At 42.8% G+C, this 130,000-nt stretch overlaps 2 protein-coding genes across 6 annotated transcripts; both read left to right on the top strand.

Moving 5' to 3' along the window:
- Nucleotides 1-32,840: 32,840 nt before the first annotated feature.
- LOC143022849 (uncharacterized) lies at nucleotides 32,841-35,930 on the top strand. Its single transcript, XM_076181232.1, has one exon. The coding sequence runs from the start codon at nucleotides 32,841-32,843 to the stop codon at nucleotides 35,928-35,930; it is 3,090 nt and encodes a 1,029-aa protein (XP_076037347.1).
- Nucleotides 35,931-41,052: 5,122 nt separating this feature from the next.
- Nucleotides 41,053-107,714, top strand: LOC143022847 (transmembrane protein 126). Of its 5 annotated transcripts, none has more exons than XM_076181226.1 (6): nucleotides 41,053-41,410; nucleotides 58,131-58,302; nucleotides 59,049-59,177; nucleotides 68,382-68,507; nucleotides 103,682-103,824; nucleotides 106,106-107,714. In XM_076181226.1, exons 1-5 carry the CDS (start codon nucleotides 41,292-41,294, stop codon nucleotides 103,799-103,801), a joined length of 666 nt encoding a protein of 221 aa, XP_076037341.1. In that variant the 5' UTR covers nucleotides 41,053-41,291; the 3' UTR covers nucleotides 103,802-103,824; nucleotides 106,106-107,714. The 5 variants fall into 5 exon arrangements, with proteins under 5 accessions (XP_076037341.1, XP_076037342.1, XP_076037344.1 ...); XM_076181227.1 differs by lacking the exon at nucleotides 41,053-41,410 and adding an exon at nucleotides 54,347-54,808; XM_076181229.1 differs by lacking the exon at nucleotides 41,053-41,410 and adding an exon at nucleotides 54,837-56,046.
- Nucleotides 107,715-130,000: the final 22,286 nt, after the last annotated feature.

Genomic DNA, 130,000 nt, shown 5'->3' with positions numbered 1-130,000 from the left:
ATGCACATCCCGGTGAATTCACCCTTCCTGACATTAACGGTATATATATATATATATATATATATATATATATATATATATATATATATATATATATATATATATATATATATCAAAGGTACAAGAAATATAAAAATTTAAAGGGTTGCTGACACTCCACCAGCCGACGCAGTTCGTAATCACTTAAGTGGCTGCATAGGCGGCGCACAAGACCCTCAGATGTCGGAGGCCCTCTCCTCAGAAATGCAGTTGCTGGGCAATGCTTGAGGTAGTGGTCAAGGGTGGCTTCTGGGTGGCGGCAATGTTGACATCTTCTCTCTTCGGTCGTGGGGCTGTTCTTTATTTGCCAGAAACAACGGTCCTCCAGCCGCAGACGGAAGAGCAGAGTTTCCACTTTTCTTGGTGTGGAGCGAGGAAGTACAAGGGGCTCGTAGTCTGTGACTGCCCTGTACCACCTCGCCCTTTCTGATACCTCTGCCTCCAGTCTGTGCTGAAGGAACCGTTGTACCTGATTAAGAGCCCTGGTGCGGATGCGCAACTGATTTCTGCTGAGAGGGACGACAACACCGACTTTGGGTCTTCGGAGCGCCGCTTCTGCTGCGGTGTCGGCTAGCTCATTTCCTGGGACACCTACGTGGTTCGACACCCAGTTGAGCGTAACACTCCTGCCTTGCTGGTGTAGCTTCAGCAGGAGTGCTAGGATGGAGGTCAGAAGGCGTACATTGTCGCTGGGCTGTGAGGATTCTAAGCTGCCTAGTAAAGACTGTGAATCTGTGTGGATCACTACAGAACCAGATCGGGATATTAGAGGATGCTCTAACGCTCCATGGACCGCTATGGCCTCAGCTTGGAGAGTGGACGCATGATCAGATACTCTCCTGCCGAAGGTCAAACCATCCGTCACAAAAGCAGCCCCCGCACTACGGGGCCTGTTGGGGTCTACGGAGCCATCCGTGTAATAGACCGCCATTCCAGGTTCCGACAGTGCGCGGATGCCTTGTAGGGCCTGCGCTCGTACTCTTTCCTGATCACATAACTTCTTCTTACTGGGAAGCTTTGTGACAACGAAGGTTGCAGGTATCGACAGCCAAGGTGATGGGGACTTGAACTCTGGGTGTGGAGAGTCCCTACCCTTCTCAAGGAGAGCGCAGGTGAACCTGAAGGAGTCCAGGAGCCCAGCCCGCCTGAGATAGCCAGGTGCCGGAATGGATAAGATTATCCACCCTTCCCAGAGCTATCACAAGGCTCTGACTCAGCTCATTTATCCTGGGGCTCTGGACTATCTTGGCAAGAAAGTCGACCTCCAGCCTTCTGACCCGTGATGTTAATGAAGGCAATGAAGCCTCCATCTGGAGGTTAACAATCTTGGTCCAAGGTTGAGCTCCCAGGATAATCCTTGCTGCGGCATTTTGGCAAGGCTCCAGGTCTTCAAGCTTGGCAGTCGCCACATTTATGAGAGCTGGGGCAGCGTAGTCCACCAAACTGCGGACTGCTTGCACATAGAATGTGCGAAGGACCTGATGCGTGGCACCAAGTGCCTTCCCCGTCATTGCTCTCATAACTGTGGTTCTTGCCTTCAGTCTCTCCTTGAGATAGGTTAGTTCCTTCTGAAAGGTGAGCCTCTCATCAATCCAGACCCCCAGGTACTGAAACTGGTGAACCCAGTCCAGCCTAAGGTCCTGGATGGTGAGGTGTTCCCCCTCTTTCCAGAGTCTTAATGACATGGCCTTCGATTTTGTAGGGGAGATCTTTAACCCTAACCTGCAACACTCCGTCGCCATAGTGCTTAAGCAGCGCTGGGCCCTGCTGAAGCACTGCCGTTTCCCAGTAATTATGAGCGCAATGTCATCTGCATAAGAGATAACCTTGCACCCATTGGGTAGAGGTAGTTCCAGAATGTTGGAGACGAGCATATTGAACAGAGTGGGGCTGAGGACCCCCCCCCTCCTGTGGAGTGCCATTCTCCAGCAATCTGGCCTCTGATATGTGACCCTGAAATCTTACTTTCGCAGACCGGTGACTGAGATAGTCAGCAATCCAAGAAAGCAGCTTGCCTTTTACACTCTTGCGAGCAAGGGTGTCCAATATCACAAGTGGACTGGCCAGCTCAAACGCCTTTTCCAAATCCAAAAAGACCACGATAGACGGTGTGGCACTGACAGTATTGAGGAATGTTGCTATACTGTTTGCTGTGCCAGTGCCCTTGCAGTAAGCGTGTATATGATCATGCATTGGGCCCAGTTTCCACAGCAGCCTATTTAGCACCATCCTCTCCCCTGTCTTCCCCATGCAGCTTGTCAGGCTGATGGGGCGATAAGCACCAGGTTCTTTTGGCTTTGGAATTGGCGTTATGATTGCCGTCTTCCAGGCTGTTGGTAGCTTGCCAGTCCTCCAAGGCGCGTTTATCACCCTTAGAAGTGCCTCATCGCCCGCTGGCCCAAGATGGGTCAGCATGGAATAGGTGATGTCCTCTCCAGGTGCCGTGTCTAAGCTGGTCCTGTGTTTGACCCGAAGCGTAAAGCTAGTGTCAGTATCATCCGACCGACTCACCATGTCCTCAACACTATGGCGCCTCACTCCTTGGAGGTCCTGCAGTGTATCTTGAACACACTGCGGGAGTGAGGTGCTGCTAGAGCGAGAGACGAACTCCTGCGCCAGGCGCTGCGCCTCAGCATCAGGGGCATGATGAGTGCGTCGCGGTTGAGTCCTGCCAGTAGCTCTACGGAGCTTGGACCACAACTCTGCTAGGGAGGTGTGAGCGTTAAAGCCCTCACACCATTCATGAAACTTTGCTCTTCTGGCATCTGCAGCAGTGACATGTGCGTCACGAACTGCAGCGCGCAAGTTGGCCAAATTGGTCTGAGTTCGGCGCCGTCGGAAAACACGCCTAAGCATGTTCACCCGATGGTTGGCCTCTCTCACCTTGGGGGTATAATACCAACTGTTCTTATGTTCCCTGGGGGACTGGCGAGTCTTTGAGATGGCTCTGTTGGCAGCCACCTAAAGGGCTGCAGAGAAGTCAGCTTCTAACGTTTGCACGTCCTGTGGTGGAACGTAAGACGCTGCCCATTCTTCAACAGATCTCTCAAAGACTGGCCAGTTTACCAAAGTAGTCTTTCACCTGGGAACAGGTAATACAGCTGGTATGGGTGGTGCATCCCGTATGTGCACAGAGACACCGAAGTGATCGCTAGTGACAATAGGATGCACCTTCCAGGTTACCCTAGGGAGGAGAGTGGCCGTCGCCAAGGTCAGATCAAGGCGTCCACCTCGCACGTGCGTCGGATTACCATCATTCAACAACGCAATGTCAGGGCATTCATCTAATATGTAACTTAAGTGACGCCCAGCGACATTGGGCCCATGGGGCGACATCAAGATGTTATGATGGGCGTTGAAGTCCCCTCCTATAATGAGGAGCCTGTCCGCAGCAAGAGCACACATTTCTCCAAGGTCCAGTTCCGCTCTAAGGCCCCTGTATATGTTGTAGATGGTGTACGTTTCGTGGGCTCGATGGAGGCGAACCGCAAGAACCTCTACACCATCCCCACATGATACAGGGTCCGTGATCTCACTACAGGGGATGAATGATTTGACTAAGATCATGCACCCCCTAGTAGTGGGTAAGCGAAGGAGGGAGAATATGCGATATCCCGGAAATCGCACCTCATCGCTCACCAATGTCTCTTGGAGAAGTATGATATCGTAATCATACTCTTGCGCAAGCGCAAGGAGATACGAGCTTTTACTGCGGAACCCGTTTATGTTCCACTGTAGCAACCTTAATTGACTATTGAACAGGGCGACTTTCTTCCCTGTCAAGTTCCATTACAGTCTCATCTTGTCCCCCCGGGTTCGAAGACAAGATGGGTTGCGACTTTGTAACAGTGGAAACATTTTCCTCCTCATCAGAAGAGGAGTCTTCAAGCCTAAGAGCATAATGGCGTTGAGGCTTAGCAGAAGGCACTTTCCTCGTCTTTTCTGATGTGGGTGTTGCTTTCCCAATGGTGAAAGTGGGTTTGACTGGCTTGGGGGAAGTGGAAGGGGAGGAGGAGGAGGCAGAGGCAGGGGAGGAGGAGGAAGAGGAGGTGGGAGATGAAGAGGTGGAGGGTGAGGGAGTCCTCTCCTTTAGCCTTGGGTTCCTCTTTTCTTTCATGAGCTTGAGCACATTCTTGACAGCCCTATCCACCATGACTAGCATCTTCTCTTAATCGCTTTCCCCTAGGGTAGTTGCGACTGCAGCGACGACACCAGTCACGATCAGGTCGATATCATCTTCCCTAAGGGGGATGATATCAGACGGATACTGAGGTGGAGGGGGCTGCCGTTCCTGTGCTCGTGGGGTTGGTACTGGGGGCGTGGGCCTGGTTTTAGGGGTGGGTTTAGGTTTGTGGGTGGGATTGGAGGCAGGTGTGGGTTTAGGTGTGCTTGAATTTTTGGGAGCTGGTTGTGTCTTTGTAGTTGTCTGTGTGGGAGCTGGTTTAAGTGCAGGAAATTGCTCCTGATTGTTCATATCAGGAGCACTGGGTGTAGGTGTCTGTGTAACGGTGGTGGGAGAGTGCTTTATGCTGCCCCATACAAATGTTCCTTGGGGGGGCAGGTATAAAGTCCTGTCGCTTCTCAGTCCTCTCCTTACAGGTAATGGCCTGAACTTTACGCACAGAGCAAGAGTGTTCCAGGCGTGGTGCTTCTTGCCACAATTGGGGCACTTGGCAACGGTCTCAGTGCCAGCCTTCAACTTGTTAAGGCAAGTCTCGGTGGCATGAGACATGGTGCAAATGCCGCATTTGTGTTGCTTTGCTGTGCACCGCGCCTGGTGATGACCATAGCGTTGACATTTAAAGCAACGGGGAGGATCAGGGATGTACGTTCGTACATCATAGCTGCCATACATACCCAGGTCAATACGATTGAATGGTTTGCCTTTAACGGTGATCAAGACCTGGCGTGGGCGTCTTAACCCAGCGGCGCATTCTCGTGGCCCCAATCACCTGAGCATGGTCCTCGATGGCCTCAGTCATGTAGGAGGTCGGGTAATTGTGCACCACGAGTCTGTGCCGCATATCCTCGGGATTAAGTCTCTCCAGGGTCAGAGGCTTTCCATCCAATGATGTTACTGCCTCCAGCTCCTCGACGAGTTGGTAGCTGCTCGGTAACAGCAGTAAGTTACCGTCGCCAAGGGGCCGGAGGGATACAAGTTTACTGTGGAGGGGGCCTTTATCTAGATCTCGTACCACCCAAAAGCTATATCGTACCCTGCTGAAGGTACGACCTTGAAAGTGGGGAGCTTGCCACCCTTGTTATGAGAAGGGGCCATCACCACGGCAGCTTCATTATCAGATGGAGGCTCTGATCCTGGAGCGCAGCGCCTTCGTTTAGTCATGCCAGTTACGGTATCAGTAGCCGCCATGGCGGTACTGATAGCGAAAAAAAACTAAGTGTGTGTGTGCAAGACTAGTGAAAAAAAAACACGTAAATGTAAAGGGGAGGGGGCGGGCGCTTACGAGCCCATTGACAATATGTCGCTTAACGCACGAAACCTGTCTATCTCGCAACAATGATCAAACACGAGGCCCAAGTGCACCTAGACGTGCGAGACCGGGCTTGTCTTGATGGAAGGGTTTCCCCCTCTCCCGTCGTAAAGGCAATTTTTCAGAACCGCACGGGCTATGCCAATCGTACAGGGAGAGTTATGTGGGACATGATCCTGCCAGAGCGAGATTCCTCAAGAAGAGGGAATTGTCTCGGGTAGCAGTACTTTCGGAAATTTCGGTGTGGTGTAGCATGTCAATCAGAGCTAGAGACTAGGGTAATTGACGGCATACAGGGCGTAAGCGAGGTGATGATCGACCCAGCGTGGATGTTCTCCGTTCAGAATATCTCTAATCTCTGAGCTCGGTAATATAATAATAATAATTATCGACAGGTAAGTGAGAAAATGTGGGAGCAAGAGGGGGGGAGGGGATGATAGGTGAAGGTGAAGTTTAGAAAGTGAAGGAAGTGTGAGTGTAATAGTGTGGGGCGGACCCACTTGCATGGTGTTTTTTCTTTACATTACATGGTCATCCTATCTATGCTCTAATCAGAAAATTCCCTAGCTAGCTAATCATATATATATATGGTATGAAGGGAGGACTTGTTTACTGCTGTACATTTTTATTTGACTTTAAGTTTTAAACGTGGTTTTAATATATTGTGATGTTATTTATTTAATCTAATACAAGTCCTTCCTTCATTTTGCACAAAATATAATGAATATTGACATGAGTTGGGAGCAGGTGTGGCTATATAGTGGCAATATGCCGTGAGTGTTAATTCAAGTTTTTTAGTATAAGTTCTTATCTAATTTAATTTACTTTAATCTACTTTAATTTAAGTAATAGTGTGTCACACCTGCTTACATTTATTTTATAAATGTATACATACATTTTTTTTCTTTTCTTTTTCAGGTAGGTTACGTTTGATAGTATTGGCTAATGTGCCGTGTGAATTCTTATACTATTAATGTGTTTTAAGTGGTACACACATATCCTGTGGATATGTGTGTTTGTATGAGGCAATGTGCCTTATGTATTATATACTGTAATATTACTTTATATATTATATACGTAACCTTCCTTTTTTTTTTTTTTTTTTTTTTTTTATCTGCTAGTGGCCATGTCTGGGGTGGAAGGCCTGGATTTTAGCCTAGTACTGTTTTAATTCTGGGCCAGTTTTTGTGGTTTTGTGTTTTCTTTGTTGATTGTGGAGGTGGGGGTATTATGTTATATTCTAATATGTTGTTCCATGCTTTACTGCTCAGTCTTATGAGTCTTGAGTGTATTGTTTCTATGTTTGTTGTTTTATGGAGTTGTTCTTGTGTTTCTAGGTATGGTGGTTTATGTTTTAGTGTTTTCCTTAATGTTTTGTTTTGTAATGTTTGCATGTTTTTTATGTTTGTGTGTGTGCTTGTGACTGTGATTATTGGGGGGTATTCCAGTTGCGGTCGTGCTAGTGTTTTGTAAAGCTTTATTTGTGTTTTTGTTGTTAGTCCTCTGAAGCGTCTAAGTCTATTGAGTGTGTTTTTTGTGATTTGTATTCTGTTGTTGATGTGGTGTTTAATTCCTTGTGTGTTGATGGTGAGGCCTAGGATGTGTGCTTGTTTATTGTATGGTATAATGTTGTTGTTTATTTTTATTGGTGCTGGTTGGCGTGATGAGATGGCTAGTAATTGGAATTTGTGTTTGTAGATAGTTTCCATTGTTTTTCGTAGGTGTTAATTTTGTTGATTTCGTTTTCTGTCTTTCTGGTAAGCATGTGTTTTCCTGTATTGTTAGGGTATGTGGTTATCTGTGTGACGTCGTCTGCGTATTGTATAGTGTAGCTTCCGTGTGAGGGTGGTGGTATGTCTGATGTGAATAAGTTAAATAGTGTTGGGGAGAGAACGCTTCCTTGTGGAACTCCGCTATGGAGAGGGAAGGCTGGTCCTATGTAGTGGTTTATTTTTATTTTTGCTGTTCTGTTGTCTAGGAAGCTACACAGTGTTTTCGTGATGGTGTCTGGAAGGTGTGTTTGAAGTATTTTGTATTTAAGGCCTTCGTGCCATACTTTGTCGAAGGCCTTGGATATGTCGCGTGATATTATGTTACATGCATGTTTGTGTCTTTGTGTGTCTGCGATTGTTTCATATATGATGGCGAGTGCTGTGTGTGTTCCTTTGCCAGGTGTGAATCCATGTTGGTTAGGGTTTAGCATGTCGTGTTCGTGTAAGTGTGCCATAAGTCTGTTTGTGATTAGTCTTTCGTATATTTTTCCGGGTGTTTCTAGTAGTGATATGGGTCTGTAGTTTTGTATTTGTGTGGTGTCTTTGTTTTGTTTTGGTATGAATGTGATGATTGAGTTTTTAATTTTTGTGGAAAGTATCCTAGGCTGAGTGTTTCGTTGTATATGTCTGTGAGTAGTTGTATTGTTATGTTTGGTAGGTATGCGAGTATTTGTTTCGTTATGCCTGATGGTCCTGGAGCTTTGTTTTTGGTGTGTTTGATTATGTTTTTAACGTCATCTAGTTGTATGGGCTGTCCGATGTAGTTGTCAGTGTCTAGTCTGTCTAAGTCTATGTTTCCGTAAGGTTGTGTTTGTTGGTAGTGTTGTGTTATGTGTGTGAGAATTTTGGTTTCATGGTTTGTGTCAAATTGTGTGTTTTCTTCTGGTGTGATTTGAAAAATGTTTTGCCATACCTGTCTGAATGCGTTTCTTTGTCTTTGGCGTCGTGTAGTTTGTCGTTGTTATGTGTTATGTATGGTGAAGTGTTAGTGTTGGATCCTTGTAGTCTCTTAATTGTGTTCCAGAAGTCTTGTGGTTTTTTTTGGGGTTGAATTTGATGTTTGATATTAATTTGTTCCATGTCTCCTCGTAGTTATTTTTTTTTTTTTGTATTCCTCTAGTATTTGTGTTTGTAATTGTTTAATTGTTTGTGTTGTGTGTTGAGTCCAGTTGTTTTCTGTTATGGCTTTATTTTTTATGTTGTTTGCCTTCCATATTAATTGTTTTAGTGTTTTAGATGTTTTGGGGGTGGGTAGTTGTTTGTGGTGTGTTGTAGGTATACTCTGTGTGATTGCGTTGTGTATTAATTTGTACCAGTTTTCTATTTTGTCGTCTATGTATTTTGTGTCTTTTATTTGAGTGTTTGTGTTGATTTGTGTTTCTGTGTTGTTGTATTCTTCTGTTGTTGTTTCTAGTATTGTTTTAAATTTCTTCCAGTCTGCTTCTTTGTATAGTAGTCTAGGTGGTGTGGGTATTGTGATTGCTGTGGTGGATAGTGTGAAGTGTAGTGGTATGTGATCTGATGAAGTTATGTCGCCTGGGTGTATTCTGTATGTGAGGTGGTGGTGTCGGTTGGTGAATATCATGTCTGGGTTGCTTGTTCCGGTGTGTGTAATGCTTGTTGGGAAGTCTGGGCCAAGAAAGGTGAGGTGGTTCTGTGTTATTAGTTGGTGTATGCTTTTTCCTACGTGATTGTTGTATGTGTGTTTTAGTGTTTTGTGTTTTGCATTAAAGTCTCCAATGATGTATGTTGGTTGTGGTTTTTGTGTGATTTTTAGTATGTCTTGTGTTGGTAGGTATGGTCTTCGTGGTGGGAGGTATGTTGTGGCTATGATTATGGCTAACATGTCTTCGTCAAAGTCGTCTAAGAGTTTGTATTTTATGTTTTGTTTTATGGCTATGGCTATTCCTGCGTTGTCTTCGTTGTAAGTGTTTTGTGTGTGTGTTGTGGTTAAATATTTTGACTGTGTGTTTACCTATTGAATTGAGTAATATGATGTCTGGTGTTTGTGTTAAGTAGTGGTTACTTAGTTGGTTTCTTCTGTGGAATGTCCAGTGTTGTACGTTGTGTTGTATTATGCGTATTGTGTCCATGTGTGCTTGAGTTATTGGCTGTTGACTGTCCAGTCAGGTGTGTCTGTTGGTTTGTATTTACGGATGTCGAAGTATCCTTGTGTCTTTTTGTATTTTGTCTCAGTCAGTCTTTGTATAGGGGCTTTGGTCAGGTCAATCAGTTTTTGTTTGATCATAGTGTCTACTGTCTCTTCTGGCATTTCTTTAGTGTATATGTATTTGATCTTGTTGTTTTGTAGGAGTGTGTGTACGTTTTGATGTATTTCTTCGTCTGTCATGTTTGTTGTGTTGGGTGTTATGATCTGTATTGTTTCTGTGTTTTGTTCTGTTTTCTTTGTCTTTGTGGGTTGTTCAGTTTCTGATGTGGTGTGTGGCCTTTCATTTCTATGTTCCTCTGTTTCCATTTCTTCTGTTTGTGGTTGAGTGTGTGTTGTGTTGTTGATCATGTTTAGTATAGCTGTGGGTTTTATGACTGAGGGTGGGATTATGATTGTAGGGAGTCCGTTTGCCTTGTAGAATTCGTTAATTGTCTGTTGGTAAGTTCCAGGAATTGCTGCCTCGGTTATGTTAGCGTGTATGATTGCTGTATTTATTACTGTTAGGTGTTTGAGGGTGATAGGGTTGGGTGTCGGTGTGGGGGATGACTGAGCAGTGTTTCCTGTGGTTATGTTCGCGTATGTATTGTTGGAGTGTGTGTTTGTTTGTTGCTCTCTGTTCTCTTGAGTCTTCTTCTTAATGAGATCTTTCCTCACTTGGCATCTGGCGGCGTAGGTGGGATGGTTCAGGCCACAAGCAATGCATTTCTTTATTGCATTATGGCAATTGTTAATGCGGTGTTCTAGTGAGGAGCATCCTGAGCAGATTGTGTAAGTGGATGGTTGTGTGCAGTGTTTGAGAGTGTGGTCGTATGAATAGCATCTCGTGCATTGGGGTAGGTGTATGTATGTTTCTTGGTTGAGTGTGTGTGGGGGGAAAGACTGGCTGAACATGAGTATTCCTGATTCCAGGCTCTTCTTAACCATTGTGGAGTTTTCCATCTTGATCTTGATAATGGTTTTGGTGTTTGGTAGCTTGATTATGTTTGTAATTTTCATGTATTGGTTGTGTCGTTCTAGTTCCGTCTTGATAGTCTCCGTGTCTTCATCGTGAATATGTCCGTCTACTTGTCTTACAATTAGGGTCCTTTTGGCGTTGAGTTCGGCGGGGTCGATGATATCCAGGCCTTCTTTTGCGAATGAGTTCTTGATTGGCTTCTTCGTTAGTTCCTCGATGGTCCTGTCTTCAGCAATGGCGGTGTGTTGTGTTCCGTTTGTGTATAGTTTTTGGATGGAGATTTCGTGCTTCGCTAACAGTTTCCAGATGATGGTTCTCTTGTTCTGACCGGCATTGGGCCGGTTTTCACGGATATTTATTCTGCCCATCGCGCCGAAGCGCGTTGGGCTTGTCAGTGTGTGTGTGTTTGTTAATGTGTGTATGTAGTTATTGTGTAGAAAGAAGAAAAGAAAATAAAGAAAATAGTGTGGGGGGAGGGGGTCGTAGGAGTACGGTCTATGCTCGCGAGTGTTAACGGCTAGCGGCGGTTAAGGGAAAGCGGCTGCGTTGTCTGGTGCCCGAGTGTGTTCTCGCAGCGTATGGACCACTAGGTCGCCGGGATAATCGAGTCTGTGCCAGTTCTGCTTTAGCAGCGGGAGACTGGGAGGGGGGTTCCATTCCCCACCAGTCGACTGAGCAAGTTTTAAGACCACACGGGCTATGCTCAGTCGAAAGGGGGGTTATAAGGGCATAAAACCGTCAGAGCGAGAGGGCGAAGAGAATGCCCTTAGCTCGGGTAACGGCGTTTGTAGAAATCGTCGGAGGTTCACTTCAGGAGCAAGCGTGCGCACGTCCTTCTGCGGTGGTGTCCGAATTATCTCTTGTATGTAAGCGGGAGTCTGAGCTCGGTTGGCAAGAGGCCGTCCTTATAAACACCGTGGCAGGATCATGGACGGGTCCCGTTGGAACGTCTAGCCTTCTGATTGGTCGCTTTCCCTTTGGCTGTGGTCCCCATAAGCGAACTGTGAGCCTTGACGAGTGTATACACCTCCGCTCGCATTGGTGACGCCATCAGTCTGAATTGGACCGCCCAGAGAAGCAGACATCTCCGGTGTGGCCGGCGTCGGCGGTTGAAACAACATCACCTCAGAAGATTGAGAATGGGCATTCAGCAGCCGAGGCTAGATATACAATGTGTGATTCCTAAGCTTCCTCTTTCAACTTAATGTTTTGATCGGGCAATTATACAAGATTAAGTTTATTTTAATAAAATTATTTTCCCCATCATTGTTGTCATCGCGTTTTTGGTTGGTTTATAGATTTGTTTAGATTTTGTGCGGCGCTCCTATATTTAATGCCCAAGACTATCTGCGAGTTTTGTTAGATGTGAGGTTGGCCCTGGATAGTGTATAATTCAATAAAGGGGTGAGGAGCCTCCGCCAGGAAGCGCTGAATAGCTGCGGCTGAAGCTGTCACCTCTGCGCTTGGACTCTTAAGGCAGGTAATTGTCACTGCAGCTGGGAATTGGAGAAGAGTGCGGGGTTCGAACCCATAACTAAACGAATGTGAGACCAGCAAGCTTGTAACACATACATGCATAAATACAAAATTCCTTTTTCTATATTTGGTGATCGAGTGCAAGCGCACACCCACAACATAGAGATTAAAACCCATTTGACACTCCCCGCCCCATCCTTCTCGGAACCTTGTGGATGAAGGGTCATCCCGGTTTCTCGGCACACTGCTTGGGTCGAAAACAAATTAGACAATGCAAATAGACAGAGTTTGTATGCACATTCTCGTGCATCCTGATGTGACCAGATCACGAAAGCAATGGATCGATTTGGCCTTTTACTTGAGTACTCTTGTATAACCAAACAAAATAAAACACATGCACTAAATCAACTTTCACTCACTTCCTGCACATAAGGGATGATATAAAATGAAAGACAATAAAAGAGTAGAATAGAACAAAATAGAACTGGATAAACTTACAAATCGATGGAAAAAGGAGACTACTCCACGAAGTTCTTTTCTTATGCATTACACATTATGTAAATGCAATCAGGCAAATCCCCATAGAGTCTGTAGAGTTCTCTTCCTTGACTGGACAGCCTATAGCCTTGGACACGGTTCGAAATTAAAAAGAAAAAAAAATCAGACAGCGTGCACGCAAACGCACAGTCACATAAACAAAATCAAGATGTGGGAGATTCAGGCACTAGACGTGCAGCTCTGTACCATTTCAAATAAACATCACCACAAGGTCTCGTGTTTTTCTCACGTAGCTCTCATACATGGAGCAATGAGATAGAAGCTACTGTTTACCATGCCGTTTTCACGTCACCCTGATCTAACTCCTCTACGAGGCCGCCCAAGCCCTGCAAGCCGGCTGCTTTCGTCCCTTGTAACCCAAGCCCAGTCAAGTCTCCTGGCACAACAAGAGGCCCCTCACCGCAAGCCACCCTGGCATTGTTGCCCGCCAGTGGTCAGCGTCCCCCCTCCCCCCAGAAAGGGCTCTTGCTAGGGCCACACCGGAGAAATGGGAGTTGGAGATGTCATCTGCAGGGTTTAGAATGGGGCGGCGCTCGGCGGAAGCTTGGCTGTCCCTCTCAAAATGGCAGGACCAAGAAACTGCTCCACATTCACCTGCTCTGTGTTGCTGACTATTATGTCACTCTTTTAAAACTTAATTACTAAAATAATCAAGTCTTAATCAGATTTAATGATAATATTCATCCAAATTCAGATCAATTTAAAAGGATGGAAGAAACAATCTGAATAGTTACCATTTATAAAACTTTATTACTGAGAAGCATAGTTGTTTATGATATGTAAAAAATAAAAAATATAAACTTTCTAATGATATATAGACTATGGAGGAAGTGAGGCGGAAAATATTTTATCACTTGCTGTTACTACACTGATTATTTTTCTTTTATCACTTTCACTGTGGTGGGGGAGAAAGAATACTGCCACCAAGTCTTCCCACTTGAGTCGTAAGAGGCGACAAAAAAACGGGACAGGGATTAGGACTAGGCATCCTTCTCCTTGTAGCCCCAAAGGAGACTTTCCTAAAAAGTAAAGGCATAAGAGGGTGGATGTGGTATAGATGAGAGTAAAAGGGAAGAAGAAAGATGGATGTGTTGGCATTGAGTGAAACTAAGTTGAGAGGGAGGCGAGTGTGAGTTTGGGAGTGTAGTTGGGAGGTTCTCAGGAGTGAAGAGAGGACGAGGGAGAGAAAGGGTGATTATACTAATAAGTGAAGAGATAGATAAGCGTGTAGTGGAGTGGAAGTAGATTTCTTCAAGGTTAATGTGGATGAAGGTGAAACTGGGAAGGGAGATGTGGGTTTTTTAAGTCTATATAGGCCTGGTAGTGAGAAGAGTGTAGAGGACAGGAAGTTTTTTTATGGATTTAAATGAGTGCATAAATTGATTAGAGAGAAATGTCAATGTAATGGTAATGTGACACCTTAATGCTAGGGTAGGAAATGAACCAATAGTTGGAGTGGTTGGGAAGTGTGGAGTTCCAGGAAAAAAAATCGTAGTGGAGAGTTGATGGTGGAGATGTGTCTAGAGAGTCGATGATAGAAAATACAGTGTTTAGAAAGAAAGTCAACCATAAGTGCACATAGGAGAGGGTGCTGCATGGAAGGGTGATAGATAGAGCGTTAATGGATTATACAGTGGTAACCAGGAGTATAGTAGGAAGAGTTAAGGATGTACATGTTCTAAGGAGAGAGAGTGGGCGAATATCAAGTAATTTTGTTGGTGGAAGGTAAGTTGAGAGTGGAGTATAGATGGAGAAAGAGGAAAAGGACAAAAGGTAGGGAGGTGCTTAGAGTGAACTGTTTAAATGAGAAAGAAAAGGAGGAGTGCAAGAAGAAGCTGAGAGAGGAGTGGAAGGGAATGAAGTATAGAATAGAACTAGGAGTGGAGGAATGGGAATGTTTCAAGGATGGAGTCACAAGATGTGCAAAGGTGGTGTGTGGGACAAGGAGGATGGGAGGGAATAGAAGGAAGGGTAGTGAGTGGTGAGATGAATAAGCAAAGAAGGTTGTAGAAGAGAAGAAGCGAGCTTTCACAGATTGGTTACAAAATAAGACGAGGGAATCATACGAGAAGCACAAAGAAAAGAGAAGAGAAGTAAAGCATAAGATAAAGGAGACAAAGAGGAGAGGAATGGGGATGGTTCAAGTAGGTAGTCACAAGGTGTGCAAAGGTGGTGTGTGGAACAAGGAGGTCGGGAGGGAATAGAAGGAAGGGTAGTGAGTGGTAGGATGATGAAGTAAAGAAGGTTGTAGAAGAGAAGAAGCGAGCTTTCACGAATTGGTTACAAAATAGGACGAGGGAACCATATGAGAGGTACAACGAAAAGAGAAGGGAAGTAAAGCATAAGATAAAAGAGACAAAGAGGAGAGCAGATGTGAAATGGGGTATGAGTATGACAGAAAAATTTAAAAGTAAAAAAAAAAATGAAAAGAAATTAAGAGAGGAAGAGGAGGCAAATCAGGTAGAGAAGAAAAGGTAAAAGGTGCAAATGGAGATATGATAATGAAAGAGAAGGCAATAAGAGGAAGATGGGCAGAATATTTTAGGGAGTTGCTAAATATGGAAGGGGATAGGGAAGGAAAAGTAGTTGCAGTGGGAAGCGCTAAGAAAATGAGTGATGAGTGAGGAAAATGGAGGAGAAATAAGGAAAAATGAAATGAAGGCAGTTGTTAAGATGGTGAAAACAGGTAAGGCACCTGGGCTGAATGGATGTCATGCAGAATGTCTAAAAAAGGGAGGTACAATTATGGTGGACTGGCTGGTGAGGTTATTTAATGTTTGTCTAAGCAAGGGTAGAGTACCGGAGGACTGGAGGAGTGCCTGTATAGTTTTACTTTACAAGGGAAAAGGGTCAAGCGTGAGCGTAGTAGTTTCAGAGTGATCAGCTTGTTAAGCGTAGTTGGGAAGATTTATGGGAGGGTCTTGATTGAGAGGATTAGGAAAGGAACAGAGGGAGCAATTGGTGAGGAACAGTGTGGGTTTAGGACAGGTAGAGGTTGCATAGATCAGAATGTTTGTGGTAAGGCAGTTATGTGAGAAAGGTATAGGAAAAGGTAAGGATCTTTTTTGGTCTTTTATGGGTCTGGAAAAGGCTTATGACAGGGTAGACAGGAAGGCACTGTGATAGGTATTGCAGATATATGGGATGGGAGGAAAGCTCTTAAGAACATTAAAGAGTTTTTACGAGGGTAGTAGAGCATGTGTTAGGATTAGAAATGGAGAGAATGAGTTGTTTGAGGTAAATGTGGGACTTCGTCAGAGATATGCTATGTCACCCTGGCTGTTCAACTTATACATGATGGGGTGGTGCGAGAGGTAAATTCAAGGATAGTGGGTCAGGGGTTGGAGATGGTTAAAGAAAACGAAGAAAAGTGGGAGATAAGCCAGTTGTTGTTTGCTGACGACACTGTGTTTGTAGCAGGATTAGAGGAGGGAGTGAGGAAGTTAATGAAAGAGTTTGGGAAGGTGTATGAAAGAAGGAAGTTGAAGATGAATATGAGTAAAGGTAAGGTGATGAGATGTACAAGGGAAGAAAGTGGCAGCAGACTGGAAGTGAGTATTAAGGGAGAGAGACTGGAGGAAGTGGATATTTTTAGATACATGGGTGCGAATGTGGCAGGAAAGGGAGGAGAAAAGGTGGAGGTAGAATGTAGATTGAGAGAAGTGGTGGATTAAAAAGTGTAATGAGGAATAGACATTTGGGGATGGATACTAAAAGGAGATTGTATGAAGGAGTGATTGTGTCGACAGCGCTTTACAGGGCAGAAACATGGAACATAAGAGAGGAAGAGAGGAGTTTGAATGTGTTTGAGATGAGGTGTCTGAGAAGTATGATAGGGGTTACTAGGTTGGATAGGGTGAGAAATAAGGAGGTGAGGAGGAGAACGGGGGTGGAAAGGGAGTTGGGAGATAGGGTTGATGAAAGAGTGCTGGGATGTTTAGGATGCATGGAAAGAATGAGATAAGAAAGACTAGTAAAAGAGGTATGGAAGGCAGAGGTGGGAGGAGTGAACATGAGGGGTTGACCTAGGATGAGATGGATGGATGGGGTAAAACGGGCATTGAGAAAGAGGGGAATATCTGTTGAGGAAGGACGGTAGAGGACAGAAGACAGGGGTGAATGGAGAATGGTTGTGTAGGGGTGATGCTGTGATGTATGAGGTGGAGTCATGCGCGGATCCAGGAATGTTATGGGGGGGGGGGGCGATAACCGATACTTGAAAAACGCCGATATTTGAACCCCAAGAATAATGCTGTTTTTCAAGTTACATTACAACATGCCAACCTGAAAGAATTTGCAAGACATCTGTTTACATTTGCCCAACCGCTGCGACGTAGTCGGTGCGCAAGGCGCGGAGTAAACAATGAGACAATGACGCCAAATGAAAAGTTGACACCTTTAAATTCTACAAGTAGATATAAACGGAAAAACCTACGTGGCTGCCTTCACAAATGAATCAGATGTTTGACGAAAACGACATACCCCATCACATACAAGTACTGAATGATTATGAACGTGTACCATACTCGGGGCGTTGGAGGGGGGGGCTGCCCCCCCCCCTTCTATCCGCGCCTGGGTGGAGTGGGTGGGGAATGGGGGGTGAGGGAGTATGTGTGAGAAATAAATTGACGCAGCCCGAAGGGATTTCTCCCCGACTTCTTCTTTTCTGCATGAGGGGACGGAGAGGGGGGAGGGGGTCGCCGAATTAATGAAGTAGCCTTGCTGTGGATGTGCTGTGTCTTGCGACACTGCCTCTGACCCAGGGCAGTGGGCGAGATGCAGGGATGACCCGTGATCCAGGAGGTGTCAAGATAAGAGGGAGGGAAGAGGGTGGAAGGGAGTGGAGTATGTTCGGGATGGAATGGGTGGGAGTGGTTTTTATGCCTTTGTTTTTGGCTACCTCCCTTATGAGGGAAAAAAGCCTTTGGTATATGTATGTATGAACTTTTAGTTTAAAAATAGCTTATAGTAAAGAAGATAATTTGTTTGCCTAGTTGTTGATGATGATTGTGAAATCACAATCACTTTTCAAGTCTTCTGTCAGACGTAAGGGTCGGCAGTGAGCTAACATTCAGGAGAGTCCACAGGGTTACAAAGGATTACATAGGCGGAGCATGCCGACAGGAGACCTTTTGGTCCATAACTAGGTCGGATGTGAAAAAAAATATGATAATGATGAAAAATAAATAAAGATTATAATAATATAGATAATAATAAATAAAATAAATAAATGCATAGATATAGTTAAGTAATAAACAAATAGGTAAACAGTAAGTAATAATAAATTGACAGCTAAATAATAATAAATTAAAATCAAGTAAATAATAAACAGACAAATAATAAAAAACAAATAAACAAATAATATGAAATAAATGACAGCCATTACAGCATCTTGCTTAGATGTTTATCTAAACGAATCTAAAAGCTTCGAACTGAACTACATTGCACTGCCTCTGCAGGAAGTTTATTCCATTCATTAACTACACGGTTGGCGAAGTTGTTTCTAACCACTTCCAAATTAAATCTATTTCCTGACAGTTTGAGACCATTATTTTTTGTCTGATTCTCATTCAGTGCAAAAATTTGTCACTTTTAATGTAAATTCCATTAGGAATCTTAAAGATCTGTATCAAGTCACCTCTGAGTCTACGCTTTTCTAGGGAAAACAGATTCATATGTTTTAGTCGATTTTCGTATGATTTATTTTTGATATTTGGAATCAGTTTTGTGGCTCGCCGTTGTACTTTTTCCAATCCTTAGACTCTTTTCAGGCCTGGGCGTTGCAAGGGTCGGCAGTGGACCGACATTCAGGAGAGTCCAAAGACTCTATTCTTTATTTCTATTTCTTTCTTAATCTTTCACTAAGCCTCCTTTTTAACTCCTTTTTCAGTCCTTCCTCTTAATTAACTTGCGTTTTTTAATGAAAGTCCCAGCGGAGCTAGCTGATTTAGGGACTGGTTTATGATTTATGGAAGGATTTTGGGTAAGGGTTCTATCTATGAGGGCATTTTGCTCATGTAGGGGCTCTTACTGAGCCGCGATGGGCTTGTGTTTATGGGGAAAGAGTGGTTATGTTAAAGTGTTTTACATGTGTGCATGTTTTTTTTTCTATGATAGGTGAGGATAGAGCTAAACATAGAAAAGTTAAAGTAGTGTACCCACTGAGGAGGAGCAAATGAGTTTTGCTACCAGCACTAGGTTTCTGACGTCGGAGGTGCTGTTGGCTCTTAGTCGGACTAGGACCGTGGTAGGGTCACCGAGAATATATCGTAGTGGCCGGAAGTGATCCTCCATCGTAGGGCATAGAAAGAGACAGTGTTCGAAGGACATCACTTCCGTGCTGCAGGTACACCAGTGTAAAAACCTAGATATATAAAAGTGTCCTCATAGCTGCTATAAAACTTAACGCAGTTTTTGCCAACAACATTTGATAATTTGTTATAAGCAACAATCAGTACTCTGTGCGCACATTCAATGTGCAGCATTATTTATTTCTATGATAAAATGGATAAAAGTATGAAATGTTCCTGACAAAGACTCATCAATGTTAAAGTTTTCTGACTACCACGAGAGCGTGTTTAGATAATCTCTGTTCAAAAATTGTGAACATTCACGGATTTCTGACTTGCCATGAGAATGCAACATTCAATGATTTCTCAACTAACACCACAGTCGGAAAAAATAAAGATTTGTGATTTACAAATGTGTTACATTTCTTAGGCCTCTTTTGGACGGCGTGAGCGATGCCCGCGTCCGCGCTTTAGCGCGGATCGCTTAAATAATTAATTACTGATGTTTTCAATGTAATTTTTCACACAGCGCGGGCGATCGTCCGCACGCGGACAAAATGCAGCGTGGGCGACACCAAGTCTAAAGCGTCTTTCAGACGGCGCAGGCGATGCGCGGACCCACTTAAACTAATTACTGATGTTTTCAATGTAATCTTCCACACGGCGCGGACGAAATCCAGCGCGGGGGCCCCTTGGGTCGCCCGCGGACCCGCCTCCGCGCGTTGTTGCTATGGGGCATGTCTTCACACGTCGCAAGCAGCTCCGCGACCCACACACTTCTCCGGGGGAAAGTCATTCAGTAGCCGATTGAATTTTCAGGTGATTGGTTGTGCGTGACTGTCCCTTAATTGTATCTAATGGAAGCTCACATTGATACAGAGCAGTTGATATCCCTGTCACAATTTTTTAAATTGTGACACCCAGCTCGTTGTCTCCCTTCCCATTTTCTCGTCTGTTTTCTCTCCGTATCAGCCCTTAATTCCCCATAGTCGGGGGAATTTCCAGTCCTTAAGACTTCTAGTAGCTGCATCTTTTCTCCTCCTCGATATCCTCTTTATTTGTCATGTCATTTTTGACAACCAATTCAATGCCTTAACGAAGGGAGAGACTTCTAATATCTAGAAACACCCCCCCCCCCTTTTGATTTGTGTTCTCGGAGCCATGCTCAACGGTCCGCACTCACACAAAGCACTCAAACACACCCCCTCCCCGCCCCTGCGCGCTGCCACATATTTGATTAAGCTAGGCAATTAGAATTATTAGGACTGTGTTTAACCCGCTCGTGAACAGTGTCTACCTCAAAGAACACTTGGAACTGTGTCACCCTCCCGCATGAACATTATTCGTAGTACCCTTCGCAACTAGGGACGGAGACATAGTACTATTGGCAACGTCGGAAGCCGGCTAGCGGACATCGTGACCTGACCTGTCGCAGGACACGGGCAGTCTAAGCATCGAGTTCGAAAAAGGAGGTCAGACCGCTCGATCTCGGAATAGTAAGCGCGTCCTTTCCTCCCTCAAGTGACTGTTGGGGATTTATATCCTCTTGAATAAATCGAGTGACGATTATTTGGGTATAAACCCCTCAAGCAAAAACTGAGTGTAGTGCGATTGAACGGGAAAGGTACGCCGACGAAGTGACTTACAACCCCCATCACAGCGCGCCCAGGCCGTCCACTCCCCGCCCCCACCAAACGAAGTGGCGCCGATCGAAGCTCAGCAGATCATGCTAATTGAAGACGTCTCCACAAGCAAGACAATTATAAGTACACATTAAATAACAATTTCTTAAGCTAGGAACGCGCGCAGGGAATAGATAGGATGTATGTATGTATGTGAACCCAACTGTTAAAACCCTTATTTAATGTCAAGTAGCTTAATTTTAGTGTTTAATTATCCAATTCATTAAAACTCACAATAGGAGTTCTGGGTTTCATTAGCCTAGGACGGTTCTCTTTATGAGTTGTCCCCACACCCCTCTTTGATTTACGTACATGCACGCTTGCTGTGAGGAAGCAAGCGTGGTCCCGTGTGGTAATGCGAATTTCCTGGCCTTCGGTTCCCCACTGAGATTATCATCCTCCTCCATTCTTCACTCCCTTGAGGTACGTATTTCCCCACGTTCCCTCAACCACCTCCTCCTCCTTCCACTGTCCAGGAAATTTGTAATACGACACGATTAGTGGTCCTTCGAACCGGATATTCATTCCATTACCTATGTACAGAACTCGTAAATTAATGCGACTTCACTAGTTCAATAATCAGTATGACAACTCATGAAGTAGATCACAACATGTTTCCCTGCGCATAGGTTAGCAACTCAATGCACTGTACAGGAGTCACTCCTGCTCGTTAAGGCACGCACTAGGTCAACCATGATATAGTAATTTTATGTCACATTAATTTACCCTTCCTACTTTTACCTTTCTCTTGTGCAACATTTCGCCACCCTAAGTAGAATTAGATTGTGCTGAAATTACACTGGTCCCTTTTTCACGGGTAATTCCGCCCGGCCTCTTCATTCAGCGGCATCCTCAGCCGCACATCGTAATTTTAAGTTCAGCCATTTTCGGCTTAATTTAGTTTCGGCTCGGCCCAGCCTTCCAAAGCGGCGCAAATACCCCCCCTTTTGGCGCCATCCGCCACCACGTCCTTGTGTTAAGCCTAGCCGTTACCGTTACGGATGACCTGACGCTAACGGCTCGCATCGGCCCGGATTCAAGCGGCCTTATTTTTAAACTTTCGCGGTTTCACGCGAGTATCCTCTCTCCCACCTCCTTTGTCAGACCAGCTCGTATGACAGCACAATCTTCTGTAGTCACCCCCTTCGATTCTCCATTTTCGTCGTGCGATTCTTTCGCTCGACTCTGCATCGTTCTTGAGAGAGAGAGCGGACACCCCCCCCTCTCGGCTTATGATTCAGTGACCGCAAGCATACTCAGACGGCGGCCACCATGTCTTATTACAGCCCTAACGAAGACGCAATTACGAACGCAACACTGACCGAGCTCATTGCCATCACGCAGAATTTCCTTGACGCTGTCACGGAATATTCTGAAACGTACGGGACTATCAACGTTGAGAGCCTGAGTCCCAGTGCGGCTACGGAAATTCTTCAAGAAGGTCAAGACCATCACCAAACATGGCGGTTATTGGAGCCCGCCTGGGCCCGTAACACTCGAAATGATCAGCTCACAAAACTAGAACAGGAACTGAGACCCCTCAAGAAGGTCCTATTAAACCTAAAAGTCCGAGCAGATGCGCGAGTGAACGGCGCAAATACCGCCGTTCAAGCGTCAAACAGCCAGCTTAATCAAAGCCCACTTGTCACATACATAAGGGAAGAAAATCATACCCCCTCTTTCGATGGGGATCTGGAAATGTTCTCCAGCTGGTGGAGCATTTTCAAGACAATTGTTCACGAAAGCAATAGGTACACAGAGGGAGAAAAGTTCAGCGCTCTCATGCGCTCTCTAACGGGGCGTGCCAAGCGTCTTGTTGGATACCCCGTGTTCAACAACACCGCGTATGAACACACCATCCGACGGCTGCATGATGCCTATGATAAGCCCTTGGCAGTACGAAGAAGTCTGAAGGAACGCCTCGTCGCCATTCCCGCACCTACGGACGAATGTGAGGACTTGTCGAGGTTCCTCGCCGATTGGGATGAGTTGGGCGAAAGGTACAGGAACGCAGTAGGACAAGCCCTCTCCGATGAATTTGTAGAGGATGTCCTAGTGCCGAAACTACCCCGACAGGTTCTTTCAGCAATATACCTGTTCAAAGGCACTTCTGAACTAAGTGCACCAGAGCTTCAATCAGCACTCAAAGTTTACTCGGGTGCCATCACGGGCAGTCGGCTCCATACCCCGGTGTTGGTACGCCCAGTTGCCGCAGCTACCCCCACACCCGTTCCTACTCAATCCTCAACACGCCAGCCTCGACAGACATTGACGTGGGCTCCGACGCCACCGAGGAGTCAAGGTCATACGTCAAGGCACAGCACTGGACGGCCTGTACCCACGCCCCCACAACCGGCATCTGCGGTCCCCGACGAAGCACAGCACCGCGCCAACTGTTTGTTTTGCGGCGGCCCACATAGGCCGTCACACTGTACCACGTACCCGGACATCTCCACCCGCACCGACAGACTTTTAGCACTAAACAAGTGTACCATCTGCTACTCGAACAGGCATCTGAAGAACCGCTGCGACTTCCAGGCAGGCTGTATGAAATGTGGCCAGCGCCACAAGGCCCCCCTATGCCCTCAAGCCATCAGCATAACAAGCAACGGCATCATCGTGTCCCCTACACAGAATGCAGTTCCTCCTCACCTCTGGAACCAGGCTCCGTTAAGCCACGCCCACACTCCCCCCTACAGCGCGGCTTCATCTCAGCCTCCTGCTGGTTACCCACAAGCTCCAGGATACCATCCGTATTACCCCCCCTTCTATCAGTATCCGGGGGCCTACCCCCCACATCACCAGTCCCCCTACCATCCTCCGTCGCAACCAGCGCCACTTGGCACGAGAGCAATACAAGATGGCACCTCAACTCCCACACCATCAACATCTACCAGCTCCCACGACGCCTTCAGAGCACCGCCAGAGGTAACCCACGCCCCTGCTTCCAACAGTGCTCCCTCTTCAATACACATGGCCCCCATCACCGCCACTCCAACTGCCCCGGAATCCTCTCCAACAGTGTCGGACGCGGCGATGAGACCAACTCCAACGACGTCAGCAGCCCGCGCCGCGTTGGTCCCAACTTCCTCCGTATCTAGTATCTCCTTGCCTCGGGAACCGGAAACAGAACCAGTTCCTGTTCTCATTGAGACTACGCAAATCGTCGCGGACACTGCTCTCATCCGTCGGGCAATACAAAGCACTGTCGCTCTGCCCGTCTTCACCGGACGTCTCAAGGAAAACGACAAGAGTTGTATCTCCCAAATCTTCATTGATTGCGGAGCTCAACGCACGTTTGTACACCCTTCTGTCGTAGACCAACTCAAGCTCCAGCCAAAGGGAACCGTACTCTTCAAGATCGATTCCTTCAACAAAACCGAACTACCTCAGGTGTTCGATATCGTCGAGTTCAACTTGCACGTGGGCGCTGAGAAACATCGCATCGAAGCAGTAGTGCACCCCGCAGTGGGTAAAAACATCTCCATGCCCGGGTATCAACGTACTGTCCAGGTTCTCCAGTCTCAAGGCATCCCTATCGCCAATAAAACACCGTCGGACCAAACTACCGACATCCACATCATATTAGGCAGCGACCACATGCCATTGGTCTTTAAACGCGCCATGCGTTTCTTGGGTGTCGAACTTTTTGCCACCTCAGCTGGTTACGTGGTGTGGGGCAAGTTGCCCCCTTGGAGTCAAGACCGAGCCCTCAATCCACCTATTGAAACCACCGCACTTAACAGCATCCGCACAGACGAACCGGTACTCGTTGATCCTCCGGTACACGAACTCTGGTCGTTGGATTCGGTCGGTATATCACTAGAAAAATACAGTCATCTAGAGGAGAAGGCGGTCAAGTTTTTCAAATCAACCGTGCGAAAGATGAATGGGGCATACACCATACGACTACCTTTCAAAACGGAGGAGCGCCCAGCCATCAACTATGGGCGTGCGGTAGCTCAACTACACTCACTCAAGAGGAATCCACACCCGTCTCTTTACTCCGACTACCGTAATATTTTGGAAGAATACCTTCGGCTCGGGTTCATCGAAACCGTCCCCCCGGGTCCCGAGGTAGACGGGAAGGTACACTACCTACCTCATCACCCAGTCTACAAGCATTCCTCCACGACTCCCGTCAGGATAGTGTTCAACGCATCTTCCAGAGCACACAAGAAAGCGCTATCCCTCAATGATGCCCTGGATACGGGACCCAACCTGGCTCAGAAAATACAATCCATGATCCTGCTCTTCAGAGAGGGCACGTACGGTGTCCTGGCAGACATCAGCAAGGCTTTCCTACGAATAGGGGTAGACGAGGCAGACAGAGATTTCTGCCGCTTTCTCTTTTTTACAAGTGCAGATATGAAAGAAATCCAAGCCTTCCGCTTCAAAGTAGTGCTGTTTGGCGCCACTTGCAGCCCTTACCTCCTCAACCAAACCATTGAACATCACCTAGAGACGTATGATCACCCCCTGACTACCAAACTCAAATCCGCATTTTACGTGGATAACCTACAACTGACGTATGAGAGCCCCGACGAGATCACTATAGAAAGACCCCAGATAGAACAAATCTTGAATCAAGCCAACATGCCCCTGGATCAATGGGCCTCCAACGCAACCATCGAAGGATTTGAACACAACGGAGTCCGCGATTATCTCGGCCTCCGCTGGGACACGGAACGAGACATGCTAGGAGTTGCCATGCCCCACCAATTTAAAGAGGCGTTTGAACATCCACTACTCTTCAAGACAAAGAGGAAAATTCTCAGTCTATTTTCTTCACTATACGATCCCGTGGGATTCCTGGCCCCTATCACACTCACGGGCAAACTCTTCATACAAAGTTTGTGGAAAACGGAAGAAGGATGGGATACCCCCCTTAACGGGGACAGCATTCGGGCCCTCCCCACCATCCTTAATAACTACCGGAACTTGGATACTCTTCGATTCCCTCGGAATGCGCACCCTGGCACTCACCACGCCCTCCACATCTTCTGCGACGCGAGTCAAAGAGGGTTCGGGGTGGCGGCCTATACCGTCTCGAGGGAGGGACACGTTTCCTTTCTCACAGGGAGGAGTAGGGTCGCACCCAAGAGCATGGACAAGCTTAGCGAAGAACTCACCATCCCACGACTAGAACTCACGGCTATTCTCTTCGGCAGCCGCCTCGCGAAGTACCTGACGAGTCTACGTCCCTCCCACTACCACACCACCTTCGTGTGGTCTGACGCCAAATCAGCCCTTTTCTGGGTCCGCAACCAGACCAGCACTTCAACGTACGTCCTTAACAGAGCTAGAGAGATCAAGCAGTTGATACAAGATCACAACCTCCACCTCAGGCACGTTAGCTCCAAGGACAACCCAGCGGATCTCGCCTCGAAGGGCACTAACGTGGCAGGCCTTAGCAACCGGCAGGACCTTTGGTTCAAGGGTCCAGCATGGCTTCCCCACCCCGAACAATATCCCCCACAAGAATTGGATGCTCTACCCATCTTGATACACGCCAATCCCACCATGGTCCATGAAGCAGAGCGACCGTTCAACATGACACCATTCCGCGATCTACCAGAAGCGTACAACGCCTTCAGGATTCTGCTGAAAGCTGTGAGGGCCAAAGCAACAGCTACGGTAAGAACCAAACTTTATCGAAGCCCTATGCAAGTTATGCTCCGAATAGCCCAAGTCAGCTCTTATCCGAGAATATACCGACATCTCCAAGGACGAGCCACCCAGCTCAATTCTGATGACAAAAATCTCATCTACCAAAGAGGGCTCAAACTGGATGAACAAGGCCTCATACGCTGCCAACCACCACACGCTGCTACTCACCACGAGTACGGACGCGCCCCCCCGCTGTTGTTACACCCAAAGTGTCCATTGTGGAGCCGCATTGTCTTGCACCAACACCGTCTCGCGCTGCACACCAACACAGCCACTCTTCATGTCCTCCTACGACGAGATTACTGGGTCTCACGCCAACGACAGACCATCAAGTCCCTCCTCAGACAGTGTTTACACTGTCGGCGCGTCCAATCGCCGCCCTTCAGGTTTCCCCCTCCAGCACGTCTGCATCCTAATAGAGTTCACTTTAGCACACCCTTTTCCACCACCGGAGTCGACTTCACGGGAGCCATCAAGTTGAAACAGTCCCACGTTGACGCAGCCTATGTAGTCATCTTCACCTGCGCCAGCATCAGAGCCCTTGTCTTGGAAGTGGTCACCTCCCTCAGTGTAGCAGACTTTCTGAGGGCACTGAGGCGCTTTGCAGCGCGAGTGGGAATGCCCCACTCGTTCGTATCCGATAACGCCGCCAATTTCGGGGCCACCAACAGGTTGCTCCGAGAACTCAAAGAGGAGCCCAGCATCGACGAGTTCTTAACGCACCATCACTCGTCCTGGACCTTCATCACCCCTCTGGCTCCCTGGCAAGGTGGCATGTATGAACGCCTTGTCGGAATTACCAAATCCAACCTGAAGAAGGCCCTGTACAAGCACACTCCCACCTATGACGAGTTCCGAACCTTGTGCCAAGAAGTGGAATGCGTGGTAAACAACCGCCCCCTCACTTATGTTGACACGGAAGAAGACACACCCCTTACTCCTAATCATCTTATGTACGGACGGACCATCGCCCTGTCCCCGCAGGTACAACTAACGGAACTGAACGACCCAGATTATCACGATGCCACCACCTTGAGGACTCAATACCAGTTCCTGACAGAGATCCTGCGAAATTTCAAGAGGAGATGGACCCACGATTACGTCGCGAGTCTGAGAGAACGTCACCTGCGACACTACAAACCGCCTCAGAATGTACCTCGAGTACACGACCTAGTTCTCCTCATTCTGGACGGCGTCCCCCGAGACCAATATCCCTTGGCACGCATCACCCAAGTCTTCCCAGGTCCTGACGACGTCATCAGATCCGTAAGAGTCCGCACTGCTAAAGGAGAATACGAGCGGTCTGTCACACGAATCATCCCTTTAGAAATCAATCTGAACACGGACACGCCCCCTCGTTCCCACGCGGACCGTCACGAGCCGACCGGGGAGCCCCTTCCCCCCGCGGGGGAAGGCGAAACCGACACCGTAGACAACGGAACCTCTCCGGCAGCGAGCGACCCGACTGAAATCACCTATGAACACGAGTACCTCACCACACCACCTACGCTACAACCCCGCACGGCCTCGATGACCGACGTCACAACGAGAGCTTCAGCGACGTCACTCAACGAGCCAACAGCGGCCCCATCAACAGGAGCACGACCACGGAGAACGGCCGCCCAGCGAGCCAGAAACTGGTTCTCCACTCTTGATGAATGACCAGGCCGTCCACCCACCGCCCCCCCTTTTCTGGTTCATAACCTGTGTCACAATTTTTTAAATTGTGACACCCAGCTCGTTGTCTCCCTTCCCATTTTCTCGTCTGTTTTCTCTCCGTATCAGCCCTTAATTCCCCATAGTCGGGGGAATTTCCAGTCCTTAAGACTTCTAGTAGCTGCATCTTTTCTCCTCCTCGATATCCTCTTTATTTGTCATGTCATTTTTGACAACCAATTCAATGCCTTAACGAAGGGAGAGACTTCTAATATCTAGAAACACCCCCCCCCCCTTTTGATTTGTGTTCTCGGAGCCATGCTCAACGGTCCGCACTCACACAAAGCACTCAAACACACCCCCTCCCCGCCCCTGCGCGCTGCCACATATTTGATTAAGCTAGGCAATTAGAATTATTAGGACTGTGTTTAACCCGCTCGTGAACAGTGTCTACCTCAAAGAACACTTGGAACTGTGTCACCCTCCCGCATGAACATTATTCGTAGTACCCTTCGCAACTAGGGACGGAGACATAGTACTATTGGCAACGTCGGAAGCCGGCTAGCGGACATCGTGACCTGACCTGTCGCAGGACACGGGCAGTCTAAGCATCGAGTTCGAAAAAGGAGGTCAGACCGCTCGATCTCGGAATAGTAAGCGCGTCCTTTCCTCCCTCAAGTGACTGTTGGGGATTTATATCCTCTTGAATAAATCGAGTGACGATTATTTGGGTATAAACCCCTCAAGCAAAAACTGAGTGTAGTGCGATTGAACGGGAAAGGTACGCCGACGAAGTGACTTACAACCCCCATCACAGCGCGCCCAGGCCGTCCACTCCCCGCCCCCACCAAACGAAGTGGCGCCGATCGAAGCTCAGCAGATCATGCTAATTGAAGACGTCTCCACAAGCAAGACAATTATAAGTACACATTAAATAACAATTTCTTAAGCTAGGAACGCGCGCAGGGAATAGATAGGATGTATGTATGTATGTGAACCCAACTGTTAAAACCCTTATTTAATGTCAAGTAGCTTAATTTTAGTGTTTAATTATCCAATTCATTAAAACTCACAATAGGAGTTCTGGGTTTCATTAGCCTAGGACGGTTCTCTTTATGAGTTGTCCCCACACCCCTCTTTGATTTACGTACATGCACGCTTGCTGTGAGGAAGCAAGCGTGGTCCCGTGTGGTAATGCGAATTTCCTGGCCTTCGGTTCCCCACTGAGATTATCATCCTCCTCCATTCTTCACTCCCTTGAGGTACGTATTTCCCCACGTTCCCTCAACCACCTCCTCCTCCTTCCACTGTCCAGGAAATTTGTAATACGACACGATTAGTGGTCCTTCGAACCGGATATTCATTCCATTACCTATGTACAGAACTCGTAAATTAATGCGACTTCACTAGTTCAATAATCAGTATGACAACTCATGAAGTAGATCACAACATGTTTCCCTGCGCATAGGTTAGCAACTCAATGCACTGTACAGGAGTCACTCCTGCTCGTTAAGGCACGCACTAGGTCAACCATGATATAGTAATTTTATGTCACATTAATTTACCCTTCCTACTTTTACCTTTCTCTTGTGCAACATTTCGCCACCCTAAGTAGAATTAGATTGTGCTGAAATTACACTGGTCCCTTTTTCACGGGTAATTCCGCCCGGCCTCTTCATTCAGCGGCATCCTCAGCCGCACATCGTAATTTTAAGTTCAGCCATTTTCGGCTTAATTTAGTTTCGGCTCGGCCCAGCCTTCCAAAGCGGCGCAAATACCCCCCCTTTTGGCGCCATCCGCCACCACGTCCTTGTGTTAAGCCTAGCCGTTACCGTTACGGATGACCTGACGCTAACGGCTCGCATCGGCCCGGATTCAAGCGGCCTTATTTTTAAACTTTCGCGGTTTCACGCGAGTATCCTCTCTCCCACCTCCTTTGTCAGACCAGCTCGTATGACAGCACAATCTTCTGTAGTCACCCCCTTCGATTCTCCATTTTCGTCGTGCGATTCTTTCGCTCGACTCTGCATCGTTCTTGAGAGAGAGAGCGGACACCCCCCCCTCTCGGCTTATGATTCAGTGACCGCAAGCATACTCAGACGGCGGCCACCATGTCTTATTACAGCCCTAACGAAGACGCAATTACGAACGCAACACTGACCGAGCTCATTGCCATCACGCAGAATTTCCTTGACGCTGTCACGGAATATTCTGAAACGTACGGGACTATCAACGTTGAGAGCCTGAGTCCCAGTGCGGCTACGGAAATTCTTCAAGAAGGTCAAGACCATCACCAAACATGGCGGTTATTGGAGCCCGCCTGGGCCCGTAACACTCGAAATGATCAGCTCACAAAACTAGAACAGGAACTGAGACCCCTCAAGAAGGTCCTATTAAACCTAAAAGTCCGAGCAGATGCGCGAGTGAACGGCGCAAATACCGCCGTTCAAGCGTCAAACAGCCAGCTTAATCAAAGCCCACTTGTCACATACATAAGGGAAGAAAATCATACCCCCTCTTTCGATGGGGATCTGGAAATGTTCTCCAGCTGGTGGAGCATTTTCAAGACAATTGTTCACGAAAGCAATAGGTACACAGAGGGAGAAAAGTTCAGCGCTCTCATGCGCTCTCTAACGGGGCGTGCCAAGCGTCTTGTTGGATACCCCGTGTTCAACAACACCGCGTATGAACACACCATCCGACGGCTGCATGATGCCTATGACAAGCCCTTGGCAGTACGAAGAAGTCTGAAGGAACGCCTCGTCGCCATTCCCGCACCTACGGACGAATGTGAGGACTTGTCGAGGTTCCTCGCCGATTGGGATGAGTTGGGCGAAAGGTACAGGAACGCAGTAGGACAAGCCCTCTCCGATGAATTTGTAGAGGATGTCCTAGTGCCGAAACTACCCCGACAGGTTCTTTCAGCAATATACCTGTTCAAAGGCACTTCTGAACTAAGTGCACCAGAGCTTCAATCAGCACTCAAAGTTTACTCGGGTGCCATCACGGGCAGTCGGCTCCATACCCCGGTGTTGGTACGCCCAGTTGCCGCAGCTACCCCCACACCCGTTCCTACTCAATCCTCAACACGCCAGCCTCGACAGACATTGACGTGGGCTCCGACGCCACCGAGGAGTCAAGGTCATACGTCAAGGCACAGCACTGGACGGCCTGTACCCACGCCCCCACAACCGGCATCTGCGGTCCCCGACGAAGCACAGCACCGCGCCAACTGTTTGTTTTGCGGCGGCCCACATAGGCCGTCACACTGTACCACGTACCCGGACATCTCCACCCGCACCGACAGACTTTTAGCACTAAACAAGTGTACCATCTGCTACTCGAACAGGCATCTGAAGAACCGCTGCGACTTCCAGGCAGGCTGTATGAAATGTGGCCAGCGCCACAAGGCCCCCCTATGCCCTCAAGCCATCAGCATAACAAGCAACGGCATCATCGTGTCCCCTACACAGAATGCAGTTCCTCCTCACCTCTGGAACCAGGCTCCGTTAAGCCACGCCCACACTCCCCCCTACAGCGCGGCTTCATCTCAGCCTCCTGCTGGTTACCCACAAGCTCCAGGATACCATCCGTATTACCCCCCCTTCTATCAGTATCCGGGGGCCTACCCCCCACATCACCAGTCCCCCTACCATCCTCCGTCGCAACCAGCGCCACTTGGCACGAGAGCAATACAAGATGGCACCTCAACTCCCACACCATCAACATCTACCAGCTCCCACGACGCCTTCAGAGCACCGCCAGAGGTAACCCACGCCCCTGCTTCCAACAGTGCTCCCTCTTCAATACACATGGCCCCCATCACCGCCACTCCAACTGCCCCGGAATCCTCTCCAACAGTGTCGGACGCGGCGATGAGACCAACTCCAACGACGTCAGCAGCCCGCGCCGCGTTGGTCCCAACTTCCTCCGTATCTAGTATCTCCTTGCCTCGGGAACCGGAAACAGAACCAGTTCCTGTTCTCATTGAGACTACGCAAATCGTCGCGGACACTGCTCTCATCCGTCGGGCAATACAAAGCACTGTCGCTCTGCCCGTCTTCACCGGACGTCTCAAGGAAAACGACAAGAGTTGTATCTCCCAAATCTTCATTGATTGCGGAGCTCAACGCACGTTTGTACACCCTTCTGTCGTAGACCAACTCAAGCTCCAGCCAAAGGGAACCGTACTCTTCAAGATCGATTCCTTCAACAAAACCGAACTACCTCAGGTGTTCGATATCGTCGAGTTCAACTTGCACGTGGGCGCTGAGAAACATCGCATCGAAGCAGTAGTGCACCCCGCAGTGGGTAAAAACATCTCCATGCCCGGGTATCAACGTACTGTCCAGGTTCTCCAGTCTCAAGGCATCCCTATCGCCAATAAAACACCGTCGGACCAAACTACCGACATCCACATCATATTAGGCAGCGACCACATGCCATTGGTCTTTAAACGCGCCATGCGTTTCTTGGGTGTCGAACTTTTTGCCACCTCAGCTGGTTACGTGGTGTGGGGCAAGTTGCCCCCTTGGAGTCAAGACCGAGCCCTCAATCCACCTATTGAAACCACCGCACTTAACAGCATCCGCACAGACGAACCGGTACTCGTTGATCCTCCGGTACACGAACTCTGGTCGTTGGATTCGGTCGGTATATCACTAGAAAAATACAGTCATCTAGAGGAGAAGGCGGTCAAGTTTTTCAAATCAACCGTGCGAAAGATGAATGGGGCATACACCATACGACTACCTTTCAAAACGGAGGAGCGCCCAGCCATCAACTATGGGCGTGCGGTAGCTCAACTACACTCACTCAAGAGGAATCCACACCCGTCTCTTTACTCCGACTACCGTAATATTTTGGAAGAATACCTTCGGCTCGGGTTCATCGAAACCGTCCCCCGGGTCCCGAGGTAGACGGGAAGGTACACTACCTACCTCATCACCCAGTCTACAAGCATTCCTCCACGACTCCCGTCAGGATAGTGTTCAACGCATCTTCCAGAGCACACAAGAAAGAGCTAAACCTCAATAATGAACATAATACGGGACCCAACCTGGCTCAGAAAATACAATCCATGATCCTGCTCTTCAGAGAGGGCACGTACGGTGTCCTGGCAGACATCAGCAAGGCTTTCCTACGAATAGGGGTAGACGAGGCAGACAGAGATTTCTGCCGCTTTCTCTTTTTTACAAGTGCAGATATGAAAGAAATCCAAGCCTTCCGCTTCAAAGTAGTGCTGTTTGGCGCCACTTGCAGCCCTTACCTCCTCAACCAAACCATTGAACATCACCTAGAGACGTATGATCACCCCCTGACTACCAAACTCAAATCCGCATTTTACGTGGATAACCTACAACTGACGTATGAGAGCCCCGACGAGATCACTATAGAAAGACCCCAGATAGAACAAATCTTGAATCAAGCCAACATGCCCCTGGATCAATGGGCCTCCAACGCAACCATCGAAGGATTTGAACACAACGGAGTCCGCGATTATCTCGGCCTCCGCTGGGACACGGAACGAGACATGCTAGGAGTTGCCATGCCCCACCAATTTAAAGAGGCGTTTGAACATCCACTACTCTTCAAGACAAAGAGGAAAATTCTCAGTCTATTTTCTTCACTATACGATCCCGTGGGATTCCTGGCCCCTATCACACTCACGGGCAAACTCTTCATACAAAGTTTGTGGAAAACGGAAGAAGGATGGGATACCCCCCTTAACGGGGACAGCATTCGGGCCCTCCCCACCATCCTTAATAACTACCGGAACTTGGATACTCTTCGATTCCCTCGGAATGCGCACCCTGGCACTCACCACGCCCTCCACATCTTCTGCGACGCGAGTCAAAGAGGGTTCGGGGTGGCGGCCTATACCGTCTCGAGGGAGGGACACGTTTCCTTTCTCACAGGGAGGAGTAGGGTCGCACCCAAGAGCATGGACAAGCTTAGCGAAGAACTCACCATCCCACGACTAGAACTCACGGCTATTCTCTTCGGCAGCCGCCTCGCGAAGTACCTGACGAGTCTACGTCCCTCCCACTACCACACCACCTTCGTGTGGTCTGACGCCAAATCAGCCCTTTTCTGGGTCCGCAACCAGACCAGCACTTCAACGTACGTCCTTAACAGAGCTAGAGAGATCAAGCAGTTGATACAAGATCACAACCTCCACCTCAGGCACGTTAGCTCCAAGGACAACCCAGCGGATCTCGCCTCGAAGGGCACTAACGTGGCAGGCCTTAGCAACCGGCAGGACCTTTGGTTCAAGGGTCCAGCATGGCTTCCCCACCCCGAACAATATCCCCCACAAGAATTGGATGCTCTACCCATCTTGATACACGCCAATCCCACCATGGTCCATGAAGCAGAGCGACCGTTCAACATGACACCATTCCGCGATCTACCAGAAGCGTACAACGCCTTCAGGATTCTGCTGAAAGCTGTGAGGGCCAAAGCAACAGCTACGGTAAGAACCAAACTTTATCGAAGCCCTATGCAAGTTATGCTCCGAATAGCCCAAGTCAGCTCTTATCCGAGAATATACCGACATCTCCAAGGACGAGCCACCCAGCTCAATTCTGATGACAAAAATCTCATCTACCAAAGAGGGCTCAAACTGGATGAACAAGGCCTCATACGCTGCCAACCACCACACGCTGCTACTCACCACGAGTACGGACGCGCCCCCCCGCTGTTGTTACACCCAAAGTGTCCATTGTGGAGCCGCATTGTCTTGCACCAACACCGTCTCGCGCTGCACACCAACACAGCCACTCTTCATGTCCTCCTACGACGAGATTACTGGGTCTCACGCCAACGACAGACCATCAAGTCCCTCCTCAGACAGTGTTTACACTGTCGGCGCGTCCAATCGCCGCCCTTCAGGTTTCCCCCTCCAGCACGTCTGCATCCTAATAGAGTTCACTTTAGCACACCCTTTTCCACCACCGGAGTCGACTTCACGGGAGCCATCAAGTTGAAACAGTCCCACGTTGACGCAGCCTATGTAGTCATCTTCACCTGCGCCAGCATCAGAGCCCTTGTCTTGGAAGTGGTCACCTCCCTCAGTGTAGCAGACTTTCTGAGGGCACTGAGGCGCTTTGCAGCGCGAGTGGGAATGCCCCACTCGTTCGTATCCGATAACGCCGCCAATTTCGGGGCCACCAACAGGTTGCTCCGAGAACTCAAAGAGGAGCCCAGCATCGACGAGTTCTTAACGCACCATCACTCGTCCTGGACCTTCATCACCCCTCTGGCTCCCTGGCAAGGTGGCATGTATGAACGCCTTGTCGGAATTACCAAATCCAACCTGAAGAAGGCCCTGTACAAGCACACTCCCACCTATGACGAGTTCCGAACCTTGTGCCAAGAAGTGGAATGCGTGGTAAACAACCGCCCCCTCACTTATGTTGACACGGAAGAAGACACACCCCTTACTCCTAATCATCTTATGTACGGACGGACCATCGCCCTGTCCCCGCAGGTACAACTAACGGAACTGAACGACCCAGATTATCACGATGCCACCACCTTGAGGACTCAATACCAGTTCCTGACAGAGATCCTGCGAAATTTCAAGAGGAGATGGACCCACGATTACGTCGCGAGTCTGAGAGAACGTCACCTGCGACACTACAAACCGCCTCAGAATGTACCTCGAGTACACGACCTAGTTCTCCTCATTCTGGACGGCGTCCCCCGAGACCAATATCCCTTGGCACGCATCACCCAAGTCTTCCCAGGTCCTGACGACGTCATCAGATCCGTAAGAGTCCGCACTGCTAAAGGAGAATACGAGCGGTCTGTCACACGAATCATCCCTTTAGAAATCAATCTGAACACGGACACGCCCCCTCGTTCCCACGCGGACCGTCACGAGCCGACCGGGGAGCCCCTTCCCCCCGCGGGGGAAGGCGAAACCGACACCGTAGACAACGGAACCTCTCCGGCAGCGAGCGACCCGACTGAAATCACCTATGAACACGAGTACCTCACCACACCACCTACGCTACAACCCCGCACGGCCTCGATGACCGACGTCACAACGAGAGCTTCAGCGACGTCACTCAACGAGCCAACAGCGGCCCCATCAACAGGAGCACGACCACGGAGAACGGCCGCCCAGCGAGCCAGAAACTGGTTCTCCACTCTTGATGAATGACCAGGCCGTCCACCCACCGCCCCCCCTTTTCTGGTTCATAACCTGTGTCACAATTTTTTAAATTGTGACACCCAGCTCGTTGTCTCCCTTCCCATTTTCTCGTCTGTTTTCTCTCCGTATCAGCCCTTAATTCCCCATAGTCGGGGGAATTTCCAGTCCTTAAGACTTCTAGTAGCTGCATCTTTTCTCCTCCTCGATATCCTCTTTATTTGTCATGTCATTTTTGACAACCAATTCAATGCCTTAACGAAGGGAGAGACTTCTAATATCTAGAAACACCCCCCCCCCCTTTTGATTTGTGTTCTCGGAGCCATGCTCAACGGTCCGCACTCACACAAAGCACTCAAACACACCCCCTCCCCGCCCCTGCGCGCTGCCACATATTTGATTAAGCTAGGCAATTAGAATTATTAGGACTGTGTTTAACCCGCTCGTGAACAGTGTCTACCTCAAAGAACACTTGGAACTGTGTCACCCTCCCGCATGAACATTATTCGTAGTACCCTTCGCAACTAGGGACGGAGACATAGTACTATTGGCAACGTCGGAAGCCGGCTAGCGGACATCGTGACCTGACCTGTCGCAGGACACGGGCAGTCTAAGCATCGAGTTCGAAAAAGGAGGTCAGACCGCTCGATCTCGGAATAGTAAGCGCGTCCTTTCCTCCCTCAAGTGACTGTTGGGGATTTATATCCTCTTGAATAAATCGAGTGACGATTATTTGGGTATAAACCCCTCAAGCAAAAACTGAGTGTAGTGCGATTGAACGGGAAAGGTACGCCGACGAAGTGACTTACAACCCCCATCACAGCGCGCCCAGGCCGTCCACTCCCCGCCCCCACCAAACGAAGTGGCGCCGATCGAAGCTCAGCAGATCATGCTAATTGAAGACGTCTCCACAAGCAAGACAATTATAAGTACACATTAAATAACAATTTCTTAAGCTAGGAACGCGCGCAGGGAATAGATAGGATGTATGTATGTATGTGAACCCAACTGTTAAAACCCTTATTTAATGTCAAGTAGCTTAATTTTAGTGTTTAATTATCCAATTCATTAAAACTCACAATAGGAGTTCTGGGTTTCATTAGCCTAGGACGGTTCTCTTTATGAGTTGTCCCCACACCCCTCTTTGATTTACGTACATACACGCTTGCTGTGAGGAAGCAAGCGTGGTCCCGTGTGGTAATGCGAATTTCCTGGCCTTCGGTTCCCCACTGAGATTATCATCCTCCTCCATTCTTCACTCCCTTGAGGTACGTATTTCCCCACGTTCCCTCAACCACCTCCTCCTCCTTCCACTGTCCAGGAAATTTGTAATAATCCCTTGTGCAAGAGAGACCAGCTCTATGGGACAAATCACTTGAAGATTATAAATCCAGAACACACACGACAGAATGCTGGAGGGAGGTGTGTATCAAGCTCAACCCAGACTTCGAGAATTTATCAGAGGCAGATAAAAGCAAGTATGGTAAGTGCACAAATATATTTCTTCCATCCCTTTACTTCACAATATCTACATGTTTTTAACAAAGAAACAGGCCTGTAAGACTTGATACTGCTAACATAGGTGATTATAGGAAAGAAAGCAACAGGAAAAATTAACAGAAATACACCTCTAACTGGTGGTGCGCGGGAGGCGGGTGGTTTTGACCCGTGCTGTCTGAATACCAACGCGGAAGCGGGCATCGCCCGCGCCGTCTGAAAGAGGCCTAATGCATGTCTTCACATGTCTTGGGCAGCTCCGCAACCCGCGCACTTCTCCAGAGGAAAATCATTCTGTAGCCGATTGAATTTTCAGGTGATAGGTTGTGCGTGACTGTCCCTTTGTAAATTGGGGTTTATATTGATACAGAACAGTTGATATCCCTTGTGCAAGAGAGACCAGCTTTATGGGACAAACCACTTGAAGATTATAAATCCAGAACACACACACAAGAGAATGCTGGATGGAGGTGTGTATCAAGCTCAACCCAGACTTCGAGAGTTTATCAGATAAAAACAAATATGGTAAGTGCACAATTATATTTCTTCCATCCCTTTACTTCAAGATATTTACATATTTTTAACAAGGAAGCATAGGTATGTAAGACTTGATACTGCTAACATAAGTGACTATGGGAAAGAAAGCAAAAGGAAAAATTAACAGAAATACACCTCTAAGTTCATACCCCATTGTAGTATATTAGTCACTGTTTTTCCTTATCGCAAGTTATATTTTACTCATTTGACATGGCAATGAACCCTGTTCACTCATGAAGTACTCTGCATACTTCTGACGGATGTTTGTTGCTTGCAAGCCTCCTCGTTGATTTTGGCGTTCTGCATCACAACTTGAAAGCCTGCCACGGATAGTGTCCTCAAATGCGTAATCATCTCTGTCTCTGACAAAATTGTGAAGTACACAGCATGCTTGAATGATTTTTGTTGCAAAGTCCAAAGAAACATTTAATGGTCCATGTAAAATCCTCCATTTGTTTGCAAGAATTTCAAAAGTGCACTCCACAAACCTCCTTGCTCTGGTTAAACGGCAGTTGAAAACACGTTTTTTGAACACTTAGCATTTTTCCTCCGAAAGGGTGCATAAGGTTATGGTGCAGACCAAAAGCTTCGTCACCTACTGTATGAGCACACAAGACACTGTAACTCCTTCATCATTTGGCAGATGTTTGGGTTCAGGTGAGCTTCAGTTCTCCATTGACGATTGCCTTCCAAAACGATGTATTAGAGAACACTATTGGGTCACCGTCTTTGCCATAAGAGCCAATATCATCATAAACAAACTTGTATAATGACTGTCAGCTACTGCTATCAAAACCATAGAAAAGTACTCTTTATAGTTAAAGCACAATGAACCATTGTGCTGTGGTTTGATAACTCGAACATGTTTCCCGTCAACTCTTCCAAAGCAGTCAGGGAAATTTGCATTTTCTCCAAAATTCTCACCTATCAGTCTTTCTGTTGTTGGTTGAGGAATGCTTTCATTCCTGAGGACAGTCCACATGCTTGTGCATATACTCTGGATTACATCAGATAATGTAGAGACTCCAATTCTGTAGGTGTAGAACAAGTTAGTAAAGGTGTTCCCACTGGCAAGATACCTGAGGAGAGAAAGAAAGACGTACATAAATAAATAAATGATGCAGTGCAGTTATACAGGCTTCCTCTGCCATTTACTCTTTATTTGTTTCAGGTAAGCTGATAATAAATAGGTGGGAAAATGTCAAGGATCAGTACATCAAATCGGTCAAGAGGAGGAAAGGGAAGAGTGGTTCAGCAGCAAGGACTGTGAAGAATTACATCTTCCATGAACAGCTTTCTTTCTTAAAGGTAAATGTGGACATGAGGGAAACAGGATCAAACTTTGTATTCGATTCTGAAAAATCTTCTGGAGGACTGGATGAGGAAAAGGAAAGCAACGATGTTCTGGAGAAAGCCAGCGAGGCTGGTGAAGTTAGTGCAACAAAAATGTCTGGTAAGACTGCTCCAGAGAAAAAGAAACTTGACATTGAGACAGAAATCCTGGAGCATTTAGCAGCAGGAGAAAACCATCATATTTCCTTTTTTTTTTTTTTTTTTTTTTTTTGAATGGCTTCTTTCCTCTCTCGAAGGATTTACCGATGATGAGATTTTGCAGTTCCAGTCTGGTGTTATTGGTCTGATCCAGAACATTAAAATGACCCGTTCATCTCAAGCTAATGATTTACCACAGAATCAAACTTACATTCCGGCACACTGGGCCCCCTACACTGCACACCTTCCAACCTTTAGGAAAAATCCATCAAGTGGACTACAAAGAACTGGACAAAGATCATCATATGTGCATAGGTCATATGTTCAACCGCTGCCTACATGTAGTACTTCCGTTTCACCGGTAACGCGGAAGCGGGTGCATAAGCGCTTAATTAAATTAAGGGGGACCATCCCCGAAAACTCCTTGGGCTCATATCTCGTTTCTGGTTCATTCAATTGCTTTTTAATATGTTGTTTGTTGGTGTAACTGGATGCTACTCTGGAAACTCCATTAAATTTGGGTTAATAGTGGCGACTACAAAAAACGCGTTTTTTCTTTTTTTTTGACCTTACAAAATTAACTTTTCACTTAATTGTTTTGAAAATTTTATAATAGAAACTTTGTTCATATATCTACATCTTGTAGGAATTAGTTTATAAATTTTTTGTTTTGTCTTCGAAGGAACTTTTTTTTTCTCGAAAAAAATAGGTCTCCTGAATCCCGTTTTTGACAAAAACATAATTCCTACAAAAAAAAATCATTTTTGTTTAAGCATAAAATGATAGCCAACATAAGTTGATCAGATATATTACCGATGTGTGAGATTATTTGAAGTAAAAAAAAAAAAAAAAAAAATAGAGATATTGGCTTCTATTTTTTCATTTTTTCCCCTTGTCCTGCCATGTGTATTCATCTGATTGGCATGAATTTTTCACATATGATTGTGTATACATTGTTGACTTAGTGGAGAGTGATGGGGCATTCGGTTTCCCTTTCTAAAGAAAGTATTAATCACTCATATGTGATAAGCCGGGCAGCGATAACACACTCTCCCCTTCATCTCTGCTAGTTTTTCCTTGGTTTGAAGTCTTGATGTCTTTTCTTTCTCCCTTTACCCTTCTTGAGGTTGGACATCTTCACTATTGCAAGCTTACGTTTGCAGGTCATCTTGCAAGACGAATATAAAAGAAATATTGCAGGAGCGCAGCGCAACAACCTCTCTAATGTCTACGTAGGTACTGAAGAGGCCTAGCTAGGAAGACAACACTCTGAGGGGGAGAGATGCCGTTTGTCGAAATTTATATAAAGAAAAATTATTCTAATGATAGTTCTACGTAGTGCATTGAATGACCCCTCATTTTCTAGCGCACGCGTCACGCTATGACGCAACACCCCGGGTCATTTAAAAATGGTATCGGGTGGAGGGGGAAGAATGTGTTTAAAAAAAATCACCAAGTGATAGTTTCGGGTAGCAATGACAGGGTGAGCGAATAAAACTGAAAAGTGAAATTTAAAAAACATTTGTGAAAAATTCACCGGGGTGGCCCCCAAAGCGTAGATCCGGGCATCGCCCGCGCCGTCTGTAATTTGTTTAAATGTTTACATCGCCCAGCTGTTCATGACGTCACAGCAAGTCCGCACGTTGGCCGCAAACCTTAAAACCGGGCAAGTTGGATTAATTAGTCAAATTTTTAGTTTCGTCATCGTTATATTTATAGTTACCCACTGGTAAAAAGGTGATGGTATCAATCTTTAAATTTGGAGTGACGATTGGGTAGTAGGAATTTCTTCGCATAACAAATGATATTGACATTGAACTTCCTGATATCACTACTTGGAGAGGAACGATGGCATTCAAACAAGAAAAGGGTCACACAATTCCCAAAGATTCGGTTATTATCAATGAAGAGGAAGCATATCGACAAACATACACTTTGATCGAAGAATGGGAACCTAAATCAGAGGTGTAAGTATTTAGCAACTGATTTATTTGATTAGAAATTTAGTATTTGTTTCATAATTCCTGATGGATTTCATTTTAAGTTCTGGTTTAATTGAAATAATAAAAATTTACATGGAATTTTCATCACTTTACCATATGGCTTGAGGTAATATTCTACTTTGCATTTCCAGTTGAATAGGACCACAGCACAGTAGTAGACTAGATACAACCCTTTCCATAATGGTTTTTACTATGATAATTTAATTCATTTTGTTGGCTACCACATTCATTGTTATCCAATCAGGTTTGAATACATAAAGTTTTATTTGGGCAGAACATACCTGCTGACAAATCAACTCTATCTACACAACGAGGGAAACTAATTATGTTGAGTGGGTGGATAGGTGAAAAACAGAGTATATGAAGAAATAAAGGACAATTTATAGTTTCACCCAACCATCGAATTTGATATGTGGCTTATGTGTTTCTGGTGAGAAATGGTGTGATATGAACGATGGTGTACATCATTTCCGTCGCAAATGTGTACTTTTGAAGTAATTAAGTATTGAAGTTATGCACTTATGCCTACATTTCCCGAACGGTCTGGGGGGATGTGTGGGAAATCGGGGTTTTTGGGTGGGGGAGACTAATAAATGGAGTAATGTGTGTTACAAAACAGGTATAAAATGAACAAAAACACTTAATAAATATAAAAAAAACATTAAAAATCACATTTTAGGTCCGGAGTCCAGCGGTATCCATCTTTGTGTTTACCAACGATTCGAAAAATGTCTCGCTAAAATTTTTACACTTAGCGAAGTCCACTCCAGCCGCGCAAGACTTCCTAACAGTAAACTAAAGTTACCTCTGTTAGGTTAGGTTAGGTTACTTTACGGTTACTAAGTCTTGCGCGATCGGCTGCCTTCAATCTAGCGCTTCAATCTATACTTACAATCGTTAGTAAACAAACATGGCGCCACGCACGGTACCCGCTGATATGGGATATTTTTGTTTTTTATGGTTTCTTTAGTCTTCTTCATTTTACACCTGTTTGGCAATGCGCATTACTCCATTTATTAGTCTCCCCCACCCAAAAACCCCGATTTCCCACACGGCCCCCCAGATCGTTCGGGAGATGTAGGCATAAGTGCATAACTTCAATACTTAATTACTTCAAAAGTACACATATGCAACGGAAATGATGTTCACCATCGTTCATATCACAACATTTCTCATCACAAACACATAAGCCACATATCAAATTCTATTGTTGGGTGAAACTATAAATTTACTGAAATAAAGCAATAGAGACAATAAAAGTAAATCCCAAATACTTTCATGCATACGCACAAAAGAAACTGAAGACAAGGGTTAAAATTGGTCTACTTGAAAAAGACAATGGTGAACTAGTGAATGACCCAACCATGAGTGCAGATATGCTGGAAAAACGGTACAAAAGTGTGTTTAGTGTATCAGTACCTGAAGAAGTGGTAAGAAACTCAGCAGATTTCTTTGAAATGGATGAGACGAACAATTTTTTTTTAAGTGACATAGAATTTACATCTGAGGACATTATAGAGGCCATCAGTGAACTCAAACCAAACTCAACAGGAGGCCCAGACAACCTACCTGCAGTGTTCTTAAAGAAATGTAAAAAGGTGATAGCTACTCTGATCAGTATATGGAGAAAATCACTATAGGAAGGTGCCATACCATCAGCACTTAAAGAAAGCCTTATTATCCCCATTTTCAAAGGAGGTTCAAAGGGTATGGTATCCAATTACAGGCCTGTATGCCTTACCTCCCACATCATTAGGGTTTTTGAGAGGGTGGTTCGGAAGTACATGGTAAAATTTTTGGAAAGGACTGGCCAGGTCAACCTGGGCCAGCTTGGCTTTTGCAATGGTAGATCATGCCTCTCTCAACTTCTGGACCAATGCAAATGTACTCGAGAAAGTAGCATGTGGGGAGAACATAGACATAGTGCACCTGGACTTACAAAGGATTACAAAGGCAAAGCATGCTGGCAGGAGACCTTTTGGTCCATATCTAGGTCAAATGCGAGAAAAAACCACAATAATGATAAATAAAAACTATAATAATGTTAATAAAATACATAAATGCATAGGTATAGTTAAATAATAAACAAGCAGGTAAATAGTAAATAATTATAAATTGACTTATAACTAATGATAAATGAGAATCAAGCAAATAATAATAAACAGACAAATGATAACAAAACAAATAATATAAAATAAATAATAGTCATTACAACATCTTGCTTAGGTGTTTATCTAAATGATTCTTAAAGCATTTGACAAGGTGGATCATGGGATCTTCCTGCACAAAGTAAAAAGTGTGGCATTATGGTAAGCTTGGTATTTGGCTCAGAGACTTTCTTCATAATAGAAAATAGAAAGTGGAAGTGGAAGGCACACACTCCAAAGACTCAACAGTGATCAGTGGAGTGCCACAAGGTTCAGTGCTCAGCTCACTCTTATTCCTAATCATGATTAGTGACATTGACAAAGATATAGCTGACTCAAAGGCAACAGCATTCATGGATGACACTAGAATATCCCAAGCAATATGTACTGTAGAGGATGCAGAAAAATTGCAAAAAGACCTAAAAATAATTTGTTAGTGGTCAGATGTCAGTAACGTGAAATTTAACCAGAATAAATTTGAAGTATTGAAATATGGTCTAAACATGGATTGCAAAATTTTACTTACAAAGTGGGAGAAAATAATAGAAGAAAAAGAGACACTCAAGGGTGAGCAGTGATTGTAATTTCAAAGAACACATAGCCCGAACTACAAAGTTTGGTAGAAGAATGAGTGGGTGGCTTCTACGAACCTTCAAAACCTGAGCACCTGTTACCTCTATGGAAGATCCTCATGGTGTTAAAGATGGAGTATGCCTGCCAGCTGTGGTTGCCTCATAGGATCAAAGAGATCCAAGAGCTGGAACAGGTTCAAAGAGTGTTTGTCATGAGGATTGACAGAGACTCAAACAACTACTGGGAGAGGCTGAAAAACCTCCAATTATACTCTCCAAAGACACAGAGAGCATTACATCATCATATATGTCTGGAAGATACTTGAGGGAACTGTACCAAATTCATTGCCGGGGGACTTTAGAGCACAACACCACCCCAGATTTAGTAAGACCTGTGCGAGGAAAGCTTTAAGTAGTTGCTCTCAATGCATAAAAACGATCCAGGCAGAGAGCTTTTTTGGTGCTGGACCACGTCTCTTCAATTGTCAACCCAGAGACATGAGAGACCTAAAAGGAGTTAGCACCGAGGCTTTCAAGAGGAGGCTAGACAAGTTGTTGACATCATTACCCAATGAGCCTCCCATACCACGCGGCCCAACTTCACAGGGAGCTGCATCAAACTCCATCATTGATTAGCATTAATACCTGAAGTGCTAGCAGAGGTGTGGAATTGGTGGGTCCCCAGACTGGCCGTGGTGAGGTCACCTAAATATACGACAAGTAAGGTGTATCACAAGTAGCGAATCACCCAAGCAGCTTATTTCAGGTTACTGATAGTATGTATTGACATATTTATCTATATTGTACCCCCTTTGTAGCAAAAAGGTTGGCATTTGTTCATCTGTTCCTCCAGGGAGCCATTGCCACCACAAGTGTGTTCACTTGTTCATTGTTGGCCAGCTCAGTCCATTGTCAACTCGGGCCATCGCCAACTCAGCCCATTGGCTGTTTGAGACACCATCTTTGTTTTGATAGATGCTGAGTTTGAAGAAATTAAAGTATGATAATTTTGTTTACTCCAACCTAACATACCTAACTTAATCTAACCAAACCTACCTACTTAACCTAACCTAACCATGGTGGGCCAACTAGGTTGAGTAGATGAGCTGACTTGGTTGAGTAGATGGGCCAAATTGGTGATAGATTGAATTGACCCAACACTGTGTGTCCATGGATAGACAGAGTGGCAAAAAAGGACACAAGTGATCTGAATAATGAAGTTGTGTTTCTCTGGGAGCAGAGAGTAAACATAGGTTAGGTCAAAGTTAGATTGGTAATTAATTCTCTATTATCATGAAACTGATACCTTCACTAACCATTCAGTATCAACTCAAGGGGAAGAGACAAACAAGTGCAGAGGTTTTAGCATATCTGTATTGGCAAGGCAAATGTGCAATATGACACAGGATAGTTTTTACATTTTTTTCCCCTCTCTTTTCTTTATAACTTACTGGTAACTACTACTAGGGTTTACTGATGAGGAACCAGGGGTTTGTGTGAGGAATATAGCTCTCAGTAAAGAATACATTATTTTCTGTTTGTAGCAATAATTTAATTGTGTGGTTATGTATGAAAATGTAAAGAAATATACCGTTCCATTACAGATAAAGTTATTTTTACCATATGTGTTAGACCTCATTTTTTTGTTTGGTAATTATAGAACATCAATTTTCATCAACCATTTTAATTCTCTAAATGTTTATTATGAACTGTAATCCAACCTAACATGATTCCAAGCCTCTGTATCATTCCCTAGCAACATATGATTTTTCCAAGGAGGGAAACCTAATCTAACCTAACCAACCCTAACCTACCTGCACAAACAGTGATTTTATTAAATAATCAAACCATTGCTCCTGGTCTCTTCCAGGAGACCTGTGGCTCCCAGGTAACTGGCCGCAGCCTTCAAGCAAGGCCATGAGTCACTCAGGGAAGAGTAATTGTATACCGTATGATCTATTTTCACCATATGTTTATTATAGTTTGTAATCTAACTTAACATGGTGAAAATAGCCAGTAACATCATTTCATACCCTATACAAACCAAAACAGAACAGTGATGGTAAAACACGACCCTACACCTATGTGAAAATGTTATTACTTACATAAATCCTGTTGATATTTGTTTATCAAATTGTTGGGAACCATGTTAAGGAGTCAAAGTTGAATGTGGTTCTTAAGAACTGTTTGTAGGCTGTGAATAGTTTTCCTTTTCCTGTCCCTAGCCTGTACTTGCAATTGATTTTAGTGTTTTTAATTTCTTCATTATTTTCATTGTCAGTTTGTTGATATACAGGCTAATGGTAATGTATCAAAAGTGATATGATATGGTTTAACATCACAAACTCTCCCCTATTGGAAGGCTAGGATGGTGTTCTTCACTGAGGACTTTGTAGTGTGGAATTTAATGAACCATGCCCTTAGTTCAACTTCTCTGGTGGCAGTGTTTGAACCGCCATCCCCTCGATCTTTGCCACAAGTAATGATGCCCTAACCCACTCGGCCTAGAATTTTTTTTTATTCATTTCAAATGAAAGGGTTTGGTTTTTAATTTGCTGTTGGATGTTTCTTTCATTCATACATACATACATATACCAAAGGCCCTTTCCCCCTTACACGGGGGGTAGCCAAAAAGAAAAAGGCATAGAAATCACTCCCACACATTTCATTTCCCATATATTCCACTCCCCTCCACTCCCCTCCACCCTCCTCCCTCCCTCCTATCTTGGCACCTCCTGGATGACGGGTCATCCCTGCATCCTGTCCACTGCCCTGGGTCAGAAGCAGTGTCGCAAGACACAGCACATCCACAGTAAGGCCGCTTCATAAATTCGGTGACCCCCCCCCTCTCCGTCCCCTCATGCAGAAAAGAAGACGGGGAGAAATCCCTTTGGGCTGCGTCAATTTTTTTCATACATACTTCTTCACCCCCCATCCCCCACCCACTCCCCCTTATGCATCACAGCCTCATCTATACACAACCCTTCTCCATTCACCCCTATCCTCTGTCCTCTTCTGTCCTTCCTCCACAGACATTCCTCTCTTTTGTAAAGCCCCTTTCACCCCATCTATCCATCTCATCCTAGGACGCCCCTCATATTCCCTCCTTCCACCTCCGCCTTCCACACTTTTACTAATCTTTCTTCACTCATTCTTTCCATGTGTCCAAACCATCCCAATACTCTTTCATCAACCCTATCTCCCAACTCCCTTTCCACCCCTGTTCTCCTCCTCACCTCCTCATTTCTCACTCTATCTAATCTAGTAACCCGTATCATACTTCTCAGACACCTCATCTCAAACACATTCAAACTCCTTCTCTCTTCCTCTCTCATGTTCCATGTTTCTGTCGGCACAATCACTCCTTCATATAACCTCCTCTTAGCATCCATTCCCAGATGTCTATTTCTCATTACACTTTTTAATCCACCAAGGCATTTATTCACTTCTCTCAATCTACATTCTACCTCCACCCCCACTTCTCCCTTCCCTGTCACATTCGCACCCAAGTATCTAAAACTATCCACTCCTCCAGTTTCTCACCCTTAATGCTCACTTCCAGCCTACTGTCACTCTCTCCCCTTGTACTTCTCATCACCTTACTTTTACCCACATTTATCTTAAGCTTCCTTCTTTCACACACCTTCTCAAACTCTGTCACTAACTTCCTCAATCCCTCCTCCAATCCTGCTACAAGCGCAATGTCATAAGCAAACAACAGCTGGCTCACCTCCCACTTTTCTCCATTTTCTTTAATCATCTCCAACCCCTGACCCACTACCCTTGCATTCACCTCTTGCACTACCCCATCCATGTAAAGATTGAACAGCCAGGGCGACATAACACATCCTTGACGAAGTCCCACCTTTACCTCAAACCATTCACTCTCTCCATTTCTAATCCTAACGCAAGCTCTACTACTCTCATAAAAACTCTTGACAGCTCCCAGAAGCTTTCCTCCTATCCAATATATCTGCAGTACCTCCCACAGTGCCTTCCTGTCTACCCTGTCGTAAGCCTTTTCCATATCTATAAAAGCCCAAAAAACATCCTTACCTCTTCCTATAGCTTTCTCACATATCTGCCTTAACACAAAAAATCTGATCTACACATCCCCTACCTGTCCTAAAACATCACTGTTCCTCACCAATTACTCCTTCTGTTCCTCTCCTAATTCTCTCAATCAAGACCCTTCCATAAGCCTTCCCAACTACTCTCAACAAGCTGATCCCTCTGTAACTACTACACTCACACTTGTCCCCCTTTCCTTTGTAAAGCGGAACTATACAGTCACTCCTCCAGTCCTCCGGCACTCTACCCTCTCTTAAACAAACATTAAATAACCTCACCAGCCAGTCCACCATAACTGTACCTCCTTTCTTCAGACATTGTGCATGGCATCCATCCAACCCAGGTGCCTTACCTGCTCTCATCATCTTAACGGCTGCTTTCACATCATCTTTCTCTATTTCCTCCATTTTCCTCACTCATCACTCTCATTTTCTTAGTGCTTCCCACTGCAACTACCTTTCCCTCCCTATCCTCCTTCACATTTAGCAACTCCCTAAAATACTCTGCCCACCTTCCTCTCACTGCCCTCTCTTCCATTATTATTTCTCCATCTGCACCATTCACCCTCTCCTCTCTACTTGATTCGCCTCCTCTTCCTCTTTTAATTTCCTTCCAAAACATCTTTTTATTACTTTCAAAATTTTCTGTCATACTCTTTCCCCATTTCACATCTGCTCTCCTCTTTGCTTCCTTTATCTTATGCTTAACTTCCTTTCTCTTTACTTTGTACCTCTCAATCTCATTCATAATTGTCTGAAATGATTAATGTTACTAATAGTCCAGTCAAAATACGGTTTGACCCTGAACAGATTCCAAGAAAGCGTTTTATGATTTTTTTTATTACTATTGTATGTGGGGAACAACATACTAAAAGTTTACCAAAAATTGATCACCACAAAGGTCCTAACTATGATGTCATAAAACGATGACAGCCATCGCACTAAAAATAACCAATATTTCCATATTTCAAAGCTGTAGCTGTTGCTTACAGAAGAGTTTGCATTTTTTATACTATATATTTTGATATAACAATTTTTATACAAAGTTTTATACTAACTACATGGACAGGCGAGGTCATGACATCATGACATACATGTACATTTCTAAAGATTATAGAATACACAGTGCATTTTAAGACATACCTCATCACAGAATAACCGTGTCAGTTCAATAGTCACTATTTTCATCATCAGACACCACTGCTTCCACACTCATATTGTCACAATGCCCTTCTTGACGTGGTCCCCATACCCGTGAACAGATAAGTCCGTGTCTTTTGCAAGTGCACTGAAGTGTACTACAACCACCAGAACAGTTGCAGTGAATTATTTTCAGAAGTGTTTCTGGCGCAGGTGAAGTATCCATCATCACTGGAACTAGACTGTTGTTCTGCAATTCCCATCCCCATTCAGTAGTGTCCATGGCCTCACCATTGTCCATCCAAAGCATCACTTGGAGGTAACTCCGAAGGGCATGATACTTCGTTGCAGAGGAGGTTGGTGGCAGTCGTTCAGGTGTAACAAAGCTTTTGGCTGAACCAACTTTTTGGCAGAGACTAGAATACCTCATTGCAGACAGATTGTCTCCAGGTTTGCCCCCGAACAATGCCACCATCGCTTTACACCCAGCGTCTTCAATCTCAGCTATGTTTTTCTTAGGTGTGAAAAACATCTTAGCACAGCTCTTTAAGACAGTCTCCCTTCAAAACCTTGTGTAGAGCGGATTTTTTTTCCGATTCCAAAAACCGCGGAAGTGGTATCGCATCCCGTGAATGCATGCAGGAACAGAAGACTGCTGCAGACATCGTATCCAAGCAACTTCTTCATAACCTTACTGTTGCAGGACTCCCTTTATCCGAGTAGAAATAAAGCTTGTTGTCATCGCTGGTTGACGCATGATGAAGTAACAACACCAATAGATCTGTATCTTCGCCAATGACACTAGTACTTTTGTTGGATGACATTGACACTGCTGCCTTAACAATCTCCACATTTGCATCCCCCTTTGATTGTATTACATGGCAACCTCTGTCCTTCATGCATTGTGAAATGAGATTGATAAGAGACTGTTTGTTTTCCACATTCGAAAGGAAATCCTCCTTTTTTCCGACAAATTTCGTTCCTTCAGCAATGTTCACTTTGTTACTTGTTTGATTTTGGCGGCGTCTCTGATGGGTAATGCCCTTAGTGTTTGGTCCTCCAATGTAACCATCAAATACTATCGTAGCCTTACCATAGTGCTTTACTGTGAAAGATGCATAGTCGTCAGCGATTGAACAATATGTCTTTCCTTCTGACCACTTCAGTCGATGGAGAAGAGAACCTCCGTCAAGAATGTTATGTTCCACTTCTGGTACATCCTTGAGTACTGCGTCATCTGAACTCTGTTCTTTTATAGCAGCCATCAGTTGTGCTTTGTTTGGTTTGCGTAACAGATGTTTTGCCTCAAAGAGGGATGGTGGGTATGGTGAAAGTTCATAGGCCATCACCTCATCAAGGGAAAGATCAGCAGTTTGAGACACCACAAGAAACCTTTGGAACAAAAGAGCGGGGTCTATTGTTTTGTCCTTAGCAACGTCAACTGCCACACTAGATGCCAGGGTCTTGGCTTTCATAGACCGCTTATACGAAATGGAAAACAGTGATTGACCCTCCATTGTTGCCACTATTTCTCTGCCAATGGTAAACAGGTCATGGACATTCACATCCTTATTTGCATTGACACCGGTGATAATGTTGCGAAGAGACACTTCATCAGAGAAAGGTGAAAAGGTCTTGAGTTTATCTGCAATTTTCTCCAGGTCTTCACGATCTCTTCTCATCCTTGATGCTCTTGCCTCCTTGTGTTGTTCACTGGTGTCAAAGCTCTGGCCGAGTGAAACCCTGCATTGCATCACTGTAGGAAGAGGACACTGGCACAGACAGAGTCCACAAGGCCCTATGATGTTCGGACATTCCACTTCCTCTGGTGAGTCCTCCTGCAGTTTTTAAGGAGCACATCAGAGCTTGCTCGATGACTAGGTCGCAACCCAGGCCTGCCCAGTACTGATCAGTACACCTTACAACATGCAAGCCATTCATAAATCTATGGAACACTGATGGCATATCATGTTCCAGAGTGGTCATTAACTGGAGGTAAAGGTAGGTGGACTTCACATAGTTCTCATGCCCAGCAGCTGCAAAAATGGGCAAACATTTGGCTACAGCATGAAGGTGCATCAGCCAGGATCCTGTATGATCGGCCTCGATAAGCTCCCTTGCAATTCCTACCATCTGTTGGTAATTCAGCCATAGTTTACTGGTGTGAGAGTGAGCGGATAATTCATTTCTTTTGGTGGACAATTTCACTAAGGCAGGTAGAAGTGATGACTGAATTCAAGTCACTGTCCCCTGTCAGTGTCTGAGCATACAACTGCTCAAGTTCTTGCAACAGGTCTGCAAAACCAGGATGGTCACAAAGTACTTTGTCTGCAACTTGTTGTGTAAGACACTGATCAAGGAGGAGATGGCCACGAATTGCACGCTGAACTGCCTTTCCAGTCATGATGTGTTGCACAGCGTTGTCACCGTAAATTGTTCCCAAGATCTCTTTGATTCCACTCCCATCCAACAAAGTTACTATGGCACCCATAAGATTCATCAATGTGTGGAAGCTCCCGAGCATTAGGACAACATCTCGAACCGGGCTGCCTTCAGGCACCTCGTGTTTGATTTCTGAGGCTTTCCAGTAGAGTGGTTGATCGAATGTAACAACTGCAGCGGACCGGTGTTTATCAGCAAGGTTGCACAGATACTCAAGAGTGGAGAAGATGCATGACTTGTCTCCGGAATACGTGTCAATAATGGGCTGGAAGATTACCGAAGATGACCCAGGATGATCACAGTCTTTATGTAGCATGTGCATCATTCCATTCCAGCTTGAACTTATTATTATTATCAAATTGGGGATAGATGTGACAGTGTTATTCAAGCTGGTTGGTGGTAATGGCAAAATATGATAGATGCTGAAAGCCGAGTCGCTTTATATACAAAAATATGACAGACACTGAAATGCGAGTCGCCTTTAACGTTTTATAGCTTTGGCGGCCATATTCTTTGACGTCACATTTGGACCCTTTGTGGCAATCCTATTTTGGTAAACTTTTAGTATGTTTTTCCCTACATGTAATACTACCAAAAAAACAACAACAATAAAACGCTTTCTTGGAATTTGTTCAGGGTAAAGTTTTTTTCGTATTTTGACTGGAGTATAATGATTTGTAGGGTAAGGCTTCCATTCCATTATTTCTAAGCCATTGTTCTTGTTTGTTTAAACAAGTTTGAGTGTTCTTGGCTGCTATTTTGTAGTTGCCATACTGAATTATTGTCAGGTCATCTGCATAAGTGAGTGTTTTGGTGCCATAACTGCAACACATGGCTTGCAACAGACCCTTGTTGCAAGCACATGTTTCTGTTTTTGCAACATGATTTCCTACCTCATTCTGCTTGTGCTAAACATACAAAATTGATTAGTAGCAACACAGTGTTTCTTCCTTGCATGACTTATGGGCCAATCTAGTGCCTGTTGCCAGTCACCAGGAAGCTATGCGTATCCAGCAAGAGAGATCTGGGGCAGTGGGTTGATTGATTGTTGGAAAAAGTATTCCGAAGATATACTGTAGCTTTGTGTACATATGTATGTACATACATATATGCACACATATATACATACATTGAATTACAAAGAAATAATGCAAGAAAGGGATGGATAGGCTGATTGTGCTTTCCTAGACTTACAAAAAGCTATTAAGAAAAATCAAAATAATAGGTGGTGTACAAGGAAAGTTATTGAAATGGATGGAAGATTTCTTGAACATGAGTAAAATGAGGGTGGTACTTAGAGACAAAAACTCGACCTGGGAAGAAATGATAAGTGGAGTCCCACAAGGTTCTGTATTGGCTCCAATAATGCTTGCCATATATATAAATGATGTGGATGAAGGTGTGGAATGTTATATGAACTTCTTTGCAGATGATGCAAAACTACTAAGGAAAGTAAGTACAGAGGAAGACTGTGAATCACTACAGAAAGACCTGGATAAAGTTTGGGAATGGAGTCAAAAGTGGGAAGTGAACTTTAACATCAAGAAATGCAGTATAATGGAATTTGGAAAAAGTAAAAATAGAATAGCAGGGCAATATAAAATTGGCACAAAGGAAGAAACATGGAACATAAGAGAGGAAGAGAGAAGGAGTTTGAATGTGTTTGAGATGAGGTGTCTGAGAAGTATGATACGGGTTACTAGGCTGGATAGAGTGAGAAATGAGGAGGTGAGGAGGAGAACAGGGGTGGTAAGGGAGTTGGGAGATAGGGTGGATGAAAGAGTATTGGGATGGTTTGGACACATGGAAAGAATGAGTGAAGGAAGACTAGTAAAAGAGGTATGGAAGGCAGATGTGGTGGGATTGAACATGAGGGGACAACTTGGGATGAGATAGATGGATGGGGTGAAGGGGACTCTGGGGAAGAGGGGAATGTCTGTTGAGGAAGGATGGGAGAGGGCAGAAGACGGGTGAATGGAGAATGGTTGTATATGGATGATGTTGTGATGCAGGAGGTGGAATGGGCGGGGGGATGGGGGGTGAGGTAGTATGTGTGAGCAAAATTTGACGCAGCCCAAAGGGATTTCTCCCTGTCTTCTCCTTTTCTGCATGAGGGAACGGAGGGGGGGGGTCGCCGATTTAACGAAGTGGCCTTGCTGTGGATGTGCTGTGTCTTGCAACACTGCCTCTGATCCAGGGGAGTGGCCAAGATGCAGGGATGACCCGTCATCCAGGAAGTGCCAAGATAAGATGGAGGGTGGAGGGGAGTGGAGTGTAGGCTATTTGGGATGGAATGGGTGGGAATGGTTATTATGCCTTTTTCTTTTTGGCTACCTCCCTTGTAAGGGGGAAAAAGCCCATGGTATATGTATGTACAAAGGAAGTAAAAAAAAGTTAACTCAGAAAGGGACCTAGGAGTAATTATCAGCAAAGACACATCATCAGACAAGCATGTCAACAAAAGTGGCCTTTGACTCCTTGGATGAGGAAATGGTAAAGATAATGTTAGTCACACTGATAAGACCAAGATTGGAGTAAGCTTCAACACTATGGACACCCAGTACAAAAAAGAAAATGAAGAAATTAGAAAGAATACAAAGAGCAACAACAAAGATGGCACCTACACTCTAAATTGACATACGAACAAAGATTGGCCAAATTGGAACTACCAACCCTGGAACAAAGAAGAGAAAGAAGAGATGCACTGGCTATTTACAGATTTATGAAAGGGATGGAAGTCCTTGACAGAAGATTTATTAAAGTGGGATAAGAGAAAAATAAAAGGACATGAAAAGAAACTCAAAAAGGATAGTTATAGAAGAGATCTGAAAAAGAATAGCCTCCTACACAAAGTGGTAGATATCTGGAACAAATTGGATGAGGCAACAGTGTGTGCAAAAACTATACAAGAATTTAAGAACAAACTAGATGCTGAAAGATGCAAAGACAGGTCACTACAAGCGTAGCCCTCTTCCCATATAATACAACAAGGTAAATACATACATACATATACCAAGGCTTTTTCCCCCTTACAAGGGAGGTAGCCAAAAAGGAAAAGGCATAAAATTATACATACATGCATGCATGAATATGTACACTCATGGGAAAAAAAGAAATAATACATCATCAGTAATAAAAATCATAACACAATATGCATGTCACAGTTTTTACTACTGTTCCAACATAGAGTGGGCAGAGCTTGTGTGACACAGTGGCCTTGAGAGGCCTATAGCTACACCACACTACCCATTCAGGTCTCAGTGCACCAGTAGTGCCCGTGTAAAGAGGATGTATGGTGCACTGCTCTTGTTAGTGCTGATCCTAACTGTAGCTTTATTTTTGCAGTCATATAATTCTATTCAGTCTACACACAATGAGATGTACCAAGCTCAGCATGGAGGAAAAGTCTCGTGCTATCACCCTATTAGACCAGGGCATGTCTGTTATTCGCATAGCCATTTATTGTGTCTGGGACTTGGTAGCTATGTTACCACCAGGCGTGACACTCCTACTCCCATGACACTCTGGAGTACCAAGAAAGATGACAGCAAAGATGGATGATGTTATGAAAAATAAGATACAAGCATCCAAACCAACATCAAAGATCTGCAGGAGGTACTGCAGGGGTTGTGGGTTAATATGGATGTCTCCTACTTTGCCATGGTGGCTGAATCAAGACTTCAGATGGTGATAAAGAACTAAGACTATATGTCAAAGTATTAACCACTTTGGTACAATGTCGCTTATGCAGGTGTCATGAGGCGTGAGTGGGTACATGAGGATGCTGGCATTGGCGTCTTGATTATACATATTTTTGTAGTTGTACATAAGTAATACAGCAGTGACTTTATATTTTATAATTTACCTAGTTGTATTTTGGGGGAAGGGGAGCTATGCTCGTGGTGTCCCGCCTTTGTATCTCGCAGTGTCTAGTTTGCTTTTAAACTCATGAATGGTTTTTGTGCATACTATTTCTTTATCCAGTTTGTTCCAAGTGTCCAATACTCTATGTGGAAAACTGTTTTTCTTCAGTTCTCTTCTATAGCTATGTTTTTTTATTTTCTTTCCATGTCCTCTTGTGTTTCTCTTGCCCCAGTTTAGTAAGTCCTCTCTATCAAGTATCTGTTCCTTTCATGATTCTGTAGATGGTCAGTAGGTCACCTCACTCTCTTCTTTGCTCCAGCGTCGGTAACTCCAGTTTAGCCAATCTCTCCTCATATGATAGGTTTGTGAGTGCAGGTGCCATTTTTGTTGCTGCTCTCTGGATTCTTTCTATTTTCTTTATATTCTTTTTGGTACTGGGGGCCCACAATGTCGCTGCATACTCTAGTCTAGGCCTTATCAATGTAATTAATATTTTTTTTATCATGTCTTTGTCCAAGTATGCAAATGCCACTTTTATTGATCTTAGCAAGTTGTAAGTCTCCCCAACAATTTTGTTAATCTGTTTATCATAGGACAAGTCGTTTGTGATAATTACCCCCAAATCTTTTTCGGATCCTACCTTCTTTACTTCCTTGGTTCCAATTGTATATTTTCCTGATATTCTGTTTTTGCTTTTTCCAAACTCCATTATGCTACACTGCTTAGTATTAAAGTCCACTTCCCATTTCTGACTCCAGTTCCATACCTTCTTCAGGTCTTCCTGCAGTGCTTCACAGTCCTTATCAGTTTCTACTTTCCTTAACAGTTTGGCATCGTCTGCAAAGAAGCTCATGTAACAATTCACGTCCTTGCCCATGTCATTCATATAGATAGCAAACATTATTGGTGCCAGTACAGATCCTTGCGGTACTCCACTGATCACCTCTTTCCAGTCTGAATATTTTTCTCTGAGCACTACTCTCATCTTTCTACCTGTCAGGAAGTCCTCCATCCATTTTAGTAGGTTTCCTTGTATTCCTCCTATGTGTTCCAGTTTTTTTTTTTTTAGTAATTTTCTGTGTGGTACTTTGTCATTGTCAAAGGCTTTATGCAAGTCTAGGAATGCACAATCAGCCCATCCATTTCTTTCTTGCACTATGTCTATTAGCCTTGGGTAGAAGCATATTAAGTTTGTGGTGCATGATCTTCCTTGCCTGAACCCAAATTGTCTTGGGTTTAATATGTTGTTATCTTCCAGATGTTTTACCCATCTATTCTTGATTATTTTCTCACAGATTTTGGCTATAGTGCTTGTTAGTGATACTGGCCTATAGTTGGTGGGTTCTTCCTTGTTTCCTCCTTTATATATTGGTACAATGTTAGCATTTTTCCAGTCATTAGGTATCTTTCCTTCTTTGAGTGAGCTATTTATTATTATGTGTATTTTGTCCGTTAGTTCTTCTTTGCATTCCTTTAGAATCCAATTTGCAATACCATCTGGGCCATGTGATTTTCTGACGTCCAGTTTTGATAGGTGTTCTGATATTTCTTTTTGTGATTTTGTAAACTCACTCATGTGGGGAGATTGCTTGTTATTATCTTCGTCCCAATTTTGTATTTTCTCTCTGGTGAAGACAGATTTAAAGTGGTTCATGACTTAGGCCATCTCCAATTCTTCTGTGTATTCTATATTTCCTTGGCATAGTTTCACCATTTCCTGTTTGGTTTTAAGTTTACCATTCACATACCGATAGAATAGTTTGGGTTGATCTTTGCATTTATCTATAATATCCTTCTCATGGTTCCTTTTTTTCTCTCTTGGGTTGATCTTTGCATTTATCTATAATATCCTTCTCATGGTTCCTTTTTTTCTCTCTTCTCACGTCAACATACTAATTTTTATAATTTATATAAATTTGCCATTTGCTTTGTTTTATGTGAGTAGTGTGATGCTGTGTGTGCAGCCGATGCTGCACATGAGAATTTGAGTCATAATGAAATATATGGAAGTGAAATATTTTTTTTTTTATTGACCATATCATATGAATGTTACAATTTTTTTTGCTGTGACTGTACATACATCAAAAGGCCTTTTCCTCAAACCCATCCAACACCCATTTGTTTTCCCTTTTATTTCTATGTGTATGAAGGGCCCATCCTGTCTGCCCACTGCCTGTACAAGATAGATATTTACCCAGTTGTTAGTTACAGGATAGGTTATTCACAAAGTGTTGCAGTCGTATTTCATGATAAAAAAATCCCTGTAATTGGTTAGCCTTAAGCTGCACAACTCTTTGAATTGCCAATTCATTTGATTTTCTTACTACTATGATTGGAAATCTATATTTCCATGAAGGTTTTTCTTTGTACATCACTGAATTGTAGAGTAAGTAATAAATGGTTTTTAAAATGTAATGAGGCATATTTTACATGACCTTGTTTATTGCAGGCGAGTCCTAAACGGCAGTGTATATCCCTTCACACTATTTGGTAGTGTTTCTGCTGCATACATCAATACCTATTTTCGTAAAGCTGTCAAATTGCGTCAGCATGGTTTTCTGTCTACCTTCATACCAACTGTTATACTCCCTTCCATCACTGGGACTATTCTTCATCATCAGGTAGTGTAGATATATTAAGAGTTACTTAAATATGTTTTCAGCTAGTGGTATTGTAAAAATAATTGTTGCTTTGAGTTTCATTGACTGCACACCTGCAGTCCCACAGTGGCTGGCAATGGTCATTGGGCCCTCCCACAGATCTCTCTGGGAAGAAACTTTAGACCACTGTCTGTGTTGTATTAATGTAGGACTGTTTCTATGTCATTTGCTTAAAGTAATAGGAAGAAGGGAGCAGTTACCAGTTATCAGGTATGTGTGAAAATGTGTAAGAAATACAGTTGAAGTCAAAAGTGAGAGATTTTTGGCCCAGTCTGGAGACTAAATGTTAGCACCTCAGGGCTGCACCTCGTAATAAAGATGAGGGGGGTTGACAGTTTTTGAAAAGGCAGCTTCACTGTCCATCTTGGAGGACTACTACATGCAGATACTGATCATTGGTGCCAAGGGGGAGGGGGTGCAAATCAAAGCACACACCCATATCATACAAATTTAAAATCTGCTTAACTACCCCTCTAGTCTCAGCACCAGCATGGATGAAAAGCAGTGCAGTGAAGCACAGCTCATCCAGTGTAGTGGCCAATAGCTGTAGCTGGTACATTCTTCACTACTGCATTATATAAATGTAAATCACAGAATGATGTATGAAGCAAATGAGAATTTAGCCCAGAGATTGTGATAACATATTTCAAATACTATATTTTAGCAAATGCTGGATTATTTGATTTAGTTTTACTCATCATTTACAGTTTGTTTTCCGGCCCCTGATTTTACAAAAATTTGACTGTCCTGTGTGCCTGGAGTTGAGGGGTGGAGCACTTCAGCTTTTTGCTGGTTTTGTTTATCCATTCCTGTTGGCCCCAGCTGCATCATTCCATGTGAGTTTTTAATCCTTTTAAACTGGGTGTCAGTTTTTGTTTTATTCTTATTGTCAGCAGATGAATATTGTAGCTCCTCTAAATTTACAGGGGTTAGGGGGGAAAGCCCTCATCTCACACACAAAGAATTTGGATTTCTGTGAATATCTACATCTCTCTATATACTAACACGCATAAATTGGAGCTCCTGAAATACTTTAAAAAACAAAACTTCTTAACAGTGATACAATTACAGAATAAAAATCCATGTGAACAAGTTGTATAGACACGGTAAAGGAAACATGGACTGGAGATGAAGCTTTTATTCCTGATGTTTCGTCTAATGACTTTCTCAAAGGAATGAGCATACTAGAAACATACAGTTTATAAACACGCCTTATGGCTCAAGGGGGTGTGCGAGCGTATAGTGCTGTATTCTGATTGGCCCGCTGAGACAGCCAATCACGAAGCGCTATATTCGCTGAAGATTTGGCCCAGGTGAAGCTCCCAGCCTTATTGTTGATATTCAGACGAGTGGTGATGTACGCAGCTTCTATAGATTTTCTGGTTTTCTTATCCATACCTTCGTGTAGAATCTCGGCTCGGTTCCATTGTGGGAGGTGCCCAGAATCGTCAACATGCACCACCATTGCGTTGGTGAGTCTATGGTGACGGAGGTCGGCCTTATGCTCCCTGATTCTAGTGTCAAGGCCCCTCTTAGTCTCTCCATAGTATGCTTTATCGCATGATGTGCATGGGATCTTATATACGACGCTGTCTTCTCTCCCCCTCATCTTAGTCCCGCTTTTTATCATGTCACCAATCTTCGTTCCCGATGTTACGGCTGCTTTTACTTCCGTGCTCCTGAGCATTCTAATAATGTCTCCTACCTGTCGGCACACAATGAGAGGACAAAAAAGAGGGTAGTCATGGGCTTCTTCCTGCGTGCCTACAGGATATGCAGCAAGGAATTCCTGGAGGAGGAAATCGAATACATCATCGCGGCCTTCTTGAAGCTTGGCTACCCCAAGGTCTTAGTCCTGAGCCTAAGACGAAGAGCGGAAGGAATAATCCACACAAGCAGGTTAAGAGAAGGCAACGCCACCACAAAAACATCATACATGGCGCTTCCTAACTCTGAGAAGGTAGGAGACATTATTAGAATGCTCAGGAGCACGGAAGTAAAAGCAGCCGTAACATCGGGAACGAAGATTGGTGACATGATAAAAAGCGGGACTAAGATGAGGGGGAGAGAAGACAGCGTCGTATATAAGATCCCATGCACATCATGCGATAAAGCATACTATGGAGAGACTAAGAGGGGCCTTGACACTAGAATCAGGGAGCATAAGGCCGACCTCCGTCACCATAGACTCACCAACGCAATGGTGGTGCATGTTGACGATTCTGGGCACCTCCCACAATGGAACCGAGCCGAGATTCTACACGAAGGTATGGATAAGAAAACCAGAAAATCTATAGAAGCTGCGTACATCACCACTCGTCTGAATATCAACAATAAGGCTGGGAGCTTCACCTGGGCCAAATCTTCAGCGAATATAGCGCTTCGTGATTGGCTGTCTCAGCGGGCCAATCAGAACACAGCGCTATACGCTCGCACACCCCCTTGAGCCATAAGGCGTGTTTATAAACTCTGTATGTTTCTAGTATGCTCATTCCTTTGAGAAAGTCGTTAGACGAAACGTCAGGAATAAAAGCTTCATCTCCAGTCCATGTTTCCTTTACCGTGTCTATACAAATTACAGAATACCTAGGGTGTGTTATATGGGAAGGGGAGTGCTCGTGGATACCTGGAATGGTTAATTTACAATGTAAATATTGTGTAATTTAAGTAAGATGGAAGAAAACTATGATGGGCCAGAGAAACCACAAGATGGCTGTCTGTTGCATTACAAAATAAATATGTACCCAGAGCCATCTACTGGCGCAAGGGCAAAGAAAAATGCAAACATAGGTTTTAGATCACCAAGAGGCATGAAAAGGTTTCTACTTGATAATGGTGATGAGGGTAATTTCTCTGGATTTAGTGGGTACGAAAGAAGACTCTTCAGTAGAGTTATAGACATAGAGAGGGACATGAGAAATATGAATGAATCATGGAAGTGGGAAACTATCGAACTATGGAAGACGAATAAAGACCTAAGCAAGGAAATGATTTAGAAAAGTAAACATGGAAATAAAAGAAAAGTTGAGTGCACTAAAAAAAGAATGGCCGAGTTAAAATGTGAAAACAAAAGGTTGAAAAATGATTAAAACACAAATAACAATATCATAAGGAAAGAGGTGAATGAATGGATTAAAGCAATGACCGTGGAAGTGGGAAAAAGGATAAGAGAAGATGATTTGCAACAGCTCAGGAATGATTGAAAAAAGACAAAGATAAGGTAGTTTGTAAAGAAATAGTTCATCAGCAAATGCGGAAGAAGGCCAAAGATGCTGTCATTAAGGTAATTAAGGAAAAACAAAATCTAGTAAGAGATGCAGTAGACAAAAAAAAGTGTGTAGTAATATGGTCTAAAGGAAAAACACAACCCAAATTGGTTCCTGAGAGATAAAGAGGACAAAGAGTTGCCAAGAAATATACTAAAAGAACAGAATTTAGAAAAGGAAATAGAGGAAGTACACAAAATGTGTAAATATGCAAAAGGAAAAGAAAAAAGTCAACCACTAAAGATCAAATTAAGTTCACAAATGGGTGTGGAAGAAATCCTAGCAAGAACAGGAAAATTAACAAGAAATGAACACTATAAAAATATATGGATAAGAGAAGTAAGTGATGTGGAAAGAGAAAAAATTAAGAGAATAAAGAAACGAAGCTAGAGAAAAGAAAAAAAATTGGAAAAGAAGGGAGACTGAGACAACACAGTTCTATTGGAGAGTGTTAACCTCTTCACTCCGGGGCACATCACACGTCTGGCAGCATTAGCTGCCCAACGTGTGATGTTGCATCACAATAATCGCATTATAAAAAATAAAGTCAGTGCTCAATCGTTCGTTCTCTTTCACCCATGTATTTTGATAACCATAGAAAATATGATGAAGCCAGTTTAGAGAGAATGGAGGTTACGTAGGTACAACAACAATGAATACAATCAAGATGCCGACATCGGCATCATCGAGTACCCACTTGCTCCTCATGCCGCCTACGTAGGCATCACTGTATGGAAGTGGTTAAATATGAGACTAAAAAAATTGTACATTCAAGCCCCCCCCCCATAGGTTCAGAGAACGAAATGGAATAGAAAATTAAAATTAGCTTGTACCAGCATAGATGGATTAATCTCAGGATTAAACAAACTAAACAAATACCTGTCAGAAGCAGAATCAGATGTAATGGGAATTGTGGAGACAAAATTAAGGGGTCCACTAGTACCAGTGTTGGTCATGGATTATATAATCACTGGCTTAGAAATAGGGAGGCAAAACAAGGTGGAGTCATGTTCCTGGTTAAGAAAAACGTAAATGTGATGAAAGTTATATATGGAGAGAACAAGGTAGAGATGATCTCGGTAAGAGTTGAAGATAGTGACATGAAAAGCAGAAGTTTACAATGATTTATGTGCCCCCAAAATTAAGGTCTTGGAGAGAGAGATTATTCCAAAATGTTAGAGAATATGAAAACTTCATTAAATGAGATGCTGAAGGATGGAACTAAAGCTGTACTCATGGGAGATCTTAATTGGAAAGAAATATGTTGGGAAGAGATGACAGTGAAAGGTGGAGAGGATCAATGGGGAAATGTATTACTTGACATGACTATAGAACATACAGTGACACAATGGGTAAAAGGAAATACTAGATTTAGAAGTAATGAAGAACCATCAAGATAAGATTGATTACCGTATTTTTCGGTGTATGACCCGCGGCTTTTTGCCTCAGAAAGGGGCCAAATTTCGGGGGTGCGGGTGATATAAAGGTGCGGGTCATCTGTGGATTTTGGTTAGAAATTGCCCTCTTACGCAGTCAAAAAAGAAAAAAAAAATGAACGATTAGTTTAGCTGGGTGCCCTCTCGGATCGGGGATTTGCGGGGGGATCGACCGGATTCGTCGTATGAAAGTTGATTAAAGTCATAATACAGCGTGTACGATCGAGACAAACGACAAAGAGAAGGTAGGATTTGTCTTACCCGCTTTACATGCTCTTGTTATTAATAAAGGCATCACAAATAAAACAGGCTTAACTAAACAGCATGAACACAATACAAGTGACCGGTACCAACACCAACATCGTGTGTCGCGATCAAACAAAAACAAGCGGGCGGCCATTTTCGCAATTACAAATTACAAACTGTACCTGATTCCTTAATGCTAAATTTGTGCATTACATGTGGGTCGTTCAAGCATGGAAGAAAATTAAAGAATCGACTATTCAGAACGGTTTCCGTAAATCAGAAATGTGCCATCCTGCAATGTTCGATGCATGCTACGACTCGGAAAAGGAATCGGACGAATCCGAAATCAAAATGGAAACGGATGAGGTCACTGCATCAGAATTGGCAGATTTATACCACAACCTCTTCCATGACGATACAGAGGATGAGGAATTCGATGGCTTCGTGAGCGATGATACGCCTTCATAAACATTGATTGTCGTCTGTGATCACTGTGTTTTTTTTCTAATAACGATGTGCTCCATTGACTCTGTTCATAACAGTTCAGTAATGTGCTCTATTATTGTTCTATTCTATTGAAAACTAACCATTGGAAATTGTTTGGTTTAAAAATTAATTACCAGTGTTTGTATGGCATTTATAAACCAATTTAATTACCGGTAAACAATCAAACAGGGTTTTATGGCATTATTTACACAAATTTATTAAGGTTCTTTGTAATATATATATATAAGTGCAATAAAATATATTGAAATGTAATTTGTTGGTTATTCTTCATCTTCATCACAATCAGAAATAAATAGGACTGGAGGAATACTAGTATCATGATCATGAATCGCAATGCCGCATCATCGACCCATCCCAAAGGCATCGTAAGATCAGTTGCACACTTTCGAGATCACCCCTCTTTCATCGAAGGTACCACTACATCTAGTGGCAGCTTCAGAAACCAAATTGTGATGAATCCTGAAAAGCAAGATATCACCAAGAAACCTGCTAATATCGGAAAACATATATCTTTTTTTTTTTATAAATCACATAAGCATTGATGAAACAGAAAATTTAGAAAAGGCCTCAGCTTTGAAATTACTTTGATCACCACGTCAACGGCCGGCCGTAACAACAACTGCTGTGAGCTGTGCCTGCGGCCTCCCATGCATGGGTAGTATACATCGTCGGATCTATACTGCCGCACACGCCATATGACTGCGGGTCATGCAGCGGTGCGGGTCTTGTGTGGATTTTCACTAAGGTGTAAGGGGGTGCGGGTCATATAACGGTGTGGGCTATAGTCCGAAAAATACGGTACTTATGTCAGAACTTGAAATAGTAGACAAAATTGAATATAAGACACCAATTGTGAAGAGTGACCACATACTACTCAAGTTAGAATTAAAGGAGGAAATATATACATAAAGAGAAATAGAGAAACACAGAATAGGAATACTGATGTATAGTAAAATAGTTTGAAAAACTTAGGATTTTTTTTTTTTCCCAAGTGAACTGGGAAAAACTACATGGAAGAAACACAAGTGGAAGACAAATGGATGAATCTGATGAAAATCTACAAAAGAAGGAGTGGATAAATATGTCCCAAAGCAAAAACAGGAAAAGGTGTATATTAAGTGCTGGTGAAGGAGCAGTGAAGCAAAAGACAGAAGAGATAAAGGTTGGAAAAAGATGGGGAAAAGACAAAAAACCTAGGAAATGCAAAAAATATATTAATCAGAGGAACGAATATGTAAAAATACGCAGGGAAGAAAAACTATGAAAAAGATGTAATATAAAAATGTAAGGATCAGCCAAAACTGTTCTATAGATATGTAAATGGCAAACTAAAAACTAAATAGGAAATATTGAAACTATGCCAAGGGAATACAGAATACACAGAAGTGGCTGAAGTCATGAGCAAACACTTCAAGTTGGTTTTCACTAGAGAAAAAATGCAGTGTCAAAATGAAGGGAGAGCAGTGAACCCCCCCCCAATGAGGGAGATAATAGTAACATGGAAAGAAATAATGGATCAAATAATGAACCTTGATGTCAGGAAATTGCATGGCCTGGATGGAATAGCAAATTGGATATTAAAAAAATGGAAAGAACTAAATGACAAAATATATAACATAATAAGTTGTTCACTCAAAGAAGGAAAAATACCACAAAACTGGAAAATGCTGGTATTGTACCAATTTATAAAGGAGGAAATAAGGAAGACCCAACAAATTACAGACTGGTTTCCCTTACAAGCACAAGCTAAAATTTGTGAAAAAGTTATAAAAAGTAGATGGATAAAACATTGGAGAACATTATCCTAAATCCAAGACAATTCAGATTTAGACAGGGAAGATCATGTACCACAAATTTTATCTGTTTTTACTCAAGACTACAAGAGATAATACAAGAAAGAAATTAATGGGCTGATTGTGCATTCCTAGATCTACAATTTTTTTTCATAAAGTCCCTTGCAAAAAACTATAAAAGTGGAAACCATAGGAGGGATACAAGGTAAACTACTGAAATGGATAGAGGACATTTTGCATGGAAGAAAAATGAGAGTAGTGCTCAGAGATAAAAGTTCTTCTTGGGAAGAGGTAATTAGTGGAGTTCCACAAGGATCAGTATTGGCTCCAATAGTGTTTGCTATTTATGTGAATGACTTGGACGAGGGTATGGAATGTTACATGAGCTTCTTTGCAGATGATACAAAATTGTTAAAGTGAGTACTGAAATGGACTGTGACTCACAACAGAGGAGGACTTTAAATCATTACAATCAGACCTGGAAATGGACCCATAAGTGGGAAGTGAACTTCAATATCAAGAAATGGAGTTTGGAAAAAGTAAAAACAGAATATAAAAAAAATTATAAAATTGGTGAAGAAGAAATAAAAAAAGTGTACTCTGAAAGAGACCTTGGAGTAATAATCAGCAAAGACATGACACCATATAAACATATCAACAAAATAGTCGGAGAAACCTTCAACCTATTAAGGTCAATGAAAGTGGCATTTGACTATTTGGATGAAGAAATGATTAAAAAAATATTAGTTACATTAATTAGACCAAAACTGGAATACGTAGTGACATTATGGGTATCCTGTATTAAAAAGAATATAAGGAAATTAGAAAGAATACAGAGAGCAATGACAAAGTTGGCACCAGCTCTTTTGTAATTAACATACAAAGATTATCCAAATTGGAACTACCAACACTGGAGCAGAGCAGAGAAAGAGGTGATCTACTAACTATAGAATCATGAAAGGAGTGGAAATCCTTGATAGGAATGATTTACTAAAGAATGACAATGAAAAAACAAGAGGTCATGAAAAGAAAATAAAAAAAGGATAACTATAGAAGAGATCTGAAAAAAAATAGCTTCCCACACAGAGTGATATCTGGAATTAGATAGAGAAACAGTGTGTGTAAATACTATTCAAGATTTTAAGAAAAAATTTGATGCTGAAAGATACAAAGATGGGTCACCATGAGCATAGCTCCCTTCCCGTATAATACAACTAGGTAAAAAAGTCTCAATAGTGCCAGAAGAGCAGGAAGCCTGGGTTGTATTGAGTGAGAGGCAGTACACTTGTGGTTCCCCAAGATGATCTAGAATAGTGCTAATAGTATCCATCAAGAGAAAATGCAGTGAAATCAAGAAGGCTAAAGTGAAAATGGCAATGATTTTGAATTGAACATCGACACAAATGCAGAGCCCTGTGGAGGTGCTATACCGAAACTTAATGTAAACAGGGACCTAGAAATGCCTAGGGGATCACAAAGGCTAAGTACTGATGACCCTTTTTCTGGATTTAGTACATGGAAAGGGAGAGGAGTTTTAACAGAAACTCATGGAAGAGGGAATTCATAGAAGCGGGAAGTGGACTTCAACAATAAGAAATGTAGCTCAATGGAATTTGGAAAAAAGTAAAAAAAAAAAAAAAAAAAAAAAAAAGGATATCAGGGCAATATAAAATTGGTGCAAAGGAAGTAAAGAAAGTGGAATATGAAAAAGACCTAGGAGTAATCATCTCAAAGGACATGTCCTATGATAACAGATAAACAAAATTGTCAGAGAAACCTACAACTTGCTAAGATCAATAAAGGTGGCCTTTACTAACTTGGACAAAGAAATAGTATAGAAAATACTTGTCACACTGATAAGGTCAAAATTGGAGTACACAGCGACACTATGGTCACCCAGTACTAAAAAGAATGAAAGGAAAATTGAGAGAATTCAGAGAGCAACTACAAAGATGGCCCCAACACTTTCACAACTGTCATGTGAAGAGAGATTGTCAAAACTAGAATTACTGACTGTGGAACAAAGAAGGTAAAGAGGTGACTTGTTGACAATCTACAGAATCATGAGAGGTGTGGAAGTCGTTGATAGAGAAGACTTACTAAATTGGGATAAGGTAAATACAAGAGGACATGGAAGGAAACTCAAAAAAGATAGTTATAGAAGAGACCTGTAAAAGAACAGCTCTCCCCACAGAGTGGTGGATGTATGGGACAAACTAGATGAAACAATAGTCTGTGCAAAAACAATACACGAATTTAAGAGCAATTTAGACACTGCAAGATACAGAGACAGGACACCACAAGATACAGAGACAGGACACCACAAGTGTAGCTCCCCTTCCCATAAGATACAACGAGGTAAATACAGATGCGTAAATATGTGGAATAGCTTAGGTGATATAGCCAAAGTTCAAACAATACATGAGTTCAAATCTAAATATAATTAGAAATCAAGGACATAGATTAAGTTGGAGCTGAACATGAATTTGAGTCTAGGTATGTTAGAAAATTAGAGAATAGGAGACGGGACCCAACGAATGTTGCTTCTTTCCCATGTACTACAATTAGGTAAATACATTCTCTGTCTCTCCTTCTCTTCCTCCTTCTCCTACTCCTCTTCCTCTTCCTCTTCCTCCTTCCAGACACAGGCACTCTGGTCATACTGAGGGATGGATCCCAGAATAAAGGTCTTGTTTAGATAAAGAATCATTCTCTAATCCATAACAATATCTATAAAGTATGTTGCCATGTGAGTATTTGGGAAACAACTAACCTGTTTTATTTGATTTCAGTTTGCACAACGTCTCTATACATACCATATGCCCAGCATTGTAGAAAACCCAAAAGGTTTTTTGCAAGAATTTGTCAAGATAACTCGGAAGGGCATGCCAAAATTTTATGGACTTGCAGCTTTACAGGTAAAAAAAAAAAAAAAAAAAAAAAAGTTTGTACATATATACATGCATATATATATATATATATACCAAAGGCTTTTCCCTCTTACAAGGGAGGTAGCCAGAAAACAAAGGCATAACATCCAATCCCACCCATTCCATCCCCACATACTTCACTCCCATCCACCCCCTTTCCTCCCTCTTATCTTGGCTACTCCAGGATGACCCCCCCCCCCCCACGGGCCCAGTACTTTGATGTAGTTGGGGGGCTTGCGTGAAGCAATGAAGGATCAAGCAGTGGCAGCAGGGTAGTCTTTCACCCTGATAAGTTTGACCATGCTGCTAAGGTTGACCCAGAGCTCCCAGACAAAATCTGCTGGCCACCTTTTCACCCTCAGCCTAATATTCCATTTTTCCCTCCTTCCACTTCCAGTTTATGCTGGCACTAACTGGATAGGTAATAGATGGGCGACCCCTCACTCTTCCCCTTGGTGAACTCGCCTATCCCTCTTCTCCATATTGCCTACCCAGCTCGACACTCCAGTCTTTCTCTTATACTTACTGGGAAGGTTCTGGCAACCTGGTGCCTTGCAAGCTGCATGCTTGAACCCAGTCAAGTGGGGATGTATACCGTGAGGTTCCTACTCCCTGCGAGGGCTGAAAGCCCGCCGACTGGGGAATATATGTTTGTGAGGAAGGTACCTGGCTGCTGACTTCCTTTTCCCCCTTTCCAGTACACATGCAGGATGACTACACCGGCCCCATTCTTTATGGGACAAAACTCCAGAGGACAAATTGGGTTGTCAAAGTCTACAGCTCAATTCCGAGGTCCTGCATGTGTAAATGACCATATTCTGGAACTTTCTGGTCCTATGGGGAACTTTCCTTCACCTCCCAAGGCATTGAGAGGCCATAGTATCTTTCTTCCATGCATTTCTCTTAACTAACTTTCAAATATGGCCACAACCAATGCTGAAAACGATAACTCTGCAGCAAGTAACAAACTGGCACCTATACCTCCACCCCCAGACCCTCCTGATCCTCCTGATCCTCCTGATCCTCCTGACAAACCTGGACCTAACCTGGACTCCTCTGTTGGCACAATCAAAGATAAAGAAAAAGGCAAATCTCAGAATAAATCTATCAAGCCCCAGACGGGAAAATCAACAAACATTAAAAATCTTAGAGTTCTTCACATTGAAGATATTCCTCTTCAATGTAACTATGAGATTATCTCAAATACCCTAGGTGACTTTGGTAATATCTCAGAAATTCGAATGAACTTCCTTGAAAATAAACAAAAGTGGGAAGCTTGGGTTAATTTTAGTAAATGTGAGGATGCACTCAAAGTCAGCTGTAACATAAGCAGCCTAAAAGTATGTGAATCTGATTTACAAGGAGCTTTAACAGACAGTTCCAACTAATCTAGACATATATGTACCATCTGAATGGGCTCTAGCTATTGATCAGCAACTAGATGATGATTACTCAAGGACTCCCAATCCTCCTATGTGGTTGATTGCTACAGCAAAGGAAGAAAATTATAATTATTACAAATTTAGCAGATACCTCCAAAAGAAAGTAGGTGGCATTAAAAGTGGAGACATTTCCCGCTTTGGAAAATTCACTGTGCTAGTATATGCAAAATCCAAAACGCAAGCCCAGATGATGCTTCTGATGCAGATTACATACATACATACATATACCAAGGCTTTTTTCCCCCTTATAAGGGAGGTAGCCAAAAAGGAAAAGGCATAAAATTATTCCCACCCATTCCATCCCTAAATACACTCCACACCCTCCCTCTTATCTTAGCACCTCCTGGATGACGGGTCATCCCTGCACCCTGTCCACTGCCCTGGGTCAGAAGCAGTGTCGCAAGACACAGCACATCCACAGCAAGGCCGCCTCATTAAATCGGCGACCCCCCTCTCCGTCCTCCCATGCATAAAAGGAGAAGACGGGGAGAAATCCCTTTGGGCTGCGTCAAAATTTGCTCACACATACTACCTCATCCCCCCGCCCATTCCACCTCATGAATCATAACATCATCCATATACAACCATTCTCCATTCACCCCTGTCTTCTGTCCTCTCCCGTCCTTCCTCAACAGACATTCGCCTCTTCCCCAAAGCCTCCTTCACCCCATCCATCCACCTCATCCTAGGACGTCCCCTCATGTTCACTCCCTCCACATCTGCCTTCCATACGTCTTTTACTAGTCTTTCTTCACTCATTCTTTCCATGTGTCCAAACCATCCTAATAAAGATAATGAAATGCTTAAGGAGATCAAGCCTCATTTAAACTTTAGTTATGGAAGAGGAGTCAACTTTGACAAAGATCTGTATGACTTGACAGAAACTGTAATCCTGAACATGAGCCCCTCCACAGTATGGAAAGTAAAAAAGGCATCTAACACTGGTATGATAATTTTGACATTCATCGACTGACATACCTTCCCACATAACTTTTGAGAATGAACGGGTGAGAGTAAAACCCTTCCACCAAAGACCAGTGCAATGTTTCAATTGTTTTAAGTATGGCCACTCCTCAAAAATATGAAAAAATGTTAAACTTTGTATTAACTGTTCTGATCTTCATCACGATACATGTTCCAGAACTCCCAAATGTGTAAACTGCCAGCTAGAACATAAATCTAATGATAAGAGCTGTGAAATATTCAAATTTGAGCGGGCAGCAATCGATAAAGCAAATGCTGAACACATAAGTATTGGGTATGCAAAAAGACAAATGGGACATTTTAACCCCTTCAATATGGGCCAAAATATCGCGGGCAGCATTAGCTGCAAGACGTGCGATGTTGCATCATAATACATACATACATACATACATACATACATACATATACCAAGGCTTTTTTCCCCCTTACCAGGGGGGTAGCCAAAAAGGACAAGACACAAAAACATTCCCACCCATTAAATCCCCGAAAACACTCCACACCCCTCCACCCTCCCTCCCATCTTAGCACCTCCTAGATGACGGGTCATCCCTACACCCTGTCCACTGCCCTGGGTCAGAAGCAGTGTCGCAGGACACAGCACATCCACAGCAAGGCCTCTTCATTAAATCGGCGACCCCCCCTCTCCGTCCCCCTATATAAAGGAGAGGACGGGGAGAAATCCCTTTGGGCTGCGTCAAAAACTTTTGCTCACACACACTACCTCACTCCCATTCCCCCCTCCAATCCACCTCATGCATCACAACATTTTTCATATACAACCATTCTCCATTCACCCCTGTCTTCTGTCCTCTCCCGTCCTTCCTCAACTGACATTCCCCTTTTCCCCAAAGCCCCCTTCACCCCATCCATCCATCTCATCCTAGGATGTCCCCTCATTCTCTTTCACCCGTGAATTTTGATAACCATAGAAAATATGATGGAGCCAGTTTACAGAGTATGGGGGTCACGCAAGTACAACTACAATATACATAATCAAGACGCCGACATCGGCATCCTCGCATACCCACTTGCTCCTCATAACGCCTACGTAGGCATCATTGTATCGAAGGGGTTAAGAGCTATGTGAGAGCTCTAAATCCACAACCCCTCGCTATCACAAGGGGATCAGTGGTTGCACCTCCTCTAGCAGGTGCATCAACCCCTGTGGTTTCTAAGCTACCAGAAGAGGCTGGATGACCGCATTGTGAACAGCTGCCCAGGATGTAACACTTCACCCCATACCATACAACACATAATGGAAGACTGCATTATACACAATCATGCATGCAAACAGCACAACATTCACTCTATAAAGGGTTTGTGGGAAAACCCAGTTTCAGCTGTGGCATTTCTTGGGGAGACGGGACTGCTCGGACAGACAGTCTAGGGAACGACAACAACAACAACCCCTGTGGTAGTGGCCCAGCCATCTAGGTCAAGTGCTTATCCTGTTGAGGCTAGAGCACAACCCTCCAAGGAGGACAAGATAGCCCCAAAGAAGAATGGATCTTCAATTAATGATGAGAGACCTTCATCCCCCACTCCTTCATCCTTGCCTTCCCCATCTCAGGCATCATCATTACCTGATCTCAGGGAGATCAGCCAGGATCAAAAACTACCTCGAACATTAGACATAGAAGTCAATAATACTTGTACATCAGATAACCATAAGTGTGAGAGACCTCCATCACTTTCTCCTAAACCAAAAAATGCCAAAATAAGCACCTCAAATAGATATGAAGTCCTTTCCTCATGGAATTCTGATATAGTAACCAACTCCGAATCACAAAAAAACCCAGGTACCACCAAAACTTATAATATAAAGGCTGAGATTCATGAAGAACATCTCCATCCATCAAAGAAACATGCAAAAAAAGGAATGAATGCTGGCAGAAACCCAGTGTTTCAAGACCAACTCTATCAAACAGTACAGCAGTTAGAAGTAGTCCCACCTACAAAGTAAGCAGTGCCAATGGGAAGACCACACAAAAAGAGTCTTCGAAAAACAAAAACTAAATTTCATATCATTACTACAATGGAATTGTCAGGGTCTGAGGAATGAGGAATTTAAACTACTAATACATGATATATCACCTACAGTAGTTTGCTTACAAGAGAGCAAATTAGACCAAAATACTTCCTGTCCCAGAGAGTACTTCAGTTAGAGAATCCCATATAATCCTCAAGAAGGAAGTCATGGTGGAAGTGTTCTATATGTTCGCCATGATGCTCCTCAAATAACTATTCATTTGCAAACCCCATTACAAGCAGTTGCAGTGTGAGTAGATCTTGGGAGAAGAAGGTACACAGTATGTTCTATTTATATACCTCCCAGTGACCAGTTGAAATATGAAGATATGAAAAATCTTTTCCAACAGCTTCTGCAGCCATTCCTCATACTTGGTGATATGAACAGCAGACACCCCTTATGGGGTGATGTAGTAGCAAATGCCAAAGGCAACATAATAGCATCCCTCATAGAAAATGAGGACATTGGATTACTCAACACAGGAGAGCCTACTCATTTCCATATACAAACTGGAACATTATCATGTATTGATATCTCTATAGCCAGCTCAAATTGTCTAACTGATTTCAGTTGGAGAACTGGATAATTGGCATACCAGTGACCTTGCACCTATTGTAATTGATACTGATTTTGATCTTCCTACATATAGATCACCAAGGTGGATCTTGGAAAAAGCCGACTGGGAAAAATTTCAGGAGCAGAGCGATATAGAGAGAGATGCTGATGACTTCCAGACAGTGGATAGTGCAATTGAGCTGTTGAACGGAACCTTCCACTCTGCCGGCACCAATTCCATCCCCAAGTCTACAGGTTTATTTCGACGTCGACCAGTTCCTTGGTGGTCCAATGAACTCCAGGTGTTACATAGATTAACAAGAAGATCTTTTACCAGATGTCGTAGACACCACACAGAGGAAAATCTAATTTTTTATAAGAAATGTAGGGCACAATTTCGTCGCGCAGTAAAGGCTGCCAAACGTGCTTCATGGACATCATATGTATCCTCAATAAATGATAGAACTCCACCTTCATCTGTATGGAGAAAGCTCAGGAAAATTGCGGGGAAGTTAGCTCCAAATCCACCCCCAGTATTAAATGTAAACGGGCAAATTTTAACCAGTGCTGTAGACGTGAGTAATTCTTTAGCCAATCATTTTGCAAATATATCCAGTAAATCACAAGTCTCACCTAGATATCAGTATTGACTCAGAGAAGAGCAAAATACTCTAGATTTCTCTACCAATAAAACTGAGTCTTATAACCAACCATTTAGCGAAAAGGAATTTGATTCAGCTTTGTCATCATGTAATAATAAGACTCCAGGCCCTGATGAGATTCCCTATGCAATGGTGAAACATGCTTCTATTCATACAAAGAAATTAATTTTAAGTATTATTAATAGAATTTGGCGTGACACTAGTTACCCGACAATATGGGAACTCTCAATTATCTTAGCTTTTTTAAAACCTGGAAAAGATAAATTTTTAGCAGCAAGTTACCGTCCTATTGCACTGACCTCTTGCCTTTGTAAAATCATGGAAAAGATGGTTAACACAAGGTTGGTATGATATTTGGAGAAAAAACATATTTTTTCTCCAAATCAATGTGGCTTTAGAAGAATGCACTTGACAACAGATGTATTAATCCATCTTGATATGTGAAGCATATGCTGCAAAACATCACCACGTGTCGGTATTCTTTGACATGGAAAAGGCATATGACACAACATGGAGGTATGGAGTCCTGAAAGTCATTCATAGAGCAGGATTGAGAGGTACATACATACATATACCAAAGGCTTTTTTCCCCTTACACGGGGGGTAGCTAAAAAGAAAAAGGCATAGAAATCACACCCACCCATTTCATTTCCCATATATTCCACTCCCCTCCACCCTCCTCCCTCCCTCCTATCTTGGCACCTCCTGGATGATGGATCATCCCTGCATCCTGTCCACTGCCCTGGGTCAGAGGCAGTGTCGCAAGACACAGCACATCCACAGCAAGGCCGCTTCATAAATTTGGCAACCCCCCCTCTCCATCCCCTCATGCAGAAAAGGAGAAGATGGGGAGAAATCCCTTGGGGCTGCATCAAATTTTTTTTCATATATACCTCCTCACCCCCCATCCCCCACCCACTCCCCCTCATTCATCACAGCCTCATCTATACGCAACCCTTCTCCATTCACCCCTATCTTCTGTCCTCTTCTGTCCTCCCTCCACAGACATTCCTCTCTTTTGTAAAGCCCCTTTCACCCCCATCCATCCATCTCATCCTAGGACGCCCCCTCATATTCACTCCTTCCACCTCTGCCTTCCACACTTCTTTCTTCACTCATTCTTTCTATGTGTCCAAACCATCCTAATACTCTTTCATCAACCCTATCTCCCAACTCCCTTTCCACCCCTGTTCTCCTCCTCACCTCCTCATTTCTCACTCTATCTAGCCTAGTAACCACTATCATACTTCCAGACATTTCATCTCAAACACATTCAAACTCCTTCTCTCTTCCTCTCTCATGTTCCATGTTTCTGCCCTGTACATTGCTGTTGGCACAATCACTACTTCATATAACCTCCTCTTAGCATCCATTCCCAGATGTCTATTTCTCATTACACTTTTTAATCCACCAAGGCATTTACTTGCCGCTCTCGATCTACATTCCACCTCCACCCCCGCTCCTCCCTTTCCTGTCACATTTGCACCCAATTATCTAAAACTATCCACTTCCTCCAGTTTCTCACCCTTAATGCTCACTTCCAGCCTACTGTCACTCTCTCCCCTTGTACATCTCATCACCTTACTTTTGCCCACATTTATCTTCAGCTTCCTTCTTTCACACACCTTCTCAAACTCTGTCACCAACTTCCTCAATCCCTCCTCTGATCCTGCCACAAGCGTAGTGTCGTCAGCATCAATTCAGATAGGCCCCACCACAGAACACTTCTTATAACATTAGACATTAGTAAAGCTTTTGATGCTATCCCCCGCCACAACCTAACAAATAAAATATATAACACAGACATGCACAATAACACCAAAAGATGGCTGGCCAATTATCTGGCAGGTAGGAATGCTTACGTGTCATATAATGGCCAATCATCGCACATCAGAAACATTAAGAATGGAGTACCACAGGGCTCTGTTCTATCCCCCACGCTCTTTAATCTATACATGCATGACTTACCCACACCTGACACCTCAGAAATACAAATCTCTTCCTACGCAGATGACATAACAATCACATGCACACATCGTAACACAGACAAAGCTGCAGAAATAATCCAGCCATACCTTGATACACTCAACACATGGTTCATCACAAACAGACTCAAAATAGCTCCAACCAAATCTACAGCAACACTTCTCACCAACTGGACAAAAGAACACAAATACATACCTCATCTCTACATCAACAACACTAATACCACACACAAACACACTGAAAATTCTTGGTGTAACATACGATACATCCATGTCTTTCAAACAACACATCACAAACATAAAAAACAAATACACACCTAGACTTAACGCACTTAAGGGGGTATGCGACACCTAGGGGTCATTTTCTAAACTATTTAGAGTAAAGAGCTGAAACTTCTCAGGTAAATAGGTATCCATGTTGCCTACATTTTAGGTGAAACAGAATGATGTATGTACACATGTACATATACCAGTAGCGATATTTAAAAGTGCACAGCATCATAATACGTGGACCAATTTGTTTTATATTTTGGCTATGATTAGTCAGTAGGCACATCTAGGGCTGGTCATTGAGTAATTGAACAATTTCCTTTATATTTTTGCATACAGGCATTTCAATAATAATGTCCGGCAAAAATCGTGAAAAATTACATTTTTTTGGTCTTGTTTCCATTATTACTCCTAACTCTTTCATCTTATTCAAAATATTCGAATGACCAGCCCTAGCAGTTACTAAATGTAATATTTTCTGTAAGTTTCATCTAAATCTGATGTATTTTAGATTTTTTATGATTATGGTTGAAGTCAACTGCGCTGATAGATTTGACTATCTTCAAATGAAGGTTCTTCAATTTATGAAAGGATTCCTTTTCTTCGTGGTTCAGATTATGAACGAAAACATCCATAGTGTAACGAAATGCGCTGATGTGTGCCGACAATTGTATTCTTGAGGATGTAACAGTGTGAAACTGTTGAACAAATACACCGAAAACTTCAAAGTTTTTTCGCCTCACCAGGAGGCTTCTTCAGGGTGAGAGGACTTCATGGTGAATCGAGGAGGTCTACTATTCGTGGAGTCGTGGAGAAGAATGAAGCAAGCATCTGGGTGTGGGCCTTATAAAGGAGGTATAAGGCTCAGGCTGATTGGCCCGGGAGGAGTGCTGAACGCTGATTGGTCGCTGGGTTCTCGTTCTGATCCCGACCTGAGCCAACCTAGCACGCAGCTCTGGTGACCCGGCTCGGGCGTAATGCTGGCTGCTGATTGGCCGAGCGGTGTCGCTCGTGATCCTGGGCGAAGGGAATGAGCTCTGGTTTGTCTCCTAGTCACGCGACGTGTTGACCGAGGTTCTTGATCTAGGGGAACCGACTCACCTGAGCTAGGAAGAGGGGCTCGAATTTCTTGTGGTGGTTGTTCGTGGTGGGGCTGGAGTCCATGGTGCTCATAGGGGTGGGCTGAGGGAAGAATGTAGTCGGAAGAGACTTGCACATTAATGTTAGGGTGTCGGGAGGTGATGGCTACGGCTTCTGCAATTTGCATCTTTCTAAAGTTCGATTCTTTGAGGAGGATGGTAGTGGAATCGATCAATTTTTGTAGGGGCGGCTTCTGATCGTGATGATCGATGTAATGTATGATTAAAAAAAAGTAAATAAATATCGAACGGAGATATGGCGACTTGAAATATAAATATATCTGTAACTTGCTTATAGTTTCACCAATTTGACTGATTTGTTCATGGCTTAATTCTTATTATATAATGGATAAGTACAGTAAAAATCATCAACATATTTTAATTATAAGTACTTTAAATAATGAAAAACTCAAGTATAAGTATATCACAGTAGTGGCGACGCACAGATGACACCATCATATAATTTGCTTTTTTGCACATTTGTTAGTTTCTTCATATGAAACCTCACTGCTGGGGGTCTTCGGGGTATCTAAATCATTGGAAAGAGGTTTATTTTAACCAGCATTGGGTGCCTTTGGAAGTGAATCCTCTCTTACTCCACGAACCATCGATAGTAACTTTTACTTCCGGTAAAGTTGGGTCTTCCTTTTCTAATGCTGCATGTACATGTTCCCTTGTTTTTTCCAAGAGTTCCTCATACTTCTTTATGCTGGTCTCTATAATATGATGGCAAAGTTTACTAAACATCTTGTGATGTATCATTTTCATGTTCATTGCCATGCACATTTTCTGTACTGCAACATCCCCACAGAGTAAGCCGGCCTCCACAACTCTGTTATGTATTTCATAACTTTCATTTCTACCGCCTGGTGAAGTACACCATTTGCTCTTTTCAGAGCACAACTTTCATTCTGCCTGAAATGTCTTCACCATTCCACATTCTCCTATCACTTCAACATACATCTTCTCACCACACTGGCATCTAACAAGCGAATTTATCCATGGCAAAAAACTGCTCTTCTCCACAATCATAAATTCACATTCATTCTTATCTCCCCTCTGTACAATTTCATAACTAATATCTAATTTTCTTGCTGTATTCGAGATGAATAAAGTACTTGATGGTGTAGAACCTGGCTACATATGTTGAGAGAGGTGGAAGTGAGGGCAGTGGTGGAGTGAGAGGTGGTGAGGTCTAGGCTAGTCGTCTTTGACTGTTTGCCATCTTTAACTGTTTTTTTTTGTCATTGTAGATGTTCTTTTTGCTACCCATGATGACTGTACTAATGAGTAATATGTACTAGCTAAGGTAATATATTGCCAGGAAAACTCATGAGACATGCGTACTTTTTCTTTCAAAGCTAGTAGGTAACTGACGTCCAGCTGAGCTCTAAGTTGGGAAGAGCTATCCCTCCACCTTCCTCCCTTCCCCTCCACCCTCATACTGGCCGTTGAAGCATTGGGCGAGCGTAAATTCAATCGAATTTCAACATTATTCGATGCGCCTGAAGGTCCTAAGTGGCACGCCCCCCTCTAGTGTGGGTTGCGCCTTTAACTCCGTCCATTTAAACCCCCGCCCAAGACATTTAAATTGCGCGCCGCTGGAAAATTATTTGTCGGGATTTATTTCTAAATGGTATACAAACATTTTGAACACAGTTTTGAAAAATGCTATATCTTGACCAAATTCACCCCCCCAGGTGTCGCGTACCCCCTTAAGTCAATTGCTGGAACAACATTTGGACAAAACAAAGAAACTAATACAACAATATACAAACAATGCATACGCTCAGTGATGAATTATGCGAGTCCTGCATGGGCTCCTAATCTCAGACACACCACAACACCCTTCAAATCATACAAAACAAAGCCCTTAAAACAATTACAGGCTGCACAAATACAACACCTACAGACCATTTACACCATGAAACAAAAGTCCTCAAAGTCAAGGACCACCTCGACATGAGAGGCACACAAACACTTGCCGCAGCCACCACAAACACATCACACCCGCTACACTACATAGCAGAACACCCACACACACCAAGAAACATTAAAACAACACCCAAAGACCTGTATCACACACAGATACTCTCTTCTCTTCCTCCACAACCACCAAATACCAGCCTCCAGAAACATATTCATAATCATGTCACTCACCACTCCATTAACACACTGAAAGACAACACACTGCTGCATGCCAGACCCCCTGATATCCACCCTTCTGAATCCTCTCTCCCACGAAAGGACAGAGTCCACCTGGCCAGACTGCGGTGCGGCCACCACCCAGCACTTCTAAGCTACCAGAAGAGGCTGGATGACCGCATTGTGAACAGCTGTCCAGGATGTAACACTTCACCCCATACCATACAACACATAATGGAAGACTGCATTATACACAATCATGCACACAAACAACACAACACACACACTATAAAGGATTTGTGGGAAAACCCAGTTTTGGCTGTAGAATTCCTTGGGGAGACGGGACTGCTCGGACAGACAGTCTAGGGAACGACAACAACAACAACAACAACAGCTGGCTCACCTCCCACTTTTCTCCATTTTCTTTAATCATCTCCAACCCCTGACCCACTACCCTTGCATTCACCTCTCGCACCACCCCATCCATGTAAAGATTGAACAGCCAGGGCGACATAACACATCCCTGACGAAGTCCCACCTTTACCTCAAACCATTCTCTTCATTTCTAATCCTAATGCAAGCTCTACTACTCTCATAAAAACTCTTGACTGCTCTTAACAGCTTTCCTCCTATCCAATATATCTGCAGTACCTCCCGCAGTGCCTTCCTGTCTACCCTGTCGTAAGCCTTTTCCATATCCATAAAAGCCAAAAAAATATCCTTACCTTTTCCTGTAGCTTTCTCACATATCTGTCTTACCACAAAAATCTGATCTACACATCCCCTACCTGTCCTAAATCCACACTGTTCCTCACCAATTACTCCCTCTGTTCCTCTCCTAATCCTCTCAATCAAGACCCTCCCATAAGCCTTCCCAACTACACTCAACAAGCTGATCCCTCTGTAACTACTACACTCACACTTGTCCCCCTTTCCTTTGTAAAGCGGAACTATACAGTCACTCCTCCAGTCCTCCAGCACTCTACCCTCTCTTAAACAAACATTAAATAACCTCACCAGCCAGTCCACCATAACTATACCTCCTTTCTTCAGACATTGTGCATGGCATCCATCCAACCCAGGTGCCTTACCTGCTCTCATCATCTTAACGGCTGCTTTCACTTCATCCTTCCCTATTTCTCCTCCATTTTCCTCACTCATCACTCTCATTTTCTTAGTGCTTCCCACTGCAACTACCTTTCCCTCCCTATCCTCCTTCACATTTAGCAACTCCCAAAAATACTCTGCCTACCTTCCTCTCACTGCCTTCTCTTCCATTATCTCTGCCTTTATTTATTCAAGCCTTCCTGGCACGACAAATCTTTCAAGTTAAGGTGGGTAATACATACTCAGACAGAAAATGCCAAGGTGTGCAGAGTGTTTTGAGTGTCACATTATTTGCTTTGGCTATAAATGGAATATCGTCTGCCATCCCTCATGATATCCTACACACACTCTTTGTGGATGACCTGTCCATATCTTTTTCTGGAGCAAGAATAGTTATGGTGGAAAGGAAAATCCAACTGACAATCGATAAGATTATTGAATGGGCAGAGATGAATGGTTTTAAGTTCTCTATGAGCAAAACTGTCCTTGTGCACTTTTGTAGAATCAAAGGAATACATCCAGACCCTGATATTTACATTAAAGGACAACGAATCCCTTGTGTTCAAGAGACCCAATTCTTGGGTTTAATAAGTGCAGTAATGCAATGAACATTCTAAAAGTATTGGCTCATACTTCCTGGGGTGCAGATAGAAAAACATTACTGAAGTTGTATAAGGCACTTATATTTTCAAAAATCTCGTATGGTTGCGAGATCTATTCTTCAGCCTCTCCAAACCAGCTCAAAACGCTTGATTCGATACACCATGCAAGCATCCGCCTAGCTACTGGTGCATTTAAAACTTCGCCTATTCCAAGTCTTTTGGTAGACGCGGGCGAATTACCCCTGGATATTTATCACCAGTCTTTCTTACTAAGATATTGGTACAGACTACAGAGGCTCCCTGAATCTATAACTTTTAAAACGGTAACTAAGGAAACCTATTTTAACTTTTATGAAGCTCACCCAAAATCTCCTCAACCATATGGTTTTTGGGCAAAGCAGATTTTAATAAACATAGAAATATGCATGAGGTATTACCTTTCAAACCATCAATAACTCCTCCCTGGAAGCTACCGGAAGTGACTTTTTGTAAATATTTCAATGGTTTTAAGAAAGACACGACAGAGGTTGAAGCCTGTTCAATTTTTTATGAACCATGTTGCAGAGCATAGTGATACTACTTGTATCTTTACTGATGGCTCCAAATCTGATGCTTGTGTTGGGTTTGGAGTCTATAGTATCAACTTTTTATGCAGAGGGGCTCTTTCTATTTCAGCCTATATTTTTACAGCTGAGCTATATGCTATTCTAGCTGCTGTTGAAAAAGTGGCAACTCTGGATACTGGTAGCTTTACCTTTTTCTGTGACTTATGATAGGGTAGACAGAAAGGCACTGTGGGAGGTTATGCAGATTTATGGGATAGGAGGAAAGCTTTTGGGAGCTGTCAAGAGTTTTTATGAGAGTAGTAGAGCTTGTGTCAGGATTAGAAATGGAGAGAGTGAGTGGTTTGAAGTAAAGGTGGGACTTCGTCAAGGATGCGTTATGTCGCCCTGGCTGTTCAACTTATACATGGATGGGGTGGTGCGAGAAGTGAATGCTAGGGTAGTGGGTCAGGGATTGGAGATGGTTAAAGAAAATGGAGAAAAGTGGGAGGTGAGCCAGCTGTTGTTTGCGGACGACACTGCGCTTGTGGCAGCATCGGAGGAGGGATTGAGGAAGCTGGTGGCAGAGTTTGGGAGAGTATGTGATAGAAGAAAGCTGAAGATAAATGTGGGTAAAAGTAAGGTGATGAGATGTACAAGGGGTGAAAGTGGCAGTAGACTGGAAGTGAACATTAAGGGAGAGCGACTGGAGGAAGTGGATAGTTTTAGATACTTGGTTGCAAGTGTAGCAGGAAAAGGTGGAGTGAAGGTGGAGGTAGAATGTAGATTGAGAGAAGAGATGTAAATGCCTTGGTGGATTAAAGAGTGTAATGAGGAATAGACATTTAGGAATGGATGCGAAGAGGAGACTGTATGAAGGAGTGATTGTGCCAACATTACTGTATGGGGCAGAAACGTGGAACATAAGAGAAGAAGAGAGAAGGAGTTTGAATGTGTTTGAGATGAGGTGTCTGAGAAGTATGGTGGGGGTTACTAGGATAGATAGAGTGAGAAATGAGGAGGTGAGGAGGAGAACAGGGGTGAAAAAGGAGCTGGGAGATAGGGTTGATGAAAGAATATTAGGATGGTTTGGACACATGGAAAGAATGAGTGAAGAAAGACTAGTGAAAGAGGTATGGAAGGCAGATGTGGAGGGAGTGAACATGAGGGGACATCCTAGGATGAGGTGGATGGATGGGGTGAAGGGGGCTTTGGGGAAGAGGGGAATGTCTGTTGAGGAAGGAAGGGAGAGGACGGAAGACAGAGGTGAGTGGAGAATGGTTGTATATGGATGATGTTGTGATTGCATGAGGAAGAATGGGCGGGGGGGTGGGGGTGAGGTAGTATGTGTGAGCAAATTTTGACGCAGCCCGAAGGGATTTCTCCCCGTCCGCTCCTTATATGCAAGGGGGGATGGAGAGGGGGGGTCGCCAATTAAATGAAGCGGCCTTGCTGTTGATGTGCTGTGTCTTGCGACACTGCTTCTGACCCAGGGCAGTGGGCAAGGTGCAGGGATGACCCGTCATCCAGGAGGTGCTCAGATGAGAGGGAGGGTGGGAGGGGTGTGGAGTGTATTTAGGGATGAAATGGGTGGGAGTGTTTTTATGCCTTTCCCTTTTTGGCTACCTCCCTTGAAAGGGGGAAAAAGCCTTTGTATATGTATGTATGTATGTATGTGACTTCAAAAGTGTGTTGGAGGCACTCTGTGCTTATAACTCTACAAATCCTCTGATTTTAAAAATCTTACAGTGGATTCATATTATAGAGAGGCGAGATACTGAAGTAAAGTTTTGCTGGGTCCCTGCACATGTTGGAGTGAATGGAAATGAAGAGGCTGATAAATTAGCCAAACATGCAGTAACAGAGCTATTGCCAAGGAGATACCCACTGTTATTCAGCGATTACTTTCCAGAAATTAAAACTTTCACTCGCAGTACCTGGCAGGAACGTTGGAACTTGGTTAATCCTAATAAAATGAAGGAGATTACAAATGTGATATCTCCTTGGGAATATGGTAGAATGCCTAGGAGATGGGAAACGGCACTATGCAGACTCAGGATTGGACAAACTCGTCTCACAAATATTTGATGGAAAGAAATTATCAGCCAAATTGTGAGGAATGTTTGGTCCCCCTGACTGTGCGACATTTGCTGGTTGAATGCCCCAGTCTCGAGGATCTTAGACACTGATAGCTCTCTGAGGCTCTTGATGGGGATAGCAGATACATCCTTGCCAAGATTCTTGGAGAGAAAGTTATGTATAATGCTAGTGGCATTTTTAAATTCATCGAAAAAGCTGGCCTCTTCAAAAGTTGTAAATAAGTTTTATTTTTAATTATTACTTAAAAAAAATGTAGAGGGATTAAGGAGAAATGTCAATAATAGTACTGGGAAACCTTAATGCTAGGGTAGGAAATGATTCAATTGATGGAGTGGTTGGGAAATGTAGAGTTCCAGGAAAGAATCGTAGTGGAGAGTTGATGGTGGAGATGTGTCTAGAGAGTTGGTGATAGCAAATACAGTGTTTCGGAAGAAATTCAAGCATAAGTACACATGGGAGAGGGTGGTAGATAGAGCGCTAATGGATTATGTAGTGGTAGATAGGAGTATGATAGGAAGAGTTTAGGATGTACATGTGCTAAGGGGGGAGGGTTGGGGAATATCAGATCATTTTTTGGTGAAAGGTAAGTTGAGAATGGAGGATAGGTGGAGAAAGGGGAAAAGGACAAAAGGTAGGGAGGTTCTTAGAGTGAACTCTTTAAAGGAAAAGGTGAAGGAGTACAAGAAGAAGCTGAAGGAGGAGTGAAGGATAGAGTAGAGCTAGGAGTGGAGGAGGAATGGGGATGGTTCAAGGAGGGAGTCACAAAGTGTGCAAAGATGGTGTGTGGAACAAGAAGGACAGGAGGAAATAGAAGGAAGGGTAGTGAATGGTGGGATGAGGGAACAAGTTTGTAGAAGAGAAGAAGCAAGTTTTCACAGATTGGTTACAAAATAGGACAAGGGAGTCCTATGAGAGGTACAAAGAAAAGAGAAGTAAAGCAAAAGGTAAAGGAGGCAAAGAGGAGAGCAGATGTGAAATGGGGTAGAGTATGACAGAAAACTTTGAAATTAATAAAAAAGATGTTTTAGAAAGAAATTAAGAGAGGAAGAGAAGGCGAATCAAGTAGAGAAGAAAAGGTAAAAGGTGCAGATGGAGAGATGATAATGGAAGAGAAGGCAGTAAGGGCAGAATATTTTAGGGAGTTGCTAAATTGAAGGAGGATAGGAAGGGAAAGATAGCTGCAGTGGGAAATGCTAAGAAAATGACCATGATGAGTGAGGGAAATTGAGGAGAAATAAGGAAGGATGAAGTGAAGGCAGTTGTTAAGATGATGAAAGCAGGTAAGACACCTGGTCTGGATGGATGCCATGCAGAATGTCTAAAAAAAAGGAGGTACAGTGATGGTGCAGATGGAGAGATGGAGATGGTGCAGATGGAGAGATGATAATGGAAGAGAAGGCAGTATGGGCAGAATATTTTAGGGAGTTGCTAAATTGAAGTAGGATAGGGAGGGAAAGATAGCTGCAGTGGGAAATGCTAAGAAAATGGCCATGATGAGTGAGGAAAATTGAGGAGAAATAAGGAAGGATGAAGTGAAGGCAGTTGTTAAGATGATGAAAGCAGGTAAGGCACCTGGTCTGGATGGATGCCATGCAGAATGTCTAAAAAAAGGAGGTACAGTGATGGTAGACTGGCTGGTGAGGTTATTTAATGTTTGTTGGGGAGAGGGTAGAGTGCCAGTGGACTGGAGGAGTGCCTGTATAGTTCTACTTTACAAGGGAAAGGGGACAAGTGTGAATACAGTAGTTTCAGAGGGATTAGCTTGTTAAGTGTAGTTAGGAAGGCTTATGAGAGGATTTTGATTGAGAGGATTAGGGGAGGAACAGAGGGAGTAATTGGTGAGGAACAGTGTGGATTTAGGACGGGTAGAGGTTGTGTAGATCAGATTTTTGTGGTAAGACAGATATGTGAGAAAGCTATGGGAAAGGGGAAGGATGTTTTTTTGGCTTTTATGGATCTGGAAAAGGCTTACGACAGGGTAGACAGAAAGGCACTGTGGGAGGATTTGCGGATATATAGGATAGGAGGAAAGCTTCTGGGAGCTGTCAAGAGTTTTTATGAGAATAGTAGAGCTTGTGTCAGGATTAGAAATGGAGAGAGTGAGTGGTTCGAGGTAAAGGTGGGACTTCGTCAGGGATGCGTTATGTCGCCCTGGCTGTTCAACTTGTACATAGATGGGGTAGTGCGAGAGGTAAATGCAAAGTTAGTGGATTAGGGGTTGGAGATGGTTAAAGGAAATGGAGAACAGTGGGAGGTGAGCCTGCTGTTGTTTGTGGATGACACTGTGCTTGTGGCAGGATTGGAGGAGGGATTGAGGAAGTTGGTGACAGAGTTTAGGAGAGTGTGTGATAGAAGAAAGCTGAAGATAAATGTGGGTAAAAGCAAGATGATGAGATGTTCAAGGGGTGAAAGTGGCAGTAGACTGGAAGTGAGCATTAAGGGAGAGCGACTGGACGAAGTGGATAGTTTTAGATACTTGGGTGCAAATGTGGAAGGAAAAGGTGTAGTGGAGGTGGAGGTAGAATGTAGATTGAGAGAAGCGAGTAAATGCCTTGGTGGATTAAAAAGTGTAATGAGGAATAGACATTTGGGAATGGATGCTAAGAGGAGACTGTATGAAGGAGTGATTGTGCCAACATTACTGTATGGGGTAGAAACGTGGAACATAAGAGGAAGAGAGAAGGAGTTTGAATGTGTTTGAGAAGAGGTGTCTGAGAAGTGTGAAGGGGGTCACTAGGCTAGATAGAGTGAGAAATGAGGAAGTGGGGAGAAGAACAGGGGTGGTAAGGGAGTTGGGAGATAGGGTTGATGAAAGAGTATTAGGATGGTTTGAACACATGGAAAGAATGAGTGAAGAAAGACTAGTAAAAGAGGTATAGAAGGCAGATGTGGAGGGAGTGAACATGAGGGGACGTCCTAGGATGAGATGGATGGATAGGGTGAAGGGGGCTTTGGGGAAGAGAGGAATGCCTGTTGAGGAAGGACGGGAGAGGACAGAAGATAGGGGTGAATGGAGAATGGTTGTATATGGATGATGATGTGATGCATGAGGTGGAATGGGCAGGGGGATGGGAGGTGAGGTAGTATGTGTGAGCAAAATCTGACGCAGCCCAAAGGGATTTCTCCCCGTCTTCTCCTTTTATGCATGGGGGGATGGAGAGGGGGGGTTGCCAATTTAATGAAGTGGCCTTGCTGTGGATGTGCTGTGTCTTGCGACACTGCTTCTGACCCAGGGCAGTGGACAAGGTGCAGGGATGACCCGTCATCCAGGAGGTGCTATGATAGAAGGGAGGGTGGTGGGTTGTGGAGTGTATTCAGGGATGGAATGGGTGGCAATGATTTTATGCCTTTTCCTTTTTTGGCTACCTCCCTTGTAAGGGGGAAAAAGCCTTGGTATATGTATGTATGTATGTAAAAAAGATATATCTTAAATACCCCTTTTATTTTATTCATAGTTATTATTGACTTTCTTTAGACGACATTGGCGTCAATGACCTCTGCTGTCATGATGCCAGACAACCCTTGAACCAATCCATTCCTCCAGGATGACAGGTCATCCTTGCATCTCATCCACCGCCCTGGGTCAGAAGCAGTGTCGCAAGATACAGCACATCCACAGCAAGGCTGCTTCATTAAATCGGTGACCCCCCCCTCTGTCCCCTCATGCAGAAATGGAGAAGATTGGGAGACACCTCTTTGGGCTTTGTCAATTTATTTTTCACACATACTCCCACACCTCCCATCCCCCACCCATGCCTCCTCATGCATCACAGCATCATCCATACACAACCATTCTCCATTCACCCCTATATTCTGTCCTCTCCTGTCCTTCCTCAATAGACATTCCTCTCTTTCCCACTGTCCCTTTTACCCCATCCATCCTCATGTTCACTCCTTCTACCTCTGCCTTCCACACCTCATTTACTAATATTTTATTCCTTTCCATGTGTCCAAACCATCCCAATACTTTCTCATTAACCCTATCTCCCAACTCCCTTTCCACCCCCCACTCTCCTCCCCACCTCCTTGTTTCTCACTCTATCCAGCCTAGTAACCCCTATCATAATTCTGAGGCACTTCATCTCAAACACATTCAAACTCCTCTCTTCCTCTCTTATGTTCCATGTTTCTGCACCATACAGTGCTGTTGGTACAATCACTCCTTCATACAATCTCCTCTTAGCATCCATTCCCAAATGTCTATTTCTCATTACACTTTTTAATCCCCCAAGGCATTGACTTCTCTTAATCTACATTCTATCTCCACCTCCACTCCTCCCTTTCCTACCACATTTACACCAAAGTAACTAAAACTATCCACTTCCTCCAGTCTCTCTCTCTTAATGCTCGCTATCTATTTACATGTGTACATACACATACAAGCAGTGGGTGATGTCGGACGTCTGGAAAGAGCTCCACTGTGCAGTGCTTCGTCGCTAAGATATTTTGGAAAACACTAGTTATATTTATATACATGAAGGGAGTTGTTCTTGTTGTCGTTCCCTAGACTGTCTGTCCAAGCAGTCCCGTCTCCCCAAGGAATGCCACAGCCGAAACTGGGTTTTCCCACAAATCCTTTATAGAGTGTATGTTGTTGTTGTTGTTGTCGTTCCCTAGACTGTCTGTCTGAGCAGTCCCGTCTCCCCAAGGAATGCCACAGCTGAAACTGGGTTTTCCCACAAATCCTTTATAGAGTGTATGTTGTGTTGTTTGCGTGCATGATTGTGTATAATGCAGTCTTCCATTATGTGTTGTATGGTATGGGGTGAAGTGTTACATCCTGGGCAGCTGTTCACAATGCAGTCATCCAGCCTCTTCTGGTAGCTTAGAAGTGCTGGGTGTTGGCCGCACCGCAGTCTGGCCAGGTGGACTCTGTCCATTTGTGGGAGAGAGGATTCAGAAGGGTGGATATCAGGGGGTCTGGCATGCAGCAGTGTGTTGTCTTTCAGTGTGTTAATAGAGCGGTGAGTGATATGATTATGAATATGTTTCTGGAGGCTGGTATTTGGTGGTTGTGGGGGAAGAGAAGAGAGTATCTGTGTGTGATACAGGTCTTTGGGTGTAGTTTTAATGTTTCTTGGTGTGTGTGGGTGTTCTGCTATGTAGTGTAGCGGGTGTGATGTGTTTGTGGTGGCTGCACAAGTGTTTGTGTGCCTCTCATGTCGAGGTGGTCCTTGACTTTGAGGACTTTTGTTTCATGGTGTAAATGAATGGGTGCAGCCTGTAATTGGGTGCAGCCTGTAATTGTTTTTAGGGCTTTGTATGTTACACCAAGAATTTTCGGTGTGTTTGTGTGTGTGGTATTAGAGTGTTGTTGACGTAGAGATGAGGTATGTATTTGTGTTCTTTTGACCAGTTGGTGAGAAGTGTTGCTGTAGATTTGGTTGGAGCTATTTTGAGTCTGTTTGTGATGAACCATGTGTTGAGTGTATCAAGGTATGGCTGGATTATTTCTGCAGCTTTGTCTGTGTTACGATGTGTGCATGTGATTGTTATGTTGTCTGCGTAGGAAGAGATTTGTATTTCTGAGGTGTCTGGTGTGGGTATGTCATGCATGTATAGATTAAAGAGCGTGGGGGATAGAACAGAGCCCTGTGGTACTCCATTCTTAATGTTTCTGATGTGCGATGATTGGCCATTATATGACACATAAGCATTCCTACCTGCCAGATAATTGGCCAGCCATCTTTTGGTGTTATTGTGCATGTCTGTGTTATATATTTTATTTGTTAGGTTGTGGCGGGGGATAGCATCAAAAGCTTTACTAATGTCTAATGTTATAAGAAGTGCTCTGTGGTGGGGCCTATCTGAATTGATGCCATCTAAAATTCATTGTGTGAGGTTTATCAGAAGAGTGTTTGTGGAGTGTAGTGGCCTAAAACCGTGTTGTGAGTCAGCAAGGGGAATATGTGGTGTGACAAGTTGAAGTATTAGGCGTTCAGTGACTTTAGAGGGGGTGCAGAGAAGTGTGATTGGGCGGTGCGATGTTGGGATTGTTGGGTCTTTGTTCGGTTTTGGAATGGTGATTATTTTACCATGCTTCCAGATGTCGGGTATAGTGTTGTGTGAATAGCTGTAGTTTGCGATGTTTGTGAGTGCGTGTATACCTTGTGGTCCAATGTGTTTAACCACTTCACTCCGGGCCAAAATCTCGCGGGCAGCATTAGCTGCCAGACGTACGATGTTGCGTCATAATACTCGCATCATAAAAAATAATCACTGCTTATATCGATTGTTCTCTCTTTCACCCGTGAATTTTAATAACCATAGAAAATGTGATGAAGCCAGTTTAGAGAGTATGTCAGTTACGCAGGGACAACTACAATGAATATAATCAAGACGCTGATATGGCAGCCTCGCGTATGCACTTGCTCCTCATGCCGCCTACGTAGGCGGCACCGTATGGAAGAGGTTAAGGTGGATGTTACTTATGTTATCAGGGCCACAGGCAGATGAGTGCTTGAGATTATATATTATGTGTTTTGTCTGACTGTCTATGAAGGGTGTATAGTCTGAGTCTGTGGGAAAGTATTTCTTACGTCGAATAGTGCGTCGGTGGTCAGGGTGAGAAGTGAGATGGCTTGTCTGTGCAAAATGATTTATGAGTGTGTTTGCTTGATGTCTGTTTGAGGGTAGATTGTCTGTTGTTGTGATTATTGCTGCGTGAGAGCGTGTTGTGTTACTGTTGGATAGTGTAATGCTGTTGAGTGTTTTGTACAATTTGCTGGTGTTTGTTTTGTGATCAAGTGTATTGATAAAGTTTTGCCAATTTTGTGTTTTTTTGTTCGTGTATTTTATTGGCAATCACAGTGTTTAGTGTTTGTATTTGGTCTGCTATGTTTTGAGGGATAGGTGTGGGGGTATTGTGTTTAAGCGTGTCTCGTTGTCTGATGAGGCCTTGGATTTCTGGTGTGAAGTTGTTGTTGTTGTTGTCGTTCCCTAGACTGTCTGTCCGAGCAGTCCCGTCTCCCCAAGGAAGGCCACAGCCGAAACTGGGTTTTCCCACAAATCCTTTATAGAGTGTATGTTGTGTTGTTTGCGTGCATGATTGTGTATAATGCAGTCTTCCATTATGTGTTGTATGGTATGGGGTGAAGTGTTACATCCTGGGCAGCTGTTCACAACACGGTCGTCCAGCCTCTTCTGGTAGCTTAGAAGTGCTGGGTGGTGACTGCATCGCAGTCTGGCCAAGTGGACTCTGTCCTTTCGTGGGAGAGAGGATTCAGAAGGGTGGATATCAGGGGGTCTGGCATGCAGCAGTGTGTTGTCTTTCAGTGTGTTAATAGAGCGGTGAGTGATATGATTATGAATATGTTTCCGGAGGCTGGTATTTGGTGGTTGTGGAGGAAGAGAAGAGAGTATCTGTGCGTAATAAAGGTCTTTGGGTGTAGTTTTAATGTTTCTTGGTGTGTGTGGGTGTTCTGCTATGTAGTGTAGCGGGTGTGATGTGTTTGTGGTGGCTGCGGCAAGTGTTTGTGTGCCTCTCATGTCGAGGTGGTCCTTGACTTTGAGGACTTTTGTTTCATGGTGTAAATGGTCTGTAGGTGTTGTATTTGTGCAGCCTGTAATTGTTTTTAGGGCTTTGTTTTGTATGATTTGTATGGTGTGAAGTTGGGGTTGAGTGATTTTCTGTTGCCTCTAGGGATGTATCTCTTGTCTGCGTTTTGTATGATTGTATTAAAAGTGTGCACAGCATTGTTTATGTTTGTGATTGGTGTACTGTTAAGTGTTTCAAAATGTTGTTCTGTCTCTTCAGTAAAAGCTTCCCAGTTAGCTCTCTTGTAATTGGTGTATGTGTGTCTGTGGCCAACTGGGGTGCATCTTGTTTTGGTGGTGATGATGATTGGAAGGTGGTCAGAACCAAGGGTTCCGACCACTCTCCATGATGTTGTTGGGGTTAGGCAGGGGGAACAAAAGGTGATATCAGGAGAGGAGGGAGTGTAGAGGGCTTGGTGTGGGATATGTGTATGATTATGTGTGTTGTTCATGATAATCAATGAGTCAAACTGAGTCTGTATATCAAGCCCTCTTTCTGTGTCAGGGTTGTTGACATACCAGGCAGACGACTTGGCGTTGAAGTCACCACCCATGATCCGGTTGGGGATTGAGGCTAGTTGGCTAAATTGAGGCCTGAAGGTGTTTGGAACTGTGGGGGATGATTGGGGGGGAATGTACATGTTAACTATTGTCAGTGTTGATTTGTTGCCTGTGCGGATTCGAATGGATTGAATTTCTGTAGTGTTATCTGTGGTAAGGAGGAGAATTTTGGTTGTGGCACTTGTGTCCACAAAACAGATGGAGTGGTGGATCAGGGTGTTGAGTCCACCGCCATTGCCGTCGGTCCGGTCTTGTCTGATGGTGGTGTAATTATGAAATGATGGTGTTTTGTGTGTCTTAGTTTTGTTTCTTGTATAATTGCAATGTGTATGTTGTGTTGTTTAAGAAAGTGTTCAAGTTCATGTTTTTTTGCGCTAATACCGTCAATGTTGTGTTGTAATATGTTGATGTTGTGTGTTCTGTATGTGTTTTATGTTGCTGTTTGGGGTTGAGGTTGGGGTGTTAATGGGGAAGGTATAGGATCTGGGTTAGAGGGGGGGGAAAGGAGAGATTGGGGACAAAGGAAGGGGAGTACTGATTGGGGATAAGGGCAAAGGGAAATTGGGAGTGGGTAAGGGTGCTGGCTGTGGTTGGGGAGGTGGGAGTGGGGTTACTGGAGGGCAGGTAGAACATGTCCAAGTGTTTGTGTATTGGTTTGTGTCAGCAAGTGTTGTACAAGTGAGGTGGGCCCAGTTTTTGCACATATTGCACTGAACTGAGCCCTTTGTCTGTCTGCTCGAAGTAATGGGTTTAGAGCATGTTGGGCATGTGTATTTTGTGGTGGGCCCAGGATTGCTCTCTACATCTCTGGCTAAAAGTAGAAGAAGAGGGGTGATCACCGGAAAATCACCCCTCAGTGCAGAAAAAACGTAACATTGCATGTTGAGAAAAAGGATTGTGGTACTTCCCAAGGCAGTCGTAGCTCCTCTTGGGGATCGGTGCCACCTGCGTAGAGCCGGTGGCCAGGGCTGGTTGCTGCTGTTTGGCCCCCAACTCTTGGGATTGGGGGGTGGTCCCATGACGTAGACGCTGTGGCTCCAGGACCAACACGAAGGGAGTTATGCTAATTGAGTGACCAAAATGGAATAATTATTATAAAAAATTAGTGCTAAATACATAAAATGGAGGAAGACAAAAATGAAAGAAGGAAAAATGAACCAGCAAAGAGATGTCTGAATGTGAGCAAAGTGGAATTGCCAATGGGGGTAATTCCTTAAAGATCATGTATGAAACCCCAAAATCATATCAGAGGTTGGATAATTATGCTTTTTCAGGGTTCGCAAGAGAAGGTGGATTTTTAGGTAGAGGTGTGGAGTTGGATAGAGAATCTAGGTACAAAAATATTTTAAGGAATAGGGATATTACTGATTTGTTGGATGAATTAATAGAATTGTAAAGTGAGTACAGGACAGTGCACAAAGAAATAACTCAGTTTAAAAAAGCTAATAATGAGACGAACAAGGAGCTTGAATATCTGAAAAAAGAATTAAATATAATCAGATATGAGAATGAAAGAATGAAAAATGAAGATAAAAACAAAAACAAGGCCTTGAATAAAGAAGTGAAAGAACAAATACAAGCGGTGACTGAGAAAGTAGAAATGATTAAGGATACTGGTCTCCAAGAAATAAAATAACAAAGGAAAGTGGAACAAGAAAATAAAAAGTTAACTTTTCAGGAACTAGTACAACTGGAAGAAAATGCCAAAGAAATGGTACTGAAAGTAATTAAAGAAAAAGAAAATTGGGTCAGAGACAGTGGATGAAAAAAAGTGCATTGTATTTTATGGTATTAAAGAAAAACTTAATGTACCTAGATATCAAAGAGAAAAAAATGAGAAAGAAATTGCTAAAGCAATTCTGAAGGAGATACAACAGGAGGGACAGGATATGGACAAAGAGATTGAGGAAGTACATAGAATGGAAAAATACTCTAAAGAAAAACAATATACAGTCACCCCTCATTATTCGCGGGGGATACATTCTCAAAACCCCCATGAGTGGCTAAAACCGTGAATAGTATTTTTGAGAAAACCATTGAAAATCTACGGAATATCACTGCCAAAACTCATACTCTTGTGCTTCATTCTAGCCACACTTCTCTACTAACAGTTGAAACATGCTCTAATTGTCTTCCACTTATAATAAATTCACATCTCATATATCAGTGGTTAACAAGTGTAATTTAATAACACTTAATAAACTAAGTCATTGAGTGAGTCAAACAGCTTGGTTCTGCTATCGGCCACCAGTTGTGAAATATATTGTAAATTTGGAGCCAGAGTGAAGCGATACAATCATATTCAACCACTAAAATATGCAGGCAATGAAACAGACTCAATATATGTGTAATAAAACCTGTGGTGAATTTAATATTTTTATTCTAAAGTATCATACACACACAATAGTCAGAAGTGATGCCTGGCCCAGCGTGCGCAGTTGACAGTCAACTGCGGCCAATGATTGGTCGATAGGCCATGCCCACTGCATCAATGCACTAGTGCTCTGAGTGATACATTTGAACATAGGTCTAGTTTTTTGCTATTTTCGGACAAGCTATGACTGTATTTTCTTATTTGTCCGCTCCACCAGAATGTTAGAGGAGGGATGATAAGCAGTTACAAAAGTCTGGGTGATGTATCATTTGCAAATGTTGGCAATGACCTCATTCTTAAATTCAGTCCCATTGTCGCTAAGCAACACTGAAGGAGTACTGTAAGGATAGAAAACATGGGAAACTAGAGCATGAGCAACAACTGGAACAGATTTATTATGCTAAGTCAATATCACAAAACAGCTAAAGTGATCAATGCATTCAAGAATGTACCTTGAATGCTATGGGGCAATTTCAAGAGATCAGTTGCTACAGTGTTGAAGGGGCAAGAAGGAGCAAGATACCCAAGGGTAGGAGCAGTGTGAGTAGAACCCTTGTTCTGAGCACAAGACTTGCACTGGGCTACATGAGTGGCAATATCTAATTGCATTCTAGATTAATAATATTTCTTGTGAGCCATAGCCAGAATTTTGTCTTGACCTGGGTTACCAGCTTGAGGGGAATCATGAGCAAAAGATAAAACAACAGGGATTAGGGACTCAGTGATCACTGTGCCACATCTTGCTCAGACACTTTCACATTACAAGTGAGAGCACTGTCTTGCAAGGAGAATTGAGACTGAGGTACAAGCAATTTTGGCAAAGTAGTATCATCGCCAGATTCAAAGGTGTGAATGACAGCAGACCAAACAGGGTCCTTATGTTGGTCTTAGGCCAAGTCTCACAGGAAGAAGTTGTGAATTACTGTAACAGCAGTGGTAGGTACATTTTGTGAAAGTGCATTTGCAACATTGTTTGCATGTCCCGGAATATGCTTAAGGACTGGATTGAACATCTTAATAGTTAGAAACCATCTGGCTAGGTGGCCTGAAAGATTTTTGCCCTTAACCCCTTCCATATGGTGACACCTACGTAGGCTTCATGAGGAGCAAGTGGGTACGCGAGGATGCCGACACCGGCGTCTTGATTATATTTATTGTAGTCGTACCTGCGTGACCCCCATACTCTGTAAACTGGCTTCATCATATTTTCTATGGTTATCAAAATTCACGGGTGAAAGAGAACGAGCGATAGAGCAGTGACTTTATTTTTTATAATGTGAGTATTATGACGCAACATCGCACGTCTGGCAGCTAATGCTGCCAGACGGGCAATGTGGCCCGTATTGAAGGGGTTAAAAAGTTGTATGGCAGCAATGTGGCCTGTGTAAATTGTGATGGGATAGCCAAAGATGATGTCATGAAAATTCTTTAGAGCCCACACCACTGCTGAAGCTTCCAGATGCATAATGGACTAGCAAGACTCAGCATGATTGAGTATGCAGCCAGTGTATGCAATGACTTGTGGATGGTGACCACCTACTTGCTACATTTGTACAGGAATGAACACTTACATGCTCACTGCCAATGGCTGGTAGTGTTCTTGTCAGAATATACCATATTTAGTTCACTGTGGTATGTCCTTCCCTTAAGCACACTATGGATAAGTGTATAGTGCAAATGGCTGGCAATATTCTTTAACCACTTCAGTACAATGATGCCTATGTAGGCATCGTGAGACATGAGTGGGTACACAAGGATGCTGGTGTCTGCGTCTTGATTATACAGTATATATATTTTTTATAGTTGTACATGAGTTACCTTCTGGATTCTGTGAACTGGTTTGATCAAGTTTCCTATGTTTATTAGTAAACAGATTAAAGCGAACAATACAGAAAAGACTTTATATTTTATAATGCAAGTAGTGTGATGCATTGTTCGTATGGCAGCCGATGCTGCGTACAAGAATTTGACTAGTACTGAAGTGGTTAAAGAATAGCTAGGATAATTAAAATCAATCCCATAACTGATCTGTTTATCCAAAATGCTGACAACACTACAGGGTGTACGGGAAAAATTTGACACTTTCGGAAAGGAAATAAAAACATCATATCTTGGCCAAAAATTTATATATACATACATATACCAAGGCTTTTTCCCCGTTTCAAGGGAGGTACCCTAAAAGAAAAAGGCATAAATTCATTCCCACCTATTCCATCCCTAAATACACACCACTCCCCTCCACCCTCCCTCCTATCTTAGCACCTCCTGGATGATGGGTCATCCCTGCACCTTGTCCACTGCCCTTGGTCAAAGGCAGTGTCACAAGTCACAGCACATCCACAGCAAGGCCACTTCATTAAATCGGCGACCCTCCTCTCTGTCACCCCATGGATAAAAGGAGAAGACGGGTAGAAATCCCTTCGGGCTGCATCAAATTTTGCTCACACATACTACCTTACCTCCCATCCCCCCACCCATTCCATCTCATGCATCACAATATCATCCATATACAACCATTCTCCATTCACCCCTATCTTCTGTCCTCTCCCATCCTTCCTCAACAGACATTCCCCTCTTCCCCAAAGCCCCCTTCACCCCATCCATCCATCTCATCCTAGAACGCCCCCTCATGTTCACTCCCTCCATATCTGCCTTCTATACCTCTTTTACTAGTCTTTCCTCACTCATTCTTTCCATGTGTCCAAACCATCCTAATACTCTTTCATCAACCCTATCTCCCAACTCCCTTACCACCCCTGTTCTCCTCCTCACCTCCTCATTTCTCACGCTATCTAGCCTAGTAACCCCCATCATACTTCTCAGACACCTCATCTCAAACACATTCAAACTCCTTCTCTCTTCCTCTCTTATGTTCCATGTTTCTGCCCCGTACAGTGCTGTTGGCACAATCACTCCTTCATACAGTCTCTTCTTAGCATCCATTCCCAAATGTCTATTCCTCATTACACTTTTTAATCCACCAAGGCATTTACTCGCTTCTCTCAATCTACATTGTACCTCCACCTCCACTCCACCTTTTCCTTCCACATTTGCATCCAATCGTATGGTCACCGAATACATTGACAGACTGGAAAAAGTACAACGGCGAGCCACAAAACTGATTCCAAATATCAAAAATAAATCATACGAAAATCGACTTAAGCACATGAATCTGTTTTCCCTAAAAAAGCGTAGACTCAGAGGTGACTTGATACAGGTCTTTAAGATTTTAAAGGGAATTGACAACATCAAATGTGACCAAATTTTCACATTGAATGAGAATCAGACAAGAAACAATGGTCTCAAACTGTCCGGAAATAGATTCAATTTGGAAGTAGGTAGAAACAACTTTGCCAACCGTGTAGTTAATGAATGGAATAAACTTCCTGCACAGGTAGTGCAATGTAGTTCAGTTCGAAGCTTTAAGAATCATTTAGATAAATACCTAAGTAAGATGCTGTAATTATTATAATTTATGTTATATTATTTGTTTTTGTTTTGTTATAATTTGTCTGTCTGATTTTCATTTATTATTAGTTATATGTCAATTTATTATCATTTACTATTTACCTGTTTGTTTGTTATTCAACTATACCAATGCATTTATTTATGTATTTTAATTGTTATTTACATTGTTATAGTTTTAATTTATTATTAATATGATTTTTTTTTTTTATTTTATTTTTTTTTTACATTTTTATTTTTTTATTTTTTTTTTATTATTTTTTTTTTTTTTTTTTTTTTTTTTTTTTTTTTTTTTTTTTGCATCCGACCTAGATATGGATCAAAAGGTCTCCTGTCGGCATGCTTTGCCTTTGTAATCCTTTGTAATCCTTTGTATCTAAAACTATCCACTTCCTCCAGTTGCTCTCCCTTAATGCTCACTTCCAGTCTGCTGCCACTTTCACCCCTTGAACATCTCATCACCTTACTTTTGCCCATATTTATCTTCAGCTTTCTTCTATCACACTCCCAAACTCTGTCACCAACTTCCTCAATCCCTCCTCTGATCCTGCCACAAGCGCAGTGTCGTCTGCAAACAACAGCTGGCTCACCTCCCACTTTTCTCCATTTTAACCATCTCCAATCCCTGACCCACCACCATTGCATTTACCTCTCGCACCACCCCATCCATGTACAAGTTGAACAGCCAGGGCGACATAATGCATCCCTGACATAGTCCCACCTTTACCACGAACCACTCACTCTCTCCATTTCTAATCCTAACACATGCTCTACTACTCTCGTAAAAACTCTTGACTGCTCCTAGAAGCTTTCCTCCTATCCTGTATATCCGCAAATCCTCCCACAATGCCTTTCTGTCTACCCTTCTCATAATCTTTTTCCAGATCCATAAAAGCCAAAAAAACATCCTTCCCCTTTCCTATAGCTTTTTCACATATCTGTCTTACCACAAAAATCTGATCTACACAACCTCTACCCATCCTAAATCCACACTGTTCCTCACCAATTACTCCCTCTGTTCCTCTCCTAATCCTCTCAATGAAGATCCTCCCATAAGCCTTCCCAACTACACTTAACAAGCTAATCCCTCTGAAACTACTACACTCACACTTGTCCCCTTTTCCCTTGTAATGTGGAACTATACAGGCACTCCTCCAGTCCTCCGGCACTCTACCCTCTCTCCAGCAAACATTAAATAACCTCACCAGCCAGTCCACCATCACTGTACCTCCTTTTTTTAGACATTCTGCATGGCATCCATCCAGACCAGGTGCCTTACCTGCTTTCATCATCTTAACTGCCTTGACTTCATCCCTCCTTATTTCTCCTCCATTGTCCTCACTCATCACGGTCATTTTCTTAGCATTTCCCACTGCAACTATCTTTCCCTCCCTATCCTCCTTCACATTTAGCAACTCCCTAAAATATTCTGCCCATCTTCCCCTTACCGCCCCCTCCTCCATTATCATCTCTCCATCTGCACCTTTTACCTTTTCTTCACTACTCGATTTGCCTCCTCTTCCTCTCTTAATTTCTTTCCAAAACATCTTTTTATTACTTTCAAAATTTTCTGTCATACTCTTACCCCATTTCACATCTGCTCTCCTCTTTGCCTCCTTTACCTTGTGCTTTACTTCTCTTTTATTTTCTTTGTACCTCTCATATGACTCCCTCGTCCTATTTTGTAACCAATCTGTGAAAGCTCACTTCTTCTCTTCTACAACCCTCTTTGTTCATCCCACCACTCACTACCCTTCCTTCTATTTCCTCCTGTCCTTCTTGTTCCACACACCATCTTTGCACACTTTGTGACTCCCTCCTTGAACCATCCCCATTCCTCTTCCACTCTTAGTTCTACTTTATCCTTCACTCCCTCCCACTCCTTTCTCAGCTTCTTCTTGTACTCCTTCTCCTTTTCATAGAGTTCACTCTAAGCACCTCCCTACCTTTTGTTCTTTTCCTCTTTCTCCATCTATCCTCTCAAAATTCAAAGTACATTTCTTAGAGGATCTTTTGCCAAATACAGCTCAAAGACTGCCTTGAACCTCCACCACGTTCTCCAGGTGGGACCTGAACCTGCAGCACGTGGCCTTCACGGTGTCCTTCAAGAAACGCCTGAGCACCAGTTTAATCCTGGCAACCAGCTCGTCCATAGTGTTGCAAGCAGTATGATTGGTGTCTTTCTCAACTATGCCCCACACATAATAGTCTATGGGGTTGCAATCAGGCAAATTGGGGGGCCAGATATTGGGACTGGTGAAATTGTAGTTCTCAGACAGCCACTTCTGGGTATTCCAGATGTGACACATAGCTTAGATCTGCTGCTATATGTATGGTCTTCCTGCAGCCGCCCTCTCCACCCAGCACTTGACAACAGTGGACAGCAATTCAATATAGTGATCTGAAGTGAGTCCGAGTCCCTCTTCAAAGATGTGAGGCAGTATGATGTGGCCTTTGCTAGAAATGCCCAAAGACCATCACAGTTTGAGGGAAACTTAGTCTTCATGAAGTGCAGGACTATGTTTGGACTGTAGGTGAGCTGCCTGTTGTTCTGTGCATTTTGCAACTGGTCCTGGCAGAAGTTCTTTTCGTCAAAAAAGAACCATAGCATTCCTGGCTTGACTGGGCGTTTGACCTTGTTGAGGAGTTTCTTGGCTTTCATTAGGGCAGTTCTCTTGGGCCTTGGCAGTAAGTAACTGGCCCTTGTGCCTGTTGTGTGAGGAGTAGTGAAGATCCTTGTTCAGTGCTTTCTTCATAGTTGCCACGCAGGCACCCATCTCTCTCGCCAAGGTCTGCATTACCTTACCTGGATCTTGCCGCATCTTTTTTTGCAGCTTCTCAACGAATTTCATTGTGTGGACTGGGTCAGAATGCCTGCTATGGTCCTGCTAGCCACTGCTTCCACATCTAGGTCACAACTCTCCAGCTCACATCTTACGGCTGTCATGGTACTCAAGGAGCACTGAGCTGCAGCTAAGATTTTCGAATTTTTGAATCTGGTGCAAATCATGATGATGCAGGTCACTCTCTTCCAATATTCCGGTGCTTTCCAGTCGTCCATGCTCTCTAGCTCTCACACCCACCAATAGTACACAGAATCAGCTATCCATTGCACTTTACTGCTATTAAATCCTTCAAATGGTTCTGAAATGACAAGATAAAAATAATTATCAAATTTATCCCAAACACCCTGTATAAACAACAATGGTGATGATTGTGGTACTCCCCAAGGCAGGCATAGCTCCTCTTGGGGATCGGTGCCACCTGCGTAGAGCTGATGGCCAGAGGTGGTTGCTGCTGTTTGGCCCCCAACTCTTGGGGTTGGGGGATGGTCCCACGACATAGACGCTGCAGCTCCAGGACCATGTGTCATATAATGGCCAATCATCGCACATCAGAAACATTAAGAATGGAGTACCACAGGGCTCAGTTCTATCCCCCCACACTATTTAATCTATACATGCATGACTTACCCACACCAGACAACTCAGAAATACAAATCTCTCCCTACGCAGACCACATAACAATCACATGCACACATCGTAACACAGACAAAGCTGCAGAAATAATCCAGTCATGCCTTGATACACTCAACACATGGTTCATCACAAACAGACTCAAAATAGCTCCAACCAAATCTACAGCAACACTTTTCACCAACTGGACAATAGAACACAAATACATACCTCATCTCTACATCAACAACACTCTAATACCACACACAAACACACCGAAAATTCTTGGTGTAACATACGATACATCCATGTCTTTCAAACAACACATCACAAACATAAAAAAACAAATGCACACCTAAACTTAACGCACTTAAGTCAATCACTGGAACGACATTTGGACAAAACAAAGAAACTAATATAACAATATACAAACAATGCATTCGCTCAGTGTTGAATTATGCAAGTCCTGCATGGGCTCCTAATCTCAGTGAGACACACCACAACACCCTTCAAATCATACAAAACAAAGCCCTAAAAACAATTACAGGCTGCACAAATACAACACCAACAGACCATTTACACCATGAAACAAAAGTCCTCAAAGTCAAGGACCACCTCGACATGAGAGGCACACAAACACTTGCCGCAGCCACCACAAACACATCACACCCGCTACACTACATAGCAGAACACCCACACACACCAAGAAACATTAAAACAACACCCAAAGACCTTTATTACGCACAAATGCTCTCTTCTCTTCCTCCACAACCACCAAATACCAGCCTCCGGAAACAAATTCATAATCATATCACTCACCGCTCCATTAACACACTGAAAGACAACACACTGCTGCATGCCAGACCCCTTGATATCCACCCTTCTGAATCCTCTCTCCCACGAAAGGACAGAGTCCACTTGGCCAGACTGCGGTGCGGCCACCACCCAGCACTTCTAAGCTACCAGAAGAGGCTGGATGACCGCATTGTGAACAGCTGCCCAGGATGTAACACTTCACCCCATACCATACAACACATAATGGAAGACTGCATTATACACAGTCATGCACGCAAACAACACAACATACACTCTATAAAGGATTTGTGGGAAAACCCAGTTTCGGCTGTAGCATTCCTTGGGGAGACGGGACTGCTCGGACAGACAGTCTAGGGAACGACAACAACAACAACAACAATGGTGATGAGATTCTTAATTATTTGTTGTTGGTATACAGTATTTACAATTTTTATACTATACAATGCTTGTTATGGGATGTACTGAAACATTATTCTATTTACAAGAGAAAGGAAAATGTTGCAATGAAAGTATACATATATACAAGCATTGAATAAATACGAGTCCTGTGCTAAGGGGTGACCATAGCCTTGAGAGCTAGCTTGAGACATGGCACTTGGCAAGCATATAAGCCTTTTAAGGGGACACTTTACATGCTGGCTACAACAGTTCCCACAGTAGCATGCAATTGTCCTTGGATCACAGAGCTCTCTGGGACAAAATGTTGGATTGCTGTTTTGGTCTGTTAAGTGTGGGTCTATTGCTCATTGCCTGCAGGTTGCTGCTGTTCCCTAGTCTGTCTAGCAGAGCACTCCTATCTCCTAAGAAAATCCATGACTGGAACAGGGTTTTTCCACAAATCCTTTATATACATGTTGTGTTGTTGGTGTGTGTAATTGTATACAATGCAGTCTTCCATAATTTGTTGTATATTATCAGGTGAAGTGTTACATCCTGGACAGTTATGTGTGATGCAGTCATCCAACCTCCTCTGGTAACTTTGAAGGGCTGGATGGTGGCTGCACAGCAGCCTGGCCAAATGGACTGTGCCCTCTTGGTGGAGAGAGGATTCAGAGGGATGGCTATCAGGAGGCAGAACATGCAGTAATGTGTTATCTTTTAGTTTGTTGATAGGGCTGGTATGAAGAGGAGCAGTAGTTACCAGTTTTGTGAAAAAGTGGAGGAAAGATAATCAAAATTGATGGAGAGAGAGATCTGACCTAGTCTGGAGGTGAGGATATTGATATGGTTTAAGTAATGGGGAGGTGATCCTCTCTGACTTCCATTTCACTGGGCCATCCCAAGCAGGTACCCACCATTTGTCCCCCATCATACCTTCTTGCCACCTTAACCTTTTCCAATTTGTTCTTTTTTACCACTCTTGTAATACTTTTTTTTTTCTTTCTTTTTTTAGGTTTTGTGTGGAATGGCAGTCACTCACATGGAAGCACTGGAGTATTTCAATCTCATGCAAAATTTGAAGAAAGTTGAAAAGTTTTTAGAAGAACATCCTGAAGTCATGGGAGATAAATAATGTATTAATACTAATGGTTTTTGGTAAGTCACTATAGGGAAAATGGTTTATTCAGTTTCAGATCTGTATAGAGAAGGCATGCTAGCTAGTTTCCCTTTTTAAATTTTAAGTGTCATGACCCACATGTAAGATATTGGTTGATGTTTCATAGTTGAGAAATAAGAGAGTGTTGAGTCACACTTAGTTCAGTGGCAGTCTGGTGATGTCAAACAATTCAGAAAAACATGAATGCTGTGCACTTTGTGTGGAGATGGGCAATCGTTTTGGTCCAAAGGACTTTAATTAGCAGAGTTGTCATAATTGACAAATGTAGAATAATTTCTATGAAGATTCAGATGGGCCCTGGGCATCTGCTTCTTTTCTTGTCTTCTCTGTTCTTTTCTCATTCTGGATTTCTTTGCTTCTCTTCTATTGATTCTGTGTGCCTCTCTTGGGTTGCTCTCTGCTTCACCATATATAGCCTGGGAATGTGGTTTTATGTTTCTGGGATGACAAAACATATGTAAAGTAGGTAATTTAAACACCTCCAACCAAAAGGGAAAACAGAATGAGCTTTTCTACCAAATTATGTTATATTTCTGAGCTTGTCATCTGACAGTACGTATAAGTGCACCCCCAACAGATGGGTATTGCGCAATGCTTAACAATTATTATATTATGAAATACAATTCAAATTATAGCATACACTCCACATCATATTCACACAAGGCATGCCTTAATAATACAAATGCAACCACAGGATTCTATTCACTCTAAGAATGTGACATGCAAAGACAAAATTGTATGAAGAAATGATTGTGTCCATGATACTGTATGCAACAGGGACTGAATTTAAAGGAGGCAGAAAGGAGGAAAACAAGGGTGGTGGATGAGAGTAGAATGAGTGGGAGTAGGTTATGCCTTTGACTTGAACACTTCCCTTGGTATAAAGATATAAAGGAAGAATTTAAATGTTTGAGATGAAGTGTTTAAGGAATATGGTGGGAGTTATGAGGATGGAGTGAGAAAAATGGAGGTGAAGCAGAGAGCAGGGGTGGATAGAGAGCTGGCAAGTAAGGTATATCAATGTATATTGGGATAGATTGAGCTCTTGGAAAGATTGAGTGAAGAAGGACTAGCAAAGAAAGTGTGGAAGGCAGAGATGGAATAAATTTTAGAGGAAGACAGAGAATGAGGTGGGTGAACAGAGTGAAAGTGGCATTAAGTGCAAGAGGAATGTCTGTTAAGCAGGGAAGGGAGATGGAAAGAGAAAGATGCGAATGGGTGAGGGATTGACATAGCCTGGAGGGATTTTTTTGTTTTTGTTTGTCCTAAGCTTTTTATTGGATGAGGGGAGGAGTCACCATGTAATGAAGCAGTAGGGTTAAACCAGCTTTGGCTATCAGGTGCTGTGTTATATTGCATTGCCTTTTGATCCAAGCATTGAGTGGGGGACAATGGTGGACCTTCATCCACAAGGAACAAAGATGGAAGTGACAACAGATGGGTTTTTTAACTAAACAAATGTGTTTTGCTACAAGTAATGGTGATTTAGCAGATGAGATAAAGTCTCTGCTGGACTTTGTTGGTTTTATTCAGGTACAAAGAATATGTACAACTAGGTCCTTGACCTAGGCAATCCTCCTACCTGGTACTTGACGTGGGCAGTCCCTAGTGCCAGGTATGTGACCTAGGCACTCCTAGTGCTGGGCCATGACCTCGGTAATGCCTCTTGCCAGATACGTGACCTGGGCAGTCCTATCTCTGGCAGCACAGCCATCTAGTAATAAAGGGGTGAGGGGGTAGGTTTTGTGGGTTGCCGTATGTGAGATGTGTTACTCATTAATTATAGTTATGAGTGTTAGTTTTGTTATATAGCGGTTGTATGGTTGGTGGGCATGGTTAGATTTGGTGTATATATATTAACTTATAGAATGTAACTGGGGTAGGAATGAGAAAGGGTTCAATGGGTCTGTCTGGTGACATTAGGCACCTTGTGTGGTGACACTGTGGGGGCGTCGTTATTTGTCTTACATCAGGTGTTTTGAGATTGGGAAAGTGGTGAGGTTTGCAAAGATTGGAGGTCTTACCAATGATGAGTATCATATTGTATGTGTGTGCATCGCATGCGTGGTTGGTGATAGTGACAGTTACAGCTTTTGGATGGATGTGGGATTTTTAAGGGTGAATATATTCTCTTTTGTTGGTTATCCCATGTATAAGGGAGAAAGGGCCTTTTGTTATATGTATGTACTGTGAAACTGATGCACTTTTTATTCATAATGATTTGCACATTGTCACTGATAGCCTTTACCATCTTGACAGAATTGGGAAGTTACATCTACTACACTGTTGCAGGAAGAAGGGAAGAGGAAATGGAAACTTAAACAATTAGAAGTTTCTAATGGATACCTTAACCACTTCAATATGATGATGCCCATGTAGGCATCATGAGGTGTGAGTGGGCACACAAGGATGCTGACATGTAGTCGTACATGAGTGACCCCCTGGATTCTGTGAACTGGTTTGATCATGTTTTCTGTGTTTATTATTACTCAGAGTAAAAGAGAATGAGTAATACAGCAGTGACTTTATATTTTATAATGCGAGCAGTGTGATGCAAATTACATATGGCAACCAATACTGCATGTGAAAATTTGAGTCTTAATGAAGTGGTTATGTTTTGTATAAAGCTGAACATCTGTTGCATTGATAGCATGTCATTTTTTATGTTTTCATCAAAATTTAAGTTTGTGTATGTAACCAATTTAAGTGTTTTACTTATGTTTTTATAAGTCTTAATATTTAAGGCTTTTGTTGAAAAAATTAAACTAATTTATTGGTATCTTTGTCATCAGTTTTATATCATCTGGTGTATATTGTTATTTTATGGTTTGTTCTGTTGATGTTTATATGTAAAATGCTGAAATCGCCAAACGGTGCTGAATATAACAACTTCAATCACTTATTGCTGCATAAATCCAATAGGAAAGTACTTCTAAGATGTTTATTAGTCATGCTTCTTAGCTTACACTGGTGACACCAACCAGCATTAAGACAGTACCAGTAACAGATCCAACTCATCCATTCACCTCAGGTCAAAGTCACACCAGGCACCTCGTGTTTATGATACACCACACAGAAGACAGAATGTGTCCATTACCCTTTATCTCCATACATACACTAAGGGATCTTTAAATTGGATTGTTACACAAAGCCAGCTAGTATTGAATAGTATTGAAATTCACTGAAACAGTTCTACTTTAGTGCTGCACTGAGTTTTGTTGACTGGAAACCTACAGCTCCACAGCAGCTGGCATTGGTCCTCTGGCCCTCCCATAGGTCTCTCTAGAAAAAAAATCTTGAACTGATGACTGTGTTGTATTTGTTTGGGACTGTTGCTGTCTCACCAGCTGTAAGTAATAGGAGGGGAATAGTCACCAATTGTCAGCTTTCTTTGTGTTTAAAAAAGGTGGAGGAAATGTAAATGAAGTTGATCAAGATAGACCTTGTGTTCAGTTTGAAGACTAAGTGTCAGCCCATTGTGGTAGCTCCCTCAAATGTAAGTGAGAAAGTTCATTGGGTTTGAAGTTAGGCAGGAGAGAGATGACCCTCTTTGCTGTCCTTTTCATTGTACCACCTTGTGGAGGTGCCTTTCATCACACCCCTCACTGAAGCAGATCTAGAGGAATGTGTGTATATATGTAATTTACAGTTATAATTTACATTTATTTTGTTAAAAGAATGTAGAAACTACACTTCAGTCCAGATTCATCTGGATTGCTTACTTTTCCATTTAGTCCTAATGTAGTTTTGTTATTGGAAAGGTTGAGGTATCTTAGTGCTAATGAGACATTAAACAGTTTTGAACCTTTGTGGTTCATTTGTGAATAGAACCCAATATGTATAAATGTAAATAAATTTTGTAATAAAATGGTATTTCTTCACTAGAACATCAAGCTAAATATACTTCTGGTGCATGTAAGCATATGTGTGACCATATAAACACCTTTGCTACCAAAAAGAAAACATATAGCTGAATGAAATAGCCTGACAATAGCTGGAATGAAAGTATACGTGTTCAGATTCTTGGTCCTGAAATTCACTAACAGTGAGTCAATACCAAAGAAATGCCCCATGAAAGTATATTATGACTTTGATTATACATACGTAAACCAAAAGGCTCTCCCCCTCATCCACTCAAGAATTTACAGAGCAGACAAAAAGAAATGCCTTCAGACCACACCAATTATTCATCCATTCCAAACCACTCTCCACTCACACCTATCTCTTACCCTCTCCCCTCCCCTTTTCAGCACATTCCTGTTATGGCTTATGCCCCTTACATCTCTTCCATTCTTAGTTTTCCCTTTTAAGTTTAATCCATCCACCTCTGCCTTCCACACTTTTTATTATTCTTTCCAAGCGCCCTAACCATCCCAGTACTCTTTGATCAACCCTATCATACAGCTGTTTCTATCCCCAGTCTCTGGCTCATTTCCTTATTTCTCACTATCTGACCAATGCTAGTCTCTGGCTCATTTTCTTATTTCTCACTATCTGACCAATGCTAGTCTCTGGCTCATTTCCTTATTTCTCACTATCTGACCAATGCTAGTCTCTGGCTCATTTCCTTATTTCTCACTATCTGACTAATGCTAGGGTAGGAAATAAACCAATAGATGGAGTGATTGGGAAGTATAGAGTTCCAGGTAAAAATTGTAGTGGAGAATTGATGGTGGAGATGTGTTTTGAGAGTTGATAGCAAATACAGTGTTTAGGAAGAAAGTCGAGCATAAGTACACATGGGAGAGGGTGGTGGATGGAAGGGTGGTAGATAGAGGGTTAATGGACTATATAGTGGTGACCAGGAGTATGGTAGGAAGAGTTAAGGATGTACATATCCTAAGGGGAGAGAGTGGGGGAATATTAGATCATTTTCTGGTGGAAGGTAAATTGAAAGTGGAAAATAGGAGGAGAAAGAGGAAAAGGGCAGAAGGTAGGGAGGTACTTAGAGTGAACTGCTTAAATGAGAAAAAAAAGGAGAAGGAGTATAAGAAGAAACTGAGAGAGGAGTGGGAGGGAGTAAAGGATAAAGTAGAACTAGGAGTGGAGGAGGAATGGGAATGGTTCAAGGAGGGAGTTATAAGGGGTGTAAAGATGGTGTGTGGAGCAAGGAGGGCAGGAGGAAATAGAAGGAAGGGTAGTGAGTGGTGGGATGAGGAAGCAAAGAAGGGTGTAGAAGAGAAGAAGCAGGCATTCATAGATTGGCTACAAATTAGGACGAGGGAATCTTATGAGAGGTACAAAGTAAAGAGAAAGGAAGTTAAGCATAAGATAAAGGAGGCAAAGAGGAGAGCAGATGTGAAATGGGGTAAGAGTATGCCAACAATTTTTGAAAGTAATAAAAAGATGTTTTGGAAGGAAATTAAAAGAGAAAGAGGAGGCGAATCAAGTAGAGAAGAAAAGGTAAAAGATGCAGATGGAGAGATGATAGTGGAACTGAACGCAGTGAGAGGAAGGTGGAAAGAGTATTTTAGGGAGTTGCTAAATGTGAAGGAGGATAGGGAGGGAAAGGTAGTTGTAGTGGGAAGCGCTAAGATAATGAGAGTGATGAGTGAGGAAAATGAAGGAGAAATAGGGAAGTATGAAGTGAAAGCAGCTGTTAAGATGATGAGAGCAGGTAAGGCACCTGGGTTGGATGGATGCCATGCAGAATGTCTGAAGAAAGGAGATACAGTTATGGTGGACTGGCTGGTGAGGTTATTTAATGTTTGTTTAAGAGAGGGTAGAGTGCTGGAGGACTGGAGAAGTGCCTGTATAGTTCCGATTTACAAGGGAAAGGGGGACAAGTGTGAGTGGTAGTTTCAGAGGGATCAGCTTGTTGAGTGTAGTTGGGAAGGCTTATGGGAGGATCTTGATTGAGAGGATTAGGCGAGGAACAGAGGGAGTAATTGGTGAGGAACAGTATGGGTTTAGGATGGGTAGAGGTGTAGATCAGATCTTTGTGGTAAGACAGATATGTGAGAAAAGATAAGGATGTTTTTTAGGCTTTTATGGATCTGGAAAATGTTTACGACAGGGTGGACAAGAAGGCACTGTGGGAGGTACTGCAGATATATGGGATAGGAGGAAAGCTGTTAAGAGCAGTCGAGTTTTTACAAGAGTAGTAGAGCTTGTGTTAGGATTAGAAATGGAGAAAGTGAATGGTTTGAGGTAAAGGTGGGACTTCGTCATGGATGTGTTATGTCGCCCTGGCTGTTCAATCTGTACATGGATGGGGTGGTGCGAGAGTTGAATGCAAGGGTAGTGGGTCAGGGATTGGAGATGGTTAAAGAAAATGGAGAAAAGTGGGAGGTGAGCCAGCTGTTGTTTGCTGATGACACTGCGCTTGTAGCAGGATCAGGGGAGGGATTGAAGAAGTTAGTGACAGAGTTTGAGAAGGTGTGTGAAAGAAGGAAGCTGAAGATAAATGTGGGCAAACGTAAGGTGATGAGATGTACAAGGGGAGAGAGTGACAGCAGGCTGGAAGTGAGTATAAAGGGTGAAAGACTGGAGGAAGTGGATAGTTTTAGATACTTGGGTGCGAATGTGGCAGGAAAGGGAGTGGGGGTGGAGGTAGAATGTAGATTGAGAGAAGCAAGTAAATGCCTTGGTGGATTAAAAAGTGTAATGAGAAATAGACATCTGGGAATGGATGCTAAGAGGAGGTTATATGAAGGAGTGCTTGTGCCAACAGCACTGTATGGGGGAGAAACATGGAACATAAGAGAGGAAGAGAGAAGGGGTTTAAATGTGTTTGAGATGAAATGTCTGAGAAGTATGAAAGGGGTTACTAGGCTAGATAAAGTGAGAAATGAGGAGGTGAGGAGGAGAACAGGGGTGGAAAAGGAGCTGGGAGATAGGGTTGATGAAAGAGTATTAGAATGGTTTGGACACATGGAAAGAATGAGTGAAGAAAGATTGATAAAAGAAGTGTGGAAGGAGCGAATATGAGGGGGCATCCTAGGATGAGATGGATGGATGGGGTGAAAGGTGCATTACAAAAGAGAGAAATGTCTGTTGAGGAAGGACGGGAGAGGACAGAAGATAGGGGTGAGTGGAGAAGGGTTGTGTATGGATGATGCTGTGATGCATGAGGGGGAGTGGGTGGGGGATGGGGGGGTGAGGAAGTATGTATGAGAAAAAATTTGACACAGCCCGAAGGGATTTCTCCCCGTCTTCTTTTCTGCATGGGGGGTCGCCGAATTTATGAAGGGGCCTTGCTGTGGATGAGCTGTGCCTTGTGACACTGCTTCTGACCCAGGGCAGTGGACAGGATGCAGGGATGACCCATCATCCAGGAGGTGCCAGGATAGGAGGGAGGGTGGAGGGGAATGGAATATATAGGAAATGGAACGAGTGGGAGTGATTTCTATGCATTTTTCTTTTTGGCTACCCCCGTGTAAGGGGGAAAAAGCCTTGGTATATGTATAGTTATCAAGTCTCCTCTCTCTCTTCTTTACTCTAATGTCTGTAGTTCAAGTTTTGCTAGTCTCTCTTCATATGATAGTTCTGAGAGTGTTGGTGCCAATTTCGTAATTGCTCTTTGTATTCTTTCAAGTTACATAAGAACATAAGAATGAAGGAGACTGCAAGAGACCATAAGGCCTACACTAAGGAGCTCCGTATCCATCACCACCTGTCATCCCCATCCATAAAGTTGTCTAATCATTTCTTAAAACAACTGATAGTTTCAGCGCTTACTACATGGTTACTAAGTTTATTCCATTCGTTGACCACCCTATTAGTAAACCAATTTTTGCCTATTTCCTTTTTAAATCTAAATTTGTCCAGTTTATAACCATTACTGTGAGTCCTGCCCTGTTGTTTTAATATGATGGCCTTGTTTGCATCACCCTTGGTAAAGCCTTTGATCCACTTGAACACCTCTATTAGATCACCCCGCACTCTGCGTCTTTCCAGAGAGTGTAAGTTAAGGTGCCTAAGCCTCTCTTCGTAAGGCAAATTTTTGTTATACATTTTTTTGTACTTGGTGACCACATTGTTGCTGCATACTCCAATCTTGGTCTTAACAAAGTGACCAGTATTTTCTTCACCATTTCTTCATCCAGGTATGTAAATGGCACTTTGATTGTTCTTATTAAATTATAAGTGTCTCCAAAAATTTGGTTTATATGTTTCTCAGGGGACATATTCATAGTAATGACTCCCAGGTCCTTCTCATTTTCTACTTTTTTAATTTCTTCCTCTCCCAATTTATATGATCCCACTATTCTTTTTTTGCTTCCAAATTCCATTATACTACAGTTCTTAATATCAAATTCCATGTCCCACTTCTTACTCCATTCCCTTACTTTATTGAGATCACTCTGTAGTGACTCACTATCTTCTACAGTTTTTTTTTTTTTTTTTTTTTTTTTTTTTTAACAATTTTGCATTGTCCACAAAGCTCATATAACTTTCAATTCCTTTATCCATGTCATTAATATACATAGCAAACATTACTGGGGGCAGAACTGTTCCTTGTGGAACTCCACTAATCACTTCATCCCAATTAGTGTTTGTCTCTCATCACCACTCATTTTTCTTTCATGCAAGAAGTCTTTCATCCACTTCAGCAGTTTGCCCTGTATTCCTCCTGCAGTTTCTATTTCCTTTAGCAATTTCTTATGTGGCACCTTATTAAAAGCTTTTTTCAGGTCTAGAAATGCAGAATCAGCCCATCCATCTCTTGTATTACATCTATTAGCCTTGAAAAGAAACACATTAAGTTTGTGACGCATGATCGTCCTTGTCTAAATCCAAATTACCTTAGATTTAGTACATTGGTTTTTTCCAAATGCCTTACCCATCTAATTTTGATAATTCTTTCACAAATTTTAGCTATTGCACTTGCAAGAGAGACTGGTCTGTAGTTAGTAGGGTCTTCCTTGTTTCCCCCTATATATATTGGCACTATATATTTGTTCTTTTTCAATCTTCTCGAACTTTTCCTTATTTCAATGAACTGCCTATTAGACTATGTATTTTGTTAGTTCATTCCTGCATCCTCTCAAAATCCAATTTGCCATTTCATCTGGTCCATGCGATTTTCTGACATCGAGATTACTCAAGTGATTCATTATTTCATTCCTCGTTACTTCTATCTCTTTCATAGGGGGGACTTTCTCCCACTCGATATCTCTAGGTTGTATGTTCTCCCTCGTAAACACCGATTTAAAATGTTCATAATTTCTGCCATTTCTATTTCCTCTGTGTATTCAACTCCTTGTCGTAGTTTCTCTAATTCTTGTTTGTTTTTCAGTTGTTTACAAATCTGTAAAATGGGTTTGGTTGATCTTTACATTTTTCTATGAAATCTTTTTTGTATTTTCTCTTTTCTGCTCTGCACACTTGTACATATTCATTTCTGTAACTAGTATATATTTACAATTTTTCAGGTCTTGTCTTTTTTCCATTTCATCCAAGCTTTATCCCTTTTGTCTTTTAACTCCCTACATCTTTTGTTGTACCAACACTTTACATATCCTTTTTCTTGTTTTTGTCTTGGAACATACTTTTCCACTCCTTTATAAATTTTTGTCGAAATATTCCATTTCTCTTCTACTGTTGTTTCCTCCTTGTGTATTCTTTCCCAGTCTGCTTTTTGAAAGAATTGTCTTATTTGATCAAATTTGTTTTTCCATACATTAATCTTCCCTTTCTATATTGTTCGTTTTTTTCCATGTATTTTTCCTTGTTTAGTTCCAGTTCAACCAATATGTGGTCATTTTGGTGTCTTATATTCAATCTTGTTCACTATTTCGGGTTCTAATGTGATTATTAGGTCCAGTTTCGATGGTTCTTCCTCATTTCTATACTTAGTATTCTCTTGTATCCATTGCATCATTGTATGTTCTATAATCATATAAAATGGTACATTTCCCCATAGGTCGTCTCCACCCTTCACTGTCATCTCTTCCCAGCAGATATCTTTACAATTAAAGTCACCCATTATAACTATTCTTCCTCTGTCTTCCATTATCTTATTTAGTGTTATCCTTGTGTCCTCTAACATATTTTTGTGTTTTCTCTCTTCCCACGAAGCCGTTTTAGGAGGCACATAATTTACTACAAACTTCCTGCTCTTCCCATCCCTGTCCTCCACTTCCATCATAATCATCTCTACTCTGTTCTTTCCATATGTGACATTCCTCACATTTACGTCCTTAGTCAGGAACATAACTCCACCCCCTTGTTTTACCTCTGTTTCTAATCCAATAATTATATGCACCATGTCCTACACTGTTGGGTGGTAGTGGGGCTTTCAATTTTGTCTCTACAATTCCCATTATGTCTGGTTCTTTCTCCTTCAGGTAATCATTCAGTTCGTTCAAGCCTGTTATTAAGCCATCGTATTTTCTGTTTCCTTTCCGTTTTTTCTCTGCTATGAACCATTTCCTCACTTTCATATCTACTCTCCAATAGAATTTCTCTTTTTCTGATTCTGTTCTTTTCTCTTTTTTTCCCTTAGCTTCTAGTCTTTTTGTTTTCTCATCCTCTATTTCCTCTTTATTCATTTCTCTCTTTTTTCTTTATCCATATCTGTTTATATTGATCACTGTTTGCTAGTTTCCCTGTTTTTGCTAAGATATTCTCTGCTGTCGTTTGTGACCTGAATTTAACCTTAATTGGTCTGTTCTTATCTGTATTGTATTTCCCTATTCTATATGTTTCTTTGATTTCTTTCCCTGTTTCTTGTTCATCCTCTTGAACTACTTCTAATATCTTCTTTACCTTTTCCTTCTCTCTTACTCTTGTAGTCCTATTTGGATTATGCTTCTCTTCCATCCCTAATATAATCATACATTTCTTTTTGTCTGCTAGGTCTCTTACTATATCCTCCTTCTCTCTCATCACTTTAATAACTGTGTCCTTAGTTTGTTCTTTCATCTGTTGTGTCACTATATCTCTAAATATAATTTTGTTGTTCTCTTGGACTTTTCTCCAACCTCTGCTTCTTTTGCTATGAACTCTTTATTTTCTTTATTATTATTCTTTAATTCCTGATTCTCATCTTTTACTTCTTTTAACTGTCTTTTCAATTATTTTATATCTTTAGGATTTGATTCTCCTTCTTTAGTTCTTGCAGTTTATCAACTCTTTGGGTAGTGTTAATTGGTTAAACCTAACCTCCCATGCTTCATTCATTTTTTTAAGTTTCTCCTCTAGATTTACTAGTCGGGGGAAGTTGTCATCTCCTCCCTCATTAAATCCATAAAAGCAGTTATCTTCTCTTTCCATTGAGCTGCTATTATCTATATTTCTGCATTTGACGCCTCTGCTCCCCTGTTCTACCTCGTCTGTGTGTTCTGCACACCTTTTGTTGACACCCCTCCTAACGTCCGGGGCCCGTTCGTCCCCTTCCTCATTTCCTTCCATTTTCCTTAGTAATCTCTCCCTCTCTCCTTTTTCTTCACCTTCCCACGACACCACGAACTTTCCCCTTCCCTAATAATACAACAAAGGTACTCCCTCGTTGAGATCGACGAAACTTGAATTTTCCCTGGAGTTCCATACTTCGCGCGTGTGTATTTATCAAATTGTAGTGTATACGAAAGGAACAACGCTCGTAGGATCTTGTGTGTACACACACACACACACACACACACACACAATTGAGAGTTGTGTGGGCTTCTTTGCAGATGATGCAAAACTGTTGGAAGAGGTGAACACGGAAGAAGATTGTGGGTCGCTGCAGGGTGATCTAGATAAGGTGTGGGAGTGGAGTGGGGGGTGGGAGATGGAGTTCGACACTAAAAAGTGTAGTATAGTGGAGTTTGGAAGGAACAAAGACGGGATCATATAGATTGGGAGGGGTAGAAGGTGAGAGGGACCTGGGAGTCGTTGTTGTGAGTGATATGTCACCTGAGAAACATATAGATAGGATTTTTGGAGAAACTTGTGGTTTGGTGGGAGCAATCGAAGTGGCATTTGCATGCCTGGATGGAGAGATGGTGAAGAAGGTTCTGGCCAATGATGGGACCAAGATTGGAGTGTGCAGCGGCGATGTGGTCGCCAGGTACGGGGAAATGTATAAGGAAACCTGAGGGAGTGCAGGGAGCGGTTGCAGAATTGGCACCGACTCTCGAAACTGTCATGTGGGGGGAGACTAGCTGAGCTTGAACTGCGGGTACTGGAGCGGGGAAGAGAGAGGAGATTTGATGGCTATTTACAGAATCATGAAAGGCATAGAAATTATTGATAGAGAGAATCTGATAAAATGGGATGATGGAAGTGCGGGGTGACGCGGAGGGAAAGTCAAGAAAGACAGCTATGGAAGAGATCTGAAAGGGAACAGCTTTCCTCGCGAGGTAATAGACAGTTGGAACAAGTTAGTTAAGAAAGTGGTGTGTGCAAAGACAATACATGAATTTAAAAATAGTTTAGATAAAATGAGATATGAAGACGGGACACCACGAGCATAGCTCCCCTTCCCGTAAAATACAACTAGGTAAATACACACACACACACACACACACACACACACACACACACACACACACACACACACACACACACACACACACACACACACACACACATATATGTATATATGTGTGTGTGTGTGTATCGTATGTCACTATGGCGGTCCGGGGTCGAATCCTGCCCAGGACTGAAAATTATTTCATTATCGCTGCGCTTCGAGTCGTTACTCCAACTCGTGGGCGGGGAGTTGGGTGTGTGTGTGCGTGTAAGGTCAAAGCATCACCCATATATCGGTCATGCGAGGTCTGAGCTCTCTTCCGCGAGGGAAATAGCTGTCGATCACGAGTCCAACACGTGATCCAAAGACCAAGGTGAACCTGGTGTCCCCTAAAGGTGGCACATTGTTAATAAATGTAGCTCCCTCAATAATAATTACTGATCGTTATGGGAACTTTTTTTTTTTTTGTGTCACCAAGTATAAAATACTGTGACAATTATTTTGAGACAGTACGACACGATCCACAACTTGTACCATGATGGAAAAATGGGCGAAGGTATGAGGTACGGTAGGGCACATCAGGCGTTCGTTTCCGTGGCGAAAGATCGTATGTATGAATTAGTTTGAAAATGAACCTATTTTTATTTGTAATGATTCTGCTCTTTAAATATCGTTATAAAATTTTGTAATTCGTTCTCGAAAGCAATTACATTCGGAAACAAATAAATGCATCGTAATAGCATCGGTTACTAAAGGAAAGTCAATCTTGGAAAGACGTAGGCTATATAGGAGTTCTTGTACAAATCTGTGATGCTCTTGCGTATTTGTGAAATTCATATGTCAGTTGATCAACGTTGATCTTAAATACTACACAGGTAAGATCACATAGCAGTTGGCCTCTCTAGGAGAATATTGATGATGTACCCAGTAGGTAAGATCTCTGGCAGAACAACCCCAGAAGTACTGCTTAACAACATTCAGGTCACAATAGCTTATGCTATCGTAAGAAGTGAATATTATGTACGTATGTATGTTTTAAGTATGCATATTGGCTCATTCTTTTCGGCTGTGATTATGGTCCCACCATAATATGCACGAATGAAAGGACAAAATTGAGTGATACGAAGTGCTGAGGTACGTAATGGATATATGTTTAAAGGTCTTAGGATGTTAAGCTCTCCACTCGACAGGACTGGGCAGAGAGGTTGTGAGAGACGGGTTAGGACGCGTTAATTATAATTCACTGGTCTGCACTTGGGATTTTTTCTTATTTCAATTTTATTCATGGAAGTGATTTTACATAATCTTGGGTTGCTGATTTCAAATATCTCAACCATGTTGCTCTATCACGTAAGGATTTTTGATAAAATAGAAATTAATGATATTTGAATATAATATAAGATATAATTAATGATTAATGTATTTCAAAGCAACATAAAATTAATCACGTTTATCATGAAACGAATCACAATCATCAACATTAAATCTAATGAATGTCAACAAAAATATGCTCCAGTTAGCCTACATTCAAAGGAATGTGGACCACTTTGATATCCGCTTGTGCTGTGCATAGGGACCTTCACGTTTCAATGACCAGCAGTAATCCGCTATCATGTTGACATTCCATTTGTCCTGGTATCGAGTTCCCATGGTGCAAATATCCTGATGGAGCCACTCCCTGCTCCTCACTGTAGTCTCCACAATATTTGGGAAAATAATGTGAGTGCAAAAAGTACATCTTCACACTCATTCTAGACCTAAGTTGCTGGAAACTTGGATATTTTTTCATAGTCTGGGGAGCGGCTTTTCCTATGAAGTTTTGGATAATCTACTTGAAGGAAAACCAGTCATTCACCTCTGTACTAGTTAATGCTTCCTCAAAATACATGTCCTTCATCAATTCCCGAATCTGAGGGCCAACAAAGATTCCTGTCTTTACCTTGCCTTCATTTGTACGAGGAAACTTTGTCTTGAGGTACTTGAAAGCAGCTCCATTATTGTTCAGGGCATTTGCAAAGGTTTTCATAAGCCCTAATTTGATGTGGTATGGCGGTAGCAAAAATGTTCTTGGGGTCAACTAGTAGCACATCTTTTACGTTGTGATTTCCGGGGAAGAAGCTGGTTCCTAGTCTGAAGGACTGGCTGCCTGCTTTATTATCCCAGACACAAAAAAACAGAGATACTTGGTGTATCCCTCTTGAAGACCTAGTAGGAGAGCAATAAGTTCTAAATCACCACAAATGAGAAAATTGTGATTATGGTACTTGATTGCAGTTATTAGTGTCTTCATGTTTTCGTAAGTTTCTGACATTTGGACACTGGCTAATCGGCACAGATGCAGCTGCGTTGCCATTGTAGAGGAGAACAGCCTTTAAACTTCTGTTAGAAGAATCAATGAAGAGCCTCCATTCATCTGCTTTGTACGACATCCCCATGTGTTCAATATGGCCAGAAATTTTTGAACAGAAAACAAAATCCTTTTTCTCAAAGAACTGAGTGAATTCCGCTTCACGGTGATGTTGTTCCAGGAGGTAGAGGCCTGCTTTCCTTCAGTTTAATTAAAGCCAAGTATCTGTGCACTGAGCTCAACTTGGTTGAAGAGTTTGGGACCGTCATTTGTTGGTGGTTCTTAGTACACTTATATTTCGTTAGCATCACTAGTGTCAGACTGATGAAATTTCCCATGTATCAGGTGGTACAGGTACAGAAATATCATCAGAGTGTGAAACAGGTCTAATTGCTGAATGAATATTTGGGCATATTATGTAAATTTTAGTCCTTTTGTTGAATCCAGCTACTTCAGTCATACAAAAGTAGCAGTCACCATGATGGTTCATCTGTTCCCGCCATACCATTGGTACTCCAAAGGACATACATTTAAGTTTTCCAACTGGCCACATTTGGAGCTTATTGATGTAACTCATGCAAGCTTTATGAGATGTTTCAACAATGAAGTAATATTGTTCCGGGAACCTGAAGGGGTGAACTGCCCTCAGACATAACAAAATATATCTGGCGAATATCTGCAGCTTCTAGACATATTCACGATCTGAAATTAAAGAAAAATATATTAGATTCAACATTTAAGTCAGTATAAGGTATATTAATTAATCGGTAATATACTTAATCGTTTACTTATGTTATACAAAAAAAAGAAGTTACATCTCCGTATAACTTGACAACCTGATGTGATAGATATGAATAAAAAACAATGCATCACTATTATATATACATGTATATATATATATATATATATATATAAATATGTATATATATATATATATATATATATAACACAGGAACCCACAGTCGGAGAAAGAATAAACTTCGAATAGAGAATAATCCTATATTTCGGCTATCAACTGTAGCCCTCTTCAGGAAAGTACATAAGATAGAGAACAGAGGGGACTTATAAACTGCAGTAAGAAGAGATGTGGACAGTTGACCTCACTCAGACGCGGGGCTAACTGGGGTGGCGGAGGAGGGAGGGGGTGAGGAGAGGGGAGGATGTAACGTCCGCACGAGCTTATTTATTGCTGCGCGTGAGATAATGTCAGGTGTCCACTGCCCTTTAGAAATATTAATATTAGGGCATTCCTCAATTAATGCTGATTCGACTATTTTCCTCCTGAAACCACAGTGGGACTTGAACACTAATCTGGCCTTACCCCAGTCGAAAGAATGATTCTTATTTTTAACATGAAACGTGGGTTCCTGTGTGTTATCTACAAATGTGCTACTACATTTCTATTTAGATATATATATATATATATATATATATATATATATATATATATATATACATACATACGTACATATTTCATAAAAGATATACAATCAATAAAAATCATGCAGACCAGTGGATTATACTCGTACATGGACAGAATAAGCCTCGCCGCGTTTATATATACCATATATATATACTTTTGTGACCGCTCTATTTAGGACAATAATGATTGAAGATATAATACTCATACATGTTCTTATTCTTTCGTCTTATTCTATATTTGTGACACTAAGGATAATCTAGCTAACTCTCAGATAACCGTTAGAGTCCATAAGGAATATTGGTGAGCATCGAACACTATCTTTATGAGGGTCCAAACAAGCAAACAACAAACCCTATAGGCTATGACTCGTTGTGACGGGGTATTGATTCAAGTGGTTTGATTTTCTATCAAGTGGGCACAGATGTCTTATTGGTATCATGTAACCCAATACTGCCTGTCGCATGGTTGTCGGTGATTAGATTTGTTTCCGGCGCGATTCCTAGCCATTAACGAGGGTGTATTGGACATTCAAACGAAAGAAAAATAAAACCAGTCACAAGGCAGAGGAACTCTCAACGAGTCAGTGGCCCTGTAACTCCGTCATGAGTCACCGACCCATGTGTTTGTAGTTCGTACCTTCCCTCCGGTGCCAGGGTGGTGTGTGCACATCGTACTCTCACACTACCCAATGCTTAGTCTTTCTCTTTGGGCGCCGGGGTGGGTGGGTGCACAAGAGGACAAGTCTTTATATTTAGGTATATGGCATCCAGACATGGCGCTTCCTGTTGGGGTGGGCTTGCAACTAAGCTTTGTCAAATCCACCAAGCCCGTCACACGGATGGCCGGAGTGGTGCATTGAGGCACGGGCACGTCGTACCTGGCCACAGGGTATCCAGCGGTCTCTCCGTGTGGGCCCCTGGAACAATCGCTCTCCCAAACGGATCAACTACCCTTGCTATTGGTCAAGCTCATGAGGTTCAAAATTAGTATAACGGCTCTCTTTGAGGTGAGGAGATTGGGCAGCGGTGATATGAGTGGACCTACTACTAGTCGGACCACAACAACGAGGCAAACTTTGGTGTGCTTGTGTGTCTGGGGGAATATAGGCATACCTTGCCAACTACAACCCACAGCTATGATAGTTACACTAGTTGATGATGATATGCTTGTGGCAAGGTTCAAGCTCTTCTTGCGCTTTATTTCATTGCAGTATATATTCCCACCGAGGCGTATGAACCTCAACAGGATGGTGTTTTGTGCCAAATTTGAGCAGGTCCTTCATACACAGACTTTGTAAGACTTTATTATTATTATTATTATCATTATTATTATTATGGTTATTGTTATTATTATTATTATTATTATTACTATCATTATTATTATTATTATTATTATTATTATTATCATTATTATCATTATTATCATTATTATTATTATTATTATTATTATTATTATTATTATTATTATTATTATTATTATTATTATTATTATTATTATTATTATTATTATTATTATTATTATCATTATTATTATTATTATTTTGTCTGTGATAGAGGAAAACTCTGCTCACAGAGAAATGATGAAACTTTTATTACTGCTACTGTCCCTCCGTTATGTTGTCCCCCAACCCCTTGTTGCTGTCCTGTACCATTTCTCTGAATTTAATTTCCTTGTTTCGGCTACCCTGTGGTGGGGGGAAAATAATACTGCCATCAAGTATTTCCACTTGGATCGTAAGAGGCGAGAAAAACGGGACGGGATAGGGACCAGGCATCCTTCTCCCTGTAGCCCCACAGGGGACATTCCTAAAAAAAAGTAAAGGCATAAGAGGGTCTAGGAGTTTTCCAACCAGCACCCAAAGGTTCTTTTAATGTGCGTGGATGTGGTACAGATGAGAGTAAAAGTGAAGAGACAGGTAGTATGTTTGTGAGAAGAAAGATGGATGTGTTGGCTTTGAGTGAAACTAAGTTGAGAGGGAAGGGCGAGTGTGAGTTTGGGAGTGTAGAAGGGGTGGCTATACTAGTAAGTGAAGAGATAGGTAGACATGTAGAGGAGTGGGAGGAGGTTTCCTCAAGGATAATGTGGATGAAGGTGAAACTGGGAAAGGAGATGTGGATTTTTGTAAGTGCATATGGGCCTGGTGGTGAAAAGAGTGTAGAAGAAAGGGAGGCTTTTTGGATAGATTTAAATGAGTGCATAGAGGGATTAGGGAGGAACATCAGTGTAGTAGTACTGGGAGACCTTAATGCTAGGGTAGGAAATGAACCAATTGACGGAGTGGTTGGGAAATGTGGAGTTCCAGGAAAGAATCGTAGTGGAGAGTGGATGGTGGAGATGTGTCTAGAAAGAGAGTTGATGATAGCAAATACAGTGTTTCGGAAAAAAAGTCAAGCATAAGTACATATGGGAGAGGGTGGTGGATGGAAGGGTGGTAGATAGAGCGTTAATGCACTATGTAGTGGTAGACAGGAGTATCATAGGAGGAGTTAAGGATTTACATGTGCTAAGGGGAGAGAGTGGGGGAATATCAGATCATTTTTTGGTGGAAGGTAAGTTGAGAGTGGAGGATAGATGGAGAAAGAGGAGAAGGACAAAATGTAGGGAGGTGCTTAGAGTGAACTCTTTAAATGAAAAGGAAAAGGAGAAAGTACAAGAAGAAGCTGAGAGAGGAGTGAGGGGGAGTGAAGGATAGAGTGGAGCTAGGAGTGGAGGAGGAATGGGGATGGTTCAAGGAGGGAGTCACAAAGTGTGCAAAGATGATGTGTGGAACAAGAAGGACAGGAGGAAATAGAAGGAAGGGTAGTGAATGGTAGGATGAGGAAACAAAGAAGGTTGTAGAAGAGAAAAAGCGAGCTTTCACAGATTGGTTACAAAATAGGACGAGGGAGTCATATGAGAGGTACAAAGTAAAGAAAAGAGAAGTAAAGCAAAAGGTAAAGGAGGCAAAGAGGAGAGCATATGTGAAATAGGGTAAGAGTATGACAGAAAATTTTGAAAGTAATAAAAAGATGTTTTGGAAAGAAATTAAGAGAGGAAGAGGAGGCGAATCAAGTAGAGAAGAAAAGGTAAAAGGTGCAGATGGAGAGATGATAATTGAAAAGAAGGCAGTAAGGGGAAGATGGGCAGATTATTTTAGGGAGTTGCTAAATGTGAAGGAGGATAGTGAGGGAAAGATAGTTGCAGTGGGAAGTGCTAAGAAAATGACCGTGATGAGTGAGGAAAATGGAAGAGAAATAAGGAAGGATGAAGTGAAGGCAGTTGTTAAGATGATGAAAGAGGGTAGAGTGCCGGAGGACTGGAGGAGTGCCTGTATAGTTCCACTTTACAAGGGAAAAGAGGACAAGTGTGAGTGTAGTAGTTTCAGAGGGATTAGCTTGTTAAGTGTAGTTGGGAAGGCTTATGGGAAGATCTTGATTGAGAGGATTAGGAGAGGAACAGAGGGAGTAATTGGTGAGGAACAGTGTGGTTTCAGGACAGGTAGAGGTTGTGTAGATCAGATTTGTGTGGTAACACAGATATGTGAGAAAGCCATAGGAAAAGGTAAGGATGTTTTTTGGGCTTTTATGGATTTGGAAAAGGCTTATGACAGGGTAGACTGGAAGGCACTGTGGGAGGTTTTGCAGATATATGGGATAGGAGGAAAGCTTCTAGGAGCTGTCAAGAGTTTTTACGAGAGTAGTAGAGCATGTGTTAGGATTAGAAATGGAGAGCGAGTGGTTCGAGGTAAAGGTGGGACTTCGTCATGGATGTGTTATTTCGCCCTGGCTTTTCAACTTATACATGGATGGGGTGGTGCGAGAGATATATGCAAGGGTGGTGGGACAGGGATTGGAGATGTTTAAAGAAAATGGAGAAAAGTGGGAGGTGAGCCAGCTGTTGTTTGCGGACGACACTGCACTTGTATCAGGATCAAAGGAGAGATTGAGGAAGTTGGTGACAGAGTTTGGGAGAGTGTGTGAAAGAAGAAAGTTGAAGATAAATGTGGGTAAAAGTAAGGTGATGAGATGTACAAGGGGTGAAAGTGGCAGCAGACTGGAAGTGAGCATTAAGGGAGAGCGACTGAAGGAAGTGGATAGTTTTAGATACTTGTGTACAAATGTTGGCAGGAAAGGGTGGAGTGGAGGTGGAGGTAGAATGTAGATTGAAAGAAGCGAGTAAATGCCTTGGTGGATTAAAAAAGTGTAATGAGGAATAAACATTTGGGAATATATGCTAAGAGGAGATTTTATGAAGGAGTGATTGTGCCAACAGCACTGTATGGGCAGAAACATGGAACATAAGAGAGGAAGAGAGAAGGAGTTTGAATGTGTTTGAGATGAGGTGTCTGAGAAGTATGATGGGGTTTACTAGGCTAGATAGGGTGAGAAATGAGGAGGTGAGGAGGAGAACAGGGGTGGTAAGGGAGTTGGGAGATAGGGTTGATGAAAGAGTATTAGGATGGTTTGGACACATGGAAAGAATGAGTGAAGAAAGACTGGTAAAAGAGGTATGGAAGGCAGTTGTGGAGGGAGTGAATATGAGGGGGCGTCCTAGGATGAGATGGATGGATGGTGTGAAGGGGGCTTTGGGGAAGAGGTGAATGTCTGTTGAGGATGGACAGGAGAGGACAGAAGACGGGTGAATGGAGATTGGTTGTATATGGATGATATTGTGATGCATGAGGTGGAATGGGTGGGGGGGATGGGGGTGAGGGAGTATGTGTGAGGAAAATTTGATGCAGCCCCGTCTTCTTTTCTGCATGGGGGGGCGGAGAGGGGGGGTCGCCGATTTAATGAAGCGTCCTTGCTGTGGATGTACTGTGTCTTGCGACCCAGCCTCTGACCCAGGGCAGTGGGCAGGATGCAGGGATGACCCTTCATCAAGGAGGTGCCTAGATAAGAAGGAGGGTGAAGGGGAGTGGAGTGGAGTTCCATATATATATATATACACATACATACATACACACATACACACACACACACACACTCAGTGGCGCGGTTAGTAGTCTCCGACTGTCACTACGGCGGTCCGGGTTCGAATCCTGCCCAGGACTGAAATAATTTCAGTATCGCTGCGCTGCGAGTTATTACTCCAACTCTTGTGGGCGGGGAGTTGTGTGTGTGTGTGTGTGTGTGTGTGTGTGTGTGTGTGTGTATGAGTGTGTGTGTGTGTATGAGTGTGTGTGTGTGTGTATGTGTGTGTGTGTGTGTGTGTGTGTGTGTAAGGTCACAGCAATACCCATAGATCGGTCATATATAAGCTCTGAGCTCTCTTCCGGCAGATAAATAGCTGTCGATCACAAGTCCAATACGTGATCCAAGACCATAGTGAATCACACACACACACACACGCACACACACACACACACACACACACACACACACACACACACACACACACACACACACACACACACACACACACACACACACATATAATATATATATATGTATATTATATATATATATATATATATATATATAAAAATATATATATATATATATATATGGATGATGTATGGATGATGTGATGCATGGAAGGGAGTGGGTGGGGGATGGGGGGTGAAGGAGTAAATGTGAATATTTTGACGCAGCTCCGTCATTTTTATGCACGAGGGGACTGCGAGGGTGTGGGGTTGCCAATTAAATGAAGCGTCCTTGCTGTGGATGTGCTGGGTCTTGCGGCACTGCTTCTAACCCAAGGTAGTGGGGGAGATGCAGGGATGACCCGTCATCCAGGAGGACCCAAGAAAAGAGGGAAGGAGGGGGGTGAATGGAAGTGGAGTATGTGGAGATGCAGTGGGTGGGAGTGGATGCCTTTGTTATTTGGCTACCTCTCTTGTAAGGGGAAAAAAGCCGTTGGTATGTATGTATATATATATGTATATGTATATACTATGTATATATATGTATATATATGTAGATATATATATATATATAAAATTGAAGGTGAAAGAAGATGACGAGGAGAAATGGGAAAATTTTACGCCTTAACGTTTCGACCCGCAGGGTCTTGATCACAAAGCTAACAAATTAGACGTAACCGGATATTTTATACACGGACGGGTCATCTTATGGGACGCTTCGGAGAGCTTGTTATTTTATCTGCGTATTCTTTTATTATTAATAAGCTTGTGGCTTTTGCTAAACATATAAATCCTTCTCTATGGTTAATGTTGTTATTAGTGTTGATATATGCTGCCTCAATTGTCTTCCTTAGTTTCTTGGATGAACCTTTATTTAATACGGTTGTGTTGTTCCAGTCTGGAAGGTGACCATGTTTATCCACATGTATTATTATGGAGTTAGATGTCCTATGGGCTTTTACGTCATTTTTATGTTCATTTATCCTTTTATTAAGTCCGCGACCAGATTCACCAAAATATGAAGAGGGACAGCTTTTACACGGGATTTTATAAACAACGCTGTTTTCGTTAGTGGGATTATTGTCGCTACGTGTTACCAAATGTCCTACTTTGTTACCTGACGTCCTAGCTATTTTGATACCCGCTTTTAGAAGAAAAGTGTCTAGGTATGAATTAACATTAGAGTTTGGTACCGTGATATATCTGGTTTCATTATTACATTTGTTATCATTCTTATTTTTATTTTCATCTTTACTTTTGTTAATTATTTCTTTGGCTTTCTTTTTCAACCTACATAAGAGACCTTTTGGATATTTGAGTTTGATGAAAGTCTCAGTAATATGTTGTAATTCAGGATCTAGACATTCTTTACTGCATATACGAAATGCTCTGAGGAAGAAACCTATTATAATACCTGTTTTAGTTCTGTCATTATATCCTGAGTAGAAGTGTATATAGTCTTCTTTATTGGTGGGTTTCCGGTATACTGAAAATTTCACATTTTTATCTATTCTATGGATAATTGTGTCTAAGAAAGGTAATTTTCCGTTATTTTCATTTTCTGCAGTAAACTGTATATTTTCATTTACACTGTTTAATCTCCTGAGTTTGTTATTAATGTCTGTATCTTTAGGTACAATTACGAGTATGTCATCAACATACCTAAACCATTTACTATTCCTACCTATTATAGTCATGTATTCTTCTGTTTCGAGTATTTCCATGTATAAATTTGCTAACACTGCAGAAAGAGGACTACCCATGGCGAGGCCAGAATGTTGTCTGTATTCAATATTATCAAAAGTGAAAGCGCCAAATCCTACACAAAGAGAAATTAATTCGAGGTAATCTTTTTTTGGGTACGGGTTGATCTTCATTTTTCAAATTATTTACTACTCGTTCAACAGCATTTAGAGCGCCTTTTATTGATACTCGAGTATACAAAGAAGTGACATCATAGCTGGCTAGTTTCTTGTTATTGAAATCTAAAACTTTTAATCTGTTAATTAGATCCGACGAATTTCGTAGATGTGCATCACTGATAGTTCCTAAAGTATTGGATAAAGGTTTAGCTAAACATTTGGCTAACTTATGAGGTGCACTATTGATTCCTGACGTAATGGGGCGCATAGGAATTCCTGTTTTGTGGATCTTAGGCAGGCCGTGCATTCTTGGTGGTATGGGTGCTTCTTCAAGTAAGTTTAATAGTTTTTTCCCTTGCTCTGATTTCTTTAATATTTTTCTCGCTTTTGTTGTGAATTTTTCGCCTTCGTTTTTTGCGTAACCATTATGTTTTTTCTCGTAAGTTTCACTGTCACTGAGTAAATCTAACATTTTATTATTGTAGTCTTGTTGGTTCATTACTATTATGCCTCCTCCTTTGTCTGCACTTGTGATTATAATATTTTTGTCTTTATTTAGGCAAATTAAAGCATTGAGAAATCTTTTTGGAATAGCACGGCCTGCCTAAGATCCACAAAACAGGAATTCCTATGCGCCCCATTACGTCAGGAATCAATAGTGCACCTCATAAGTTAGCCAAATGTTTAGCTAAACCTTTATCCAATACTTTAGGAACTATCAGTGATGCACATCTACGAAATTCGTCGGATCTAATTAACAGATTAAAAGTTTTAGATTTCAATAACAAGAAACTAGCCAGCTATGATGTCACTTCTTTGTATACTCGAGTATCAATAAAAGGCGCTCTAAATGCTGTTGAACGAGTAGTAAATAATTTGAAAAATGAAGATCTACCCGTACCCAAAAAAGATTACCTCGAATTAATTTCTCTTTGTGTAGGATTTGGCGCTTTCACTTTTGATAATATTGAATACAGACAACATTCTGGCCTCGCCATGGGTAGTCCTCTTTCTGCAGTGTTAGCAAATTTATACATGGAAATACTCGAAACAGAAGAATACATGACTATAATAGGTAGGAATAGTAAATGGTTTAGGTATGTTGATGACATACTCGTAATTGTACCTAAAGATACAGACATTAATAACAAACTCAGGAGATTAAACAGTGTAAATGAAAATATACAATTTACTGCAGAAAATGAAAATAACGGAAAATTACCTTTCTTAGACACAATTATCCATAGAATAGATAAAAATGTGGAATTTTCAGTATACCGGAAACCCACCAATAAAGAAGACTATATACACTTCTACTCAGGACATAATGACAGAACTAAAACAGGTATTATAATAGGTTTCTTCCTCAGAGCATTTCGTATATGCAGTAAAGAATTTCTAGATCCTGAATTACAACATATTACTGAGACTTTCATCAAACTCAAATATCCAAAAGGTCTCTTATGTAGGTTGAAAAAGAAAGCCAAAGAAATAATTAACAAAAGTAAAGATGAAAATAAAAATAAGAATGATAACAAATGTAATAATGAAACCAGATATATCACGGTACCAAACTCTAATGTTAATTCATACCTAGACACTTTTCTTCTAAAAGCGGGTATCAAAATAGCTAGGACGTCAGGTAACAAAGTAGGACATTTGGTAACACGTAGCGACAATAATCCCACTAACGAAAACAGCGTTGTTTATAAAATCCCGTGTAAAAGCTGTCCCTCTTCATATTTTGGTGAATCTGGTCGCGGACTTAATAAAAGGATAAATGAACATAAAAATGACGTAAAAGCCCATAGGACATCTAACTCCATAGTAATACATGTGGATAAACATGGTCACCTTCTAGACTGGAACAACACAACCGTATTAAATAAAGGTTCATCCAAGAAACTAAGGAAGACAATTGAGGCAGCATATATCAACACTAATAACAACATTAACCATAGAGAAGGATTTATATGTTTAGCAAAAGCCACAAGCTTATTAATAATAAAAGAATACGCAGATAAAATAACAAGCTCTCCGAAGCGTCCCATAAGATGACCCGTCCGTGTATAAAATATCCGGTTACGTCTAATTTGTTAGCTTTGTGATCAAGACCCTGCGGGTCGAAACGTTAAGGCGTAAAATTTTCCCATTTCTCCTCGTCATCTTCTTTCACCTTCAATTTTATTTGTCATAATATAGTCCATATATATATATATATATATGTATATATATATATATATATGTATATATATATATATATATATATATATATATATATATGCAAAGTAGACCACTTGGAAAAAAGAAACTAACGAAGCAGAGCTCTTTCGTATATTGCATCAGTGCAAAACGTACTTTTTTCACTGGATGTAATATACGAGAGCGCTCTGCTTCTTTAGTTTCTTTTTTCCAAGTGGTCTACTTTGCATAAGTGAACACACAGATTCATGTTCTTATTAGCATATATATATATATGTATATATATATATATATATATGTATATATATATATATATATATATATATATATATAATTTATGTGTGTGTGTGTGTGTTTATGTGTGTGTGTGTGTGTGTGTGTGTGTGTGTGTGAGTGAGTGTGTGTTTATGTATGTATGTATGTATTTATGTATATATATATATATATATGTATATATATAATTTATGTATGTATATACATACACGTAAATTTCTGTATGCGCCTCTGTCCAATGTGCCCTTTTCTGAGCTTCGGGCCCCGAACCTAACCTAGCCTAAATTAGCCTTATTTAAC

This window comes from Oratosquilla oratoria, unplaced genomic scaffold (genome assembly GCF_046742065.1).
Source record: "Oratosquilla oratoria isolate Oo_2021 unplaced genomic scaffold, ASM4674206v1 SCAFFOLD204, whole genome shotgun sequence".
NCBI lineage: Eukaryota > Metazoa > Arthropoda > Malacostraca > Stomatopoda > Squillidae > Oratosquilla > Oratosquilla oratoria.
The sequence above is the reverse complement of the archived record's forward strand: the minus strand, read 5'-3'. Positions and strand labels throughout refer to the sequence as shown.

What these genes read in the sequence shown, in the direction of transcription:
- LOC143022847 (XM_076181226.1), top strand. Translation starts at nt 41,292, where the DNA reads ATGGCATTCAAACAAGAAAAGGGTCACACAATTCCCAAAGATTCGGTT. An exon ending in GGACTATTCTTCATCATCAG is followed by an intron (nt 58,303 to 59,048) that starts GTAGTGTAGATA and finishes CATCATTTACAG; the next exon opens with TTTGTTTTCCGGCCCCTGAT. An exon ending in ATGGACTTGCAGCTTTACAG is followed by an intron (nt 68,508 to 103,681) that starts GTAAAAAAAAAA and finishes TTCTTTTTTTAG; the next exon opens with GTTTTGTGTGGAATGGCAGT.
- LOC143022849 (XM_076181232.1), top strand. Translation starts at nt 32,841, where the DNA reads ATGATCCTGCTCTTCAGAGAGGGCACGTACGGTGTCCTGGCAGACATC.